The sequence below is a fragment of the Ptiloglossa arizonensis genome, chromosome 5, assembly GCF_051014685.1.
Source record: "Ptiloglossa arizonensis isolate GNS036 chromosome 5, iyPtiAriz1_principal, whole genome shotgun sequence".
Classification (NCBI taxonomy): Eukaryota; Metazoa; Arthropoda; class Insecta; order Hymenoptera; family Colletidae; genus Ptiloglossa; species Ptiloglossa arizonensis.
The window spans coordinates 15,369,562-15,488,695 of NC_135052.1; the positions used below are offsets into that span (position 1 = coordinate 15,369,562).

The 119,134-nt window shown below is 39.1% G+C and overlaps 4 protein-coding genes across 16 annotated transcripts; 2 read left to right on the forward strand and 2 right to left on the reverse strand.

The window, feature by feature from the left end:
• Positions 1-22,288: 22,288 nt before the first annotated feature.
• On the forward strand, positions 22,289-23,551 carry LOC143147227 (putative transcriptional regulatory protein OEOE_0768). 2 transcript variants are annotated; one of them, XM_076312309.1, is made up of 4 exons: positions 22,289-22,504; positions 22,627-22,785; positions 22,963-23,108; positions 23,172-23,551. In XM_076312309.1, exons 1-4 carry the CDS (start codon positions 22,330-22,332, stop codon positions 23,376-23,378), a joined length of 687 nt encoding a protein of 228 aa, XP_076168424.1. In that variant the 5' UTR covers positions 22,289-22,329; the 3' UTR covers positions 23,379-23,551. The 2 variants fall into 2 exon arrangements, with proteins under 2 accessions (XP_076168424.1, XP_076168423.1); XM_076312308.1 differs by having other exon boundaries at positions 22,627-22,870; positions 22,949-23,108; positions 23,172-23,514.
• On the reverse strand, positions 23,470-26,815 carry LOC143147226 (uncharacterized). The gene is made up of 4 exons (XM_076312307.1): positions 26,530-26,815; positions 26,322-26,444; positions 25,593-25,770; positions 23,470-25,516 (listed from the first exon to the last, which is right to left on the reverse strand). Exons 1-4 carry the CDS (start codon positions 26,600-26,602, stop codon positions 23,692-23,694), a joined length of 2,199 nt encoding a protein of 732 aa, XP_076168422.1. The 5' UTR covers positions 26,603-26,815; the 3' UTR covers positions 23,470-23,691.
• Positions 26,816-29,192: 2,377 nt separating this feature from the next.
• On the forward strand, positions 29,193-35,546 carry Spds (Spermidine Synthase). Of its 4 annotated transcripts, none has more exons than XM_076312242.1 (6): positions 29,193-29,302; positions 32,527-32,700; positions 33,479-33,599; positions 33,898-34,144; positions 34,297-34,526; positions 34,970-35,545. In XM_076312242.1, exons 2-6 carry the CDS (start codon positions 32,570-32,572, stop codon positions 35,120-35,122), a joined length of 882 nt encoding a protein of 293 aa, XP_076168357.1. In that variant the 5' UTR covers positions 29,193-29,302; positions 32,527-32,569; the 3' UTR covers positions 35,123-35,545. The 4 variants fall into 4 exon arrangements, with proteins under 4 accessions (XP_076168357.1, XP_076168358.1, XP_076168359.1 ...); XM_076312243.1 differs by having other exon boundaries at positions 29,243-29,302; positions 32,514-32,700; positions 34,970-35,546; XM_076312244.1 differs by lacking the exon at positions 29,193-29,302 and adding an exon at positions 31,832-32,374 and having other exon boundaries at positions 34,970-35,546.
• Positions 35,547-37,626: 2,080 nt separating this feature from the next.
• Positions 37,627-101,881, reverse strand: Rhea (Talin_middle and talin-RS domain-containing protein rhea). Of its 9 annotated transcripts, none has more exons than XM_076310931.1 (15): positions 101,865-101,881; positions 90,166-90,451; positions 83,684-83,797; positions 60,650-60,842; positions 59,098-59,499; positions 58,016-58,286; positions 56,806-57,309; positions 56,184-56,281; positions 55,493-55,581; positions 53,162-53,620; positions 50,256-52,069; positions 48,011-49,913; positions 47,040-47,786; positions 42,104-42,742; positions 37,627-41,687 (listed from the first exon to the last, which is right to left on the reverse strand). In XM_076310931.1, exons 4-15 carry the CDS (start codon positions 60,786-60,788, stop codon positions 40,068-40,070), a joined length of 8,685 nt encoding a protein of 2,894 aa, XP_076167046.1. In that variant the 5' UTR covers positions 60,789-60,842; positions 83,684-83,797; positions 90,166-90,451; positions 101,865-101,881; the 3' UTR covers positions 37,627-40,067. The 9 variants fall into 9 exon arrangements, with proteins under 9 accessions (XP_076167046.1, XP_076167045.1, XP_076167047.1 ...); XM_076310930.1 differs by lacking the exon at positions 101,865-101,881 and adding an exon at positions 99,098-99,184; XM_076310932.1 differs by lacking the exon at positions 101,865-101,881 and adding an exon at positions 94,425-94,439.
• Positions 101,882-119,134: the final 17,253 nt, after the last annotated feature.

Sequence of the window (119,134 nt, forward strand, 5' to 3'; positions counted from 1 at the left end):
CCACGTTGCGATTATTCGTTCATCCTTGTGGATAATAGAAAAAATCTAGTTTAACTATGATCGATCTCGGGCATGCTCAAGGAGAACCACGGTCCTCGTTACTGGTAGAAAAGTAACGTCGTGCTTCGTGTGGAATAATAAACGGTCAATTTAAATAATTACCCTGCGTATTTGTGAATTGTCAATTCCGACAATTTAACCTTGGCTCGTTTAACGTAGACAATAAATATTACTTGACCCCTCGCTGCACGATCTTCTATCGTTACCGCTAAAGAATACTGTTTCTTCGATTGTTCTTTCACGAAACACGGACATCTCGGTAACAATTGGACAGCACAGATATTTTAAAAGAAATCGTAAGTCGAACGGTTGACATTAGAAAGTTGATTTCTTCGCTCCGAAAGGTCAAATGAATATTACTCCCTCTCGACAAATATTCCTATGGAAAATTCTCTTCCCGAAAAGATCGAAGAACCGCGTCGGTGGCATAGTCACTAACGCGTGCGTACGTATTCTACTCGTTGAGCTCCCCACCCGTTCGCGTTACGTTAAATGGGGTCGGTGTTATCCGCGCGTGGGGTAATCGCGATTCCAAGAGCGAACCGCGTCCAGAAAACTCGTACCCGCGCGAGCGTGCGGTGGATATCGACGTCTCCGCGTCTTTCTTTTCTTTTCTTTTTTTTTTTCCGTCTTCCTCCTTACGGATCATTACACCGGTCCGGATATCCAGTCCGAGAGGATCTCGGCGGTTCACTTTCCGGAACACAATTAAAGACCGGAAGCGCGAGACCCCCATCCCGTGGAAAGGAGGACAGCCAGGGTGTGCGGGGAGGGGGAACCGGGAGAAAACGGGGGGCCGTAATAGCAGAACGCGACGGGGGTGGGCGAGCCGAGTTTTCTCGACCCCTTAAATTTCGGCTTATACCACTTGTTGGCGGTGCACACGAGCAACAGATGACACTACGTTTCCCTGGTCGTCCGCGACGACCCTCCGTCGCCACGCGGATCGTAATTCGATTCTTTTTCTTTTTTTTTTTTTTTCTTTCTTTTCTTTTTTTTTCTTTTTACGCGCATACGGAAACGGGAACACGGAATCTTGTTTGTTCTAACGATTTGCGGTTCCATGGCGCACGTGACTGCGAACCCGGAGGAGGAAGATTCGCCCGTACTGGCCTGGATTTCTTCCTTCCTCTCTTTCTCTCTTACTCTCTCTCTCTCTCTCTCTCTTCTTTCTCTATTTCTCTCTTTCTCTCTGTGTCTCTCGTTCTCTTACGTAGTCGGTTAGTTCGTTTACGCGGAGAGCCGCGGAAACTTGGCTCGGGTTGAACGCGATTGCGGCAATATTATTTCCGCGCGCACGCTGAAACGGACGAGAGTCTTCGGGAAAGTGAAATTTTCAGCTCTTCGCGGTAGGGAGAGGTAAGATGAATTTTAGATACGGCGAGATTAAAGAGCTGCGCGGAGGAACAACGGGGCCACGGCCGTGGAATATTCTCCTCGTTTGTAAAGACACTTTTTCATCGGAGGTAAATATATTCGATCGAGAATCCCCGAGAATATTGCTCGTTTCGATCATTCTGCTTCTTGATTACTTCTGAGTCGTTCGAGGAGCTCGTTCTGCACCGATTACGAAACTGTATCTCGCGTTTGTTCCGTCGATCGTTCGGGTTCGTTCCTCGAACGAGAGTTCCGAGGTTGGTTTCTTTGGACACTGTGTGAGAAATTTCAACGTGAAAGAAAAACAGAAACGTTACACCGAAAATACAAAAACCGGTTGGAGAAACTCATTGTGCAAAAAATCACTGGTATTATATTCCTATAACTAAAACACTCTCGCGATCTTCGAGCAATTAATACGTTTCCGTGTTGGCTCGCAGTTACGCAAAAAACAGCCATCTTGGAAATTATAGATGTATGGAATACGATTTGTATAAAATACGATCGTTCGTATTCGCGTAGGCATAGCGTTGCTCGTATAGTTGCGTACCGTACCTGTCTTCCCTCGACATCGAGTATGTAAAAGTTACGGGAAGTTGAACGAGTTAACGAGGTGGGGGTTCAGAAATAGCACCTCCGCCTCTTTGCGCGTCGAACTTTCTTGTATCTCGTCTCCCACGGAGAACCAATATTTGCTCCACGTGTATATCTTAGCTTCGGTGCGATAAAGACGTTGAATAAAATAAACAACACGGCGCAACAATGGTTTATCCTCGACGTTTCGCTGGATGACGACGTTTCCTGTTGCACATTGCGAGACGTGGTGGACACTTAGCTGAAAGAATCCACTTCGATCGCGAGCGAAAGATTATCGAGCGGTTCGCGCGTGTGGCTCGCGAGGACCTCCAGGGGGTTCGAAGTTGTCCGAGAACTTATTGGCCGGTCTAATATTTTCAAAGTTATTACTCCCGGCCTGTACAGCGCTAATTCGCCGATATCAACTCCGTTCTGCGTCGCAGCCAAGGGACAAGTAACGGTAATGTCGTTATAATTACCCGCAGCCGGGAACTTCGGCTTTGAATATTCAGCAGGCGGAGGCGGCTAGTGGTTTGAGTCAGCGTATAAGCCAGCCAGCGGGCCTTTTAATTGATTCGGTGAAATAAACCGTGGAAACGCCGCGTGCAGTAATAAGATACTCCGTGAAAAATTGGCAGAAAAAGCAACGCGGCAGAAAGATAGGGACGAGAGATAGAACTGTGGAGACCAGTGGTGGGGACTGAAAAGGGAAGACGGAGAGGGGAGGGTGTTTGGGATCGCACAAAGGGCCTCCACCTTCGATCTTCGCTCGAACGAATGGTCAACTTGTGTGCACGCGACCAAGCAAAGGAATCGAATCGAAGGGGGACGAGGAAAAAAAAATTTCGATGGTTGGAAAATTACGCTAAGGGACAGATTGCAGTTTCGTTAAGAGCGCAACGTGTCGTTTGGAAAACGATACACTCTTTGCGTGGGTTGCAAGGTAAACGCAAATCGAACGAAAGTCTAGTGTCTTCGACTTTGAGCGCAATTATGGCATCGATGGAAACGTTTGCCAACTTTTTTCGATTGCACGGCAATTTTTTTTTATGTTTTCGAAGAACCTTGACAGGAAGGGGAGTTTCCACGCCGGAAATTTATAAAGATGAATTTTTCTCGACGTTCAATTCCATTGGCTCGAAATTAAATCGTTCTCGTTGATTTCGATCGATTGAATAATTTCAAGAAAGCTTCAGGGGGTAAATGAAAAGTTTGCAAAATGCTCTCTGTGTTCAACGCATTGTATTCGCTGGGCTATGTGTTCCTTAGGTATTGCCACGTTTAGAGTTATATGCGGTAAATTATCGGGTTGTACGGAAAGTCGTTTCGTTTTCCAAAATGGAGAATGTATGATTTAATAAAATGTTTACACGCTCTGAAAACAGTTCTATTTCATTTTCACCAAAAACAAACAAAAAACGAAATGACTTTTCGAACAACCCGGTGTAATACGTTCGTATAATTTTTTGGAATTAAAATTTAGAAATCGAGGGCATTTATCGAACGAGATGTTTGAAACGATGCTTGGTAAAGTGAATAAGAAAACGCTCGAATGTAATCGTAAATGGAGCTGTCTTTAGCTATGAATTTGTACGAAACGTTCTTACTTCGATTATGGTAATTATTCGCCAGGGGAAAAGTGTTTCGAACGAAACGCGATAGCGGAGCTGTTTCGTTTGCAGAGGTTTCAAGTAGAACGCTGCACAAGTTCATAGACTATCTAAAATCTTGATTCCGGGAACTTAATTGCATCGATAATAATTACCGCATAAAGTAGCGTGACTATGCTGCACAGTATCGTCTACATACCTCGGTCCCAACCGAATTAATAATAGAGTTAAAACGCGCCCGCCTCAAATTTCAATGCATTATCATTTCAAGGGAGTGAACAGTGAACGCGCCAGAAGTTATACACAGTGGGGTTCAATAATTAGTCCCCGTTAAGCTAATTATTTCGATCGTTACTATTACATTGAAATAATTTAACCGCGCGCGTTCTAATCATCCGTCTCGTTAAAAATACTCGACAACGGAGTCGACGGTTTCATTTGTAGAAATTATCAACGAAATCTGTACACTACCGACGCGATCCGTACATCGATGCGTGGAATTTCTCTACGAATAAACAATTTTCTGGAATTAACGGATCCGCGCGTCGAGATAAATATTTCTATGTACGTTCTATGAATTCGTACGACGACACATTCAAGCGTTTTAATTACAGATAGGATAGAGACATTTTTACAATCAAAGATCGCGGTCTCCTCCAGGAGAAGCCCGTTTAATAATTAAACCGGCTGGATAATCGGCTTGGTGTTCGATACTCGATCTTTGGAGCGGTGGACCGGGCACCACAGAATCCGATTATGATCCACGTGATAGCGGAGAAGAGACGATGAAGTCGACGGGAATAGAGAGACGGAAAGGGCTGAAAGGACGAATCGAGGAGGATCGAAAGTTCGTATCTGAAGTGGGTCAGTAACGTTCGCTTCAAACGATTCGTCCTACCTCGCTATCTTGTAAGCACTTCGCGCAAACGTTCTTGTCCTTGATCTCGTCCCTTTGTGCCAGTGCCCACGGTGAACGATGTGATCAAGTATGTGCGAGTGGTACTGGTGCATCGTCGATTAGCTCTCCCTTTGCACCGTTCCGTTTTCTAAAGGGCTGTAACATTTTATTTCACGATCGTTCCATGGAATTTCCCCTGAATCGATCCGGGACACAATCGACGTATCAATTTTACGCGTACTATACCGTAGAAATACGTTCGATGTAAAATTTCTATCGTCCATTGAAACGTAACATTTCTTTCATTGGGTATACGTTTCGCATCGACCGCACTTACGTAACTGTTTATTCGTCAAATTGATGAATCATTCGTAAAGAACAAAGATTCGATAGGATATACGTAACACGAGTTAGATATCATTAGAAAACATTTTAATCTTTCCAGAGAAATACAATGCGAGAGATTTCCGACTGTTGAGATTTTCTTTCAAAGTTCCCTCCAATTGGTATTTACTTCGCAATTCGAGTTACACGTTTCGTAATACTTTGACTATGCAATTTGTGGTGAATCGAAGGGTTCGTTTTCGAAATGAAATATCGATGCGTAACTTCTGAAACTTGACGATCGTCCGTGTTCGAGAACCTTTTAAATGGAAAATTGTATTCAAAGAGAACCATCCGTGCATTTTTGAAATCGTACAAACTTTGTATTTGTGAAAATTGCGACGCGATCGAAAGTCTCTGTTTCAAGATCTCCGATGAAAAAGTAAATGGAACTTTTCGAATAAATTGTTTTCGTGCACGGGCTACGGTTTTCGCGACATTCGACTCTAAAAGTCTGTCCAGCATGCTGGACTGTTTTAGTCCGGCAATCGATTGTAATCATTCCGCGCGTCGCACACGCCGATATTTCAACACACTCTAATTAAACTCACGGAAGGAGACTTTAATTTCGCGGCTACGGCCGCTGTATCCGCGGCTCCGGTACATTTGTGACGACCTTTTTCCACAGGGATAACCCGGTAGGGGAGGGAATGAAAATTAGCCAAGTGCGAAAATTAAAAAGATCGTCGCGATTTTAATTGTACCGTAGAAATGTTTTAATACAAATTCGCTAACGTTCCTTTCCGCGATAATATCGTTTCACGGTAACCGAGAAAACGGATGCCTTTGTAACAAAGAACGGAGCGATTTCATTCGATATAAATACCACGGAAACTACGAACGTCGTTATTTCAAACGAATCCGGTACGTATACAATCTGACCCTTTGTCTATCTCGATTATTATTTCCCAAAAATATCAAATGTTTTCGTACCGTTTCGAAACGGTTGTACCATTATCTTTCGTTGGATACCTTAATGCCTATTTCGATCAGTTTCGATTTAGTTTCTCTTTCAATCGAGATATCTCGATCGTGCTGTTTCTCATTAATAATTCTTCACTTTTATTTTTGCATTTCTATACTTTTCGCGTTATTGTCTCTCCCGAGGACTCCTTTCGAACGAGACCGCGCGATCCAAAAGAAAGAATTCGATTTCTTCGGCGGCTTTCTTACCAACGAAAATTGAACAATAATTTCCAAGTAAACCATTTGTGCCGGCGCAGCGAAGGGGGTTCGGTCTCCAATATACGGTATCATCGAAATAACCTAATTTTTTGATTAGTCCGGCCGCTATCCAGCGAAGCCACTTGAAAGCTACTCGAACGCCTCGGTCTTTCTCCTCGTTAATAAAAAATCGATTGCTGCTTTCACCTTATTCCCTCGCGTCGTTCCTTCTTCGCACGAAGGAATCGCGGAGGAAAGCCCGTAATGTCACTATGTGCCCCGCAGCTTTTCGTCTGTTTCGAAATGGCCTCTCGCTGGGAGCTGAGTGCCTCTAAATGCGATCTATTTACGTGGCAATACCTAAGGAATGTCCCGACGACGAAATTACTCGGGCCCCGCTGTGACCTAATGCACGCCTCAATTTTTATTTCACGATCTTTCGGCCCGTTGCCACGGTATCGCGACCACTCTTTGTTACAACCACGGTAAACATCGAGGAATCGGCGATACCGAAACTTCCGCTTAAAAATTTAACTAGGTCCTTGGAAAGGACCTTTTGTTTCGTCGAAAACGAAAAAATATCGACGATTATCTAGACGTACGACGATTGGAATACAATTGCGAAACGAAAGAGTTCCCAATGGTAAAGTAATGAGAAAATGAAAATTATTCGAAGAAGAAAACGCGAAGAAAGTGAATAAATTGAAAAATAAATTCGAGTCACCGATTCCCAAACACTTACGATTGTTCGATCTCTCCTAGAACGAATTATTTCGTTTCGTATGAACAACCGTTCGACTCGATACCGATTCACCGCGTTTTTATAATATATTCAAACGCAGTGTTCGCGGTTAGTTCCATATTGTACGAAATAATTCAATAACCAAAACTTACGTAAGAGTGTTCGGTAAGATGGTAACGGTTGAACACCTGTAACCGTGTTTCAAAGATAGACGAATATTATACGATGCCGTTTGTATCTCGAGTTCACAATGATCCACAAGTAAACCAGCTTCAATCTGTGCCAAATCTCATCTTTGTAAGCGTAACTCCGTATAAACGTAGCTCCATCGTATTAATTTGTAATAGAGGTAACGTGTTCGTGCCATACGTTATACCGTCGTGTTCGACGTATTTACGGCTCGTCGCCTTAACAACACGCTCGACAATCCCCGTTCTCTTATCGCAAACGCGTATTCATTAGATTGTGTTTGAAACGAGGTTACGTTATAATCGAGGTTACGTTTTAATAACAACGCTTTAATTGCACTCTTGCCTACCGTGTATTTACATATTTCTTGTTTCGTAACCTTTTTACATCGTGTATCCGCACCCTCGCACACTGCACAAAGCAACCCACGCACGCAGAGGTTTATTGGAGGGTTTTCCCGCGGGATTGCTCGATTTTGTCGCTGGTCTTTTTTCGTAAGGAAGACAGTCGTTCGAGCCTGCGGCCGAACCTCCGATAAATCTCGACCATGGACGAACATGGTCCGTGAAAACGTTAAATCTAAACTAAATAAATAAATAAATAACTATTTTGCATTTTTGTTTTTTCCCCGACCGAAACTCGTTCATCGAAATTCCTGTTATATTTGGTTGCTCGGAAAGTGATTTTCCAAAATAGTGAATATACAATTTAGTAAAATGTTTATACGCTTGAAAAAAATCGTATTTCATTTTTACCCCCCAAAAAAAAAAGAAAATGTCTTTCCGAACAATCCAATATTATTTCACGCGATCAACGTTTTACCGAACTTCCTTTCTTCGACTACGTCGCAAGTTCCAAATAACGGCCAAAGCCCGCGTTTACTTGGTAATTTATTGTTAAATGTAACAACGTAAATGTAACGAATTAAAATTGTTAATAAATATACATAAGTAAATTTCCCAATGATACAGGATCGGTAAACGGTCGTGGAACGGTTGTTTCGATTGTTATTTATTTAAAAAGAAAATAATTCGTCCTCGATGACAAAGACGGTGTTGAATGTTAAACGAAGTATCCAGACGACGAAAATTTCCGCGTACCCTTCGATTCCGATGTTAATCGGATATCGAGTCGATTCGTACACTCGGATGTGTACCGAACTTTATCGCGTCATCGGTTATAAAGCATTTAATGGTTTATGAATGAGGGTGGCGCGTAAATTCGCGCTCATTTATTCGCGATGTTATAGAGTGAGCGTTTAATAGCGGATACGGTGAACGAGCCAGAAGTTAAACATATTTCGACACTCGAATCCCGAAATCCGTGGTTGAACGTGCGAAGAGGAAGCTTACGTGCGTGCGTACTGCAAACTCGGAGGATAAATTTCCCTAGCAAACCTCTGACGGCTGTTAACTCCGAACAAACCCCTAGTAATTCAGCCTTTAAGTCAATTAACTTCTTCGTTAGCGACCACGCGACGGATGATTAAGGCACCGTGCAACTTGCCGCGATAAATTTCTGTGGTTTATTTGCGGTTTGTCCTCGTTTATACACGGGTATTACAACTGCCTGAATACCCGATAAGTATATTTCCCTTTCGTTGGACCGAGAGAACAACATTCCTAAATGGGAATACCGTTCAGATTCGTTAAGTGTTCGTTTAGATTCTTATTGCGAAACAAATCGATACGCTCTCAATTGTTTCGATGTAAAATTCGTTCACGTCGAAACTGTACACCGCAGTGAATAATTACTCGCTTGATGTAAGGTGTACATTACCCCGACAACTGTAAATGAATTGTTCCGATGCGGTTTCAATTAACCGGGTAATACTTACACTCTTTCGGTACGCACTTTTAATACAACGAAGTTTGAATATTTCGAAACATCGATTCTAAAAGTGTCAAGTATGGTACGCGTACGACGACACGAAAATTTACATACGAGGGGAGGCAGAAATTTCTTTCTTCTTGCAAATTTCTCGAATTAATTGAACGAAAATCTTGTTACTCGAGCAGGTCGGACAGAGAAAGGTGATAAAGATTTTTGTAACACGTACGCGGAAAATATAACCAGAACGTCGATTTTTCCACGCAGAACGATTATCTTCGAATTATAATTAGAATCCTTCTTGTAATTTGTAAATTGCCAAATGAAAGAGTAGAGACGCACTTCTCGCGGTGTCCTTTCAATTACTCGAAGAATCGCCCTGAGACAAAATCACTGATTGCGCGAGCCAGAAGAAGACTAGTGCGTAATTTCCTATCAAGGCGAATACAGTCTTCTCGCTCGGTTAAATGACAGATTCCCAGGTCTGTCGAAATGAAAAAGTTCGCTGAAAAGTTTCCGCTACGAGGCATCGTCGATCGATGAACCAAACTACGCCGAAGACACGAATCTCAGAAACGACGACGAACGAGACGCGAGAGGGGAGGAAAAAAAAAAGAGGACAGAAAATTACAGACGAGAATGTGTACTATCGCTCGAGAAGGCTCTTCATTTGTGTCATTTACTTCCGTTTTCTTTCGCAGTTTCCTTACGTTTCTTCGTTCCTCCTTTCGCCACCTTCTTTCACGATCGCTCGAAACTGAAACGAAACTTTCGCACTAGAAGCGAAACGTTTCATAAACCGATAATCGTTCTCTTAACGATCGAGCACGGGAAACAACAAATTTCGACGCTGATAAGTTCATTTATTTTAAGTATGCAAATACTAGCTGGAACCGAACCGACTTATAAAATTTAGTCTTATAAAAAAATTTACCAAAGAATTTGAATTCCGTTCGTTCTATAAATAATTAGAGATCTGTTAAGAGACGAATGTAAATCGAACGATAAAATTCTGCGTACAATGACACTCAAATTCGAACAATGATCCAATAAGAATGAATGTTCGAGTATCGCACCTCGCAAATTCTGAGTCAAGTACACAATACCCTAATTACGTTGCGTGTGTCGAGAAGCCTGATTTTCTTCGAGCAAATATCCAGGAAGACCGATTGTTTCGACACGATTTAATCGAAAACGGTGATCACCTCACCCCACGTGAGAAATTAATTTTTTTCTTCAATTATTCGCGTTTCATTGTAAAAAAAAATGATACAAACGGGAAACAACCCGATTGAAAGATATAGTACAGCCAGACAGCGAGAATTATTTAACCGTAATATATGCCAGCACGAAACCATCTCCCTCGAACATGAATTCTTCTTCGCTACCCTTTCGATTTTTCTCCCTTCAGCATTCAATGCACAGCTTCTTCCATCACTCCTTCAAATTCTCCTCTCTCTCTCTCTCTTTCTCTCTCTTTTTATCCTCTTCCTCGCTCGGTCGGTCTCCGTTGCTCTCCTCTTGGCCGTATAATCCGCAAATTACTAACCTAACCCCCGCGAGCGTCTTAAAGACCAATCCTTGTTCGTGGTAGATTCAAAGGAGGTAATACCCGGACCAGACTTGGCAAGGATCCGGCAGGGAAAGCCTTGAAAGAAGGATGAAATACTTTTCTCCTCGCTATCCGTTTCCTTTTTCGTTCGCGAGCATCTGCGTACGCGTCTCTCTTTTCGCGGAGAGTCGGGGTCACTCGAGATGTCACCGTTCCCCTTTTCGACGTTGCTTCGACAAACATTTATTATACCGAAAATACGGCCATTTTCTTTCAAACTGGCACGCTCGAAATTTCGTTCGAAAAAAATTCTTTAACCGAGGGCGAATCAACGAAATCGTAGAAAGAAACGTAAACGTCTGGCTTTGGAAATCGTTGAGAGGTGACTTCGATCCTAAACGGGACGATTCGCTGTAAGAGAACGTCGACGGTTGCAGGAAAACGGGGTGGAAGATTCGTGCAAGTATCGAGGCCCGTGCAACGATCGAGGCGATAAGAACGAACCCCACTCGCGCGGTATGTCTGTGGGTAGTACGGTTTCGTGTTCAACTTTACCCTTTGTAATGATAAACAATACGTCACACGTTTGCGTAGTACTTGCTTTACGACGTAACGAAAGCCAAGTGTTATTAACGATTGTATAATTATTCGCGATTATTATCACGAGTGGACACAAGTGATAAAAACTCGATCGTCCTCGCGGCATGAAAATAGTAAATGTTTCCGTAGAGGATCTCCAAACTAGTTTCGTAACATCTCAGAATCACTGTTCCTGATTTCTTTTCCGCGCTTGATCAGCCTCTAGCAATGCCACGGGTTATTTAAGTACTTATCGTCGTTCTACGGTCTCCGTCTCATTTTTCCTAAGTTCCGTGAGGAGATCCCGTGCCCCCGCAAGTTTACGCAGCCAATCTCGCGGAGCATAAAAACAAACTTACAGAAATGAATACGGCATACCGTGCTTTTGTACGAAGAAACTGCTTAAACCTGGTATTCCATAACCGGAGCGAATAGCGCACTATCCCTGGAAATGGATGGCATCGGTCGTCTCGAAACACCTCGGCCATATGGCGTCAGAAACAACGTCGAACATCGTCGTCGGGAGGCGTTGCACTTTTTTTTTTCCCTCTTCTTCCTTTGCTTTTTCCCGTCTATGAAGCCCCGTCGAACGCATCCAATAAAGGTAAGGTTAACGATGGATCGTTAACTTAATGAACGATGGAAACACACCGTTAAATACACGCCCACACGTGCGGAGAGTAAAAATGTCTGCGGAGAAATTACAGTTGACAGACATTGTCCTCGTCATCCTCGTCGGCGATAATGGCCGATCGAAAGCACCACGATATCGATCATCCGAAGCGGTCGGTCGTTCGAACGCCGCTCGCAGAGGCAGATATCGTTTCTATCCTCCTTCTCCCTCTTTTCGAACAAATTGCGACCCGGGTTGGAGATATTTTGCTTAGAAGTTTCACCGTTTAATTGTTGCCGCCAACGTAAATCTCCTCATTAGCGACCGCGCCCCCTTTATCGATCGCACGTTTTTCTCTTCGACTGAACGCGACGAATAAAACGAACCCGAGTTCAACGAAATAGTAAACACCGTGGTTAAAAATATTTCATCGTATCGAGTTGCTCGTAGCTCGATTTTCTATCGCGATTTATCCGCGAATTTCAACCCATACGATATTTCGAGGGTATTCGATGGCTCGTCGGTAGGCACGGTTTAGAATTTAACGTTAGAAGTTCACCGGGCTGTGAAACGATTTATCAACGGTAACAGATACGGATCAACGATTCGGTGTTTCTTCAACGTTCCTATTTAACCGATTCGTTATTCGCAAACCCATATCGAACTTGACCGCCATCGCGGTGTAGAGACTGTGAAACGATTTATCAACGATAACAGATACGGATCAACGATTCGGTGTTTCTTCAACGTTCCTATCGAACCGATTCGTTATCCGCGAACCCGTATCGAACTTGACCGCCATCGCGGGATAGAGACTAAATAAATTTTGATTCAAAGTTTCGTCGGTCGCAAGATCGCGGAAAAGAGCGATCGAGGAGGCGTTTATATGATTGCGCGATAAATTGCGTCCGTTTGAAGGAGCTTTCTCCCCTCGGTGTCGATATAACCGATTTTATTGCCTCGTGGAGTCGAGATCCTTTTCATTAAAGCTTTTACTGCCCGCTAAATACGCTGAAACGCGGAAAGTTGGGCCAGAGAATCGGCTCGAGGGTGAGAAGAGGGACCGCGCGAGGAAACACGGAATAATACCCGGTGCGAGGAACAAAGATAAAGGGGAGGGAAACGAAGCGCGGGAGAGAACATTGAAAAACAATCTGGGGAGAAAGAACCAGGGGGTGGAGAAGGATGCGTGTGGTAAAGAGAAACGGAAAAATAGGGCGAGGGGAAGAAGACCTCCTCGTTCACCGAATGTTAACCCGAATCACTCTGCGATACCCTTATTCTCTAGCTCGCCGTCATTACCGAAGACTAATAAGGTCCCAATGAGTGGATGCGCCACTCGGTTCCGTAAGACTGAGTCAAGGTTCAACGTGGAATCGCTTCTCGCTGACTCCTTTCAAATCAATCGGTGCTGTTCGCGGAAATATAAAAGATACCACCGGTTGGTTCGAGCGCACGTGCACGCACACGTGCAATTACCAGGTGAACGACTATTCGACCTGACTTGAAATTGTCCCGACGGAAAGTCGCGAAGTTTGATATTTCGTTCCTAGTTTCTTTTTCTCTCTCTCTTTTTTCAACAGTGAAGAACGTTTCGATACAACCGGATCGCGAACTTTGTTCTCGGATCGAGAATTCCGTTTTTGGAGCGCGTGATTTGGAATTTCAACGATCCGGAGACACATTCCGCGTTGACGATTTCTTTCGACGTTCTCTGCTTCCGACTGTTCGCGAAACCGTGCAGATTTCGATGTACACGTTTCGCTCGAGTCCCGTGAATCGCGATCGTCGATCGTTTCGATATGTTTTACGCGTTCTTCGCCGATTCCACGAGGGCAAAGAAGGGCCAATTTTCGACGCAAGTCAATTTCGAACGCAAAGGGAGGATTTCGTTCAGAAACGGAAACAGCGGGGTTTAATTGTAGGCGTTAGAATTTAATATGTTGTAGCTAATAACAATCGCGAAGCTGCATCTTTCCAAGCGGCACGCTTTAATCAACGTGACAAGCGTTTATCTAAATGAGATGCATCGTGCCGTGAACTCCGCGTAATTTGCACGTTCTAGCATGGGAGCATGGCGATGCATTTGAATCAAAATTTTCTATTTAAACGCGACACGACGCAAAATCGTATGAAAAACATGTTGCTCGCAAAATACGAGGATAAACAGACACCCGTGCGCGTTCGTGTACCCAATTCGATGCAAAGCGATGCGAGCTGTTTTAAATTGTAAAATATCCATAGACAAACAAGGTGAAATATTATTTTACTTTTCAACGTTCACGTGCCGCGGTTCCATTTATCGACTGCATTTCGGGCGAGAAAACAGTCGGTCCAAAACAAGTTACTTTTACAGAGAAACGAGTACACGAGCAGCGTGTGCAGAAAAATTTGTTAACTCGAAAATCGTTGGAAGTGTGCTCGTAAAAGTTAATGAGAGCAACCTGGTATGCATAAATGCATAGGTAGAAAACTTTCAATTTTTCACTCAACAACGATGGTGGAATTTTAAAAATGTTTTAAACTACTTCTCTCCTCGGGACAGAGAACGCGATCGGGGCACGTCGGTTAACCGACAAAATTTAAAAATGATTTGTCCGCAAAATGGAAAATCATGCGCACGCTTGAAACTTTTACTATTATTACAAATTTTCAACTTATATCGATGTAAATAGTTATTCTTCCCTCTACTGTACCATGAACTACGTCTCGTACCGTATATATTTACAAGCTTTGTGCATTTTATCGCAAGGACACCGCACGATTAACCGATCTGTGAAAATACTGTACAAATGTTCTCTTACATGTCTTAAATGAATAATACGAAATATATTTATACGAGCTGATTTCCATACAATAATTATTAGTTTTCTATGAAGGTTGTTCGTTGTAACAAATATTACATACTCGTGCTTCTTTCAAAACCAGTGGTAATAAACAGTTTGAATAAAACTGTACACGATATCGGTGACCTCGACTCGATATTTTCAATATTCGATGAATTATATTCACAGTATAAATAAAAGATTCAATAAAAGGCTCTAACCGGAGATCTCGAATTAAGTTCCAGCTACGTACAACTCATAATTCGAAACCACGAATTCGAACCCAATACTACATACTATTCTCGATTAGGAATAAATCCGATATAAATTCTATGCATCGTCCGGGAGAAGATTTTTTTATCCAGCAACGCGTGCCGATAAATAAACGTTTCGTTGCAAGAACCACGGGGACGCTGAGCGCCGTGGCGAGTATTATTTCGAATCACCAGGACACGTTCTTTGGATTTTTAAAGAACAACCACTTTGTGTCAGAACGTGCCTCAAGAGAGTGAGACGAGGTTGTCGTCGCCGTCGTCGTCGGTGTAGGACGTCGAGAGGAGGCCATAGGCGTCCAGACGGCGACGTCGTCGCCGGCGCCTAGCGCCGTGCTAACTAGCAACCCTAGCGCACACACCCACGCCTTTATTAAACGTCGCCCGTCGACTCGCAGTATACGTTTCCCCTCATAAAATTGAACATGGCGTACATACCTATACGCACGGAAGAGCTCGAAAGAGAGGCCAGAACGGTGGGAAAGGGAGGGAGGGAAACACGTAGGGTACGATTTCGAAGAAAGGGGCGGAAAAGCGATGGTACGAGTACAAATAGATCGTGAACGTCTGAGAAGATAGAGAGAGAAAACTAGAGATGAAACGCGTGACGGAAACGAACGGAAGAAAATATTGAATCACGATTTCTAAATGTTCAATCAAGGACGAAGTTCCCAATGTGTTCCATATTCGTGAAATATCTTGGCGAGAAACTCGTTCGTCGGTGTTCGTTCCGCAACGATGTGCCATTTTTTTTAATAAAAACGAGGAAAGCAGCACGCACCGAGTACTCGCCACTTTCGGAATGTTCAATTAACGCGAATTTTCAACGCGTTCCGTTCGTTATAGAATTTCGAAGCGATGAAAATGAAAAGAACGATCCGCGAGGAAGTGGAAACGAGAACGAAATACCATTTAGCAATGCGTGTCGAAATTTTGAAACGAGATATATATATATAGATATATATAGTGAGACTCTTTGATAAAAAATGTCGTTTCCAGAATTGACTTTTCTTTCTCGCGTCCACGTAGCGTCCTGTAACGCACGAGGTACATTTCAGAAGTGGATTGAACGCTCAAGGAGAAGAAGAAGTTAAATAAAGTGCAGCTTTGTGTGCATTAAAGTACGATCGGACGATTTAAATGTATAAATAGACCGACGGACCAGGGAACGTGAAACATAAAATTGAAACGAAGAAAGAAATCTTGCCACGATCAATCGAATTGACAATTTCGCATAAATATATACTAATTTGCCCAGTTTCTAAGATCGCGAAAGGTACTCGAAGTATTCCCACGTACCCGAATTTCGAGAAACTAATAATCGTAAGAAAAAAATCATATTTGGATGGTGATTTCTTCATCGCCACGTTCGCTCGTTCGACCGGTCTGATTTCTTTCTCGTACGTACCGAAACAACGGAAACACGTGGGTGATCTCGTTAAACGCTCCAATCCCCCCAGCCCTCCTCCCGTGAGCTACGCATCGCCTCTTCGAAACGTCAGTTATTTTAACCAACGCTTCAAGATGAGTAACGGAAGCATTCGTTACTGGCCCCGACAAATGTAACGTAATACAATACAGAGGAACAAGGAGGATAAAAATAGGAGGGAGAGACGAGGAGAGACAGGGAGAGACGTGGAGAGACAGGGAGAGACGAGGAGAGACGAGGAGAGACAGGGAGAGACAGGGAGAGACGAGGAGAGACGAGGAGAGACGAGGAGAGACAGGGAGAGACAGGGAGAGATAGGGAGAGACGAGGAGAGACAGGGAGAGACAACGAGGGACAAAGAGAACCGGAGAGAATTGTGCAGAGAAGCAGAGAGAGAGAGAGAGAGAGAGGAGATGTGAAAGAAACGGGAAAGCGGGTGACACGATGGAAGAGACGTGGAAGGAAGGGGATTAAAGTGATCCGGTGAGAATCAGGGCGGAAAGACAACGTGAGTTACAAGATTTATTAGATCCCGGATCCGAAGTATTTTAATTACGTGAGAGTAACACAACGAAAAGGGAAATTATTTCCGCGACAGGGGTACGGGAAATAACGTTAACCGTTAACGAGTAGTTTCGATATCGGCGTTCCGCCACGATAATGGGGTACTCGCGACGTAAGGATGGTAAAGTGGGTATTAAACGCAGATAGAACAGCCGGGTGTAGATAAGGGGTAAGAATTCATGGTGCAACGAATGAAATGAGATGTAAATACGGTTTATTTTTCAACGGCCCACTATTTACCCCTTATTACTTTCGATGCACCGTAAAGGGTGTCGTTGAACATAGAGGGGATGCGTTTCGAAAGTAAATTACGTGGAAATATTTCCGGCGTACGTGATACCATTGCGCAAAAGAAGCTCGTTAAGCGCTTTGTGAGACTTAACACAACGATCCCGTTAAAAGCATTTTAAAAATGCTGCTGATTCTTAAGCACGATTAGACACGATTCTTGAATATTTTCTGAAACTGCGATTTCTCTTTTCCGTACAGATACCTACCGCTTGTATCTTTCCGATTAAAATGTAACTGTTCGACCGCGGTACGATTAAAATTTACGATTGAAATATAACAATGTCGTATAGTTGCTCCACGAATCAAAGTTTCTCCAAATAGTCTCCAATTGGATCTATAGCTAACTCGTCCGATTGATAATTGGAACATACGTACCGATTTTAGTACGGATTTCTTATTCGTTAAACCCTGTAGTCGTAGTTTATCTTATTATTCTAACAAAAGAATAACCGATGATACAGATATAGTCACTGTAAATATTGAAACTTGATTTCTCAGTGTCGGTTGATTTAGCTGCTTCGCGATGATAAATCACTTTCCTCTTACTACTTTTTTAGACAAACTGTTGCTCGAGCCACGAATTTTCTAGTGTTGAACATTAACTGCAACAGCTCTTGTTTACCCTCGAGTAAAGAAATTCTGTTATCGGTACGATAACGGACCGATAATGTTCACCGTCGCAAAATTATGAACGAGCATCGACGAGACTAAACTACAGAAATATTTACATTCGTCTCGGTCGAGTTTAAAGTGCGCAATTTTTAAATATTTACCATACATCTGTATTCATTAAACGAAAAACAATTACCGAGGACACGATTGGGCGAAAGAAATAATTTTTATTTTGCACAAATATCGATTCGTGTATCACGGAACGTGATATATTTGTAATGGAATAACAATTAGTCACCGTAATCGGCAATTTTCGTTTGACAAATTCTTCGAGAAACGATGGCCGTGTAAATATTGAAATTTCAACCCACAAATCATGCGAACATTTTCCCGGCAAGAAGTTCGCCTTCAAACGCACCCTTTTTCCCTGCTACGGAGCCCCCACGCGCTTTGCACGAGCAAGAATATATACATCTTAATAGGAATGGAGAGTAGAGGGTGAACTCTCGTGCAAAATTTATTAAAACCCTCCTCTCTCTGTCCGGTTAACCGTCCAGAAAGCGGCGAGCGTACGTGAATTAAAGGCAACGACATGCTGAACATGTCCTATATCTGGTGTGTCAAAGGAACCGCCCAGCGCAGAGTTAACAGGGTTAGATCCCGTCCTCGTAAAGTCGCTGGAGGCCCTCCAGTCAAGGGTAATTAAAAAGAATGACCACGAACAAGCCGACTAAATTTAGAATTCGGTGGCGAAAGCGTTCGTCGAGTTGCACGGACACCGATCGATTGCTGCTATCTAGAACAATCCTTCTTCTGGAATCGACATCGATTTTTGAGGCATTGCGAAATGGCTGGCTACCCTTTGGAAGAAAGGCAGCGCCATTTTTCTCGCGAGAACCAAACTAACGACCAGAACTATCAAATCGCCCGACTTATTGTTACCTTTTAGAACAACGTAAAGGCAAAACCTGATCCTCGTCGCGTTCGGATTCCATTCGAGTTCGAAGTGACCATTTTGAAAATCGTGTTGCCAACAGTTTCGTTACACGGAGGAAAGATGGGCAGACTTTTGTTCAAATATACAAATGACACGCGAGAAAGCTCTGTACGGCAATTTATTCGAAACTTCCGTTCAATTGAACAATTATAAACTTTCACTCGATTCGTAAGTCGATGAAACGTAATCTGATTGTACAATCCAAATTGGAATTTTCTATTAAACGGACAATGCACCGACGGTTATTTAGCTTTTCTTCGTTATTTTAAATTTTTATCTAGACAGGAATTTGGCACATCTCTGGTACTAACAATATGTACGGTAATCCCTGTCCAAGTGTCGCCAGAATTCCCTCCGTAAGGTTCGCGTAATTATCCCCACCATTTCTTGGAACTATTGGCTCCGGAGCGAGTCTTGGCGTTATCTGCCGACACGCGACAGAAGGTGTCTTAAATTATTAATAAATTACCAAAGTAAAAGTGTAAAACTGTGATATCTTTTGCTTTATCGTTATAAAACTACGGTTACTGGATCCATGAAGTTCTTGCTGTAACAATGATACTATACACGAACACGTTTGAACGATAAGTTGACTCCGATAATTTCTCACTCTGTTTGATCGTGTATCACGGTTGTTTGCTCAGTGAATGGCTAATTTCGTTTAAATTTGTTAGAAATAAACAAAATTCGTGTCAAAGAATGGTATATACGATTATTGTACTATAGTACCTCGATAACTGTCCCAAGTGTAACCTCGTTAACTGTCGCGTAGTTACTCCCACCACTCACTCTTTAACTGCAAAGATAAGTAAATAACAGCGCTCAATTTTTTGAAACATCTACCTTTCTCGCCAACGGTATTTCTAAATCGAAAAAAAATTGAAACTATTTCACGGTGAAATCACCGAAACGAATTTACTCCGATTGGCATATACGATTACTGTACTATAGTACCTCGTTAACTGTCCCAAGTGTGACCTCGTTAATTGTCGCGTAGTTACTCCCACCACTCACTCTTCAACTGCAAAGATAGATAGATAAGAGCGCTCAATTTTTGAAACATCTACCTTTCTCGCCGACTGTATTTCTAAATCGAAAAAAAATTGAAACTATTTCACGGTGAAATCACCGAAACGAATTTACTCCGATTCTATAAAGGAGAGTCTGTTTTTAATCGTCTCACTTTTTTAATAGAATTCAGTGACGAGATAAGCCAGCTTTCACGTCCGGTTATTTTCCAGTTTTCACGAAACCCTACGGGGCCACCATTTCGGGCAAGGGTTGCGTTCAAAATTTCTAACGGGGAAGGAACCAAAATATCTAGAAACGAATTTTTCATTGCGATACCTCGGCACGCTTTCGACCACGCTTCGTAGACCGTTTCATTGTTTTAAATCAAACTTCAAATGCAAAATGCCGCTCTTCCGCCGTAAAATATTGCAACGGCAGCAAAATAGACCGAATTATTCATACACATATATTTTTCAACGTGTATAGGAATTAGCAATATATCTTGGCCAGTTTTCGCCGAATTTCACCGAGCAGATCGCGTTTATTCTATCGCTGACTTTTCACGTTTTGAATTATTATCGATAAAATTGAGAGACACCGATCTATTTCGCGAATCATCGAGGCGTTTAATTTGTTTATAATTGATTCATTGCAGCGTGTTTCATGCAAACGAAACCAGTCGCGTACTTGTTACTGGTAATATACGATATTTCTTTTATTTTTATACAACTACCAATTGATAACTTCGGTTTGAATAGTTGGTATATTTTATTACGATAAGTTGTAGCCAATGTGAATAGAATTTCTTTTACATAACATTCCATTACCTTGAGGTTACCATGGACTGAAGAATTTAGATTTAATTAACGAAAGTATTGACGCGTAAAATTATATTATTTTGAATCAAATTAAATGTTCAAAATGGTCGTCTTCGGCATTAATACATGTATATAACTTTACACGTTAGTACTTCCGTTAATTAAATCTAAATTTCTCAGTTCAAATCACTTCGAAGTTATAAAATTCTGTGTCGATGAATTCGTATTGATATCGACTATAACATATTATAATAAAAAATACATGGCTCTATTTTTTAAAGAACCACCGATGACGTTTAAATCGTTTGAAAAGTACCCTTGAAAACATTTTTTTTTCCTATCACTGTATGCCGATCATAAATAGTGAAATTTTATCTTGAAAAGTTTTCTCAATAGTAAATAATCTGTCGGGATTCTATTTTACGTGATTCACCCTATACATTATTAATATGTACTTTGCAATCATAATTGTTTTATAATATTGCTGATATTTTTGAAAAACATTTTCAACGTAATATTAAACGTAATATTACGTTGCTGTACTATTTCACAATATTGAGCTTTACAACAGATTTTAATTTCATCAAAATCGGTATTAAAACCTCTAATATAAATAATAATCCATATATGAGATAACTCATCGAAAAAGTCCGAGGTACGCTTACGATTTTAGTTTTAAAAAAACTATATTAATTTCCAACTCCTCTTCGTATTAAAAATAAGTTGATTAACTCGTAAGGTCTGTACAGGAATGGTAATAAATCATTTTTTGTTGACTGGTATTTATCCGTATCGTTAACCCCTTCAGGCTCAAGTACGCGGATTTAGTTACAAGTCAAACAACGTTCGTTTCGATAATGACATAATGAAATAATAGACATCAAGTACATTTCGTCTGTGAATGTTTAACGAACTCGTTCCTGTCTCAAAAACTGTTCACATACGACCTCCAAAAGTGAAGAATTAGGAATCACAATTTGAAATACAGCAAATTCATTGATAAATGTATACAATGCTCGTTCAAACTATGCACAAGATCGATAAAAGTTAAGCACAAAAATATTAATCTACGTACCTATTCAAGAACTTCACCTGCGATAGTCACTATCAGGAATAAGATTTCAGCATTAAGAATGCATCCTTGTACGAAGACACGAAAGTTGAGTATATAAGTTTATAACATCACCGTTGAACACAAAATTTAATAAACCAAAATTATCGAACTCTTATAACAAAAAAACATATAACTTCTGTAAAATTATCGAGAACTATGTAAGTACATGTAAGAGTTAGATAAAATAATTCTAAAAGTATCGTAATCATATCATTACAAATAATATAGATGATGCTACACGATAGTGATTTAAAAAGCTCACATTATTGATGTAACTAGCCTCTTAATAGAGAACTTTTTGATAATTTAATACTTTACTAATTATTCCATTTTCATTAAATGCTACACTCTTATTAAAAAGTAATTTTACTTAGGTTTGGAATACTCCTTATGTTATTAAGTGCTATCGCAAATATTAATTCTTGTCGATTGTAACAGAAAATCACCAACTACAACACCAATTAAAACATTTGATCGAAGAAGTGAGGTCTTTGGTTAGTACCAGAGTTAGTGACTTTTCTGTTTCATAAAACAATGGACCTTATAGCAGTGACACAAGTACATTAATTTTTATTGTCTTGCAGCGAGATACTATGGTAATATATAGTGAAAAACAATTTTTATGAAGCCACCTTTTCAAATACATCCTAAATATTCACCAAAAACTATTTTGCACTAATTGTTTAAGATGTTACGAAAATTTCATTGTACAAACATCGAAACGAAAAACAACTAAAAATAATAGTATAAATCAAATATCCCTAGTCAATATAAACTCCTTTATGGGTATCATAACCTATTCTGCTGTTGTTAATCTATATCATGAAATTTCAGTTAAATTGTTTATTGACCTACAACAAGTATAGGAATGTTGTGTTTCGAACATATGCGGGTCACAGCAAGTGGCAGAATATTAAACACATTAAAATGGAAAACGATACTGCAAAATCATTGCTTTTTAACCGGTTAACCAACAAAATGAAAGCTGTGGTAGCAGGTATGTTTCCTCAAATGATTAAATAAATTAAGAAATATGCGTAGAATTTGATCAAATATTTATAATAGACATAATATGTTTAATAGAGTTTTATTATTTAACATTTGTAATTTGTGTTTCAGAGACTAAAATCTCAAATCCATCTGAAAATTCGAAATTAGCACAACTTGTTGATCAAGCTAAAAAAGCAAATATGCCCGCAGCTACTTTAAATAAAGTATTAGAGAAATTACAAAAAAATGAAAACCATAAAATTGAAGTACTACCAGTGCGCGGTCCTGGTAAATGTCTGTTAGTTTTATACATTTCGTGTGAAAATATAACCCAAACAAAAATGATGCTTAATAGTAAATTAAAAAAACATGAGTATGCATTATCAAATTATACCTTGTTTTATAATATAAATCTACAAATACAGTTTTTATTTTTTAATTTAATATAAAGTTCAAAATTTGTAGAACTTTCAACACTTAACGTATTTGACTGTGCAAGTTATATCATAGCTTTGAAAGACTGTACTCTGGATGAAGCAACGGATGATGCTATACTTATAAATGCCCATGATGTGGAAGAAGTACAATACGATGATAAGACATATTTCAAAGTATTAAAAATGAATTTATCTAACTTTTCTTATTTCAATGCATTACATTTATATTCTTTGCAGTTTAAATGTGAGTTCCTTTCTTCTGAAAAGAGTATAACTCAGCTAATAAATAAAAATTACTCAGTAATTGAAATAGAAGATACATGTATACCCATGACCGAAGTTGAATTAAATGAAGAAGAATTAAAAGAAGTAAACAAATTAAAGGACAAATTGTCACTTCTAACGGAAATCGTCAAAATAGAAGACAACATATTTGTGCCGTAATCTGAAGTTAAATCTGATAAAAGTTGTAAAAAAAATTGTTTATAATTTATTAATTTCACTTTGAAAATGTAGCCTAAAAAAGAATCATGGAATAAATAAAGTGCAAAATATAACTTCTCTATTGTTTATTTATTATTTGTAAAAATTTCTTTTGAAGGAAAATATAAATAAAATATTTTGTACATTTACAAATCACATACTCTATTACTGTCTAATAACTGTTTAGTTCTACATAGTTAAATTAAAAATGATACTATGTACAAAACTTTTAAAATATATTAAATTCATTATGAAAATTCTATTTACTCTTTTATTATACATCAGTGCCATACCCCTTTATTTCATGTATATTAGAACCTGGAAAATGTGCGACAGAGTTTCTATGGAAAAAAGTCTTCAACAGTCTTTTTGATATTTTTGCCCTTTCATTCCATGGACTAGATGAAATGTTAAGCGTTTCATTCTGTGCAATTTTTGAAGATGTATTAGCAGTTATTGTATTCGTTATCTGTTTTACAAGATCTTTAGTAGGTTCCATGTGGAAAGAGTCATTGTTGCCATTGTTAGACTCATCCTTCATTAACTTGTTACGTTTCCTTTTTTTAGTTTTTTGTACTTTGTAATTATTTTCATATTCAATGTTTGTATTTTCTTTATCAGAAACCTCTTTTTTGTATTTCATATTTACTATTTCCATATTACAATCGTTTGTACCTGTATTATCTTTAATTTTTTTCTTTTTTTTCAATTTTACAGTTTCTGCTTCTGTCTGTTCAACTTCATTATTCATACAATCTGTGTTGTTAGTTTCTGTTTCAATTTGAAAAATTATATTTTCATATTTCTCTAGATTTTGTTCAATAGGTTTCATTTTTTTTTTCTTCTCCTTACAAAAAGACTCTTTATCTTCGTATTTATTAAGTTCGCACTCTTCTCTCTCAAATGTTTTAATTTCTATGGCTGGTTCATCTTTTGAATTCCTAATATCATTTTTACCAGCAGTAACAATTTCTTTTTCTGTTTTCTCTATCTTTTTCTTCTTTTTCTTTGCTTTTCTGCTTGAAATATTTTCTAGCAATATAACATTATCAAATACGTTTTCTTCTACTTTAAGTTTTTTACTATTTATTTCATCTTCACAAGCTTCTTTATCTTCTTCTGGAATTTCCACAATTGTTTCCAGATTAGATCGGCGACTCCTTTTTCTCTTTTTAGAACTTTTACTTTTTCGTTCATTGATATTATTATCATTCAATTCTTCGGATATTTCTTCAATATCTAAAGCCTCGTTAACAAAACCAGATGACACAGAATTATTAAGACTAACCTCTTGTTTCTTTTTCCTTTTAATCTTCTTATTTTCAACTTCAAATTTATCCAGCATAGTTTTTCCTTTTTTCTTATTTACAGAATCAGTACTATATTCTACATGATCATTGAATGTTACTCTCTTTTTATCATTTACCTCATCACCTAAGTCTAAAGCAGAATTTGTAACACCCAATTGTGTTCTAGATACTTCAAATATTTTTCCGCTACAAACTTCATCAGTTACACATTCTAAATTTAGAGCAGTATTTACAAAACTATTCTTGTACACACTCTTACTTATATCAGTGTCTTTAAATTTCTTTAAATCATTGGTTAATCTTAAATCAGTGTAATCAGAAATCTTCCTCGTTTTAGAAGATTTAAATCCAATAACAGAATTTGAAATATTGTCAGGACTATTTAATTTTAAATAAGGATTTTCAAAAGCATAATCGCAACCATTTTTTACTCCTTTGTTTTCTTCATTATTATGACATTGTTCTTTGCAAGCTACTGCTGCAAAACCAAACCCAGCATATTCAGGTTCACTTTCTGAATTGGTTTCTTGCCAATTTTTATTTCTAGGAGTTAAAGAAAAATTCTGATTTTTTTTCATAAAATAATCAGTCATGATGCCCCCATTTATAGTAGTAACACCACCGTTATTATATTCAGTACCAGGTGGATCTAAGTCAACACTTGCCTGATTATTACTTTGATTTTCTGTACAATTTTCGTTTGTGTTTAACTCTTTTTGACCAAATATATTCGCTATATCTTTTGAACTATACTTATTCACATCTTTTCCTCTTGTGAATTTTTGGTAGCTAATGAGAATAAAAATTTAAAAATAGAGAATATTTACATACTATTATAATATAATATATTACATATAATACTTACTGTACACGAGCTCGACTGTGCTTAGATTTCAACTCCAATGATTTTCCACTTAATTCGCTTTTAACTTCGCTTGCTACATTATTATTTTGACTTCTTTGGAGTTCTTGTAAAAAATCATTAAAACCATCCTGATGTTCTGTCCATGCTTTGTCTAAATTATCTTTCTTAAATCCAATACCTATAATAAAAGAAACACTTCCACTTCTGTAATATTATTTTTTACATGAAAAATATATATATTCCCAAAATTAAAATTTCATAAAAACAATGACTAGTAGCTACTAGCTAGCAAAATTATATACGTATAATTATAACCATAAAAATATTAAAGCTAACGTAAAACTAATACTTGTTAAATTTAGAAATAGACATAATGCATGAAATAATTGGAAAAAGATAAACTGTATGGATGCAGCCTTGTAAAACACTTGAAACAATTATTAAATGTATAAATAGCAATATTTTTTCAACAAATTTATACAAAATAAATAGGCAGTAATATTAAAAATAAAATTAGATATTTGAAGAATATTAAAATATGTTTCCCTTGATACAAAATAACAAATACGCAACAAATTTCTAGCTTATGTTTCTAAAATCTCCATTACAATAAACTTTAATTTCTAGGTTAGTTTCGACATAGCTAAGATAAATTTTAAAAAGATGAGAGATAAACTTAACAAATACAAGGGTAAAGGTAATTATAAAATTGTAAAATATCTATCTTACCTGTAACATCGTTTTTGAAAGCCACGCGCACGTACTCCGTCATGCCCTGTTCGTTTGCTCCAAGCCCTTTTCCGCTCGTCCAGCCCATTTTTTCCAACATTTTCTGCCCAAACTTGTTCGAATCTGTACAAAATATATAAACATTAGTGAATTGAATTGCATTTTTGTAAAATGCAGTTGAATTAAAAGAATTCAAATATTTGTGTACCTTCGCTCCATTGTTTCCCTCGTGGATTTAAGTTCCATTTTTGTTTTCGGCGAGGTTCTGCGAGCATCGACATGTTGCCTGAACTTTCGGATTGACTTTTAAGTAAAATTACACGTCCAACATCTGGTGATCGGTTGTGGATAATTTTGAAGTGATTTACTTTCTGGTCAAGGGTTTACAGAACCGACAAAATTTTGAGAAAGGTTAGGCGAACACACATGACAGTGTTGTCGGGAAATACAGCGTGCTGCTTGTGGCGCTTCATTTACGCGCGCTTGCAATTCTCGATTTAAATTTGAATTCTTGCCGTTTCCTGTTACTATTTTTTGTTTCTTTTAAACAAAATATTGGTCATTTTACCGTATCAAAATTATTATAGCGTAGAATGAATTTTATTGAAATTTTCCTCAATTATGTTAAATATAAGGGTTACTCTTTTGTTACAAAAAAGCTATACTATTACATTATACAGTCTAAATTGTTAAATTATGCTAAATCGCAAAATATTATTTCAAGAGAAAATATTTTTATGGAACACGCGTAATCATGAAAAGCTCTTCAAACTTATAATACAGTTCGAATAACAAATCACGTATTTAGAATATAATATATTCTAAATTGGTTATTTTCGAAACAAACACTCATACAACAAAATTTTGTTACACATTTTTAATCGATCTTTACGTAGAAAATCATCTGCTTGTCGGTTGTATCACTCATTCTGGACAGTCTGTACAATATTTCACTATAATACTAACAAGTAATTCACTATAAAACTAACAATTCGTGATTACTTAATTATGTAATTAATAGCAATTCAACATATTCATCAATTCTCGACAGATTGTAAATGTTATTATTTAATTCTTAAGAATCAATGCTGCGAAATATTTAAATATTTTACCAGAAAATTTTGTACATCGCTATTACTACTTTCAAACGTTGAATCAAATCTGTGATTAAATTATTTAATCAAACGGAGCATGTCAAGGGCAAATTTCTTTAATATAGTACGTGACTTATCGCTTGTCATTTGACTAAATTAATCGCATTGTTACCACTTGTATCTTGGGTTGATATTAGAACGGAATGTGCAATAGAATTGTCATTTATCATCGAGCCAATTTACCTTCGACAGATGTCAGAACTCCTTCGAGATAAAAGATCGCCTAACGCATACTCGAAGAAAAAAAAAATATACATATACGTGTGTGTATCGATTATGGGTCATTGAGTCATTAAATCAACCAAATAGAATTTTAACAAAGTCGGTTGACAAAGAAAGCTTCTTCGGTGCAAGAATATTTTATACAGTGATAAAGCTTGAAATACCGAAACCAGTGATAACGATTTTATGGAAATACGGTTAATAGTTTACGATGTATTTAATATTAAACTCTTAACGTCTTTTTCATTTGCTGACGCATAAGGAGAATCTTCAAATTCGAGCTTACCGTAATTGGTACGAAACCTGTCACAAAGGATGAATGAGAGGTAAATGAGGAAAAACGAACGGTGTGAGAACGAGCGAGAAGAAACGAGAAAAAGTAGAGGAAATCTGCGAAAATGAAAGCGAGAGAAATGCATACAGATTTTTCATCCGTTCTGTCCGTTTAGAATCAGAGATCGAACGAGATCGTTAACTTTTGAGTCGTTCTACGGCAAATTGTAGTAGATATGAATTACCTTGAACCGTACGAAAGATATCTGTACAACCAACAATCATTCTTGTGATTTATCGAAAGTAATTGCAAAATAAGTAAGGGTTATTAATGACGAAATAACTACAAATTCATCGAACTAAAGATTGAAAAATCTCTTTCTTTCTTAATACAAATAATTCTATCACAAGAAACAAGTGTTTGAAAAATTATTTACACGTCGTTAGGTCGTTTTGTAAGTCTTTTTTCACTTTTAAAATATGATTCTGCTGCGAGTTACAAGTCGGTTGATATTATTCGGTTACAAAATTAACGTGAAAAACATACGTTTAACGAAAGGGAACGTGTCAGATAGGCTATCGTACCAATAGAATTTATGGTAAAACTTACTCCGATATTAAGACAGTTCGATGAAACTCGATAACTTTAACGACTTACCTAGACTGATCGAGTTTTCGAAAATAGACCCGACCGATTCCAACATTAAGGGCGTTGATAAATTAATTAAATACTTCACTCGATGCTTGCCCTTAATATTCACACGGGCTCTTAATATAAAATTTACTATCGTGATTGATCGATCGTTGAAAAATATTTTTCTTCGCTCGAAATAAAAAGATAAATATATTGAGAAGGTTACTGGGGTCACTTTCACAGATATCCTCTTCCAGATTTTCAAGGTTCCATGTTACACCGATATTTATAAATCGCTCAGAATTTCCATGTGTCTGGGTTTAAATTATTTAATCAAACGGAGCATGTCAAGGGCAAATTCCATCCTTGAGTGTATTAAACGATTCCTTGCGATGAAAGAATTTATTATCCGTCTAAATATGTAAATTCCGTAACGACGAGTCCCGTACTATCTTACTAGTTTTAATCTTTCTTGGACGCTAGAGCCGAGATATTTCGATTTCGGTAATACGCTTGGCGCGTATAGGTTATTTTAATCGTGGTTGTACATGAATCATCATTGAGGAACATACAGGGGGACAGGGGCTGATAAGAACCACCGTCCGTTTGGCAAGTAAACTTTCGTCAAGTTTCCATTCGTTAGTCTTGCTCGTGCTTCCGTTTGGAAGGTCGCGCCGCTGACTCGTTGGTCGTTCACGGTACGTATACACATTTATCGACCATAGAATTTCTATTATCGCCGAAGAAATAAAAGTTTCATTTCATGCAACCACTTTTATCGAGGCGTACCTACGGTCTCGTCGTTGAGATACATCTCACCCGTGAACAACGAGTACTCGTTGAATTGTCTCTGTGTCAGAATGTGCGAAACCATTTGTCACGTTTCGAGCTGGTAATCGTTTCGTGTATCGGTGACGAATGTTGGACAAATATCGTATTTACGTTCACCGGGATACGAAACGTTCTCAAAACACGATGATGAACTGGAGTGGATTTTATTTACTTACGCGTCTTACGAAATCTTGCGATGTATGTTTTCGCGAACGTAAGACTCGGCTGGAAGTCAGATCGCAAAACAGAATACGTGTGTAGTAATATATATATACATATATATCTTTGTGAGTAAACTTTGCCTTGTGTTACGCTAGCGAGAAAATATAGGAAATGACATTGAAGTAATTCAAGTACGATTAAAGAGGTATTTTAAGTTTAATGTGGCGCTGCTCTTGAAGACAGTTGACCACAGATTTTTAACTACGCACTTTGTCGGTCAGTCGTTCCCCTTTTAACGAAGCTAAATATTTTTGTTTACTTCTGACAAAAAGATTCACCGTGCAGGGGAATTGTAGCGTTATCGCCAATCTCGTGAAAACGTATACGTATGTTGTTTCCTTCGATTTATGTTTTTTAGCGATATTTTAAATTATCGAGCCGTTAGAATTTGTTTTTTATTTTTTATTTTATTTTTTTTTTTTTGCAACGATCGATCAGACCTGTCGTTCGCAACGGAAGGGCACGATGTTCAGTAAACACGTGCTAATTGATTGTGCGTCTACATAAATCTTTAAAATCTAACTACGCTGAATTTACGATAAGATTTTTTAGCGTACCCCTACCACAATTCTTGACTGATACAAATTTAGAAACTCGATTCGCAATTCCTTGCGAACATTTGAGACAAACGTTGCCGATAATTACGGAGAAGAGTGTACCAAAATTTGTCAGTAATTAATTTCAGAGAGGTAAACTCAACGAAAGACAACATCGGTTAAATTCCATTGGATTTCATTAATTATTTAATCGACGAACCTAGTTTATCAAATTTTCAATATACTACCTGGATATTTGTGTCCAGTCTGTAAACGACTTCTTTAATTGTACTTCGTTTACGATATTGTATCTGTTTCGTGTTGTACATTTTGTAACAATGCACTTGTATTCAACTTTTCCAATTTCCCTCGATCGCAACGGAAGCTCAGTAATTTTCGATCGTAGTTTCCTTTTTTGGTACTCTGTTCCTTAAAAAATGTTGCAAACGTAGCGTAGAATTAAACAGCGTTACAAAAGTACTAAGAACAATTAACGACGTGTACTTCGACTCGGAGATACAACGAACTTCGAAGATGGACTACTTTTAGTAATAGTTACAAGAGTACGAGGACCTACGCGTCATTACGTACTGTAGGGAGCTCGTAAGTTGGCGAGCGAGACGACAGAAGGGCAAGAAGGGTATTTCGTTCCCTTTACCTGTCCCCACTTTGACTCACACATTGTCCCCGCTTATAAGTTACAACTAGAAACTTTTTAGCGGCACGCGTTGATATAGTACTAGGATTCACATATCCATAGGACGCATATTCATTCTTATATTTTATTACAATTTATTTTCATCGACTCTGTTACGAATTTCTTTGAATTCAATTTATTATTTTCTACACCGACTTGGTTCGAGTATCTGCCCACGTGTAACTCGAGTTTATGTCCCCGCTGAACATTGGAGTGACTGTTAGGAGACTCGAGTTATTTATGATTGCAAGCAATCGTAAACTCCTGAAGACTGAACAATTTTCCAAAAAACACACGCTCCGCAACTGAATGGGGAAAATTAAACTACTTCTTTAAAATCGTTACAATTTCGAGCGATATTATCCACGGCAATTTTAATCGTTTATTTTAACGTTTTGTTTCTCTTTCAGTTTGTGTCTTTATTTTAGCGTTTCTCTTTCAGTTTGTGTCTTTATTTTAGCGTTTCTCTTTCAGTTTGTGTCTTTATTTTAGTGTTTCTCTTTCAGTTTGTGTCTTTATTTTAGCGTTTCTCTTTCAGTTTGTGTCTTTATTTTAGTGTTTCCCTTTCAGTTTGTATTTTTATTTTAGTGTTTCTCTTTACCATATTATTCATTCTTATTTCAATATTACAAACTAAAGTTAAACTTTAACGTTAAGTATAACGATGATAGTGCTTGTATTTTCGATAAAAGCACACTGCCTCGAAGTAGCGTAAGAAAACACGATAATTATGAATTTATCCCGATTAACGTGAATCTAACGTAATTCCGATCGAATCGTTTTTAAAATTCAAAGTGTTAATTAAAAACCATAGATACGAGATCGTATTTGAGTACACTATCACCGGAAAAATTTTACCAAATCCATAGCAATGTTTCCTTGAATATACTCTGAGAAACAAATCTAATGTAACTCGGATCGAATCGTTTCTAATCGTTCAAAATTCAAAATGTTAATTAAAAACCACGGATACGAGATCGTATTTGAATATACTATCACCGGAAAAATTTTCCCAAATCGATAGCAATGTTTCCTCGAATATACTCTGAGAAACAAATCTAACTCGGATCGAATCGTTTCTAATCGTTCAAAATTCAAAATGTTAATTAAAAACCATGGATTCTCTGTTATATTATTTAAGTGTACACCGTGGATACGCCAATGAAGTTCGTCGTACCGTTCGGTTCGTTCCATTTCGCTCGATCTCGCTCGATCTCGGTACGCCGATACCTTCTCTTCGTTATGTAATCCTATTTGTAACGATGAACGGCCAATACCGAAAATTGCGCGTGAGAGATGGCGAGAATGCTCTACCGTGGCCAATCGGACTCACATTTCTTAGACACGCCAACTTACCGGCTCCCTGTAGTACACGAATACTCGATGAATACTTTCGAAAATTCCACATTACTTTCACATTGAACTCGAACCGTTGCTGTACCTCGAGCTTACATATCTGACAAACACTACGGGCGAATACACAGGTGACGAACGAGTTTTGCTATACTTTTGCGTCAAGTTCCGAAAGGCACGGAGGCGGAGGACGCGTCGTACGGAAACATGTTTGACCGCATAAAAGTCTTGCGGTTTTATTTTCCTCTTCCACGATTAACCGACCGACAGTCTCTGCTTTCAGTTGAATATCAAAGGAGCAGGCTCCAGCTCGACTGCTAGGAAAAATGGACACGATGAAACCCGGCTGGTTCAGTGAAATCAATGATCTGTGGCCAGGTGTTTCGTTATCCCTCGAAGTAGTCAAAATACTTCATCGGGAACGTTCGCAGTATCAGGACGTGATGGTGCTTCAAACGTAAATATTGACTGCAGTAGTTCTTCCATTTTCGTGCGAAGCGAACGAAATACGAGTTCCGTGCGATGTCGAGGAAGAAAAAATATTTACTCGAAGTTTGAAGTGTTCCGTGCACGCGCAGATCACCGATTTGCTGTTTTATCCGGATAGCTTTGCAACTTCGTAAGGATGAGCTACGAGGAGTGGCGACACTCTTCTCTTTTCGAACCTGTCACGATATCCGACGATCCAATAATTTTCAAAATAGACGACACCTTTGGATAGCGATACCAATTAGAATGTATCGTAGTCGATCACCGAATATTATTATAATCGTAATTTAATGTTCCGCTTTTTGGTTGTGTGCCCTTTGGAGGGAAAAGTTTACGAAATAAACGAATGCAAGTGATAAGTGTAAAATGTAAGATTTAATATGTGTTAAATGTAAGAGGAAAAAATAGACTACCATATAGTAGTGGTGTTAAAAGGAAAAAAAAGTTAGAGAATATTTGATATCGTGGTTGTTACAAATCTATACGGTTGTACAAGTGCACAATGGATAAAGAAATTGAAAACTTCTTCTGATTAATAGCTTTGATCATTCCGTTCATTTGCTTCGCATTTCTAATACGATTATCAGAAACGAAAACATTCATCGATACTATACACTTTCTTTTCCCATAAATTCGATATATCGAATAAGAAATACAGTAACCGAACCTTGAATGGGGAGATACAATAAACAAAGAAGCAGATAATATGCAATTAAGAAACAATTGTTTCAATTTCATATATACAGGAAATCACATGGAAAGGCCCTAATTTTAGATGGAATCATACAGTGCACGGAGAAGGACGAATTTTCATACCAAGAGGCGATTGCTTTTCTACCACTGTGCAGCCATCCGAATCCAAAAACTGTAAGATATCATATTTAAGTAAATATTGTAATAAGACTCGGAAAATTTCTTTGAATTTTCCTTTTATTTATATCGTCCTTGTGAAATGTAATATTATGTCGTTGTTCGTTTTAATTGTAGAAAATCATTTCGTTCGCAAATAAAATGATCGTTACGATTTTGACATTATCGGTTCTTCACCTGACAATCTCGATCGATGATCATTGTCAGTTTTAAATACCGATGTTGTCTATAAATTCTAATTCGAACGTAAAATTCTTCAGTCCTTTGTTAATTTGTTCATTGAATTTTGCGACAGGTTTTAATAGTCGGAGGTGGAGATGGCGGGGTCGCCCGCGAAGTTGCAAAACATCCTGAAGTTGAAAGGATCGTGCAAGTGGAAATCGACGTGAAAGTGTTGGAGGTGTCTAAGAAATACATGCCTTTGTTAGGTGCAGGGCTCGACCACCCCAAAGTCACCCTTAATATAGGTGACGGTTTTGAATTTCTGAAACAACACGAAGGACAATTCGACGTTATAATTACAGATAGCAGCGATCCTATCGGTGAGCACTATTTATTCAATGGAACGTATCAGAATCGTACAATTGATTTTGTAACGAATAAATTCTGTAGTATGGTTTTACTTTCTTTTTTTTTTTTAACGCTAAGAGCAATTCTTTGCGCGAAATCAAATAGGATGTATTTATAAATTTAGGTCCAGCAGAGTGTTTGTTCCAAGCATCGTACTTCAGTTTAATGAAAACTGCATTGAAACCTGGTGGAATTGTCTGCAGTCAAGCAGGAACTGCATGGGCCAATCTTGATCACGTAACTCAAACTCTACTGCACTGTAAATCTGCATTTCCGGTCGCGTCTTATGGAATCGTGGCTGTACCGACTTATCCTACAGGACAAATTGGTTTCGTTCTCGGTGGTTTAAGCGTTGTAAGTACACACATTTTCCATAAAACTAACACAGCATACTCTCTTTACTCTGTTTCGATACCGAATTTGTTTTACCTGGAATTAAATTGCAACGAACTCACGCGTACAAAAATAAAAAGAAATACAACATTCACAGACTTTTCCAAATATCTTGAATTATTTGAAATACCAGGTTTAAATACAAGCATTTATCGTGTTTACAAACGTCCATTATACAATAAATAATATTGAAATAATTTGAAGCTTTAATTACATCGATCTTATTTCTTACAATTTAAAGTATTCCATAAGTAAATTTCTTATTTATTTGTTTCCTTTGCATCTTTCCAATTGCGTTAATGAATGGTAAAATAATTTTTGTTCACGTTTCTTCTTCGAATTAACTACCACCCTTGCTGGTCTAATTTAAATGTTTATTATTTACCTCGAAACATCAATTTCAGGAAACGAATTTCAAAGAACCGACAAAAGTTTTCAGCGACAGTGATCTCGATCAAATGAAAATGAAATACTACGACGACGAAGTGCATCGAGCTGCATTCGTTTTGCCAAGGTTCATAAGGAAAGCATTACACCAAGCGAACGACGACAAGTAACTGTCCACTTTAAAATTTAAGCGTACGAATATGGGTGAACCTAATTTAATAAGAATGTTAGTACAACACACTCGAATCGTTCGTATCGTATTCCCTCTAGCTGCGTTAAACTGCACGGAATCGTTGTACCTACAAAGATCAATTTAATTTTAAAATATACACACCAGCAGCTAAATTAATATATTTAATATGCATCGTTAAAGATGTTGACATTGAATCTCTTGTGTAAACCATACACTCATTGTGCTCAGATCGAGGCAACGACAATAATATAACAACAAAATATTAAAAATTCTTTATTACATGAATGTAATAAGGCTAATATGTATATTTGCAAAACTTCACTGTAATATATGTAGTAATAAAATAATATTCGTTATATCGATCAGCGTCGCTGCTCTTAATGATAATATACATAATTAATAAGGAAAATAAAGCAATAATAATATAATATAATATAATATAATATAATATAATATAATATAATATAATATAATATAATTAATATAATATAATATAATATAATATAATATTACAACTTGTATAACATTCCGCCATAATAGATGCGTAAGACTTAATCGATTGTACTAAAAGTAACGATTAAACATATCCTGTGTATATATTTGAATGATCAAAAACAATGCTGCAAATGTTAAAATTGTAAAGACGCTCTCGTTGCCTGTTTTCACTTGAATACATTAACGATATACATAGAATATATAATATACCATCTATCGCATAATTGTCTTGTATAATTCATTATTTCTGTCATTTATGTATATATACTTTCTTATGTATCATGGCACACATCTATATAGGTATACATATATAAAATAAAAATACGATTGGCGATCGTTCTCAAAATATATGATACTAAATGCAATAATGTATATATACACATATATATATACGCAATTACTTTGGAAAAGTCTGACAATAAAAGATCTGCTTTTATTCGCTATTTGAGACGATCTCTTTTCTGTAAAAGAATTTTCCTTCCTTCTTTTTATTTTGTGATCGTACTATCCGAACATTAGTAAAGCATTCGATTTTTGGTAATATTGAAAAACTACGTTTACTACGAGCACGTGAAAAAAGCGGCAGCTCATAAAACACTTAGGCACTTTTCGTATTTTCCTTTTTCGTAATCTTCGATTGCACGCGACGATAACGACCATCGTGCGGAATATCTAATATCTATTTACAATTCTCCATCTAACTTCGAAAGACTAACAATAATTGCACTAATCGATCACTTGGAACAGGCCTGTTTTTCAAGCATCGGCCTCCCCTACCAATCTCCAAGCTTCAGTAACTTTCCTAAAATAATATTTTTTTTCTTTTCTTAAAAGCGTTTACTATATACCAAACTCACTCACCATTCTCGCATTTTATGTAAAACTTCGATGCTCTTTGGACGTTCCTTCGGTAAAATCACATGTTGCTTTAACCTTTGATTACTATTCATTTTAATCAAAATTAACGGGAAGAAGAACCGACAAATTATGGAATCTTAAGGCAACTACGTCAAAAAGTTATCGAATAATCTAGATCTGAGCACAAATACACTACTTCCCGGATAACTGATCACGAGTCGAGTTCGTTTCTGTTCATATATATCGAGAATCAGAGAAAAAGAGAGGCAGCAACAATATCCGGATAATATTGTACCGCGACCGAATAAGACAGAACACGGTTTGAAAGATGACCAATTTTTATCGACAATAGTTGAGAAGCGAAATATTGCGTAACAAACAGTTTCGGGCTATGTCCATGTGCATTGTCTGAATTGCAGAAATATAAAGAGAGAAATAGACTAGAAAACCATTAGAAAGCTATTGTTAATTTAGAATGATGGTAAAATGGAAGAAATGGAAACATTCCTGCAAAAAATACATAAAGAGAAATATACAGAAAGATCGAATTTAGCTTAGGTATGCAAAAACTGGAAAAGAAAAATAGACCAGAAAGTACATTGAAAAGAAGACGAACAAAATAAACAAAAAGCAATAGTTGAATTTAAAAAAAAAAGAGCTTGCTATTGTCGATCGTCATGAATTGTTTAACTTTTTAACGCTCTAAAATAATGTACAAGACATTTTCTCTAATATTAATCTACTTCCAGAAAAGGTGATCAATTAGCAATCTGTCTTATTTTAACATTAAATGACACGTTACGGTTACTTTCAAAAAAGGAAATTTCAGTTTTGGTAAGTAATGTGACTTACTGGTAGTTATACAATTTTATTACGTATGAGAAAATAGCAATTTAATTTTTTTATAAAAGAAAAATAATTTAATATATTTTATTAATGACGAGTACGTTAAGCGTTTTGGCTTGTAATCTAGGGTTAAAGCTATGTGTATTTATATACAATTTTACTTCGAAACATCATATTTCGATCATTTTGATTTTACTAAATTCAAAATCAACCGTTTAAAATTATATTCTCGAAATTTCATACGACTTTGTGGACTTTAGTCATTTAATTTTCAACTTGAGATGCATTAAATTGGTAGTTTTATTTTCTTCTGTTACCTCGTAATTAATTAGTTCCTTAGAAACTTGTAATAAAGCTTAATTTATGCAGTAACAAAAATAAATTGACCGTTCCTCTAACATTTTTACAATACAATATTTTTTTTTTCTCACCTTTTCATTGTTCACTCTCAAAATGTCGCATTCAGCTCTACTCTACCAGCAGATTTGTTTTATTCCAATATGCCCCATTGCTCATTCATTCGGTATACTATAATTTACAATGTGTAAATAAATCGCGTCTCACGATGCCACAAATACACCTTTCATTCAAGCTCAAGGTCAAAGTACATATACACGTGTTCTACTCGATAAAAGAATAAAAAGTTCAGAGAAATCTACGAGTCATAAATAAACTACATTTTATAAAAGATTGTCGTAAAACTTGTTAAAAAGTCATAAAATCTTAATCAATTAAATTACGCAGGATTGCTCCTGTGAACAAGTGTTTCTTCCACTTTTTGCAGTCCAATTGTTCAAAGTTTCCGAACTGTTTTGTCATTTTCTGTAGTAGAACAAGAAGAAATAAAAAAAACCTTGAATTAAAAAATGAAGATGAACTTTGCGACAGATACATTATGCTTTCCACTCATTCAATATTTTTGTTAAGTTGGACAGTCCTGACTGAAAAAGGCCGACGATTGATTATTCGTCGATGAAATTATCGAAACCGAGCCACCGCCATTAAACGTTAAACGAAATCACGCAACAGCAGGAAGTGGTGAAACAATATACGTAAAAGAAAAATACAGGTTAAAGCGAACGAACAAAGGCGTACTTAAACATTAATGTTAATCCCGAAAACAGAAAATGTTAAAAGGGAAGGGGATGAAAACACCGAGGGTCGACGCCACACGGTCTCGGAAAGTTAATAAAATTAAATGATATGTTGCTTCTCTTGTTAATCCGTGGCCTTAAACTTAAAATTATGATAAATTAGAACTAAATTCAATCGGTCGTGGCTTCACTGCGGTGTTCGACGATTTCTAATCGTATGTCAAAGGAAGGGCTTCAACAATTTTTCGCGTGTAGATGTTTTGTGTAAGTTGTTGTTAGTCAAACGAATATTTTTCTTATTTATTAGGTCGTTGTAAAAATTCTGTTTTACTTCAAAATATTATTTTTAAAAGTTTCTCAAAAGACAAAAGTGAATATCAAATTATATCAAAAGATCAAAAAACTATCAATACGTACTTTTTGTGATTTTATATAAAAATCAGATTATCAAATGAACGATTTTGCTTCTTATACTAAATAAATTTCAAATTCACTCGTGTGAACGGGACGGTTACTGTCCATCGTATCGAGCCGATAATTATTCTTAAAAAGGCTAACTTCGAAAGCACACGTTATTTCTATCTAAGGACACTTCTCTATCGTTTCATCACGAAGATTATCATACAAAGACGCCAAGATGCATTTTAACATACTGGGGACGAATCCTTCATGCGTAGAATTGTGTAGTTGTTTCTTCGAAACTTTGTTCGTGCAAGGAGTTTCGTTTTTTAATTGACCCCATCGATGCAAGCATTCCGTCGTACGTTTTCAATCAACAGAACAGTTTAATTCCTTTTCAATTTCAACGTAACGTTTAAATCTTCAAACGTTACTCGACTGTAGTAAAAATATTTACCGACATTAAAAATACATCATAGTAATAAGGAAAATGTACGTACTAGTTAATGCTAATTCTTTTTCGGTTTCTTAATTTCTAATATCGATTGTCAGCCAGGAAACAGTACAAATATATCCAAGTATCAAAGGTTAACGATTGTGTTAATAGAAGTCGTACGTCTTTTGTCGATTGTTATAGTTGGCAATCAATTGGCTATTCAAAGCCACCAAGAAGCTATCCCCAGATTCCCTAAATGTAGTACAACACTAAACACAGATTATCCAATATGTAACACGATCTACTTTCATTTCAGAAATGTCAGATTTCCCAATTCACAGCTGCCAATCTTCACTCTAAACACACGAAAATACTTGGACTAATATGATATGCTTAGAGTGAAAGTAGACAGTTAAATTGTACAATATTTAGTTCTACCTACTCTACCAACAACAAAAAATAGCAAATGAGACCTCAATCTTTAAGCTCTAGACGTTTCCTTATCCACCTCATTAATATTAATTCATTTCTCACAATATCCTGTTATCCGTCAAACGATATCGCCGGGTTACCGCAGCTTGTCATATCAAAATATGTATAATAATTAATTACCATCAGGGACGCTTCCCCTTTCTTGTACAGAATATTACAAAGGCCCTACGAGCAATCATCTTAATAGCTCGTTTGTGCACCAAATAACAATTTCGATGCAGTCTCCACACTGTTCACAAAGAACACTTGCTATTCCAAAACATTTCTATCAAGATGCTTCGTTCTTCTCCTTCTTTTCCTAATTATTTCTCCTCGAATCGGAACGTCTTCGTGTTTGACTCCTGCCGACTGGACATCGTCATGGTAACAGTTTTCTTTTCAGTAACTTTGTGTGTCATCGACTGTTTCGTTGTACGCTCCTCGTGAGCGTCATTATCGATAGCTTTGAACGTGGATAACTCGTTACCAGAGGTTGCGTACTCTTTGGTCTCCTGCGTAGATTCGAAGTTCGAGCTGGTAGTTTTTCCAGGTGTAGAACTGTACATTTTCGTCGTGATCGTTTCCATTCTGCCACCAGGAATAGTTTTGCTTTCGACGTTCCTGAAAGTCTGATTCTGAGGAAGGCTACTGAAACGCTGCGCCTCCGTGTGTTTCTCCGATCGAAAAGTGCTCATAGGACTGTGACCTGAGAATCTGTCTATAGAATCGCTGTAATATTTGTGTTCTTGATTGGGAGAATAAGATTTTTGTTCGTAAGATCGGTCGTCGGCAGAATATTGGTCCTGGGCGTATTTTTCATAAGAATATTGTTGTTGTTGTTGCTCTTGGAAAATCTTGCGTGTAGGAGAGACCGGCGAATAAGTCATGGTGTGCACGGGTGCGTAAGGTCCTTCCATGTGTTTCCTTTCCGTAGTACCGTAACTCTCCTGGTTGATTTTTCTCTCAATCGAACTGTATTGTCCGGGTGAACTGTCCACGACAATTTTTTTGTCCATGGAGTAGGGACTCTCCGAGGTGTACCTTCTGCTGTCGTACTGATTATCGTTGTATTTCTTCTCGACTAATCCATACTGACTCTCCATTGAGGATCGATACTGACTATCCTTCATCTTTCTTTCCAAAGTGCTTTGCGTGGAGTAAACTTTCTCGGGGCTAACCAAGGTCTGTCTATCAGAAGCCAGTTGTTGACTGATGCTGTGCGTTGTTGATTGCAGTTGATCCAAATTCTGATTCATCTGTCCATGAGGATCAAAGGCTCTGGTCTCGTACTTTGTATAACTTTCGTAACCGCTTTGGTCGCCTTCCGTATCTGTGTCACCTAGATCTGGTCGGTTCTTATATTTAGCTTGACGAATCGCCGTGAGTCTACCTCTGGCTTCCTCGAGTTCACGCTCGATGCGTAGAACCTCTGATCTGGCATTAATCTCTTGGGCGATTCCACCAACCATTCTACGGTTCAGAATCAAAGAACGATCTTCTTCTTGCTGGATAGCTTGCTGTGCTGCTCTCACCAAGTTGTCCGTAGCACGTTTCACAGCATTTCCGGCTGCCCGTAAACGCTTTGTACTCTCGCTGTCCGGGTCTGCTTTCACTTTGCAAGCTACTAATAACTGTGCTGTGCTACTGGCGACCTGTTTCGCGCTGGAAATTAACTTTTCTTCGGAACTGACACCCTGGACAAGGGCGTTTGCCGATTCTACGAGGCTATGAGTTGCGGCTGCGACCATCCTCGCGGCAGAAATTAATCCCTCGGACCATTGACCATCATCGGAGCTGGTTAAAGGTGTTCGGGAAACTTTTCCTGTTGCTATCAGTTCTCTTTGAGCCGCGCTTGCTGCTTTGATAAGAGCTGATGTCGCGGCTGCGATCGATTTTGCCGCTTCTAGAATCATTTCATCGAAGTTCATGTCCTCGTTAGCTTCCTGTAAAGTAAAAAATGAAACAAAATAAAGAATCGATTCCGGGTAATATAAATTTAACTGTATTAAATCTACAGATAATTCTATGTACACATTTCGTATATAAAGATTGCAACTATTTAATATTGTAATCAGCAATAATGTCATTGTACTCGTGATTAACTCGCCCCTACAAATCTTACCCTGCACAAAGAACATTCGTCGATTCTTCTGACCGCCATAATAATATGTTTGATTCCTGGTCGATCATTTAAAAAACAACCAAGAATATCAAACATATCTTACAGAGATCAGACCTGCCTTCCGGTTCTTCGCAACGTGCTTCTATATTTCTCGAAACCTGACGTCAAACTAAACAGAAGTGGTCTTAAATCGTGTACCGTGTTACAAATCTATAGTCAACGAAACAAAGCATTCACCTGTATGCTTCTCCTTGGTCTTAAACTGGCAAGCTTTTTAGCAGCGGCATCGATGCTGGCAGCAGCACCGAGCAACTCGTTCTCTGCAATGACTTTTGGGTCATCAGGGTCCACCCAATCGTTGCCCTTCAACAATTCGGCCACTGCTACCAACTCGGTGACACTCTGGGCGATCTTACGCGAAATCGCTGGTAGAGTGTGCTTAGCGTCGCCAGATCTGGAGGCTATTTGAAGAATAGCTTGCAACAGTTCTCTGTAATTAATCGCGACATCGTGACCAGCCTGAAGAGTCCTGTCCCTAAGCTCAGCGGTTTCTGCGCAATTGTATGCCGCTCCTTTGCAAATCATCAGCATGTCGCTGATTGCTTTTCGTCCCATGTTGGCCGCCGCGATTATGTCGTCCTGTTTGCAACTGTTTCCCGCGGCCACCGCTTTCGCGGTCGATATCGTGATACTCTTCGTGCAACGAACCAGATCCTCCGGAGTTACGTTTGTCTTCTGAGTCTCGGGTGTGTTCAAGGCGCGGATTTCTTGAGCTATAGCCTCGATGGTCGATTCTAGAGCCCTGGTACCACGCGTGTGTTCGTCCTCCACGGCTTTCACCGTTTTCAAGAGTGACGTTACGTTGGTCACCATCACCTGAAGACGAAGAAATAACGAAAATTAAAAAAACATTCCTTTGTAATCGGTTATACTATAATTGTAACGATCTATCGATAGTCTGGGTACTGTTTCCAATGTACTCATCGAAGAAAAATTGATGAACTGAAAATCACATACCTCGAGGACTATTTGTTTTACCATTCGAGATATTCATTAATACAAAGAGTCCAGATTACGTGACTTTCAGGACACTGTACACAATATTTGTTACGGGGTTAATGTGCTTGTTATATTTATGTAATTATGTCGGCCGTACTGTTTAAATAATTTGGCAACAAAATTCTGCTATACAAGGACTTTGGTCTTGAAAAGCTACTGTTGTTAGCGTAATTTTAATGTTGTTATTATTATTATTACTATTATTATTATTATTATTATTAGATTTAAGAAGAAACATTGAAAGGGGTTAAATTTAGTGTCACTGTATGAAAGAGCACCAAAAAATAGAGAAGCATAAACTATTTCAATAAATCAGTCTCCTTTGTTAATTTTCAAATCGACGACTCGTATAGAAAATGTAAAATGATTTGCAATTGTAATGAAATTTTTCAAGTATCTATTATCAAATTAATGACAACATTTACCTAACATATTCTATTTGTCTGCTATTCGTTTGATAATATATTTTGTTTTTTTTTTTTTTTTTTTTTCGTATTCTATTTTATGTGTAATATTACATACCGTGTATAATATTTGTTTAACAATCCACAAGTAATGGATAACTTACTGAATAAATTTGTTAATCTACGATTGAAACAAAAAGGTTATTAACACACTATATGATAGAATTTATTCGAATGCTGTAAATTTACATTTTATGCGTTCACGATGGAAAAGGATGCGTATAATTAATTGATCTGTAATTAGTTGACCAAGCATTAAGCACGGTGCGATTAATGGTTAATGCACACTCGTTTGCAACTGGAATGTACGTACCTAAAGCTGGTTCGTTTTAAAAATTCCTGCCACGGATGATTAATGAACTCGTTTAAAGATGTAATGTAAAAATTCGATGATTTATTTTGTCGTTACAAAAAAAAAGAAAGAAGGAAAGATGAAGTATGGTACAAAGTAAAGTACAGGCTAAGTTGATATCGTGAAAGTAATACTGAAACTAAAGCACGATACAATTGTTTGTGTAGTAAGAAACGAATAAGTGAATGAATATAAAAATGTAGCAGAAGCGTATCTTGTCACTATCATTCGATTATCATTCAAACCTCAAGAAAAAAGAAACTCTCTAAAATATAAATGCTTTTATAGTGAAACAAACAGTAGAAGAACTGTAAAATGCAAATTTTCATACAAATTCGTCACCAAGTTCTCGTTGCAGTGGACCAATATACTATAAATTTTACTGGCCTTGTCCAGCCGAAAATTCTATATTTAATTTCATATTTTCTGCGATGGAAAATAATCAGCCACTTGATACAGAACTATTTCACCCTTTCGGTGCTATACTAGACAACCTTCGAAAGCCTTGACTTTCGTTTTACCATTTATTCTGGCTTTCAAGATTATAATAATTTACGTCTCGAGACTGAATGTGTACATAATACGAAAATGTAGTTTGCGATCTCTGGATAGCAGTAAAAAGGTCATCATCGTACCATAGACTAGAGAATTTATTTGGAATAACATTTAACGTATTCGTCACCGTGTCGACCATCCCTTGCTACTACCATTAGGTTCGATTAGATCATTTATAACGTATTACCATCTATGTGTTTAAGGCTGTAAGTACGGTTGATAAAAGAAAAGAGCACCGAGTATAAGTACTGGAGTCGGAACAAAATCAATTGGTCGCTCAAGGTTACCGACGACCCATCCCCACCATTCAGCTACACCATCGCTCTACCTTCCAAATGTCCCATGCAAATCTTCAAATGTACTCTCTCTGACTCGCAAACACAAAAGCAAGCTGCATTAGACACAAATTCCACTGGCCATTCAAGGCTATTTTTAAGTGTTAACCCTACCCTACCGTTTAGGAAGTCTATTTTTTATCTCTTCGCGCAAAAGGTGCGAGCTTTCCGCTGCAAGCATATTTAAAAATTTCAAAATGGTCGCCACCAATGTCTGCCCTCTATTAGCGGCGCAAGTAAATCGTGTTTCGTTTTAGTTTCGCTAGAAGGCTTTAAACCAGAGCTGTAAGAAACGGATGGCCTTAAGTGTACATAAAAGACAAAGTAATATAAAAATAAACAAGAAAAAATTAGTAATAGACATATATATATTGAGTATGTTATGTTACGTGTAACGTAGTTAATAATATGCTGCGGTTTAAGTTTGTGGCAGAATTTGAGCAAACTGAAATTAAATCGGATTTAAAACTGCAACTGGAACCGAGTCAAGAACGATGTGTTTGCGTCCCTCTGACATGAAAGGCCCTCTAAAATTGTAACGATGCGATAAAAGAGACGGTAATTTGTGACGTGTCGTTCGTAGTTGGGGTGGGGGTGGGGGGTGGAGAAGAGGTGGCCTTGAGCGGTCAATTAAACTTGGGCGTACTACGGCCAACTAAGTTTCATCCAACTTTGGTAAACACAGCTTCGTTGAGTTTAACGTTGTACGACAGAATGATATGATCTATTCGTGTTCCAAAGAAGGACCAACGATCATGCTGGGACGATGAAAATTATCCTCGGTGGCGAACACGTTAACGAGCAGATTCCTCCAAAAGTCTCGTTTCGCTGGAATCATTCGCAAAGTAAAATATCGGTGCGAGTGAGCTACCTAGTGTACCGAAAGGGTTAGATGGCAATTTCAACGGGAACCGATCGAAATGACGATAAGAACGTGACTCGAGAAAGAGGCTCAGGGCTTCCGCTACATGAGCAACAGCAAATCGGAAGTTCGCTGAGACGGTTGCTCGCTCTCGGAGGCTGAGAGCAGACGTATCAGCTCCTCCTCTTGATCGGACACGAACCACTCGGACTCCGAGCCGCCGACGTCACTCAGAGGCATCAGCTGCTGGTGTAGCTGCTGTTCTAACACCTATCCGAATCGCCCAGACCAAAATCGTCAATGAAACTCACATTAAAGTCCACCGTTCGTGACAAATGTTTTACTAATCGTAATCGCGTAAATCTCATCATCAACAAGCAAACAAGCCGGAGATTCTCTTTACCGGTGAAGCAAACATCGGTTCTGTTCTTGCACAGCGTCTACATACTTTCCATTAAGGGAACACAGATCGAGTATGTCACACACACGAAAGAAAAAAGATGGAAAACCGTACGAAGGAGAGAGTGCAAGGTGGACTTTAATAACGTGAATGTGTTCATTTGGTCAAGGCGAATGACGATGATTACTTGCTCTATCAAGGCTCGAGAAATCGGCAATACCCCGCGAGTGAGACCCGTCGAACGTTTCTCCTCTGTATCTTTCTTCAGTGGATTGTCAATGAAGTCGGTTAGAGGCAATGTAAAAAAAAATCTATCGATTAAAGTCCACCCAAAAAATAACAGGGAACTGGTTCGTGGTTAAGTGTAAAGTACGGATTTAGTGCGAGTTAACGAGACAACAGTGAGACACTGTTAGGTTTGCGACAACGAGACGTTACGCTTCCTGCGTTGTTCGTCCCATCTCTGTTAATGTGGCTGTCTGCTACGGTTAATGTTATTTAGTAAAGCGTTTCCCATCCTAAACATGAACACAAAATCTTCGTTAATGCTTCCAAAGTATAAATACGGATAGTTAATGCGTGGCCCTGTGTATCTTGCACTTTTGGTAAACTAAAGAACAAGGATTATACGATCTTGTAAATTCAAGCGCTGGCACTTGTTTTCTACGAAGAACATGCGCCGTGACGAAATATTTCGTAAAATGTTTAAACGTTCGCAAATTGAAAGAGTATTGGAATCGTTTTACATCGATACGGAACTTGGATCTCTCGTTCCGAACCGGAAATATCAATTTCGGTATTGAAATCTGACACGATAACGAAATGAAATTTTAAACAAGTGCGGTACACGGCGGTAGAACCTCGACTGTTTGTCACACCCGGTAAAACTTTGCTTCCTGAACACCTTTCCTAATTCCAAACCGGGAAATCGATAACGAAAATTATGTTTTAGTCACGCACACGTATCCTTGACAAAGCTTTACTTCCTGATATCTCGATGTTGCCATTCCGTTACAGGCCTCTGCCACTCAAGCGTCTCAGTATCGGTTAATACCAAGCCAACAACAGAAGACTCCTCGGCCATCCGCAACATCGAAGTAAACACGAATAAAGCGAGAAAACCCAAGTAACGATCGCATCAATTACCTTAGCGGAGTCCTTCAAGTGCGCCATGCTCGGATCGTTGATCTGCTTTCCGCTGGCCGCTTTGGTAGCGTGTATAAGATCACCAAGGGCAGAGGCTACGTCCTTCACCGCGTTTATCAACATCACCTGGGCTTCGGGATTCTGGCTGCCAAGGCTGGCTGCACCGTACTTAACCACTTCGGCAAGCTGAACAATCGTCGAAACAGCGTTCTGCGCAGCAACCGCTAATTGCTCTTGGGACGAGGCTGCACCCGCTACGAGCGTCTTGGTGTCCTCGACGAGAGCCTTGGCCGTTTTCAAAATATTCTCTCTGTGATCCGCGAATGTATCGCCTTCGTTCTCCGCGTGTAATGTTCCAGCAGTGGCGAACATGATCGTGGTGTCCAAATCGCCGATGATGCCCGACACGGTGCTCGCAGCGTTTATGCAGGCTTGCGTGCCTCGAGAACCAGCCTGGAGAGCGGCCAACACCTGTGACACCTTCTCTGTGACGATCTTGCTGTGCTCTGCAACCTCTCTTTGAGCGTAAGCATCGCCCGGTGACATTTGGCAGGTTCCAGCTGCGCGAACAATGTCGGCACAGGCTCGACCAAGTTCCTGGACACCTGTGCGAAGTCTTGCAGAGACGTCCGCGTTTGATGCCGCTGCAGAGGCGCCGGAAGTATCGCGAGCCAACTGGGTGTATTTGTGCGATATGTCCACTGCCAGAGGGCCCAGTCTGGCCACATCGGTGCTGGACTTTGTCGACTAGAATTAAAAGAAATGGAGATTACTTTTGTGGTTCGGTTTAACTATCTTGTTATCTATTTGTACAATCGAATCATCACTGATCAAAGCTTCCTGTTGTGAGCCGAGACTCAACCGAACGAGCAATAACTACTTTCTTTTATTGTATCGTAAGTTATTCGCAAGACTGATTCCGATTTGACCTGTACCACGTAAATAGTTCGTTATCGTTACGGATTACTTACCATCTCCTGCGCCAGACGCGCTATCTCTTTGGCAGCTTCCACCATTCTTGTTTGATAATCTACGTAAGAGTCAACCGTGTCGATGGTAGACATTCGATGATCTTCCAATCGAACCATTGCCCGAGAAATGGTATCGATTAGTCCAGTAACGATGCCATTAGATGTCGAGATAGTCTCCAAAGTGTTTTGCAATTCTTGCAACGCATCCTTCGTGGACTCGACTGTTTCGTCTACTTCCGCGTGCAAGTTGACAGCCTTTGGATTACCACCGGATTCCTTCGTTACGCAGACAAGCTGCAACGCAGATTCCGCGACGGTTTTCGTTTGATCGAGTAGCACCATTTGTTGCTTCGAGTGCACCATGTTTGAAGCAGCACCGATAGCACCGGAAACGAGTGGCTCGCAATACAGGGCAATCTGATTGACAGCGTGGCCCACGTGCTCTGCCTCGTATTTCGCGGCTGTTCGAACAGGCTCCAGTTTCTCTCGTAGCTCGCTAGCGCTGCTCTCCATCTGATCCGTGAATCCTTGCACCGTGTTCTCGCGTCGCGGGACCAGAGCTTGCGAAACAGCGCTCAGAGACGCGGCATCCAGTTCTCGGATCCTAGCGGAGAGCTTATCGATCGCGGCGTCGCATTCTTTCTGCCCTGGTGCTTTGTCCCGAATAGAAGCAACTAGAGACTTGATAGAGTCGCTGACGCTCTTGCTGTGATTAGCCAATAATTGCCAAGTTGGAGGATCTTTTGGACTGACTGCTAGACTCTTAGCGGCTCGCACCATGGCGCACGAACCATCGATAATAGCTTTCCCAGCACTGGTAATAGGTTCTTGAGCGGCTCTGGCAGCGATGGATATCTTTGCAGGTTGGCTCGCAAATTCCGGGGACCCAGCGAACGTACACAGATTATCGACCGCTTCCAAAAGAGGTTTCGTAGCTTCGGCGCACCTCTCCCTGTTAGCTTCGGAGTAATTCTGATCGAGCGCTTTGATCTCCTTCACCAAGGCGGACGTAGAATTAGCAACGTCCTTGGCCGATTGAACGAAGTGACGTTTCGCAACTGGGTTACTAGTTTTATTCGAAGCTTCGCGGCAAGCGTTGCAGAGAGCACTTGTGTATTTCGCGATCATAGTGGCCGCCGAGAGAACCTGCTGTTCGGTGCTCGTGGGATTTCCCAGGCTTTGACAACCGGTGTGAATAGCTTGCGCGGCTCTCAAGAACTGTGCTTGATCTACGAGGCCTGGTTTTCCAGCAACGGATGTTGGGTCGCTCACTCCGGCCAAATATGCCGCTTGAGCAGCTGCCTCGATCAATCCGCAAATAGACGAGGAGACCCCACGAACGGCGAACGAGAACTGTTCGTGTTCGGATTTCTTTGCGTGATTCGCTATGCCCGTCATTCCATCGCCAAGGCTCTTGCTCTTTTCCATTACTGTTTCAAGGCATTCGAAGTACGATGCATCGGAGATCGGTTCGCTGGGATTATCGAGAAGCGATCGCATCGATTGGATATTCCTGATTGCGTTGTCACATTCGTTTTGGCCCGGTGCAGCGGAAGTACAAACGTCAACGAGGTAATTGATGGAATCGGTCACGGCTCTAGCAGCGGCCGATAGCTGATTTTTCGCGTTCGGTGCACCTGGATCGGCAGCCACCGATTTGGCTGTCACCAATAGCTTGCTGGAAGTCATGCTGACGTTCTTCAGAGAAACAACCATTTGGCTTCGAGTCTCGATTGTTGTCTGACCGGCCATTTCCATTCCAACACCCAGCAAGTCTCCAAAAGCGTTGGTGAATTGCTTCGAAGAGTTTGCCAATTGCACTGGATAACGTACCGATGAGACTACGTTTGACGAAGCATCGTTCAAGTTGGCAGCTGCATTGTTCAGATCGCTTTGTAATTGTCTGGAAAATTTCATGGAAAATAATTATATGAAAAAGGAGGAACCTTTAACTTCGTTCGAAAGTCGATTTACGAATTTATTAAAAAAATCTAAAACATAAAATATTCTACAACATTCACTATAAATATATTTAAATTCTTTAGTATTGTAAAATCTCTAGAACTGTATATTTCTGTGACAAGTATGCTTAGAGGTATTAAAATTTATGAGTCAATGTTATCTGTTTAAATGTATGTAAATGAGCGATAAATACATGGAATATGGGAACTAGAAAAGTAACAACCTATCGGTGTACTACTTGGTAAAAATATCTTATCAAAGACACTTAAATGAATACACTTACCCATAGCTCTTATTGGTTTGGGGGAACTCGTTCATACCAAGAACCTGAATCATGTCATCGATATTCCTGATCGCTTCGTCGACATCCCTTTGCCCAGGTAAACAAGAAACGCACTTATTCAAAGAATTCGATACGTCTTTGGCAACTGCGGCCAAATTGGCTTCGTTGCTTGCGTTATCCGGACTCTTCAGAGCACGTCTGGCCTCCTTAACGAGGCGCAAAGACTTTAAAATCACGTCGTCCGCTGTCATCAGCACCTTCTTCTGCGTTTCGGGTTGATTCGAGGTAGCGGCCACTCCGCGAACCGCGTAAGTAAGATCCTTGAGCGCGGACGCGGTTTCTCTCGCGGCACTTCCGGTGTAATTTTCATTTCCTTGTTTCGCAGCGGACAACAATTGAGCCATTGCAAACCCAACGTTCTTAGACGTAGTACCCAATCGAAGAGCGGTGGACTCGGCCGTTTCGTCCGGCAAGGGTCTCAAAGAAGCAGCCTCCACTGCCCTGTAAAATTCTCCTAACTCGTCTTTCAAGCTGTTGATCAGTTCCTCGGCAGCGTCTAATTCTAGACCACCGCAAGCCTCTCTGGCACGCGTTACCGCCGATCTCAAGTCCGTCAAAGAAGCACCCAATTGTTGAGAAGTGTTGTTCAATTGTAGAGCAGAAGCCTGATCGGTCACCGTCGGTAAAACCGCTCTGGCAGCTTTTACCACAGCCGTACCAGGTTGCAAGAACTGTTCGGAAGCATTTATCAGATTCAACTGTGCCGTAGGATTATCTGGCTGCGCTTGCGTACCCTTCACCCCGGCCACCAGATGCGGTATATGCTGCACCATTATTTGACATTCCGCAGCCAATTCCTCTTGACTCATCAAGTTCGTATTGTGATGCGTAACTCCTGATGCAGCGACAATGCACTGTGTAGCCGTATCGGCAGCCTGTTTCGCGCAAGCTTCCAATCTGGTGATCAATTTTCTTCGTAAGGCCGGAGTGGCTGCCGCGGTGGTTGCCGCTCTCAGTTCCTCGGCAGCTAGTCGCAACTGATCCTGCATCTTCGCATCGTGAGGACTGCTGGCGCACTGTCTCGCAGCTTCGACCATTTTTGCAGTGGCGTCAGCAAGCACTTTCGCCGCAGCTAACAATCGACGTTGCTGTTCCGAATCCGTTTGTCTTTCCGCCTCGCCCTTTATGCTTTGAATCAGTTGCGCGGTTGCTTGGCCAACTACCCTTGCCTGCCTTACCATTTCACCGGCGTCGCCGGTACTGGCGAACAACTTATCAGTGGCTACCAGTATTGTCTCCACCGCTCCTTCCTGGACCGACTCTTTGGCTCGTTCACCTCTCGTGGCTGTTTTTATATGATTCAATAGGTCGTTCAACGTTCTGCTCACTTCGCTGGCAGCAGCGCTCAATTCTTTCAAAAGGTTTTCATCGTTGCAGGTATCGTTGCACACTTCGACCAAGCCTTCGACAGCCTTGGTCACCTCACGCACAGCGTTCATCAACTGCGTTTGACAAGCTGGTGAATGTAAAGTGGGCGCGACGACTTTTGCACAGGCGACTAATTGTGATGTCGCGAGAGCACATTGAGTGGCGGCGGATATCACGCGGTTTTGAGTAGCAGAGTCCTCACAGGTCGCTGCAATGTTCTTCGCTTTAAGCACCAACGCGGCGGTCGAGTTGGCAACTGCCTTTGCCAGGGCGAGGAGCATATCCTGGAGTTCCCGGTGCGAGTCGTTCTCTTCGCCAATGGTTGTCAGTACCTGGTGCGAAGCTTCACCCACGCGAGAAGCGGCGTTCAAGAGGTTCTGTCTTGGCTAAAATGTGCAAACGGGGATGATCAGTCATGGAGATGTAACCGTTATGTGCAATTGTACGTAAAATAAAAAGATTCGAACGAAATAAACGAATTGAATTGTGGACAAGGTGCTGAACGCATAACATAATCCCTATTGTAATACGAGTTACTACCGCTCGAAAGTTCGGGTACACGTGCTAATGAGAAAGAAACTTTTTACATTCTATTCGCTAAAAACGTGAGATCTAGACTATGTGGGGAGACAGGTACCCAAACTTATGATTTAAATTCGTTGTTCAAAGCATGTAAGAAACTCAAAACCTAAGTAAAAAAAGAAAAAAGAAGAAAACCTCGAGTAACTTGTATTTTGTAACGTTTTCGTTTTTAAAGGAACGGAAAAGACAGTGACAAAGTTGATCGGAATTTAAAATAAACTGTAAGATGTAAAAAAAAAATGTTTAACAAGCCACCGGTTATTTCTATGCTCGACGACGTAAAAATAAAATAGAAACATCGATAAGAAATTAGCAGCTAATATTTCGAGTGTTTCAAACTATCTATGAAGTTGTTTGATATTTGTGCTTACGTATCGTTCGTAGGTAGAAGGCATTATGTAGAAAGGCTGTACAAAAAGGCACAATTTAAGGTAAAATTCTTCCAAGATGAATTTATCGAGTATCACGAGCTATCGTTAATTTTATAGCACTTCTTAGTCGTTATTTTAAAATCAACTACAAATTACGAAGAAGACAATAACGATATTTCAGGTCGGATTATACCGAACTACATTAACAGTTGTGATCTCCGTCCACTCCTCTCTTACCAAATTTACCAAATCTTAAATCACTCGACATTTCGTCAACGTATTATTCACAACCTGACTGCAGCTACGATATATTTCATCCTTTCGAAGATCTCTTAAGACATTCTTATCTCGAATCCTAATCCTTCTCTCATATACACCAACAACTCGGTATACGATATCTCCTCGCGCAAAACTACTTGATAAACCATTCGACCGTCACTTTCAAGTTAAAGACACGTTAAAATTGATCCGGCAGCTGAGAAGTTCGTACATAGGGCACCTATCGACAAAAACAATGGTACTCACCTCTTTGGTTTCAGGCTCCGTGGCTTTCAGCAAATCAGAGAAAGCCGAGCACAGTTTCCTGGCCGCATCCAACAGTCTGTCTCCCGAAGAGTCGTCGTCCATGAGAGCAGCGATCATTCTGACGCCCTTGGTCATCTCGGGCAAGTTGCTGGTGATCGTGGTGATCGCTGCGCCCACCGCTGTGTGATCCACATCGTCGGCTGGTCCAGAAGTCAGTGTGACGACCTGCGCGGTCGCGGCGTTCATCGCCGCGATTTGCGAGCCGACGTTCTGTTTGTGCGTGTCTATAGTCTGTTCGATCCATTTCAACGAGGCTGGGTCGGTTCCCAATTTCGGTAGTTGAGCCTTGCAAGAGAGCTCGGTCTCCGCGATATGGATCACCTCGTGACCGGCGGTGATAGTTGACAATAAGGCACGTTGTGGTTCGGACAGGACGGATGTAACCTTGGTTTGTTGCACCTGGTTTCAATCAAGGTTACTTCGTGGGACACTTGAGACGAACGCCTCTGTGAGATTAGTACAATAAGGTAGCCACTGGTAGCCATATATAGACATATATGTCTTATCAATCGAAGTTTTGGATTCTTTCGTTTCGTACAACGTAATTAAACACGTGCCAACTGTATGCATTCTTTGTAATGCTCGTCATTGTTTTCCAAAGAAGATAGTGCACTTATTAGAATTGAGACGTCTACTTGTCAAAATGAAATTTTCCGATTAGAGTTACAAAACTGTTACTGACTCTTTACACGGTTACTGAAAATTTTTCTGTTAAAATATATCGTATTTATTAAATATATGGCTGCCAATGGTGGGATCATATGGTGAGTCACACATTTAGAATGAGTTGTAGCTCGTATTTAGTTGAAGACGCAAAAGATAGAAGACAACAAAATGGAATAGTATGAGATAGTTTATGTTCGTTCTATTTATGAACTGGAGAATGCTTGTGACTTTTTCGCACAAAGAGACTAGAGCATCTGGCCTGTTAGATCACTCTAACAGTGATTTTCAGAGACTTAATTTTGTTCGATTATGAAACCCAAATGCGTGACTCAGACTATCCATGGGTGTTTAATCTTTCATACGATTTCGTAGATTTTGAATAGCACAGACATATATAAGTGTTCCATATAAATGTGCAATGTAAATAAAAGAATTTTAATATCTACCATTATTCAAAATTATTTCTTTTACCGTAATACTTTACCATTCAATGTACTACAAAATGGGAGCTTACGTAAAATATATTCTTGAATCGTAAAAGAATAAGCAACCCTTAATTCATTAATGTTAATATTGCCAATAAATAATCATTTGCTCAATTACCAACGTGTCAAAATAATTTAAAGTGCATATTGTACGAAGCTATATGTTACACGAACAAAATTTGGCAATACAGACTTCACTGACCAACAGATTTTAATAATTTATCGTCTTACACGTCGAGCTAAACGAAATGTCTTTTTCAGAGTTTAAACTTTAAGGTATAATAACATAAAGCACCAACGCGGCACACTACAATACGTAAAAGTTCTTAATAGTGAAAAACGATTCTCAGAAAACCATCGTATTTCAGTGACTTCTGTATTTCATGGATACGAACGGAATATAATCAAACTGAAAATCAAAATGACGAATTTATGAATTGTTTAATAACCAATATAACGAAAAATGTTATCGTCGTGTACCTACTCTGTGTCCGCAATAGAAGGCGCCTAGCATGAAAATAAATTAAACCTTCTATTAGTTGTTTGCAAAATTATTTCAATGTATAACGAAATTGTTTAATTACTGATTTCGAGAACTTAAATATATCGTTGATATTCGCTGCGATCCTTCAAAGATGCTCGATCTAAGCTACTGCTACAAGAGAGCGAGTGAGTAGCTCTTGCTGATGTGAACTATCAGTGTCTCTCTATTAGCACTGTATTTACAATCCACGAACAATGACCGATACAATAGAACGTCGAATTATTGAGCAATTTCGACTTCAATTACGCTCAGAATGTACCCGTGTAGTTCCACCTTTCGCGTCGAATCGATTTTAATATAATCTAACGTACTTACAGTTCCAAACTTGTACCACTTAATATCTCGTTCTTCTAGAGCGTACAACTCAGCGTAATCGAAGTTAAAAATCCCTTAAAATAAAGTACAGCGACGAGTAAAAGTGTAAACAATTGTAAAGAAAACCAAGATTACGTTTACAGGTTCACACTTTCGCCGATCACTGTGACCTCGAACGAGGAACTCTTTTCAATGGAGATACCCGGAAGACATTGAGATTCAACATGAGCAGGAACCTCTTACGCTTTTCGTAGATCTTACCATCGGTGGAGCGTGTGCGATGTTCACCTGGCCGCTGACAGTCGTGTATTGAGCACCGCCCATGTGCCCAGTTCCATATGGTCGAGCCCCTACAAACCGTATCATGCAACTATCCGAGTGGTATTTACAAAGATCGATCGTCACGATCGATTGCACGACACCGAGCAATCTCAACAAGAAACTAGATTACCCACTAATCGGCTCCGTGATGCGAAGCAAAACATTTAAAGGAGAAAGCTTTTAAGGCCGACGTGTCGTTTACATACAAAATAAAAAATACGTGTACGTTGTATGTACAAAATCAACGGAACGGATGAAGAACGCCCAAGGACACAGGCGTACAAGGATCTCTCTGGCTTCTTTCGTTTCTTTTGCTCTGGGACTTTATCGCAGTGTCAAAATTCAGTGTCTTGTTTCCTGTTCGTTGCTAATCGTTCGCATAACGTTCAAGAACAATTACATTTGTTAAGAAGAAGGTAACGCATCGTTCGGTTCATTGTACATATTGCTTCTAGTTAGAGGAAGAGAACACTCTGGCTTAATATTTTATCAAGGTTTGGGACACGAACGAATTAAGAAAAGAATCGTTATATTTTCAGATAGTAGAAGCTAAGAATCCAAATATTAACACACGATACAAGACACTGCTTTTAGAACACACAGCATGTAGAGAATATTGACAATTCTTTACCGTCTCCTCCAACTCTCATGACTGCTGGTATAGCAACCGATACGGCTTCTACATTTCCTTTACCGACGTTGCTCGTTTCGTGTTGCATAATGGTTGCCCTATCGAGAAAATAAAACAGATAAATAACGTTGCGCATTTTAAAAATAACGCGAAATAGAAACAGAGAGATATCCTTTCTTTTAAATTCGTTTCCAGAATGAGCTCGATTCAATGCAAGATATTTCTCCGAATCGATAATATTATTTCGCAATCAACGGTAGTATTGCTATTTCTAAATTGAATCTTTCAAATATTCCAGCGTAATAAAAAATTAAAGCAATTCGAACGCAGAAGCATTTTCAATGCTTCCAAGCACCAAGATTAAAGTGAAAAGAATCCCCATTAACTTTGAAGACTCGTGTGCTCCCACAGCTCTGTTAAAACTTATCTGCTTTCGTCTCAAAAACTCTTCCATGCTTTCAAATTTTCATCCACCAAGGGAAACAACAATCCTTAACGTTCAACGAACAAAATAACACTGACGAATTGAACTCGAGCTGCTGACATCGATAATTGCCCCAATGTACACTTGGTCGGCGTTTCAATTAACAAATTAACACATAAAACGAACAAGGCAACATACTTTAGAGGCGATACGCTATCTTCGACCATCGTTGAACCCTCATCTCCCTCGATGCCGAAGTGATCCTTCGCTTTTTGCTTTTTCAGAATGATGTCGATGTAACCGGAGATAAGTTGAAGGATCTGCTCGGCCTCTGTGGTCTGCACACTGTAATATTGATCGGAATAATCGCCGAAGTCGAGTGTAAATGTATTTGGGGAGGCTCCCCAACGTCGGACGGTAGTCAACGGCCAAGTCTTCAAGATTTCTTTCGTTTTTTCGTCGAGTCGCAAGACCGAGTCCTTCGTGACGCCTAACAAACGGGGCACCAGTTTATTCTTGCCCTTCATCTTTTCTTTCACCAGGAAAAATGTGACGCCGTATGTGCTCAAGGACCTCGCCGTTTTCGTGTACAAAACTTTGGCATCGAGATCGGAGAGGCCGACGTGCTTCTTGTGCTCAGCGAAAATCTTCTTCTCGATACCTTTCACCTTCAAGTAGGACTGCGGTAGAAATTCTTTGAGGCTACATGAAAAAGAAAGAAAAAAGAAACAACGCTGGTCAGTACAGGAACGCTGCAAAGTTTCTACGCTTATAAAATAAATGTTTAAAAATCGATCGATATAGATACTATAAGATTGCTTCGACTTCTCACAAATACGTACAGTGGATTTTAATCGAAACCCACTGTTTGCATCGACTAATAAGAAGCTGCCTCGGTATTACATAAGTTACTTTCAGGGTTGTAAACAATCCAGAAGAATCGTTATAATATGCTGGTATTTAATCCGGAGAGGATCAATTGGTAATCACTTACATCGGTTAAGATAATGGAGGGGGGATAGTATTCTTTAACAATTAAAACGATTGCAACATCAAGGAACGAAGAGATACGTTGCGTTTAATGTATTTAAAAACTAAGCTAAGAGAATAATAAATTACTCGGTTATTTACTTCAGTTATTTATGATTTCCGTTTCTCTCTCTCTTTTTTCTTTTTTTTTAATTCGAACGTTCGCTCGTTAACGTAACGAATGAAAAACTGTCCAATTATGGTTCAAATTGGAATCACAAAGTATGAGAATCACGAAATTCGTATTCGTTTCAAATACGCTTTACTTTTTCACAATTTCTTACGGAATTGTGGTCGTGTTGCTGAAAGCGTAGCTTCGATCGAAGTGTGTTAGATACTAAACACGATAGATGTTGAAGTTTCTTGTCTGAAATCTTACTCGAGAAATCCTGGCTTGTGCTTGTCTTCCTTGTGGTCGCCAAATTGAATCTGACATTGTATCCCAGCGAAAATGCAGGCTTTTTCCTGAGTAACTGGATGCGTACCGTCTAGAATTGCATCTCTTGCTTGAACGTATAAAAGAGATAATTGCACCGGATCACGGCTGTCGATATTTTGATCCGAGAAGAAAAACTTTCTGCGTAGGAGGACCGTTTCTGATTCATCTATTCCTTGCTCCCGTAACGTCTTACTAGGATCGATCCAATTTACTGAAGAAAGAAACAACATTTTTCCCCATTTCATGAATCTAATATTAAAAAGACATTATAACAACAACAACAACAAATAAACTAAACGATTATTAAGAAGATACAATACGAAATTTCTTTGTGTTTCTGTCCGTTTGTGTCTACAGGATGTTCTAAAAAAATATTGCCGCGATATTTCGAAAGCTTTATCGAATATTAACGATATTATCAACGATATCCGCTATTATATTTCTTTCTGGATCTTTTACTACCACGAATCAATTATATCGAATACATCTTCCCTGTATTATATTTGTAATTCAATGATCGCTAAAACTATCGAAAATACGAAATGTTAAATTGTCGTATAAAAAGTGTCGTATTTCAATGAAGTTTCTTCCAGACTGTTAATGTTCTTTAGAAATGCATCGAATTCATCCGAGAAGATATTAATAAAGATCTGTTTGTTCGTGTATACTCGATGTTTTATTCAACGCAGACATATATCGATATAGATAGATCAACGGAGACACTTCGACGGCCCCGTTTAAATAGGCCGCGCCGAGTTTAATTATCGTTACCGTGATTCTACGAAACGTTCCGAATCTTGGAAGGAAAATCAACGGGAAACGTTACAAAGATTCCTAAAAAATTAAAGACTACTCCGTGAAACGTTCCTTACCTCGAACCATCGCTAAGGAATCGTTCGAGGAGCCTTGTGTTTACGTTTGCACCGTCAAGGTGCAACAGTTCTCGTTAGGGTGAGTTGAACGAGTTGAAATTTTTAGCGCACGGGATACTCACCTACCCCGAAATGGATCGGTAACTTTACCTTCGTCGTCGGTCTTCAGCTTCTTCCTCAGCTGATCCATTTTCGCGTCCCGTTCGCCTTTCTCCTCTTTCCGTCTCTTCAGGGTGAGAGTGCCGAAATTGCCTGGCTTTTGATTCTCGGTTTCCTCGTCGGCCAGTTCGCGCACCAACGAATACTCGTCATGATTCGTGATGCCTATCTTCGTGCAAATTACTACCATGAGATTGGCGACGGCTTGACTATCATCCACTAGTAACGTCTTCAGCGTTCCATCCAACATGCGCACTCTGAGGGTCCGCAGTTTACGCCGGTACTCGAGAAGATCGCCGTTCCTCAGAATGTAATAATCGAGATTCCGTCCTGGCTCGAGCCAGACTCCTTTCTTGACGTCCTCGTCAGCAAGGAATAGTCCGTAGTCCTTGGCTATTGATGAAAGTAGGAATCCATTATAATTACGGTGTAAATTTTAAGGGAGAGATTCGGAAACACGTTTGAAAGTGCATACTCTTCGAGACGGACGCATCATCGGACAGTTAGCATTTCTAGCGATGGAAGGACACGTGTACGTTAAAAATTTACCGAGCGTTTCTCGTACTCCTATCTCGCGTCGTATAGGACTATTTTACAAGAACTGAACACTTTTCGAAAAATGTTATTTTAAGAATACATCGGAGCGCAGCAAAGTTAATTATATTATGAGAATTGTATGGGTTCCTTTAGAAATTGATTTAAACGAAACTGGCATAGGGAATTTGGTTACCAAGTGATGAATATTTGAAAGTATTCAATTTGCACTTAATAATTATTATTTAATTCCAAAGTTCGCGTCAATGTTCCGCTCCAGAGTAAAGCTAGAAATGTAACTGTTCGATAACTTTCACGTGCATTCGTATTAGATGAAACGAAACAGACACGGTTAAATATTGGGTTGCTCGGAAAGTGATTTCGTTTTTTTTTTTTTTTTTTTTTTTTGGTGAAAATGAAACACGATTTTTTTAGAGCATAGAAACATTTTATCAAATTGTATATTCTCCATTTTGGAAAACGAAACGACTTCCCGAACAACCTGATGATAAAATAGTATAGTGTCTCTGATCGTCGGACCAAACTGAAACAATGAGAACGAGTGAGATACGATGAGCAATGGTGGGGATAGAGATCTGTGACAATCTGAGAAACAGTATTACATTGTGCTCGCGTTATCTAAGACAGTAAAAGTAAGTCTGAGTGGTTACACTCGTTCGTGAGACTTCCTCTCTCGATGATATCGAATCTTTAATCGACTGTAGTACTTGACGTTTCTGATTTAATTTTTTTGATCTCGATAAGAAACTTTCAGGAAAAATAAACGATACTTTATCTACGGAGAAGTTAACGATCTCTGTATATTAAGAAACTTCCACGATTTCCAAACTAATGAAACAATACGCTCTGGTAATGGTTTAACGCTCGTCGATATTCTACTTTTCGTATCAATTTTAATGTGCACGACCTGGTGGAAAAAATGTAAACGTGTGCGCGTGTCTATACTACCATACGTCGCTGCATATTTTAGGTATAAGTAGGAGCTTACGTTGGCCCATGTTACTCGCTTCAGCGAGTTTCTCTCTGATAATACGGCAAGCGTCGTAAACGGATGTGCTCGGGTCAAATTGCATCATCTTCGTGGCGTTTTTCTCCGGGATGGAGATACGCAGGGATAGGGTGGCCATTGCGAATGCCTGGGGTGATCTTCTGCGTGCACGAAAACCACCGGAATCACTCGACTGAAAAGCAAAAAATAAACGACGGTGAATACTTCGATTTTTATACCGCGACCGCGCTTTAGCAACCCTTTGAACAAATTCGGGGTCAGATATTACAGAAATTAGGGCAAAATCTGCAGTAGTTACGATTCTAGTCCTCGATTGTCTGACACGAGTCTCTCTCGTCGAGGACACACTACGATTGGTTAACTCGTAGCGAATGTATAGTTTAACGATGTAAAATTGACCTCAGAGGGAGTGGTCTGAGCGTGGTGGGGATCAGACCGAGCGACGAAACGTATAGTTGCGTAGCTATAGAATGTTATTAGAATACTACTCGAAAAGAAGAAATTTTGAAAGGACGAGAAGGACCAAACGTCTCGTTAACAAATTGAGACGTTCGATATCTTTTAATCGAAACAATTAATATCTCGGAAATGTTTCGAGCCTGGTGATTGATAGTTTGCAATGTTTAGTACCTTGATCGTATACGTGTTCATTTTTAGACTTTGCGCCGATATTAGAATAAATTCGTTAAGAAATTGTAATCTGATCGGTGTAAACTTTATCGATCCGATGTAAACTTGTAGCAAAGTTTAAAAACAATACTCGTTGCGCCTCACCTTCTACGCAATTATATATAGTCGTTGAAACTGTATTCCTTTGTGTGGACTGCATAATAGAAAAATTATCATTACTATCGCTGTTAATATTATTGTCACGTTTGTTCGTGATTACTGGGAGTCAGAAATGTTGAGAAGCGTCGCCTTCACGATACCATACATAGTTAGCACACGATCGTAGACCGATTTACGGTATCACGAAGAACATAAAGGACTTTATACGGATATACGATTTCCAGTTTACTGCTGAATCATGTGCAACAAGTTGCAAGGGATTGAGCATTGTGCTCGCTCAGGGGTCACCGTTCTATCTCTCCGCGTAATTGTACGTTATCGTATAATAATGGCCACTTCTTGCCGGTGGTATAAATTGCGTGCGATATGTAAACTCTCTCTAACTTTGTTCCGCGGAGTAATTTATCCTATATACAATCCCGAATCAACGTCTCTTTGAATTTAGATACAAAAGATGTTCAGGAATATGTAATTTTTACTTTACTTAATAACTACCTTGAATTTTTACCTTTTACATCTTGCACCACAGAATAATAGTAGGTACTATCGAGCAGAGAGAAACTTTTTCGCGAAAGAGATAATCGAAAATGGCTTGTTCGGAAAGTCGTTTCGTTTTCCAAAATGGAGAATATATAATTTGATAAAATGTTTATACGCTCTAAAAAAAATCGTTCATTTTTACTAAAAACAAAAAAACGAAATGACTTTCCGAACAATCTAATAGAATACACTTCTTTTTTCATACAAGATTTCGTTTTCGAGAAAATTAATTTTGAGTATGTATCGAGTGGGTGCTCGCTCAAGTGAAATTACTGATATCAAAAGATAAGGTAACTTAGAAATTTCGAAAAACATGACCTAGAAATAAATGATCCGCCAAATATTTACCCCTCGAAACCGTAGAATCTCTTCTTTGGACCTTCTTTCGTACTGCTGAAAGAAAGTTAGATGTTTAGGGTGATAACGTTAGACGTTTCACCCTGTATATTGATCTCCCGTGGTATGATGCATTTGCTATAGAATTTACCACACGGAACTGTATGGGGATCCAGCACGGGCGTAGAATCCACCCCGTCACGGTATCCGGCTAATAAAAATAAATTGTGACCGGCTCAAGCCTAATTAAATCGATCCCGGAAAACGAGTCTTCTCATTTACACCCCGTGGAGCAAAACAACGCCATCGCGCTTTATTTGCATCAACAAGTTACGAGTAACTCCCGAGCGTTACGTGAATAAATCACCGTAATGAAAAACGCCTTACAGTTTTACTGTTCAATTGCGGAGAAATTATTGGCTCGTTGCACGTCTTTTTCATCACCGAAATTATTTTATCCGTTCATTATTTCATTTTATCTTACAATAATACAATTTGAATCCGTGATACCGTAATCGTTGTCGATTATTTTTAATCTCGCTTACGTAGAGCGTTTCGAAAATAATTAAACACTTTCACAAATATATTATTCAGTAACACTACGTATCGCACAGAAATTGTACTCTTTGGTTGAAAGTTTCATTCTTCGATTCGAAGTCGGTCGAATCTGTTTTGCAAAAGAAATTCCAATTCCCACCATGCGAGAATGGGAAGACCGTCTTAGTTATGTTAATTGAAAAGTTGATTAATTATAAAGTTTCGAAAGGCATTACCCGCCGCTTCCTACGGCGCGTGATGCTGTTAAGAAACAGAAACTAGAAACAGATTAAGGAACCTAATATTAAGGATGCGGTTCCGCATAAATTCTAACATAGTTTGGTATGTGCACTCGTGTGCACGTAAAATGCAGTTTGTGCGATATTTAATTTTTCGGTTACAGTACGACAAATTGCGTAAAACAACGAGTGCGTTCTTCTTTCCAAATATTTCGATAAAATTGGAGAATCATTGACTTCGAAGATAAAAAAATTACTCATCGAATATAAATTCATCCGGTTAACCAACGAGCTAGGACAAAACGACAATTTTGTTCAATTCGATCGAAAGAAAACGTTTACTCGAGTTATTTATTGCACGTTCCTTTGATATCTCCGAAGAAAAAATAATTTTTAGAGCGATAGTTAAAGCACGTGAGTATTTTATCTGTATTTATCGAACGCCAGCCGATAACTTTCAATCGTAAAATAACGGGAACAGAAGAAGCCTGGGATCGATGGTACCAGTTTACACAAACTCCATGAAACGATCCACCGAAATATCACCTCGCGATCGTTTCATGGTGGAAGATCTATTTTCGGTCTCACTGTTTCGTTCGTGGCTCTGCATAGAGCCTAATCGAGTTTCCGTGAGAAAAATATCCGTCTGATTCTTAAAATATGGTAGACACCCACGGGAGATGATATATATCAGGATACGTCCCCGAATACGAAGAAATCGCCAATTATAGACTGTTTCGTTCGTTTATTCGGTTTTCTTACACGGCCCGACGGGGGGTGGAAAGGAGACGAGGGTGGTCCATACGCATAAATTCGCTGCAAGTACACCCCACGCCAATGTGGACTTCCACCCTTAGACGTTGCCAGGCAACGCCGGTCTCTGACTGTGTCAAACTCAAGCACAACTACCCCAGACCATCCCTTCTTACGAACCCAGCTTTTCTCAGTTCCTCTCTTTTCATTTTCCTCTACGTCCCTTTCTCCCCGTACCGTCGCCGCTTCCTTGTTTTCTCTTTCCACTGTATTTTCACCTTTCCCGAAGTTTTGCGCTCTTCTTTTTTCCTTGTCACTCTACCCTTCTACTTGTTTCTACTTTCTTCTTTTTTTTTTCTCTCCCTATACATCTAATTTTCCCATCCCGCTTTCCTCGCGACGCTCGCCGTTCTGACTTTTTCCTTTTCATTTACGGTTTTCATTTTCACGCGTCTCCTAACTTTTTACAATTTTCTGCGAATAATTTTCTCATCCGTATTCCGTGCTAACGGTCAGCCTGCATCGTGTTTAATTTTGTCCTCGGAGTCCCTTCGTCCCTTCCTTTCACTCCGTTCAATTCATTTCTACGATTCTCGTCCTTAGTTTACCGATTGAGTGTTATTCGAATAAAATATTTTGAAGGTTATCCTGTCACGCGTTAATTTTCGTATATTAATTTTATTGCACGAGCCAATAATACTTTTCTAAATTATTTGGATATTTATAATTAATGTGTTACTTTGTTTCGTATTCGAGTAGGTGCCTCTTGGAACAATTTCGAGGAAATCTTCGAAATTTATCAGGACAGGAATTATTAAAACGGACAAAGAATATTAGAAGTTACAAAAAGAGGGGGGGGGGGGGGGGGGGGTAAAAGGTCGCAGTAAAACTGGAAGTAAAACGAAATTTAAAGATCTTTCGAGTAATGGATAAATTGCTGAATTACACGCGTACGAATCTGCTTTGATAATCATGAAAGTTTGCACGAAACTTTGTTCCGGGTTCATTTCAGAACTTCCGTCCGATAATGTATGCAATGATACTATAGAACTCCTTGACTAATAATTTCGTTTAACTTTATCTTCAAACGAATTAAGCCGTTCAGCATTCATGAAAGTTGTAAACTGAGATAATCAAGAGATCACTAAGTGTTTCTTGCAGAGGAAACTGTACGCTCTGAATTACTTAAAAGGCTGACTACCTACTGCCTTCTCAACATTAATTTCTCAAAAAGTTCAAAGACTTTTAATTTCATAATACCGTATTGATTTAGCAATTCGTGCAAATCAGTTTACAAATTTGATAAATTGTCGTCCGATTCTTTGTCTGAAAATATAAATAACGCGAAGAAAAAGAAACGAAGAAGGATGGAGCAAAAACATAATTTTTAATAGAAAGAACATTATTCGACCGATAAATGATATGGTAAAATGCAACACTATTTCCGAGAATTGTAATATTCTCGAAAGTAGAACAGCCTCGAGTAAGCGAGACGCATCGTTTTACGCACAATTAACATCGACTGGCTTGATACAGTTCACGACTGAAAATTTTAAGTCACATTCTCACCAAGATCGCCATTTTGCGCGCTCACAATTCATAAAGGTGTCCGTGAACGTTAACGACGCTTGTAGAGCATATAAATAATGATCTGGACGGGTGTCGAAGTGCATCGTGGCTGCATAGATGCACTCATGGAGCTGACCCAATTGCGGCTAATGAGGTCATTCCTCGAAATACATTCTATGGAAATTGGAAAGTGACGTACTGCGGTTGAGTGAAGTAACTTTGTTCAACGATGAATCAATTCCACAGTAAAATGGCATTGGATCGGATAATAGTTCGCGAGGGTTGTTTCTCGACTTATTTCATTTATTTCAGACGTCTGCCCGCGCGAACACTTTCGTCCACGAAGTGTAACTCCGTCGAAGATGCAGAATTGTATCATAACGTATGTAAAGAGCTTCGATATTTGTTGTGTAAGTGTCGAGTACGGTAACGCATACCTAGGACCAATTCTGAGTACAATATTGCTTGAGAAATTGTCACAAAGTTATCTCCCACCATTTCCTGAAACTGCTCGCAACGTGTTAATTATATCTCACTTGCTCACAATTCGGTCTCGAGGCTGTGACAGCTTCTTAGGCATTATTATATTCGTGCAACTAGGCAGACCGAATCGAGTATTATTATTATCGTGATATCGCAAGCTCTGAATATTATTGTTACAATTATATATTATTTTAGAAGCTTATAATTCATTACTTCTTAGACTCAACGTGTAAAACATACTTTTTGTCTCTCGATCACCTTGGATCGAGTAATTTAATAAACGTGAACTTTTAGTGCCATCTATATATATAAATAAACAGTTCTACCAATTCAAATCACAAAACGTCCATTACTTTTGTACATTCAGTCATTTACCAGTCATTGTAACGAGTTCGAGTTTCATGTAAGATACACGCTCTGCTTTTTGAATTTGACAAAAAACATGCTACCCAGATTGCTGTCACTGTCAACAAAATTTATGGAAATATTTATTTCGAAACTAAAATCACTTTTTGCGAAATCGAAACAATAACCACTCAAGCATATTGAAACTGACATTGAACAATCAAAAAAAAAAAAAAAATAATAATAGACTACATATATATTTACAAACTCAAATAAAATTTATTTAAAGAAAAAACCTCACCGACTTATGAAATTTCACGGTGTATTTCAAGATTCCAGGTTTTTAAGGATTATGTACAGTCGCGTTTTTAGTCCTCCTACATAACCCGGAAGTGCTGCCAAGCGAGTTTCAAGATTTTCAAGTAAACAGTACGAAGTGGTCACAGTTGTACTCGAACGACCTTACGAATGAATATTTTAGGGCTCGTGTGAAAAAAATTGCTCGCTAGATGAAATGTACCGTTTCATCATTTAAAAAGTAGGTCAGCGATATTTTTATCCGTAAGTGAATAAAAAGAACGCTGATGCATGGAAAGCCAGAAAGTATTCGAAGAATGTCAAAAGAAGACGTGGCAGACAATAGTTAAACGTTCTACCACTGAACGGAAAAATATGTTTGCTGGATTTCTATCGTTTAAATTTCTAAAGACTCGAGTTCCCCGAATATTCTTAAACACGAATACATCTTCCGCGAAATAATAGTAAGAAAGACGTTGGAAATTTCAATCGAACGAAACCAAGATCGATACTAAAATTGTTAATAAACGTAACTACGAAGAAGGAAGTTCGAATAATCGAAAAGTATAAGATTCTGTGGAACGGCATGGCACAAATTTCTATACGTTCCTCCACAAGTTATTAAGAACGTTGCTTCATCGTGTTCACAGTCTGAACAAATTGCCCGGTAGGAATCAAATAAATCGTAAAACGTTTCAATGTTTCAAATCTTCCAAATAGCTGCGTAAGCTCGGTATTGGGGACCATATAAGAATGGAGGAACGTCTATACGCCTAAAATAATGGACATAAATAAGAAGCGATATAATTTGCAAATTAACCAAAATCGATCGTGGCTTCTAAATTTAGATGTCAGTCTCTTTCCGTGATAATGACGCTTGACAGAAACTAATTGAGAACCTGCCGATTGGTGAGAAGACACGATTATGCACGCTCTACAAGATTCGGTAATCAGGGGCTCGGTTCTCTTAATGGATCCTGGCATACGTGCCAATCACGTGGACCCCCGCTGTTGATACAGTGAGCATGAAAAATAACGTTTCGCCCTCGTTTAACCCATTGCTTGAACTCAATCGAAACGCCACGTTGAATTTTGTCGATTAAACCGACACAGGGTGACTCACTGATTTGTTCGTGCGCTTTGAAATACTCGTTGACTGCAACCGTTTCAAAAATAGAACGTATTTCTACCGTACTCGACCGTTAGATTAAATAATTAAATAGTAAGTCGGAAACAATAATATTTCGTAGACTCACTGATTCGTTCGTGCGCTTCGAAATACTCGTCGACTGCAACTGTTTCAAAAATAGAACGTATTTCTACAGTACTCGACCGTTAGATTAAATAATTAAATATTAAGTCGGAAATAATAATATTTCTCGAAGACATCGTTGATCGAGCTACGAAAAGCCGAGAGAAACATTCAGTCTCGCAAGAAAATGTGGAAAAAAAAAAGAAAGTAAGATACAGAGCGTAATTCATAATGCAACGAAAAGGGAGTGATTACACGCGATAAAATAAGCGCAATGTTCGCAATAGGTCATCGTTGTCGAGATAAACTTTAAAGATCCAAGTTACATTTATTGTTAGAGAAGCCTCAGTTCTTTCCATGTTCCGCCATTATAATGCAACGAAGACCGTGTTACGTTCGCAGAAGCGATTCGAAATATTTTGGAGTATTGAGAATTTATTTGATCGCATAATACACTCGCGGGGAGTATCGACGAGTTCCGTATTATTTACGCGTCGACGAGTAAAAAAAACAATTTCACTCGCGTACCGAAGTACACGTTACTCGAAGCACGTTGTTCTAGATCCTCGATCTAACGTTCAAGGTTCGGTTCATTTAGAAACATGCTTCGTTGGAATCCAATTTTTATTTTCCCCTTTTGTTCCCAATGTATGGAAAACGTATAGTCCCCCGTGTATGGAAAATAATAAAGAAAAATATTTAATTTCGGTAAATTTACGAAAATCCTACCAGAAGCTGTTGTTTCGGAAGATGGTGTTAGGAGAGTGCGATAACGATAGCAGTTTTGCATTACCACTCGTTATTGTACAGAGATCAAATTTAAGGGACAGAAAGTTTTGGCCGCGCAAACTTGCTTCCACGACTGTAAAGCTTGCCAGACACGACCCCCACCCCTTTTCGCTTTTACGCCACGCCAGCTTGCCTCTCTATATGACAGATACAGAGCGTATGCCAGCAAGTTTGCATTTTCTGTCTTTCGAGCAAAACGAGGTGAAGCGAAGTGTTGAGAGACACATAGTGGGGATAGCTGTTCGGGAACCTCGCGCGGCCAAAGTTTTCTGCCTCGAGTACAACGTACCAGATTTTCACAAGAAAACGTCCCCAAGTGTGACGCCTACTTTTTAATGCTATTTTTTTTCTTCACGACGATGGCTCTTGAAAATACCGAACCTAATGATATAGGATTTTAGACGGCTGGGAAGGATCCGATAAAGATTAAACGCTGTCCCAGCAGGATTCAAACACGAGCACAAAATGAACGACAGTTGCCAGCTACGCATCTATACCAATTACGTCACGAACGCCTCTGCCAACGTACCGAAGATTAACAGCTCCTTAAAATTTTCACGCTAAATATCTCGTAAACTGTTAACCGTCCGCACCTAAACCCAGGTGTCGTTAACTTTGGTATTTCGAGTTCTATGACTATGCGAAAGTTCGTTAAAAAGCGAGTGTCGCGCTGGAGAACCTCTCCTTGTCAGAATTAAGCGCAACCTTGTTATCTTGAACAGGTACAGCTTGCAATCGAGGCGAAAAATTTTCGTCGCTCGATACCACTAGACGACCGTCTCTATTTAACTGCTGTATTATTTAGCTACGCGGTGATTCCGAGAATAAGTCAATAATTGATAATAAAAGTAATAAGTGATAAAGTGTACTTATTTTTATTTATGTACAATACTTTCTGTCCTGTCTATCGTACACGGTCCCGATGCAACAACGACGTATCATTTTATCTCATTTCGTCGTTTCTCGAAACGAGTATCCTCGAAGTCATTTTGTTTCTTTTGGTGAAAATGAAACACGATTTTTTTAGAGTGTATAAAAATGGCAATCGTATCCGATGCGATCGGTAGTCACGAAGAAGTGACCTTTAGCGGACAAAATCTTTTCTCCCGATTGTAATGCTCCGGATTTGAAACGAGACTGATCATATTGTACGTTCCATTTCTCTTTTTCGTCGATTATAATTCAAACTCCGACCCACTCATCGTTCGCCCTGCCTTCTTCTTCTCTCGCTACCTGCACCTTCTTCTATACACTTTTGTGAATACAAAACGAACTTTCTGTTCGCGAATCTTCATCTCTGGCTTCGTTTTCATTCCACGTCGAAATTTACGTATCGTCATCGTGAAAGTCAAGGGACGCCTTTGTAGCACGGAACGATTCGGTGTAAGATTCGATCGAACGAAATGAGAATCAAACTCGCGATATAAATTGTAAAACCGGGAGCAACGTGAGCTGGATTTCTTTCGAAACGGAGACTTTGGAAAAGAAGCACGGAAAATTGTTTCGCTTTCCTACGATGGAAGACCAACGAGATTGCGGAACCACTTACAGCCATTTACTTTTAGTCGATGCAGTACTCTCTATTCTCGGCGATCTTAAAGCGTCGGAAGCAACGCCGTCAGCTTTTTTAACTCTATCGTCGCCTTATGAGCTTCGTCTTCTTCCAAACCTAGCCTGCTTGCGAAACAGGAAATCACCCACCCCCTCTGTCCTGTTCTCGACACCCTTCGTCACGAACCAGCTCAACGTGTCGTGGCCAACGACACGGTGGCCCAAAATGAATTTACAAGCAGTTGCAAATCGATTCGTAAGTTGTTCAGCGCATTCTTTAAAATCTCCCCGAAAATTCCACAATAAATAGACACGACGATTATACGCAAAACGGTCGTTCGATGTTGTAAAAGATCGTAGAATCGATAAACTTGAATCTTTTTAAAAATTAAGAAAGAAAAAAGAAGTATTACTCGGTTTATACACTGACTACTGTAAGTTATCAAGAATATATATAAGTCGAATTGTTTAAAGATGACGTTCCGTTTAACTGTAATATTCATCATCTACGGACGATTTACCGTTTATACGTTCAATCAAATTGTTCGATGCCCGATGACTGTCTCGATTCTACTATAGGAACTATCGATTCCATTTATTTGTGAAGAAAATCGTACGACATCGAATATTCGATCGCTTCGAACCGTTAATTATTTATTCGTGCAAGATATCTTAGATTCTTTTCGTTCGTAGAAAACTGAACGAATTTCGTTCGAGATAACTATCGATGCAATATCGAGTCAATTTCACCGGCCTAAATATTGATCACAATGACACAGTTTTTCTTCGCACGTTCCAACACCTCGGTCACGAGTTCGTAAAGAACGACCCCGACCGTGAGTACTTATCTACCCAGTTACGGGCTGTTCGAATGACTTATTAACTTACACCCCCAGAGGAAAACCAGCGTCCCACTGTTTATCGTGGAAACTTTCGGACGTCTTTCAAGTACCCGGCGGAACTTTTTTTTATTTTCAATTTCTCAACGTTACGTGAGTAGAAATTTGTCACATTTCCCCTTTACTCGAGATGAAATTTAAACCGTTCATTTTTATCCGACGAGACAGCCACACGATTACAGAAACAACCGCAACGAAATAATTTCTTTGTGCCAAGTCTTTATTCGCGGTGAGTCTTTTAACGAGCAAATGTAATCGGAAAATAAATTTCCAGTGTCACGATTCAAATTTGGTTTCCCACGCGAAAGTATATTCTTCGCCAGAGGAAGGAAACAGCTGATAGCGGAATATAGTTGAAAATTACGTCAGACATGATCCTCATTTTTACGACACGCCAGCTTTCCTCTATGTTTGAAAAGGGAAAAGCGTATGCTGTACGTTTGCGCGAACAAACGAAAGATTGAACGGCAGGGTTGCCGATCGGTATGGTGGGATCAACCCCTCTGTGGCCTTCAGAGGCCAAGTGATTTTCCTCTGTCCATAGTCTAGCTCTCGAGGAGACTGTGTTGAAAAATATCGAAAATTCTACAGCCTTTCGAAGCAACTATACCGAAGTTACTAAAATAATTACGTCGTTGCTTATTCAATGATCTTAGAGAAGTTGAAATTCGAGTACGGTAGAAATAGTATACTTATACGGTATAAAGTATAAAGTATAAAGTATTTAGTAAACAATGATAGCAAGAAGTCCGTAAAATCGTTGTATTGTTTGTTTCCACGCACAAATTGAACATCCAAATCGAAATCGCGCAAAGAGTGTAATTTTTACACGTTACCGTATTGAATGAAATTTTCCAAAGAGGATTTTTATTTCCCGTATTCTCGTTAAATCCGATTAAAAATCAAATTACCAATAGACACGAGCGGCACGGTCGGAATTGCTATCGTAACGATCGGGTTAGGTAGCGTGAAATGAATCAGAAATGTTTCGAGATTCAATTAGGTAGAATTACTTTCGATCTCGATGAATATCCAAAGAAATTCTATCGAAGTCATCGAACTGCTTTCGCTGGCGTTAATCCAATTGAAAATTGGACACTGGAGTAATGCTGAGAATCGCGAAATGTTTGGATGTCATGGATGCCAACTGTCTTCGTTTCCGATGCAGCCTCCTCGTGCAGTAATAATTAACTATTCCCGTGAAGCTGCCGAGTGCCGGTTCACGTCCATTTTCCTCTTTCGCTTATGAAGCTACATGGAAATTCTATTGCAAGAGAAATTCAACCAATCGCTGGATCTTGTAACGTTCGATTCAATTCCCAGCGTGTTTCGCTGACGGCCGTCTGTTAAATATAATCATCGCTCGATTCGTAAACGTCACTCGCGTATTTATCGCTGTCACGCTTTAACGAAGTCTCGATTAACGATCGACGCAAACAACCGCGGACGGATGAACACTTTATAAGGCAGAAGACACGGGGAAATGGGTACGATTACCTCGGGTTTCTAAATCACTCGTTCGATTTCCATGTTTAAACGTTGCACGGTTCTTTGCACTCGAAATAATTCTCTCGGAAGATATAAATGTTAATTTTTTTTTTTTTTAAAGTAACCAATACGTTTTATTCGTCGAATCCATTGAAACCAGCTTCGTGTGAAAATCACCGAGATTAAAATGTAAAAGTTGGATATAAAGAATCAAATTTCACATTGGCATTTAATTTGATTGCTCTCTTCGTTGGGTTCTTCGAGCGAGTTAAAAGAAATATTTAAATAACTGAGAAATGTTCGTGATACTACTGCCTAGCAACGTTTCTTTTGTAAATATTAAATTTCCATTGAATATTAATTCCTAATTCGGAGTAATATGAGAAGTAACGATCAAAATTGATCGACGAAAGTGAGTTACGTGGTCCCTTTGTGTCCGTTGAATTCAATTACCGTGTCTATTTGTTATATCGTAGTGATTTTTCAAAGTTAGCGTTTCAGTAGCAAATAATAAGTTTCCTTGTTTAAGTTTCGCAAAAGTGGAATGCAAAATGTCATTACTTCTTCATGAATAGAAATTGCACGCTGTATACTGACACTACCTTACGAAGGATTCACTTATACTCGAGATGCACATTTAATCCCTTAATGGTTGAATCTGTTTATCTTAATCACAGGTTATTTCGTGTGAATGATGATGGAGAGCTTAATGTCACCATAAAAGTGTGATGCATTTCTTCGAACGCATACAACCGGACTATATTATCGTGCAGTTAACAGTGAATACCGGAATAAATGAATCTAGTAAAAAATAAAACATGCTTCAGTTTCTGTGTACTTGCATACTGTTGTATACCGTATACTGTTACAATGTTATAACTATTCGATTCTGTATACTTACAACGATACAAGAAGAGGGATGTAAAAAATGTAAAATTGTGAAAATATCGCGATGATATTTCGTCAAAAGCGAACAAATATTGATAAAAATATGGAGCATTGTTATCGTCAATTAGAATTAATCGATCAATTTCGGTAAAATACCAACGAACTGGAATATCAATTGCACTTGAAATTCGTATAAAGTGCGACACTGATCTGTAAAAATTTCAAAAGAATATTGGATTAAAACTAATGGAACGTCTGCATGGAAAAACGTAATAAACCCGTATAAATCCATCGACGCCGCTACATCGAGGCAACAACCGAATCGAGCACGTCTATTCACAATTACGATGCACCAATGTGAAAATCCTTCGGAAACTATCGTGCGATATCAGCCAAACCCCGATAAAACACAAATATTCTATCACCTGGTATAACGTGCCGCATCCCTATGGAGGATCCATCGGGCGATGAGAGGTTAAACCGTCCACGGAGCATTGTTGAATTTCACACAATTCCCGATTTACTGGAAACCCGTACGAACGTTCGATTAACAAGGAACGCGTACGAACGACGAGATACGATGTAACTGAACATTGAAAGCACGCACAACGTACGAACCGACGAATTATAGACGATGAAATAAGAAGAAGACCGAGGAGGACGCGTCGTTTCACTGCCGATCAGAAACTGAATGCGTCGTGGTCCGAGTTAAGGCTCGAATGTAACCGAGAGAATTGTTGGGAAACCACCCCTCGTACCATGGGGGATGGTAGGGTAAGGGAGAGCCAAAGAGGGAGCAGGAGAGTCGAGGGAAGGGGAAACGAGACGAGAGGGGTTCTGGTAAATTCACATCGGGGATGTTCTGAGCTTCTGCACACTACTGCCCCAGTAACACACCCCCGTAAACCGGCTGTGGAAAATTCGAACGGCGTGCGAGCTGGAACAAATTCTCCGTTTTCGCTGGGAAACTGTGAGAATCGTTGTAACACGTACTTTTATCCCTAACGGTTTGTGGAATTTCCTACCAGCACACTTTTACGAGGATATTTTTTTTTTAAGGATACCTACAATGGTCTCTTCTCGTTGTTATTGATCACTGGACGTAAAAGTTCGCGCGTTTCGATACGTAATTTATTTTACGCTCAATAATGACGTAAAATCGTCCAATCGATGTTTTCAGTTCGAGAATTTTATCACATTCATAGTTCGAATGTTGTAACTTTTCTTGAGAATTACTTTGAATATTTTAGCGCCATTCAAACGGAGCGCGAGTAGAAACAAATTTCCTGTTCTCGGCCGAGAGAATTCAGAGAGTTATTGTCCTTGGGACAAAGGTTTTGATAAAATTTTTCAGAATGGAATTTTCACCATCTTTTTAGCCGCTAGCTACCTTTTTGTTTTTAGAATCGTTAGAAATGAAGTTTGGAACATTTTATACGTAATAGTCCTTTGGGTAACGTATTGAAACTTTATACATAATTTAAATATCGTACTTTCCTATTACTCGATTCGTTACCCGATGTCAATTGATAGGTCAATTCACTGGGTTAAACATCACAGGAATAATTACAGACAGAGACATTGTATTACGTCAAGTAAAATGTTGTAAAAAAAATTTTACAACGTATAATGTACTTTTAAATTATCTGAAATTGAAATTTTTATCTCGAGCTTTACAAAAATTTCCCACAAATAGAAACGCAAACGCAATGCAAGCAAAACTACCGCGACTGAAAAGTATTTTCAAGATATGTGCAATGTAAAACACAATTAATTTCATCGATGGAAGGAAGTGCAAATTCGACAATTCTGTGCGACGATAAATTTGATACAACGCTACAATTATTTACGGCAACAGTGTAATCTCATTTTCGTCTACAATTACATGAAAAATATCTCGTTACAGCCTCAAATGCACCCCTCTAACGACTACTTTTCACGAAAATCAATTTGGAACAATCATTGTGGGAAATAACTGTCCCATAATCTCTAAATTCCAGCAAATTATACTTTGAACCCCCTCCCACGGTGATACACAATACGGTGCATAATTGTAATTTGCAAAGCCGCTAATTGGGTATAAAACCATAGGGTTCGGTTAACAGAATGGCTGAAACCCACTATTCTGATTTATCCAGGCGGGCGATTAAATTGTGGTTAAAAAAGATACACGGAAATCCCTCTATTGTGACCATTACCACCCTCTCCCTACCTAGCTGTTCGACGACTCCGAAGAGGGGAGCGGAGGAAAGTTGACCCTCACATTATACTATCTGATTTCCAGACCTTAGAGATCTGCTGTCACAATTCACCCTTGATAATTGAGTTCCTTATCTTGATTGTTTCACGGCAATCAATTCCATTCTCGGAAAATAACATCGTTTGTCCGTTTGCTTGGCAAATTTATTTTCAATATCGGTGCACAATTAAAATTCGACGAACTGTTCTACGTTTGCTGGAATGCAACGTTCACGACGTTTGGAATGTCAACAGACACGATTGATGAATTTCTCTTGATTTTTTTCAATTCGAGACCGTGCATCGATTTCTTTATCGTTCGAAATGTTCCACGAATAGAACGAAAGTATCGTGAATTTATTTATCACGATAAATAGAAATTATTTTCGCGTCACTATCGTTGGAAAATCAAAAGTATCGTAAGAATACAATCGATCGAAATTTTTCACTCGAAGCTTCAAACTTTACCAAAATATTCGCACAATTTAACATTTTTACGAAATACTCGAGTGATCTCGTGGAAATGTTCGAATCGACAAATATTTTGGAATTTCTTCAAGGTAACTTCACGCATCGACGTGAATTTATTCGATGTTGCGAAAGTTTATTCGCGCGAACTAAACGCTAAATGTTTCGAAGTGTTCCATCGCGGAGTGCTTTAAACACGTGTACAATTGAAATGATTCTTACTCACCAAACCAAACGCATTTTGCACTCGTTCGTCTTCGATTCTCTCTGGATCGGGAAATCTTAGTCTCTTCTGTTCGTTGGATGGTTAAACGAAACGTCACAAAGTTGTTCGTAACTTTCGAAATACTTCGGATTCTGTCTCCTTTTATCGGGACAACTATCGGAGCGCGTTAGACACTCGTTTCATTTACGAAACAAGGAAGAGGTGAGGAGTTTGGCGAAAAATTTGAAAGGCACAGAAGGACGGACGAGGTTTTCGTCAAATTTTCTTTAGTAATCAAAGGAGAACGAGGTAAATCTCAACAATACTTATATACTCGAATTAAGACAACTGGTTCGCGGGTGGATACGAAGCCAATCCGTAAACTAAGCTCAAAAGGTGAAACGAATTTCGAGGATCGACGAATATTTCTTTCTTTTTTTTTTCTTTTTTGTCTTAAAATTTTTTTTAATCCCAGAATTGAAAAGATCACAGTTTCGTTAAGGCTCTAACCGACAGTCTACTGGCCACGAGGTAGTCGTAGAGAGTCGCGAAAGGTGAGAGAAAGCGTTGCTTATTGTCACGAGTTCGAATTTGGACGGCAATTTAAGGCACAGGAGATGTTTTCCGGACGCGACAGCCCTGCATTGTGCACCAATTACGAACTAAAAACGACACCAAAATGAGAATGTTCTCTTAAGACGAGCACACGACTGACACGAACAAAATAAATCAACGAAAGTAACGTTTCCTTGTACTCGCGGGCAAAGAACGAATGACTTTTGAAAAACATTCCGGAACACCGAATCCGCGTGAAAACTGGGAAACGTAACATCGAAAAGGATATTTACCACGGAAATCGGTTTGCGAATTGAATTTTTTACGGGAATCGAGGTACAACCGGCGGACTCGTAAACTACGAAAAAAAATTACCGTGAAGGAAACGAGACTTGAGAGCGATTCAAAAATTTGGGTAAAGAAAAGAGAACTTGTTACCTGGAACTGGCACCGAAGATCGAGGTAGAATTAACCACGACGGAAGATTCCAGTAGCCGGTGTGCCGAAAGTAAAGGACGATCGGAACAGAAAAACCGCAGAAACTTAACCAGCGTGCAACAATTACGAAACCGAGAACGTTTCACCCCCGGTCGAAGAAATTGGAGAACTGTCGACGCTCGTCGAAAAGGAAACAAACTGAACGATTCGTAAATTTCTGACTTATTACGGTCAGAATCCACCGGGTTGTTTTCTACCGAGGGTAAATCGGTCTCAGAAACAAAAAGAAAGAAAAAAAAAAAGGAAAAAAATGTACACAGAGGCACGGACAAGTTGAAGGTAAGAATAAAGACTGAATGAAAACGGGACTTGGTACTGGTAATGCGGTGTGTCGAGGGGATGATGCAAGGACGAGGACTAGGACGAGAACAAGGATGTTACCCCGACGGCTGTCGCCAAAGAAGTGATAGGTCTGCGGCCTTGCGCGCGGTACCCAAACCAAAGACACCAACGGAGGATGCACATGCGCCGATACACCACCGTGAACCCGCCACGGGGATTGGTCCGAGCTAATGGTGGTAGTTGTCCTTCTACCCCCACCGTGTCGACTCGCATCTTGCAACCCCTCTCGGGTATCATGGCACACACATACACGCGGGGATAACTCATCTGTTGAAATTTGAGTTAATAGCAGTTGTCTTCCGCCACTATCTTTCTCCGTTTGTTGTAAAAAAATTAGCCAACTAATTCGGGTTAACAAGTATCGAAAGCATTGGGACATAAATCGCGAATAAAAAGCATCGAATCTTCTCAAATTTGAAACACCGGTTGGCTTCTGATCCTATCGTATTTTTTTCTTTTCGTTTTTGTTAAAAATTAAGTCATCGATGAACGGTGGTGTGAAATTTGTTCACCACTCGGACGAAATTTGAATCCTTTCGAAGATAAGACGAGAACACTTGAGTAATTAAATGCGGAAATCTCGCGAATCGTGTAATACGTGTTTGTTCGGTAGCTTGTGCATAATCAGGCTCCTTGTAGATTGATTTTTCTCTGCGTTTAGGGTCGATTCGCATGAGTTATCAAGTATGGTGCTGCAGTAGCGTTAATACGTTGACGTTAACGCGTTAAATACTTATTTATATTTAAATATATTCGTGACAGTTTGCAAAGATAACGTAGACCGCTTATAATCTTACCGTTTAAAAGATTCACGGACGATGTATTTTATTATTACTACGTAGAAATGATACTTCATCAGCGTCCGTGTAACAGTGTACAATGAAAAATTGTCAAAACATCGAATAAAATGTTCTCAACCGAGTCTACTTGGAAAAAGAAACATTAAACGTTACATTACATTGTGTTACGCCATAGTAAAATTAAAAGAAAAATTGCACACCCTTTCGTTCTACGTATCCGTTCATCCAATTAATCTCTCGTCCGTTGAGAATCGACTTCGAGTGTGGATCGACAGGAAATTTTCGTAACAATTTCCGTAATTTTTTTAGGATCGAATTTAAACAAGCAGGCGCACAAAAGGTCCGACGAAAATCGAGCCCTATCGGGCAAGGGGGTGTAAAGGGATGGTAATGGGAGTCCATGGGAGGGAGGTCGCCTGTCGAGGGTGGGAGAGTGACACTCAGAAGCACGACGTGTAAGAGAATGGTCACCATCGCGGGGGGTGAATTGAGATGTACAGGCAATTTATGCAGCGGCACTTTCGTTCGAAAGTCAGCGAACTGACCATGAATGCTTGCAAAAGAGCACGGGAATGATAACACTTTGCTTCCCGCGAAGGCAACAACGCGATCTTTCCTCTATCTCGAGGATCTATCTCTTCTTCAATATTTCCTCAATTCCATAATTACGTTCCAGATTGTACAGTTTCGTCGAACAATGTAGATTTACTCGAGCGAGTAGCGCAATTACTATCACTGATATTCGTTGCACAAATATTTGCGAACGGGAAGAGTATTGATTACCGGAAACACGTGATAATAGTAAGTTTCCGAAATCGAAACATATAATTTTTAAAGAATTCGGAATCGTGAGTGGGAACTTCAAGTGTAACTTCTAAATTTAAATTCTTGCTAAAAAATTATTAAATTTCTAAATTTAAATTCTTGCTGTTCAACGTCACATTGATTTGAGATATTTTTATATTGCGAGCTTCAACCGCGACGAAAACAATTCGAAGCATATTGTTTCGTTCAGTGGGAACGTAAAATTACTTCCACGTCGATTCCACAAATTTGCTTTCATTCGTTAAGTGGTTTAGACGAAAGCCAGAGAAGTGTCATGGCACAAGGGATGATTCACCCTTCCAGGCCAAAAATGAATTAGTTCCGGAGAAGAGAGAAGATTGAAGAGTAAACCGGTGTAATATTCTCTGTAAATGGAGTAAGGAATGTTTTATTTCTTCCTTGAAAGAAAATACTGAATAGTCATCAGCCTCTTAGAAGCTAGGAAACTCTTTCGGAAATGTTACCTGTAAATAACGTAAATGCACTTGCAGTTTCAACGAAATTCAATTAATTGTAATTTATTTCAGGGTGATTACCAGGACTGTGTTTAACTTCGAACAACGAATTGAGCGATCAAGTAGTACCTGATCCTTTCACAGAATGAATCGTTATAGTATTGTAACATACTATATACACTTAGGCTTCAAATACGCCTTACGAGAACAAACTGCGGCACTATTTAGCAATATTTTTCGTTCGATACGTACAAACACAATCCACGACCCAAAATTATCTAAAATTAACAATTACGAATCTGACAGTAATGTGTTTCGGTCCAGGTTATGCATTAGGATTCTGACTGATAGTTTAATCCGAATGGGTCTAAAACGAGTCTATTTCTTGTCTGTAAAAATGGTTTGCACTTTGCCAGATATTGTTCGATCGAACCAATTTTTATGATCATATTACTCGTAGGTAGCAATTATTCAAATTAATTGAAATTTTATCCAGGCTTATTTACACATTCTTGGGAAGAAAAGCCTTGAAGCTATCATAAATATAATATCAATTTACTGAACTACAAATGGATTCACAAAAGGTGTAAGAATGTTCGATAAGTCAATACCGTACGTGTACATGACAATAAAATACAAGGTTATATTATGAAAATATAACAATAAAAATTGATTCTCGTTGGAATCAAGAAAAAAGAAAAAAAAAAATAGAATCGTGAAAGAAAGGTATCGAAACGTTTTTTAAAAGAGCCACGAAGTGAATCGAGACAATTGCAAAACACGACAAGGGTGGATATGGTTTATTCTGTTAGACGGTGGAAGCATGGGGAATAAGAGGAAGGGAAAAAAGGAGCATGCAGGGAGGTTTCCTTCGGGGACAAGGCTAAGAACCCCGCTGCGAGTGTCCCTTTTTCTCGGTTTTTGTTCACTCCTTCCGTCTCTCTTATTTTCTCGATTGGACTGTCCCTCTCGGAGCCATCAAGCCTTATCGTGGTAGCGTCAATCACTCTCTCTGTATACGATCAAACTTATCGTTCGATTAATCGCACTGACAATGCGCCTGTCGATCCAAGTTACCGCCGCCCCAAATCCATATGGTCGACTCCTGATGCAAAATTTCGTTCTCCAACGCACACCTTGCTCGAGTGTAAGTGACAAGTACAAAAGTTTCCAAATCTTATAAAATTACTCGTAACTCGTAGGACAACCAAGAATTTACGAAAATATTCAATTGACACGAGGCACTCTTTCAGTATCTGTTATTCAAGAGTAGACACTAACGCGATCGTTACAATTGTCTAAAAATATGATTCTTGAAGAACCTAGCAACTGGACTGATAAAAGTGTTCGAACACGTTGAAAAATGGTACATACGTATCGTCAAAAATACAAACACGTACAATTCTTGAGTTTTGAATTCTTTGAAAGAAAAACAAAGAAAAAGATCGATGAGAGTTCGACAAGTGCGAAAGCATAAAAAAAAGAGGCAAGGCGCTGAAAAGGTCTCAGGGTCGCGTAAACTCAGCATCCTAACTTTCGGCTCGTTGTCAGCAAAACCGGAAGCACTGTAAGGATCAGACATGGCACGGTACTTGTTTGTTGGTAAACGACTTTGCACAACAGCTCGTATCATCGGCGCCAAAATGTCTGGGCCATTGCTATTGGCTGCTGGTTTAACCCCACCGAGATTCGCGAATTCTGGGTGGTGTCCTGATTCACGATAAATCAATGTGTCCGGTTATGTTTGTGGTAAAATGTTCGAATTACGAAATACGATGCAACTCAAATTTTCGTTTCTTCTTTTTCCGGGTAATTCGAGAGGGAATTGCAAATATTTTTGAAAGGTTAACGTTAAGTAAAAAATATCGTATCGAAATAGGTCTGATTTTGAATGAGCGACCACATTCGAGTGTTGTACAATTTGTGGAGACAAAGAACGAATATCAGATTTCAAAAACCATTACTTTTTGAAGTTAAATAAATCCAAAGGCCGTACAATAACTAGAAAAGTTTTGATATGCTTGAAATACGATACCCTCTGTATACGCGGAAATGTTTCATGAGTGCGTTAAGTGAAAAATCTCGGGAAATTAAACACGAAAAATGAAAATCTCCGACCACTGTAGAGAGGATTAATAGTAACAATTATACTAAGAAAATAAATGTTGACGCGAAAAAAAAATAAGTGGATCCCGTCCCAAGTAAAGTAACACTACCATCGTCAATTAACGATATCGTACATTTCACCTCGTAAAACATTCCACTAATTCGGTTTACCGCGCGAGGCAAATTATATGACTCACGGACAACTATTAAAGGATACTATAGTAATGTCTACATAGTAATGACGGACCATAAATAAGTATAGCGCTCGTTGGGAGCGACGCACAATCAAAACGAACGCAACTGCAATCGAGGCTGCAGGTCGACAGATGCGTAGATTGCACCAACCACGAACCGGAGAATGAAGATAATTCAACGAGATACGAGTGAATCAGTCGATGGAGATCTTTGACTTTTGTCGCTATTTGCGATGGGTCATTGTAGGAAGATCTGCTTGATTTATGGAAAGTACCGTGCGGAAAATTCGATCGTACCAGTCTATCGAATCACACGAGAAGATGCACGTGACGATCAACTATCCGTTATCAGAAATACGCTGATTACATTTCATTTCATCCCGAAGAATGTAAATCAAATCCAACTTTATTGTTTCTTATTCCTCGTAATATCTAGATTAATCGGTTCTTGACCACGAATGTACTTGTAATTATAATTAATTCCCGAATCAATTAACAACCTCAAAATTCTCCGATTGCGTTACGATTGAATATTAAATATTCTTATCGAGTTAAGAATTAAATATTCCATTCGGTTCGAATATTTCGAGCACGTCACACGGACGAGCATTATTCGAATAATTACACGCGTAAAATTACATTAAACGAATAATTTATTTCGACAATTATTAACCGCTTCAAGCTAAACGCTTTTTCAAATAACTTAAATAGACGTACAACTATTTGTTCGATATGTAAACAATAAAACTCTCTCTTACGTAAACTTGCATTTACGATGTGTACGTGTATGATGTATTATACTTGTACATGACACATGGTAGTATGTATGTTCTGTGCTTTATGTTCTATTGGTACCTACATTGTACCGACAGTAGTGTTTATAACTCTATAGACACCGCAAATAGATACTTCACAATATATATATATATATATATTGATATATATATATTCTCCACGAGTAAAATATAATTTCATAAACATTTATTCGTTCGTCTACGTTATTCGAAGGAACTTCGAGCTGGATAAAAATCGATTTGCAACTCAGCCGTAAAATTCGTTGTTCGTTGTCCACACGGAAACACGTCCAACACTAACGCACACACGGACAGATCTATCGAATACCCAGTCTACCAAAGCCGCTCATAAAACGGGGGGGATGTGCGAAGGTGCATCGTCCCATCCCTCGGTCATCACGAAATGCCTATTCAAATTTTACGGGCCATATTTGTCGCAATTAAGTATCGCGTTTTCGGGCTTATGAGCCAGAACTATTCCATATTGAGTAAGGGATGCTTTCGGTTGGGTGTCTTGCGGGATAAGGATAAATTTGTAGACTGGACGCGGGGCAAGTTACGGAGGGGTAAGTTTATGACATCGCGCGGGGGTAGTAGACACTTTCACGATTCGTCTGACTCATAGAAACGAGGGGAAGAGAGAGAGAAAGAGAGGGGGAAAGAACAAGTGCGAGAAGAGAGGCAAAAGGGTGCAGTTTTACGAGGATCCTGACGAAAGACCGAGTCCTGAATGCGATTTGCAAATCGGCATCGGGCTACTCGAATGACTCGTACTCACAGTTTCGTCGTTTCTTTCTTATGCAGCAGTCCTTCGTGTTCCTCGTGTGTACGTGTACTCGCTAGAAATTGTGGCTCGTTCGTTGTCAGCTCGTTCCTCAGGTCTTTCTGAAAACTGACGAAAGTGAATCGAATTATTCCACTTTTTTATCTTACCTTCTACCGTTCGAATTATGCGTTGATCAACCGCTCAGCCTTAAACGCGATAAACGAGAAACAAAAAAGAAAGGACTAAGAAATGGAAAATATATTTCTCTACGTGGAACGTGTATATGTATAATATATCAATTTTTCAATTCAACGAAAGAGATGCGAAACGAGCATACACGCAACGAGCTATACGCGACTCGTTGAGCGGCTAGAGATTAAAAACACAATCATTTGTAGCTCTCGTGGAAAAACACGGTCTCTATGCGAAAGTATGACACAGAATGATAACTTGGGATAAAACGAGCTCCTTTCCGGATACGTTGTCGTTCAAGTTCGGGATCACTTGCAAAAATTCACGGCTTATGAAAAACAAAGACAATTTATCCGTGATACAGTCTACCGGTAGATAACGTTTGTCGTTTAATTCGGTGCAAGATCGAATACGAGTATTAGGAATCGATTGTTCGATGCGACGCGGAATCCTTACGACCACAGAATGCTACCACTAGAAAATATACAAAAAAAAAAAAAAGAAAAGAAAACTACCCACTGAAATTTGAAACGCGATAACCACTTCGCGTCGGGGAAACTGTTTCTCCACTGACGTGATTGCAGAAATATCGAATTTACCATATATCGCGATACACGGTGAAGCCACACGAAGAAAGTGGCGCTATTCTGCCATGGAAACGATCGGGGAGGCCTAAAGTAACGATCCAAGCCGAGGATCTCGGAATAAAAGTGACGTCTAAGAGGTACAGACGACTTACAGCTCCAGAAATTCAGACAAATATGAATACTAGCCGAGAAACGCCATTATCCCTGAGCACGGTAAAGCGTAGATTAGCAGCTGCTGGATTGCATGGTCGAGTTGCAACACGGAAACCGCTCCCGAGGGCACTGAATAAAAAGAAACGGCCACAGTGAGCTAAGGAGCACAAGCATCGGACTTTGGAACTATGGGGATAATGTTTTATGTAGCGACGAGTCGAACTTACGGTTGCAAATAATCGAGTTCCGACGTAACGATGAACAAAATGTTGCAAGAACGCGTCGCGCGGAAAATTCAGCGCGTTGGTTCGAGCCTCGTTCGAGAATGTTTATCCTGGACCGGAAATATCGTATCTATGATACGTATAGTGAACACGAATGGAAACAGTCTCGATTCCAAGCATTCGCGATTTATAATCAAAGAATTTTTCAAAACGCCGCGCATCGATAGATAATATTGAATTATTCGGAAAGTCGTTTCGTTTGTTTCTTTTTGGTGAAAATGAAACACGATTTTTTCAGGGCGTATAAACATTTTATCGAATCGTAGATTCTCCGTTTTGGAAAACGAAGTGACTTTCCGAACGACCCGATAAAAATTCGCTGAAGTTCGATAAACGAAGAGCGGCTGCTTTGCGCGAGACTCGAGTTAAGGGTGGAGGAAAGTTAACGTTGGTCGGTCCACGTATCAAAATAAATTCCATTACTCTTATTTCGAGTAATCGATCCCTCGCGCGGTTCGTTAGATTTGAAATTCAAAGCTGCCGCGCGACGTGCAACGCGCGAAAAAATGCGGCCAGGATTTGAATAACAGATGCAAACGCATTAAATTATCCCCGACCCGGAACAAAGGGAACGAAAAACTATATTTATAAGAATACGAGCACTGCAACGGGCGTACATTAGAATAAACGAAATTCGTCTCGGTTGGACATCGGGAGTTTCGGTGCGCGACATTGTGGCGCGTGACAGAAAGAAGAATGAAAGCGGCAAAAAGTATCAAACACGAGAGTTTGCGGATCGGCTAAAATGTCAGAGGGCCGGAGAACTCCATTTTCGCGAGGGAGGGCTGGACAACAGGCGAGACGGCACCACCGAGATTTTCGCAAAATTTGGAACGCCCGAGGAGCAAATAACGAACGAAAACAGGAAGAGCGCGATTAACGGGTGAGAATGATTTGACAATTAACCGAGATAAACGAGAAGTCGTTGCAAAATTAATGATAATGTAAACGATCCCGTTCGCGAACATACAAGACTATAATCGCGGATGTAATCGTGTACAGTGTAATTGCTAAAAAAAGGTCTGTTTTATTCGCACGGAATATGCAACAAGAATATCGTATTGAAAAGTGTGTGTTCAACGTGAAAATTATATTAGAATATATAATAAAAAAATTCTTTACCTCCTTTGTCGACCATATCGTTCAAGTGTTTGAATAAAAATCGAGAATCTTTTTTATTTAATTTGCCAATGATGTCTTCTCCGTTAATTTTAATTAGTTTCTTTACAGTTTAGTAAACTTCTGATGTCAAATATGAAGTTAGAATTTTAGTTCCTTACAAATAATTAACATAACAAATACATTAGGTACTTTTAACGCCGAATAAAATTTGATACAATAATAAATGAACAAATCGGGTAAGAATATAGTATCAATATAGATAGAAAGAATTATAACTCGAGTAGAACATTAATTGGAAACATAAATATGCTTTCGAAATCCTTTTACGGTTCTCAGAAATCGAGCAAAGAGTCTCCAAACCCTTTCCCTACTGTTTTTTTCCGGATTGGCTAGTTGAATGGATCGGTAAGGCTTCGTCCAGGAGATTCTGCCTCAGTCACGATTAGCAAGATAAGAAAACGTTGCAGCACAGTTGCAACCATTACGGTGCAAATGTTACCGTGAACCTCATTTTGAATGCAACGGAAACTGAGTGGTAAAAAAAGAAAGAAAGAAAAAAAAAAAAGAAACGGAACAACCGAAAGAAATGACAGCAGAACGCAACGAAAAGACAATAAGAGTAACGGGAGCCGGAGAACTTGTCACGGATAATAATTGGAAATAAATTTAAAAGGAAGAAGACGAGGGAATCACGGAACGCGAACGATAACACGAGAAACGAGTGTCTGAAAACTGCCGCGCAAAAGTGAAAAATAATACCAACACCGGGAAGAACCGTTGAACGTCGATGAATCTAAACGAAACGAAAAGCCAAGAGCAACAAGGAGAGCAGGTGAAAGTAAATTAAAGAAAAGAAGAAGAAAAAAAAAAGGAAAAGAAACAGGTAAAAGGTAAAGAGGGGGGTGGAAAGGTGAGGGGTGGTAGGCAACGGGGGAGGGAAGAATAAATAAAAAAAAAAAAGAAAAACGAAGGGACAAAATGGAGACGAAAGTAGAAAAGAGTTTAAGGAAAGCGCAGGGGATAGACAAAGAGGGAAGACGAGAGAATAGCGCGGAGAAGGGAAGAGAAGAGCTCAAGAGAGTCGAGAGGGGTGGGTGCTGGCGGCGTTATGACGGGCGCCGGGGGTGGCGCCGCGACGCTTTGGCGCCTCCAACGCCGAGACGCTCCAGTGATGTTGGCTCCATATATACCTACACATCTGTAACCGTCCGTCGTTCTCCCTCTTCCACGCTGTACACGTACACGTAACTACGCGCGGTACCCGACCAGAGAGTTCGAGATTCTATTTCTCGCGTGTACGCGTGCATTTCCTTGTCCTTCCGCGCCACCCTGCCCTTCTCCCTCGCCCCGTTCACGGGCTCGTTACAGGATTAAGAAAAACGCAGAAACAACACCGAGATCCATTCTCGATTTCAAGCCGGAAAGGTCAGCCGGTGGTCGTCAAGGTGCTTCTTGGATTTTAGGGTGTGGCCGTGCGACGAATTCTTTTTTTTCTTTTTTTTTTACATACCGCGCGTAACCGTACGTACCGCTGAAATGGATCGTTTCGAGTCCGGAGCAAGGTCGCGGTAATGAAATCTAAACGACAAATCGAGCGAGTTCTACCACCGACCGTGAAATTCTTCGAATGTTCTCGAACGCGTTGTTTCGTCAAGGTGGCCGATTTCGTTCGTAACGATTACGCGAAAGAAACAGGTGTTTCCTTGTATGGACGATCGATGAATCATTGTTCGGAACGAGAAGAGATTCTTTTGAGAAGTTGCGGCACGAAACCGGTTTCAAAATTTGTGTTCTCTGTGATAGAGAAGAAAGAAAATCTACGATTCTGACATTCGCAATGATACAATGCTGAGCCAGATACGATCGATATAATTTAACAAGAAATCCTCCGAGGATATTAAGGACGAGGTCAGACACTAATCAGAACTGAACAAATTGGACGTTAAATTGACTTTGCAATTTTCTTTGGCTTGTTTAATTTGATCATTGATAAAAGTAATTACCGAATAGAGGAAAATAAATTCACAGGTGTTAAGAAATACGGCAAATGGTTCCGGTAGAGGGAAAACTCGAATTTCGTTAGAAACGGTGGGAAAAAGAAAAGTTTGCGATCATTTATCGCAGCTTGGCAGATAAATTTCTCGGTGAACGGAATGCATCGAACGGTGATCGCGCTCGCTGCAAAAGGAACAATTTATTCAGTTTGAATATCACGAATGGATATTCTTTATGTTTCGGAAGATAAATCGCAAATTGTATTTACCTATTATAGATTACAGCCGCGTATTATCTACGAGCAGCTAGGATGGATAGGAGTACTTAATATTGATGCATCCTGCAGATTGAGCGTTTAATCGATAAGGTTTTACGCTGAAGTGATGCTCCAATAGTCAAGCGGGAATTAGCATTAATGATAGCTCGTGTAGAGCTTCGTGTTCGTGTTTATTAGAATTTCCGTAGAATTTTGTTCAACCCTATTAATTTACTAAAAGTCAACGGCCCTGAAGTAACGCGACGATAAAGAGGGAAACTTCGTACGAGTATTCAAAGAATAAAAAAGTGTACAATACATTGCACGCAATATATAACAGATTGCACCAGTTTTAATAACCAGTTTGTATAACAGTTTTGATTTAATAGTCTCCAGGGTTCAATATATTACGAAAAAATACCGCCATTACTTGAATAGAAAAACAAGCAAACGAAATAACTAAATAACTTTTCGAGATCGGGTTTCCGAACGTCGATGCTGAAAAAATAAATTTCGAACAATGCTATTCTACATTTACGTACAAAATGTCTTTTACTAACATTTCCTAGCATTATCAATCTCTTAATACCTAAAAATCTACTGACCAAATAACTGGTCGATACCGAGGGATAACATTAATTTATTCGAATTATTAATTTCTATTATTAAATTTCCAAAAACAAATTTTCCTCCTTTTATTATGTACCATTTACACCTTCTTTAAATCTACAAATTTACATTCTCCGTCCCAAATTACAACAAAAGAACTTAAAGTAGTCGGTATTGGAGAACTTTATCCTATATCGCGCAAAAGGTATCGGTAAATGTTCAAATGCTAAAAAGAACTTTGGTATTACTAATTTCTAAAAAAGTAACTTATCGGTACATCGATAATGCAAATAAATCCAAAGAGTTTACCAGTTCGTTGTACCGTTTTTCCAAGCACACGCTTACGATCTGCAATAATTTACTCTACCTATTTGTTCAACGGTAAGTTTATTTTCGACGGTAACTTATTTATTGTAATAAGTGATCGATTTTCACGTGTAACGAGAAAAGACGTAAAAGTTACCGAACAATATAGTCTATAGAATGATCACGAGAACGGTACACACTGAAACCTCCTCTTGAGTCGTAAGATAGAATATATGAGACAAATATATAATAAAACCTAACCCAGATCACCGTACTCATAACGCGTAATCTCATAATGGGCTTGTTGCACACGTACCACCGTTATGGAAGAATCGTAACGGCTGTAAATCCGATCAATCAGTACGTCCCGTTCCATCAAACCCACAGCACCCTTCTACTCGACCCAACCCCCTTCCTGAATGTCTTGCACGTTTCCGCGAAATTTTGCGATTAATGGTCGGCTTCGACTACGATCAATAGACGATCTCGACTAAACTTCGTCGCTTCGCTGTTGATTCTAGGTTCCGTGATTCGCGCGATCGGCCTCTATCGGTCAAAATCGGGCCAGAGTTCGTTTCGTTTCAAGACTCGATTTTGTTTCATAAAATTGTGGAAATACGAACGAAAATGAACGTAGCGTACAAAATAAAAAAAACACGAACGATGTATCCTATCTAACCTTCCTTGCAAGTTATTTCGCATTCTGCCAATACAGACTATTGAAACTGGTCTACGTGACTATTAAAAACCTCACATGGTGTTGCAGGTTGCTATTAAAAAAAGCCAACATAGAGTATTCGAAAAGTCAAATAGAGCGAATTTTGATGAACGTTTCGTACCAATTTTCTGGACTGAATTCAGAGTATTGTATACTTTGTCCGTGTTAAATCACTTCTGGAGAATAAATAAATATATACTTTAAAGTTTCGTTCGTTCGTTTCACTGGTCGAGTCAAAGAAACGACATCGTAAATTGTAAGAAACAAAGTACCAACAAATACAAGGAATTCCATGAAAGCCTCTCCGAAAAGAATCGCGATATATAAGACGTTCCAGCGACCTGATTCGAAGGGAGTTACTTTTGCGCAGTACTGAAACATAAGCCGATACGTTCTACCCTGAACTCGACGCGGTAAAATCTTCTAATAAGTTGAGTAAACATGGAATCATTGTTATTTTTATGCGCAGCATGCGGACGTCCATTGAATCGATGACACGGGATGGAAGTGCTCCGGCTGAATGTACGGATAGTCCATTAGATGCGTTGTAACCTAGAACTGTGCAAACAAGGGTGATCTTGGATTAAATGTGACAGACGGATGGACCGTGGGGGTGAGTGAGCAGTTCGCGAAGAAAATTGAGATTAGACACATGGTAGAGCAGGTGAACGGTAACAGAAATCTAGAAACATCGCGAATGGAAAATAATCGAGAGAGATATTTGCTGATTTTTTATTCTTTTGTGCCTACCCTTTGCATAATTTGAAAATGAAAGTGAGAGTTTACTATTTACATGGTAGAGCAGGTGAGCAGTAACAAAAATCTAGAAACATCGCGTATGGAAAATAATCGAGAGAGATGTTTGTTGATTTTTTATTCTTTTGTGCCTACCCTTTGCATAATCTCAAAATGAAAGTGAGAGTTTACTATTTATTTATGTACATTTTGTACGGTATTAAAATCATGCGATTATTTGAACGAACGAAACGAAGCATCATCTAAATGAACGTTAATTACTTATAATTGCACAAGAATTACCAATCAACGTACTTCGAAATGTTGTAATTCATGGTCGAGGAATTATAATATTTTCTTAAATTTTCTTCGAATTTTCGTCTTACCACGTCCATAATTCTGGCACTCGATCATAATTAATATTACAGGAGATTAAGATTTCGACTTGCCGCGAATTTCCAGAAATGTAAATCGTGCAGTTATTCGAACAAAATAAGGCAACTTGAATACAGAAATGACTATATGTGTATTAAAATTGCGCGACAGCTATCATCTGCAACTGCTGGCTTTGTCGTGTAAAAATGAAACCAACTACACTTACCGCGAAAGGTCTCGTGTAATTGTGTAACAATGCGAATAAAAAATGCGAAAAATCGAAAGCAGATGTTGCCTAACAACAAGGAGTTTATGAAGCAGAAGTAATACGAAAGTAAATCGACAAGGGACGCAGAAGACTTGTCATTCATTTCCATTCATTTCCATACAACGTAAACAGAAAACGCCGAATATTTCTTATAGAAAATCAACAACGCGGAGTTACGCGAATTAAAAGTACACTCGATGCAAATTTTCCATTAAAACTGTAAAATACGTAAACTCTAGAATCTTGAAGCAAAACGATAAATAAATAACGAATTAACATTTTCGTTTCTTTCAATGTGATCTATCAACCCCTCAAATTTCTACCCATAGTTTATTCACATCGTATGTTTAACGAATTATTATTTCGTGTTAAAATTACGCACATAAATGTGCGATGTAATTCACATTAATCAGGATTAAATTTAACGAATACATAATTGATTCAAACTCGGTCCCAATATCGTTTACCAATCATCATGATGATCCCATAACGAAGTCGTTTGTTTCCTTCCGACCAGGATAAGATAGAAGAAAATGACCGTGAAAATTGTATGATTATTCGAAATTGCCGCGAGCCTTCGAATAGAAAATGTTATTCATAAATATTTCGCATACACCGATACTCTTTGCTTTCCGAAATTGTGCAAATCATCAATATTCCGAACACAGGTTTTCTAGGATTCTCGCCTTCAAATATTTATCATAGCCGTATACTTCAAATATTTATTATAGTCGTATACTGGTCCCGCACGCCTTATTCTCTGTTTTAGAATCGATAAATCTACACTTTTTGTAATTGCAAGAAAATTCGCTAAATTAATCGCGCACTTTGAAACGTTAGGGCGTTTTAAAGTACTGAAATGATTTACGTCATCGATCACACCATTAAAGATAAGATGCTACTCCAAGGAAAGGATACATAACTGTGTAGAATAGTGATAACGATAGAGTGATGTAATGAGGAAAAAGAGACCCGAGATAACAATAGTAAAACGCACCGAACATATGGGAAATAAAATGTATTCTTGTAAAACCTTCGAACCTTTGAACCTTTCAATGCTTACGTAATTTTTTGAATTTGAAAAATGAACAAAATAACGCACGTTTCTTAAAAGTGTAACGTCCATTCTTGATACTTGAAAGAAATTCTAAAATTCGCTACATTTAAAGATCGTAAACAATGAAAAAGCTTCCAATTTACAAGGAACGACTTAATAGAATACTTTGAATTAAAATTCGATACAATTTTCAATTCTAATATAAACAGACCACGTTTCTTATCGTGTCGCGTTCGCTGAAACAAACTTTCATTGTTTCGAATACAATTCAAAGTTTACCCGTGTAACACAATGAAAGACAAAGTATTGTGCAAAGTATTCGCACGCTTTAGAAAATAATCAATCGCAAGACTCGCTACGTTTTCATTGTTTTCTTCAAGTGTGAGAATCTACTCCACCGTGTTCGTATTTCAATATACTAATTCTACGTTAAGAGCACTTGCGAATTAAATCACAACGAACGAATAAAAATTTATCAAACGACTCACAATATACGCAAAACGTTCCAGACGTATCACTTGGATTATCGTAAAACCCCATTGCCACTGAAAGTGTTGACAATTTATAGAAAGAACAACGAAAGGAGTGAAAAGTAACTTTTGGTAAGTTCGTTGGGTTCGAACGAAATGCAACCGAGCTACCCCAATGAAACGAGCTAATTTCATAAAAGTATGCGAATCTACTCTACCGTGTTTGTATTTCAATATACCAATTCTACGTTAAAAGCACTTGCGAATTAAATCACAAGGAACGAATAAAAATTTATCAAACGACTCACAATGTACGCAAAACGTTCCAGACGTATCACTTGGATTATCGTAAAACCCCATTGCTACTGAAAGTGTTGACAATTTATAGAAAGAACAACGAAAGCAGTAAAAAGTTACTTTTGGTAAGTTCGTTGGGTTCGAACGAAATGCAACCGAGCCAGACCAATGAAACGAGCTAATTGTAACTGTAACCGACATCGTACAGATCATGGAGAGAGGTTACACACTAAAATCACTTTAAACGTCATTCGATCAGCCTTGCCAGCCTCTTCGTCATCGAACAATGGGACTATGATAATCAATCACGGGGTTGGTCGACGTGAAATCAATCGACGCTTCGCGGACGATTAATTATTCGCAATTAATGAAATTTTCTTGGAAGCCCGGCGAGGCATTCGGTTCGCGATCTCGCGAGTCTGGGTTAGGAAAATCGAGCGGATTCGTGGGATTGTGCACCGTCGGTCTGGCAGCAAGCCGAAATCTCTGGTCTATTATGATTTTTCGTAGAATCACGTGCGCGCACGAATCGCCTCGTTAACCAATGCACATGCTTTGCTTGCCGCGCGCGCGCCGGTTTTCATACACGAAGGCCGCGCGCTACTATTTTCAAGCGTATTCTACACGCACCGGACATACGTGCGCTTCTATTAATACAGCTCGAACCGGAACTGTGTTTTCCAGACGCCGTATACCGGGTGTGACGTAACTCGTGTAACACGGTTGAACCCCGATTATTCTATCACCGTTCAAACGAACGCCGTTCGATTATCCGAGCGTAATTTAATCGAACGTTTGCTTACCCGAACAGTGCGTTCTCCGCGTAAGTTTATTTTAAAAGCTGTCGACAACGAAGTAGACATATTACTATACACTATACAGTGTACCAAAACAATTAACTTCGAGAAATCGGCCCGAAGGTCCGCCATGTTGTCGATTAGAACGGAATCACGGTAACGTCGCGAATACTAACTTGCTGTATTTGTTTCTCCCGTCGATACCGATGTATGTTTGATCAATTACATCGGTAGATCGTACGAATTTAAAGGATGAATCGACGCACGGGACTTTGTAGGCCGAGCACGTGGTGTTCTAACCTAGATATAATCTCTCGAGGAGGAGACCAAAACACGATGACGAAACGTTCGAGGTTTCTACGATGAATAAATTGCTCGAAATAGTACGTCGAATATTTTTCCCAGAATAAAGGTCAATGTGTTTATTCATTTCACGCGATACGATCGAAACATTGACATTTATTCTTCGTTGCAATAACAATGGAATATCGATAACTGTACGATATTTATAATACAACCTGGACAAACGTACCTCCGAAATCGCACGAACCGCGAGCATTCTCGGAGACGTTATCGCGAGTGTGTTCTCGTTGCAGTTCCACTGCACGAGTAACGCACAATTCTTCGAAATAGTTATTTCGCAGTTGTCGTATCCGTTATATATGAATAAAAGAAACTAAACGATATAGATTGTGCAATCGCCGCATTACGAGATACAACGCATAACATCACTCGTCACGAGTTCGACTCCGTAGACGCATACTTTGGCTCAAGTCATGCGCTACAAGTCTAGCTCGTTATTTCGACCGAATGGGTTAACCCTTCGGGGTTGGAATTACTTCAGAGACAACAACGAAGCTTGTATACCTAATCGAAGAGAAGTACGTACGGTCCACAAGCAGTACGATAAATATCAATCGATATCGATTATTTTACAATACGTATTCTCGGTAATTGTACGAAGATACCATTCGTTTGCAAATTAAAAAAGCAAAGATTTAAAAATTGATCGGTTCACGGTCCTGTATTTACCGATTCTATTAGGTTGTTCGGAAAGTCGTTTTTTTTTTCTTTTTTGGTGAAAATGAAACATGATTTTTTTTAGAGCGTATAAACGTTTCATTGAATTATATATTCTCCATTTTGAAGTATTTCCGTGGCCGTAATTTGAACCTGAGACGTGAAATATGCGATATCGTGTGAAAAGAACTTGGAACATCTATCAAAGCGTCTATTCCCAAAAATTAAAGAAATTTGAAAGGAAAGAGTGTCGAACGATTCTATAGGTTGAAATTGCGCAATTCGTGCAGCTAAGAATCTCGTAAACTCTCGACTGTAGCTCGGTTTTCCAATAAATCAAATAAATCAATGATGTAAATTAACTACGTGTTCATTGAGGTTACCAGAATTATCAGAATTGACGGCATGAATAATAATGTTGAATTCATGGGAATCTGAACGGTAGCATTCAAGCATCGGTAATGGTATCGTTAATTATGCGATCGTAATTTCAATGCGTCGTCCGCTTCGATAAAATATGAAAATATTTTGATTGCTGCAAATTCTGTGAACCTGAAATCCCGTATACAGTATTTAAAATATTATACGCGTTTTAAAAACCTTCGAAAGTGTTACGAATAAATTTTTGAACGATTAAAAAAAGTTTATCGATATAAAAGTTTATTCGAATTACCTAGACGAGCAAATACCCACTTATTTGTTCTTTAAACGATGAAACTGTTATTTGCGTATACGCGTGTGTGCTTGTAGCGTGTATATGTAAGGTATATATATATTGAATATTTATTTCACGTGTGTGCGGTGTATGTGTATGCACGCGTGTGTGAAACATAAGTCTACTTTGCGGTTCGTAGTATATAATCTGTAAAAGGGGATATATATGTGTATTATTTGTGTCGCGCGATTAAGGTGACATAAGTAAAACAAAGATATACATACTCTTTACGTAAGTAATCTTCACCGATCTTTAACAATCGTTAACAAATAGAAAATGCTACCGTATTCGTGGTGCGTCGATACGTTCATATTTAAGACCCGAAAACATTTAATACTTAACAACCCGATAGAATAGAAAATACAAGTGAATGCCGATGTTCGATAACCACAGAATACATGAATACATGCATTCGATATTTTCGATGTATTTCAATTACAAAATCATTCGAACGTGCCCATCCCAGGACCTCGTCCACCCTCGACGATACCTGAACGTAATCTTTCCGGTAGGTGCGCGTCATCTGTGAATAGATTCTTCCGTGGTAATAATAATCGATTTAAATTGGTCCTTTTTCCACCGTTTGAAAAATTGTCGTTACGCGCCATTACAGAAACTTTTCGATCCTACTTGAACGTAGAGGAGTGTTTCAATGGTAGAACGGATCTTTCGAAGATATGCTCGGTTCGGTTAATAAAACGTTCGAATAGCAAAGCGTTCAGATAACAGGGGGCTCGAGCATGGAGAATTTTACGATGCAGATGTACGAGCAGTTCAACTTGGAGCAATTTGCCCGAATCGCGGTATCTCAGGGTGAAATCTTCGTCGAGAACGGGCGAAGCTATTGATGCTTCTCCACTCCCGCGAGGCTTTTTATACGCGCCGATAGGAAAATAAAGATCGTCACTTCGGATAAATTCAATGAAGCCTTAAAGCCGGCTTCCCAACAGACTCCAAGTGGATACCGATAATTAAATTGTGAGTCTGGCTCAATTCCACGGGAATAAATCTGCGGTGGAGCATCGGTCACGCACCGCGCGAATTAAGAACTCGAAATACGCGAATGTTCCACAAATACGGAGGAACTGTACCCTAGAACGAACTCGAGAATCGACCGTTTTCTCGATTCAAAAATTATACACCATCGTACAGTACACACGGGGTATCGCACGGAAACATACCCTGATCGAGGAATAGAAAAAAAAAAGGGTTGAAGATAAAATTGAACGCCTTCGGGTAACGAATCACCTACTATTGTCTTTTTTATACAATTATTGTTACCGGGTTGCTCGGAAAATGATTTCGTTCTCCAAAATGGGGAATATGTAATTTAATAAAATATTTAAACGCTCTGAAATAATCGTGTTTCATTTTTACCGAAAACACGAAATTACTTTCCGAACAACCTAATAATTATATTTTATATAGTTGCTACCGATTCAATTTTTGTATTCAATGTTGAATTTATCGTATAAAATTATCTCTAATTCAATTTCCTCGTGTAATTGCTATTACTGTTAATTTTTTTGCTTCTAGTTCAGAAGTGAATCATTTACCGGATGTATTTAAAAATAATTTGTTGCACGTTGGACAACTCGTCCGTGTTAAAATGTTCGACGAGTCACGTAAGGATTTACGCTATCTATCTTTCGTACGATAGTTTAAACGTGCTCTATTTTCACGTGTATTGTAAACCATTCGCTTTCGTACGTCCGTAACGTTATACTTTTCCACACTGGATGATGAAAAGAATTGATTTACGAGAACGCGAGTTTTCTATTTTAAAAAAGGTGCGGTTACACCTTCCAGGTACACGCGTATATGTAAATACGTAACCGTGACATTGAACGTCACGATTCGATGTTGTCTCATTATTTCGTATCGTCGAATCGTTTCGACAACATATAATTCCATGAAACGCTAAAATAGAATATTCATCGTTGAGATTCTATTTTTTTATATATATATTTTTTTTTATTACAATACCTCCAAATAACGCTAATATTTGAACCGTAACATTCATACTTACGTACGACGTTTAATATTGAATTAAAATATATTCCTAATCTGGTTAATACTGAACATTATTTATCGTCGATTTATAAAGTCCATTAAAATCTAAAAGAAGACGAAATGTTACGAAACCTCTGTAAATCTTTCACGGATGAAGTTAATCAGATAAATGCAATAAACTTCTACTCTATATAAAAATTAGAGCGATACAATTATAAAGAAAAGATCGAAATGTAATTCAGTGATCGTCGAAGAATGAAATTTAATCGAATACCGCAGTCCAATAAGTCTTTTGCTTGGTGTTAAAAATCACTGTAAACTCGTCGGTCAAAAGACGGCAAAAGAGCCGAATCAATTTCACTTCGGCGATCCCCAAAGAACTGAAATTAATCGAACACTCGTGCACGACGCGTTACATTTTTATCGCGGATCGTAGAAAAATCTACGAAGCACGTATCCGTACCTCGAATAATCGTCGAAGAACCAGAAAAAGCAATCGACGAGAAGTCAAATGCGTAGAAAAAGTGTAGCAAAATCGGCGAAACGGTGATAAAAAAAAATTGTCTACGATCTCCCTCGCCCACCGAAAGAAATGAAAATAACAGTTGAATACGACGAGTTATCGAACGCGTCATCGAAAAATATAAAATTATCGGGGAAGGAAATTAAAGTTTAACTCGAGGAAACAAATTCCCCATATCCATTTCCCCCAGCTTGCGCGCAAAAAAAAAAAAATTGAAAACGAACAACAAAACTGATTAAAAGTTAAGCGCCAGGTACGAGAGGTTAACGCGTTCATTCGTCGACGCACGACCAGAACAAATTTTCTATGGTTCGAGGAACGGTGAATTTAGCCAAATGCAGAAACTTAATAAAGTCTCGTGCACGGTGGTAGCAGATGGGTTTCCCTATTTAACCTCTTACAGCCTGCCTATTGATTTTCTCGGGTCCTATTGTTTTGGCACGTCGCGCATTTAACGAAACGCAAGGGAAACGAGAAAGGAACGCACACGGGCCTGTATCAACTAGCACGAGAACCTCGCGAAATCAATGCGAAATGCGTAACGTACGGCAAACTCGATGATGTACAGAGACCACGACGAAACCGGAGACCTGTCAATTGTTACGATGATGTTGTGAATCATCTCTATTTCGGGAGACACCCGTTGGGTGGTCCTACCCTTCGATTTTGAGGTTAGCTCGTACGTAATCCGCACCGACTCTCAAATGTATACGGTCGTACACCGATACCGGTGTACATTGGGCAGAAGAGTTGACAAAATAATCAAGCAGCACGCGTTTTATCGGTCAGAAAACGTGCAGGAACGATTGGAAAGGTCTAAACGAGGGCAGCACGCCCATCTGTGGGATATCAACGAAAAATCAATAGAACCGACGGCATCATCGCCGACCGACGGTCCTGTAACGTTATCGGACAGTCGAATGATTCTACTCACCGTGAAAAATATCCATAGATAGAAAAAGGACCCGTCCTTCGTTGCACAAAATCAATTTGTCACTTCGGGCACAACCACACGTCCGACAACACTCTTCCGACTCCGCCGTTTCAGTTTCGAGCGTTCCTCTCGTTCAAGGTCAGTGACGGCACACGCGGGGAAAAAATCAAGGCGCCGCGAGTGCCCCTCTGTTTGCAGAAACAACAAAAAGTGTTCTCGACCGCTTATTCGATTATCTTGAATTAATACCATCGTTATCGTGCCGTTAAACGTTTCATCGAAGCAATTCGTACATCGACGTGTGAACGGTAATTCAAAATATCGTATTTAAATTTCGGTAGCAGTTTACATAACAGTCGTTTTGTCATCGTGAAAGTGTTATTTTCTTTTCCAATAATTTCATATATTTACCACTGTTTATCAGTGATTTGTTTTGCGTAAAATTATTCGAACGAAAATTAAACAGGTACACACAAGTGCGATAAATTTTCAATTTATTCCACAACGAACATTCGTCATCTTCGATTCTCAGTGTTTCGTTCGTTATTATGTTTAATATTTATGTATTCCGATATATTTCTTGGACAATCGAGAATTAAAAAAATCCTACCATTAAATAACCAACTTCGCCATTTTCAACGTACACACGAACGCGCGAAAAGTTTCTTTCATAGTTTCTTGAAAGTTCTCAAATAGTTGAATTCACTATTAAACCGAGTTTAAACGTGAGTTCGCAATCGTTCGATGAATGCTCGCCCGAAATTAGAATTGAATATTTCGTAAATAAACGCAGCCATCAATGAACATACAAAAATCCGTAAACATTCGGTTACGTAATATTATACAATTGTTGATCGCTTTCCGAGAACATTCAATTCCTTACCGTAATCGATAACAATTTCACGTGGTTCGGCGCGCGCTACGTACTTCCCTGACTCCGTGCAAATAACTAATCCAAATAAATAGACTTTCCTCTAAAAATAGGAAGATTCGAAACCCACGCGCGATGAAAAAAAAAAGAAGGGTACGCGGTATAAACGAGAATCTTGCGCGACCCGTTTTCCCAAAACCGCAACGTTTAAAGGTCGCGGGAGGGCAAGTAAAAAACAAAAAGTCCTCGACTGCGTTCCGAAAACGCGACCCGAAATAAAAGAAAGGGGAAAAAAAAAAACTCGCGAAAGAAGCAGAGGTGGTGTTCCGCATAGTAGCGTTACCGAGGTTGTTCTTCGAAAAACATCGAAATACATCGAGCGCCGTGCTCGGAATCGAGACCGCACCAAATTTGGTCATGCCAGTCTCCATTCAGACTTGTGCGTTTCGTAGTACGCAATGATGTAACGCGCTTTACGATACGCGCTCGCCGCGAGTATCGCGATTCCGTGAAACGGCGTGAAAAATTCACCGTCGATGAAACGTAATATTTATATAAATACGTTCCTTTTCTTCACGGATTTATCCCGCTGAGTAACGCCCCGCTGGTGCCCGCGGAACCCGGCGTTCGTTTCTCAGGAGTCTATGAACGCATCGATGATATCACTTTTTTTGTTATCGCTTCAGTCACACGTTTTCATCGCTCTAGAAGTGTACGTTTTTACACCAATGACACTTGCAGCAATTTTAGACGACACGTACCGCTCTACCGACACACAACGTGGAAATATTTTACAACTCAGACTTCCGCAGGGGGAACGAATCATCGAACGTATTCGTTAGAGAAATATATCCCAAGATAATTATCTCGCGAACAACCGAATTCTAAAAATTGATCTCGTTCGCTAACTGCGAGAGGAATAAATACACCGAACGGTTACGTTCTTCTGTGTTCTTTAATGAAACCATTTATCCTGTTTAGTGAAAGAATCGTTCGCGTACGTCTGTAAAATAAATAATTACCTAAATCGATGCACGTGGAAGAACCATTATTCGTATTAAATACACTTAACGGAGATATCCACTCGTTGACGACCGATCGCTCGTTAATTCGCTTCGAGGCTTGCCGAAATCACCCTCGGTCGTCGTACACTTTATTTAACTTACGAATAACATGTACGTTCATAGAGAATCATGTGTGTCGCGACTCGTACTTTCTCTATCTCGCTTCCCAAAACTACTGTCTCCACGTTTCACCGTGGACATTATTATATAACGTTGCGATTCAATTCGAGCGAAGTGTTACGCACAGAAGTGTGACACACGAGGCTCTTCCGGTATTTATCTGAGCTCGAAGGAAGTGGTCGTCAATTTCCTTGTAGCGCGGCGACGATTGTCGCCGATTGATGTGTCAAATCGGCCCGGTCTGTAAATAGTAAACCGAGGGGACGATGATTAGAATGCGGCATTGTTTCGTTAATCTAAAACCGCCCACAGAGACACGGTTAGGCCGGATTAGTTAATCGTGCGTCGGTACATTCTTCGAGTTTTGCATCGGGAGCGTGTCACGTGATAAAAAGGGACGTAACAAACCATTGCTTCCTCTTCGTTATCAATCGTAACGATAACATTGTAAGATCACAATGACATTGTAAGATCTCGATGTTGCATTCGTGCAACGCAAATAGTTCTTTCGGAAATTATTGAACCTTCGCGAGTCACTCGATTCTTTTCCACGATATGTTTTCTCCAAAGTGACGAATCACTCGTTAGCGTAAATATCACTCGTTTATCGTTGAGCTGCTCCGATTCGATTCGTGTAACTATGACGCAAAATAGTGACTAATAAATTTGAACAGGTCAATTAGAAGCGTCGTTAAAAAATGTTCGAACGTACAGTGTGAATCCAGCCTAAGGTTTGCACATTCCTCGCATTCCATGCGCGTCGGAGGCAGATAAGAAGGCGTTGATCGTTCTTCTTGGACGTGGGCGGTTTTTCTACGTTGTCGTCGGAGAGAATGCACCTGTGCATAATACGCGAAGCGTAGGCGATGCTCGATATACCGATCGAACGGGCGCAGTAGGTGGACACGACCTGCATTTTAACGCACCGAGGACAACACGTGCGTTTGTGGGATTTTTCAATCAGAACGCTCACGGTGGAAAGTTCAATCGCGTCCCTCCGGCTGGCTCTTCGTAGAATTCCAGAATTCCAGAATTTTCACACCTGTCGCTGTTCACCGACAATTCCCCTATCGTTTGGTCCTATGAACATGCATACTACACGCAAGACACGATAAGTTTATCGTACGGGTAGCCCCACAATAGAATAGGGTAATTTCGGGTGATATGGATATCAACGTTTTTCAAAACGCTACAAAATCGAATATCGTAGAAATATTAAATATTACACCTACGTAATATTTAATATGTAATATTTGTAATATAAAATATTGTATGTATAATATTTAATACGTAATATTTGTAATATAAAATATTGTATGTATAATATTTGTATAATGTTTACAATATATAATACTTATCTTTAGCTTACAATATTAAAATATATGTAAGCGTAAAGCCTACACTTTAAACATTAGCCCAAAAAGGTTACCTACATCTCGAATAATTTACTAGAGAGCGCGAAGGACGTGAAACTTTGGAAAGCAGTTTTATTCCTTAAATATAAGTTACAACAGTTAAAGAAGTACGTGTTCCTCGTTCTTAATTGCTTTGTAAACTTTCAAATATAAATCATTGTCAGACATTTCGTTGAAGTTGTTTGTCGGTATGAAATTTCATTTCTTACCGTTAGATTATAGATCGTGGTGAAATCAAACTTACGAAGATTCGTGTAACTTTCACATCTACGCATGCAAATTCTTCTCGAAGAAAGAATGCCCTAAAATTCAACGAGAGGAACGTGACCGCGGTCCAGTTAAGAGACAGACAAGAATGAGGCCAACTGGGCGTTGCCAAAATTTTGACAACTAGTTTTCCTCTGTTATCGTAGCAATGCTACAATTTTAATGAGCAGTTCTCTTACATCACGAGAATTCTAAACTTTGATCAATCACTTCGACGTGTATGAAAATCACAGACGTACGAGAGAGCCTCGATAAATGTAACCTTGAGATTTGCATGAGAACCTCGAGCGTTGTATTGTTTTAAAAAATGGTAACTTAACAACGAGTAAAGTTGAAGGTGATATAAACAAGTAACAGCGCTAAAAATTATACAGAGAGATACTGTGTGACCGATGTTTTTTATTGGTTACCTAGATCGTAGCATAAACCTTGATACTTGTAGGACTTTTCGACCACGTTGTCTTACAATTATCGTGTATTTTATTGTACCGACGAACAGTGTCAATGTAACGGTACAAAGCGTACAATGAATTATTCTAGCGGCCTGTGTTAATAATGGTTTAATACGATAACAAGTTGAAACGTTTTCAGTTTAAAACTTTCGAAAATTAGGGCATCGAGCCGACAGTGGACAGCACGAGATAAATCTCGGACTTCTAACGTCAGAAGGAAGAGTTCCGACTGGACAGTTGCCAGAACCGTGATCGTAATTCAATTTTCATACATTTCGGTTTTTTTACCGTACGAGGAAAAAGCATTCCCTCCTGCGGGAAACGTTGCCCTGAGCTACCTTATCATCCGTTTCCTTCGGGATCTCCAAGATGGAGCAAGCACCGCTTACAGTACAACGATAACCAGGTATTCTCGTTAATAAGTACCAAGGTCGTTTGCATTGAACAAATCGAACATTTGAAACATTTGAATCACGGAGAAAATTTTGTTCTCGTATAAATAATATTCAAATTTATTACGAATCGAATAATGTCAAGTTTAAAACAAAGATTTGAAAACGTTTAAATAGAGTTTCTATCGTTCTTCGTGAACAACTAAAAATTTGAGTCTAAAAAATCATTCGTTGCAAATTAATTTTGCAATTTCATTATAATTGTTATAAATTTTGAACTGCTCCGATTATGCAAATATTCGAAATAGAAATTACGTACGTACGATATTTTTTACTTGGAAGAAATTTCACAACGATCTGTGAAAATTTTAAATTCGTAACCACTCTGTACGGAGTGTCTGTTACAAAATGACTTATATATTCTAAGTACGTCTCTCGTTGATTTTAGCAACACTGTTACCATATAGTTCGGATTATGTTTACTTATTTCATTGTTTTCGATTGTACTTCAAATGCAGCTCTAAATTGTTTCGTTCCATCGAGTATCTAAATGCGAATATTCGAGGACCGTTCAACTTCTTGATCAACTTCTCCAAGTGCCTTGCAGATGCACAAATGAATCAGTTGATCATTTGTCAGACCATCTCCCGACGACTGGTTTTTGGAGCAAACGGAGAGATACTGGCGCTCCTCCACCCTTGTGCGACAATAAATATAGAAGCAACCCCGATGCCTCTTTCCAGCAATTTCCCTTCTTTCTCTCTAGACAAGTTTATCGCCCCCTTTGTCCTATTCGCTATTCGCATTGTGCCCTGTCGTCGAATCGTGCACGCGCTCCTGCGTTCTAGAAAGTTTCTCCATTATATCCGGGAGAAATGATATCGACTACCGAATCGGATTGATATCTCTCGAGGTGGATACATGGAAGTCGTAACGGATGAATCAACCGCTCGAACGAGTGTCTGAGAAAATAATGTTCGTCGTCTGAACTGTAATTATAGGAAGCATAAAATTGTATAATTACCGTACGTGGATATTCGAGAAGTATTATTTCGGCTTGAGATAAATTAAATAAATCGTCATGCATTTTACTTGGTCCTGTAACGTTTTCCAGCATCAATTTATGTACATTTGTACGATCGCTTTCGGTTAATGTTCACGAATATTCAGAAACAAATAACAATCAGCCTGAACGAAGTATGTTAACCCGAATTAACGATCACCGTATACTGGTATAATAATAATCAAGTGCTGCTCTCAATATTGTACAAGGAAATAGAAACATTCGAGAAATGAATTTCTTTTCGAAACATTTCTACCATTCGACAACGAACCGTAAAAGAAGATATCGCAAATATGGACATAATCTTGGTTCCCACAACAGCGAGTGTATAACAGTTACGACAATCTGATGTATTCGTCTTTAATCCTATAGATCCGATCTACGTTTCAGTCAATTTTACGAATTTCCAGTTAATCTTTAAAAAAAAAAGCATACAACGATTCAAAGATTGATTTTTTCGGCCTTTCAGGCCAGGATGGCTCCTCGAAGTGATACGCAGGTAAAGTTTTTCCCGAATATTTCGGGAACGCTATTGTAGAACTTGAAACTAATCTCTTAGATCAGCACGTATATACTGCGCAGTTCCCATTCCAGAGGAAGAGTTGTGTCTCCCCTATCAAGACGACAGTATTCTTCGTAAGGAAGAAGAGTACTCCGCAGAGGAGAATGCAGCAACAGATAGAGAAGTTGAGGGTAACGTGTAGAAGAGACGAGACTTTATGGGAGATCTTCGGGAGCCCGAAACCGGGGGTCGTACTGGCGGTGGCCATAAAAAAACTAGGCTCCCGCTCCGGAATACGACAGGGTAGGATGTGTTTTGCCAAAAGCTGGGAAGCGTCGCGACGGCGCCAGGGGGTCTGGAGCCAATGTCTGACTTCCATCCCACGGTTTCGTCCCGATAGCTTTCGACGAATTTCACTTTGCTCGCTAACTCTTTCATTGCCTGTCCATTGTTACCGTAATTATCGCATAAATTCATACTCGAACGCCGCGTCGATCAATTTTATTTTCGACTCGATGTATTCGTTATTATCTTCAATGACGTTTCAACGGTGTCTTAAACTCGAGGTATACGCAACGAAAATATCTGCAAGTGTCTGTAAATCTCTAACGTCCACGATACGAATTTATCATTAGTTTTTTACATTGTACCAAAGTTTCGACGATAGATTTTTTTTTTTTTGTGAAAATGAAACACGATTTTTTTCGAGTGTATAAACATTTTATTAAATTGTATATTCTCCATTTTGGAGAACGAAATTACTTTCCGAACAACTCGATATTAGAACGAAAGTATTCGGGTACGTACACCCTAACACTAATATCAAGTAGGAAAATTTTACCGCTGTGATCGTTGTTCGTGAAAATTTTAATGCATTCTTTGAATCGAAGAAAGTTAATTAAGAAGATATTGGATCAATTGTGTTTGGCGAATTATCGACGAGCTGTCCACATAGTCAAGATTCTATTTTGCCAACTGCACTCAGCTTCTTAGATATTTATACTTTCTGCTCCATTGGTTTTATATCGTGTATTCGCATATTTGCGTAACAAAGACGTTAAACGAAATAAAAGAAATAAACAGTTGTTAATATCCGTCACCATCGTTACGTAGTCGTTAGAAGGAGACGAGCATTTTGACGAAAGTCATAATTCTCCTGCGACACGAATTTTGTACGTCGGTTTAGTAACACAGAAAGATTAAGCGCTGACAAAGAACGAGGTTCGAGAAGAATCGAATGCGCAGTCGAGGGAAAACTTGCCAAAATCGTACGAAGGGGTGTTTCTTCGTGCCCCGGTCCATAGATTCATCTCTATTCTCCATCGGGATGATTTATGAGCAAGATGACGGTAAGTTGCGGACATAAATCCACGAATAAATTCATTTTTCTGAAAGGTTTCGATCTTTCCCGACCCCGAGCATGGTTGCCCCGCCGGCTACTACTACTCGAGATATTCAGATAAGATAGAAGCTCGTATTATGCAGGACGAAGAACAAATAGTTCTTCCAAAAAGTGTTTTTCACGAAGAATCTCGTTTATCTTGACCCATTGGCGGAATATTTTGAAGGGCTTTCGTTTGCACGAATAAATGCATCGGTGCACTTGGATCGAGTGCATAGTTTGCGAAATTTCCTTCCTCGGTTTGCGATCGATTAATTTACTTCCGAATCAGAGATTAGGTCTGCGTAAGAAACATAATATTTCACCGTAACTGGAATTGCAATGCATCCAGAGACCGTTCTCGATTGTTTTCGATTCGAACGATCATAATTTTCGTCTAAGCGAGATCGTTTTCTTTCATTTTGGACACTTCCATTTATGGAAAAGTATATTTTACGAAACACGTTCCCCTCGAAAGTTGACGGAGAAGCCGATAATGTTCGGGCAACAAAATTCATTCGTATTTAGATGTTTCTACCTCATATAGTTTACGATTCTCTTTCCGACGGAAGAAAGGGAATGCAGATACACCGTGAGCCCCTACAGCAACACAATGGGACGAACCCTTGCGAGTGCAATCAAGGATGATTTGACAAATTCTCGATCGTATACATGGGGGATGCGTACCGAGAGCAAGAGTGAAGCGTGCGCGGCTATCGAAATCACCATAAAAAGTCACCCATGTCTAACGCGGGGACGGTGAATCGTAAATTTGAAAGGAATTAATGCACGGATCTTTACCGTAGTCTTTTCTTCCGGAAGAGAGGTCATAATTTACAACATGACATTTCCAGCCTTTTAATGGCCGGCGTTTTTTAATAAACTCAGCTTAGCCTTTTCTTGTGTTAATCCCTTCGCTTATTTTATATCGCTTCAATATCTATCATAGAGAAAAGCGAATTTTTGTGGTTTACCTCTTGTCTTAAAAGACAAAGTAGTACGGTTCCGAGACAAGTACCCGAAAAGAAATTTTTCTTTGAAATTTTCAAATCTCTGGAGAAAAGTTTCAACGAAACATTGCGAATATGTTAAAATGCTGAATGTTTTCCCAAGTAGGTAAATTTGTTTCTTCCAGAAGATAATTATAGGATATTTTTGTATGGTCTATTTTAAGTTTTGCTACTACCATTTTTTTTGTTTTTTTTTGGTAAGATTACCTCGTTGTACCCGAAGATCGAAATAATCTACAATTTTGCCCAGACTTGTCGCTTTAATGTTTTTTACTCTCTTCTACAGTTCGGTCCACCATTTTGTTTCCCGTTCCCTCCGGATGCAGTAGTGCTCGTGCTGAAACGATACTTTTGCCACTATTCAGATTAATGTACGATTCTTTGACTGTGTTTCTAAATTTACTACCTTCGCTAAACACGAAACAATGTCGCTTCTCTCTCTCGGACGAATATAATTTAAAAAATCAAAGACACAAGGGGGGCAGGCTTTTTCCCAGCAAAGCCCTTCTGTTCGTATATTCCCTTGACAAATTGATATCTCCGCACAGAAAAGAATACACATTTCCTCTAAACGTGTACAAATAACCGAGTTCGAACGAGCCACCGCCGAGAGTGTGTTACTTTGGAAAGAAAAATTCTAAAAGTAACATCTATATACAACGCACTGCGCTGGAATGATCCTCTCGAATCGAAACGTTAAGTCTATTCTCCACGTAACGATTAGTATGGAGATTTCCTGGTGGGGGGTAGCCGAGGATTCTTTGAAAGGCTGTCGTTCACTTTCTGTCAGCAAATGGCGAGTTTCCGGAAAAACTCGTGCGAGCCGCCACGTGCGTATCGCTGACAAACGACACGTCGTGATTCTCGGTTCGTCAAAGCGGATGTGACGACGTATCGCCGGCGTTTCGTCTCCCCCGGCCAGTCTGCGCAATAACTGTTTCTTCCCTCGAGTTTCGTTCGCCCTTTTCGACCGCGTGCCCGTCGTTTTCGCTCGACTGACTTTTCAGATTCCGTGGAATCATCGCTCCCTTTTCCCTCGCTCGGTCGCTCGGCGCCCGCATAAAAATTGCCAGCGGAACCGGATGCCGGAAGAGCGACGGGGCACCCACTCCGACCAGCAACGAAACTCCGAGGACCATGGAAGCGAACGAGTCTTCTCCCCATTGGATCTCTACCCCCTCCTGATGGCTTTCCCGGGACAGAGAAAAATCGCGTCGATGTGTAATTAATTCGAACGTACGTCTCTGCCCCGGCGGGCTGCACCCTAACGTCTTAAATATCCCCGTTTCGAGTAATTAATTTTCATTAATTCCACGGTTGTGCGGAATGTAAGTAATTTCGTGACCTCGAATGCAAATTTTTCCCGCCGATTCCGCGTTCCGTATAAAATTACCAACGAATAACGATCTGTTTCGAAATTTTATCCGGAGCGGATGAAGCGCCTCAAAGACAAACGCTTTTAACGTTTTTAAAAGAATTCTTTTGTGTTTCGTTACCCTAGGCGTAAGTGTACCAGACGAGTGTAGAGAAATGAACTTTTACGCGCAAGTATAACACGAACGGGAGTTCGTAACACTCTTGTTTCGAATTGTAATTTTTCGAATTTGAGAATTCGATTCTCTACAGTGACCGATGTTAAATTGAGCTTTTGTTCTTCGAATACGAAAAAAAGTTTTCAAAAAAAAGTACGTCGAAGAAAGCGCAGAGAAAATGTTGCATTCTCAAACACTTGGCTGCAATCAAGAAAAGTACAAGATTCTTCGTAAATTACGTTAACCCATTTATTTTTTATTGCAAATAATTTTCTAATTCGGACGATATTGAAATTACGAATGTTCAAGTATATAATATTATCGATATTTTGCGTCACGGATACTTTTAACTGCGTATTAAGAATAAATAAATAATTGTGTAACGTAATGTACGAGTAGCGATTGATGCACAAAACTACTGTAAGTGCAACTGTTCATTGTTTTGTAGCATTAACTCAACGCGTTGTGGACACGTTATTCGAAACGTTACACGAAATAGAACCCCTGGGGTTAATTAAATCAGCGAGAATTGTCGCGTCATTTCTTCGCGCGCCATTAAAATTATAAACTCGAATTGGCGCACGTGTCTCTCGTAATTTAGCTTGTTAAATTAACCCCTCTCGTCTACAACGACGTGTCAAACGTTTTAACGCAAGAAATTCCCCCAGTGATCGCTAAAGTAAAATATCACCTGGCTCAATTCTCTTAAGACAAATTAGAATTGCAACGAAAATGATCAAAAGTCGTTAAGATTATTAGCTACCACGATCATTCCTTCGTTTCTTCCAAACGTTAACTTTAGATGAATCCTGGATTAATCTTGGATGCTCGCGAATTAAATTAATTTCAATTGTTTCGTTAAACATTAAGCTTCAATTTGAAATTTAACATTCGGTGTAGCGATACGTCAATTTACGAATCTTTTACCGTATTATGTATCGATAACTCTTGGAGTAGCGTGTAGAGAAGAATGTGAATCACGTTCTAGAAAATTATTCACATTTATCAAACGTTTACGAACTGCTCTAACGTTTTACCTCAAAATTAACATGAAATTCATCGAATTCATCGCAACGCGTACCGATTCTACATCGAAAGAAGAAAAATTTTTTAACAAAATGTAAACGTGACAATGGTGCAACGAAAATGTACATAGCGAGGATAATTCGGTATAAACGCGGAAAAAGCCTGACAGACGTACATAGATATCGAATAAAGCATGGGTTAACAAGCCTCTGGAGGAAAGGGCGCTTCTCTCGCAAGCGGTATCGAGGGTGTTAACTACCGTAGACGGGATACTTAAATACCCCCCAGCATTTAAATCGCATCGAACATTTGGCCGTACGGTGCATTAGTCCTGGTAGAATGATCATGGATATACGACCAAAGGGATGCATCGCGCCGGGTGTGGACTTAAGTAATGAACACGTTCACGTGGTGCGAATATTAAATTACAAGTGCTCGCGTACGGTGCACCCCGACGCAACACGCAGGACAATGCACGTGGAAAAACGTGACAAAAAAAAAAAAGTTGAAAATTAAATGTAACTATGGTTCGTGCTTGTACACGAAGAAGAAAAGAAAAAACACTTCGATAACATCGAGTCAAGAATATTCCTTCCACGAGGACGTTTTCGGTCATTTCTTTCCGTGGAAAACATATGCAAAAATTAATAGCTTTGGAAGCGTTAATATCGACACCCGAATGCGCGTTCCAATGTTTCAAATATTTGTTGATTCAGCCTCACCGACGAGTTTATCGACGGAACCTGTGTCAAATTATTTTCGTAAAACCAACCTCGACTTCGAAACCGTTACATTACTGATTTTTCATTCATCGAAGAGCGTTCGTGGCTTCTAATATTTATTCGATATAGAATATCGAACCATCGATGGTCTACATTTTTTGAAAACACAAAAGAACGTCGGTAGGTGATCAATGTTCTTATAATACTTCAAGCTCGCGAAGATATCATTTTCTGAATAAAACCGGGCGCGTTCAACACCGTGGAATATTTATTCGTGGAACGTACAGCGCACGAACAATCGAAAATCTTCGAAGCGGATGAAATGTTCAAGACTCGTTTCGTGTGTATCTGCTTCCCCAACTGCGACAATTCTAACGTCATAATGGTTAAAGTATCGGAATCGAGCCCCCGATTGAACACGGAACGGAAAGAGGACTGTATATCTTTTCGAATACATTAAATTCAGGAGTATTCGAGAACACGACAAACGGAACGTATTTCCGAATAGCGGAAATTCAATCACGCCATTGGCTCGCATTTTCACGAGTTCCGCGTCCAATTTGTACGATATATAGCCAGTCGTGGTGACGTCCGTCCCTCGCTCGTTCTTGCACCCCATAAATACCCAGAAACCACATAAACTGACCGTTCGGAGTGCCCCGCGTCCATCTACGTGCGCCGAAATTCTCGTGAAAGCCCCCTGTTGAGAGAAATCCCGTGTCCAAGTGAGACAAAAGTTACTTACCCTTGTGGCGAACTGCAGAGGATACGCCCCGCAAGGGTCGCTCCGGTTCTCGCTAGTGTATACAAACCACCCCTGATAGAGCTAAATAAAGAGGACACTCCTCGACAGATTACCGCCTAAGTGCCTCCGTACTCTTTTCTTAAGTGGTCGCATCGTTTTTTTTTTACTTTTTTTTTTCATTCGTCCTTTCGTGACGTCGACTACGGGTGCATCTCCGCGTGCAACGATTCGATCCCTCCCTCGGTTGAAGAACGACTAGACACGCGTTCGAGTTACGAAAACACGAGATACTCGTGTCGTAAATTCGAATTTCTTTCACGATAAGTATCTTTCTTTCGAGAAGTATCAAGAACGTGTTACCTATCTTCGACCGGTGAGAAAGTACGTTTTTATTTATATTTCGTGGACAAAAGTAACAACTGCGACGCTTTTGTACGTACAAGTGTGTTTCATACTTGGGCGAGAAGGTTTAATTTTCAAAATAATGTCGTTAGAAACTTTGAGGGAGTACCGATTAATGTAATTTAATAGTATTGAATGGTACTATTGATTGTATTTTTTAACGCGAAAATTATTTCGAAACCCGTTCGAATTAAAAGCTAATCAACGACGGCGTATAACGACGTAGAAATAAAGGAGGGAAACGAGAAGATCCGAGAACCCCACCTCGCGACGGAAGACAATTAATAATAATTAAAATCGAATTCAACGTCGACGAGCACCCCTACAAGCCGAGCAAAAACATCGTTGATCTATGCTCCTCGCGAAAGATTATAAATGTCATCATTCGCGGTGTTCTTTTTTGTACAATAAATTCGTATTGTTCCTCGCGCGGTGAAGCACGACGAGCTCACTTCTGTCGAGCTTTCTATACCGAGGGAGATCAAAGCTTTTTGTCTTTATTATGGAAACATTTTTTTTCTTGCCGCCGAAAGAAAACATGCACGATCATCGACAATTGTGTGCAATCGTGCGTCAGCTGAAACGCATGATGCATTTGGTGGTAATCGTTAGAATCGTACGAGAAGATTCGGTTCCAAAACTATAATGAAATTGAGCTTCAACAACAGCATTTACATATTTATACAGTCTTCGTAATTTCAGCTACAAAGCACCACGAAGTAACATTGCAATTGTAAAACACGGTTACTTCTTACTATAGAAAAAAGTTCACTTTTCACGATCTCTGGAAAGCAAATAATTCGAAAAGCGTCGATTCAATTACATTCGTAACAAATCGCTCCAAAAGCAACGAAGACAAGAAGTAACGACGATTAATAATAAATACCCGGCCTTTTTTAAAAGATAAATTCTACTTTCTGGTCAACGAACTAAGACGAACGATTCGATCGATCGTTCGTGTTGCAGTTAACTCTCGCCTACGGGTCGAAGCAGAAAAAAAAAGAAGTGTCCGCGATGGAACGAGTCGCAAAACCGGAGATATCTTTCCGAAACGCGTCCCGTGGTTGTAACGTTAACGAGAGAATTGCAACAAACGCCGCGCGACTTCGTTTCGTTGAAATATTTTTTCTCTCTCTCTCTCTCTCGTCCGGCGAAACCATGTCACGTGCGTCGCTCCAATAAATCAGAAACTCGCTTTCGCGTGTCCAATCATCGATAGTGCGACTTGTTCGAGCGGATGCACTGTGTACCGGCTGTGACAAATCGAAATACATTCTATCGCCGGTGTACATCTGCGAGGGTGGTGGCGGTTATCTTCTAATAGATTCATATAGATATACAGCGGCGGGGTGTAAATGTGGACCGGTACCCGCGGGCGCGCGATTTATGTAACCGGTCCCACGGAGGAGGATGATTTACCATCGTTGGGGACGTAATTCCACGAGCGATTTGGCTGATCGAATTGCTGAAACGTATATCGATCCGATTGATTAAAAGCACGCCGCACTTTTGGGGCGACCCGATTGAAAGTCATATTCACCGGGGTTCCACGACGTTTTGTCGAGATCGTGTTATCGGTCCTCGTGGTAGGATCAATCCCTCGCAACGAGCCCCTAATTTTATTCGCGCACGACCCGGCTCCGCGTGGATATTAAATCGTTCGGCTCGATGCGTGAACATTATCCAATGATTTATCAAGGGAAACACTATTCTTTACGGTTTCAAGATTTCTTCCTTTTTTTTTTTCTTTATATTTCTTTAAAGTTTCACTTTCGAACACGATCGCTACTGTATCGTTCGAATTCGTGCCAGAGGAGACGACTCGATGCGTAAATATTATCCCACGGTTTACTAAAAGGGAAACACTATTTTTACGGTTACAAGATTTATTTTTCTTCTATATTTATTTAAGTGTTAATTTCTTTTCTATAATATATTTCTTTAAAGTTTAATTTTTTTTCTATATTTCTTTAAAGTTTAATTTTTTTTCTATACTTCTTTAGAGTTTCATGTTTTTTCTATACTTCTTTAGAGTTTCATGTTTTTTCTATATTTCTTTAAAGTTTAATTTTTTTTCTATATTTCTTTAGAGTTTCATGTTTTTTTAATATTTTTTTAAATTTAACGTTCGAACAGATTGTCTCTCGTGTCACTCCAATTCGTGCTACACGTATAGTGTACAGGGTAAACTGTGTTATTTGTGCACGAGTCAAGTTCGTATATAAGTATTTATGTTATTGCAAATGATATCGCATCAATTCGTTTAAAATCTACTAGACACTCGTATATGTGTCGTATATTATATTATATAATCAAGTACTTAGAGTACTTGGAAACATAACGAAAAGTAAATTTTAACGAAAATGTTCCCGAGAAAAACCAATTTTATTACACACCCGAGAATATCCGAGATATTTTCGAATCTCCTGTACTCTTTTTGTCGAGTTTATCATGCTAATGGATCCAGTACGCCATTATGTCGCTTCGAGGGTTCCTTCGCGTTTTGCTTACACAGTAAAGTGGTGTTAATTTTTCTCTAAACTGTTATTTTAAGGGAGACTATTTTTTTCATCTTACACCCCTTCGACGAATCTCTACTTCGTTGTAACAACAATCACGGCTCGTGAAAACGTGAAACAATCTTTTCAACGGGGAAGTGAAGTTTCATCGACGAAAAGCAAGTGTCGATTTAAAAATGTAACATTATCTGTAAATCGTTGAGCGATATTTCATCCCCTAGTAATCACAGAGAAATGATAAAAAAGATAAATATTCTAAATTTTACCGATAGAAGTTTTCCGCCTCGAAAAACAATTCTCTCCCCGATTTCGAATATACATTACAAAAGTAACGCGAACAATTGTAACAAATTTCAAAATATATACAAATTTAAAAGTCTTCGAATTTACGGAAAGAAAATGCAACCATGAAAAGAAAAACAATCGCAACATTGAAACGAAGAACAAGTACTGAGAAATAATCAGAGTTGGGAAATTTCGCCATTTTTTTCGAACCACCCTTACGAATTACCAACACTTTCTAACGTTAACGTAACGTTGAAACACTGTAGAAATTCATTTCTACGTGGGCTACGAGTCGATACTAAAACGTTTAACGCGTGTATAAACGTTTGTTTGCAAATGTTGATCGTAGTACCGACGAAACGTTGCACAGAGAAGTACAATCCTCCGCGACGGTTGCGGTTGCGTTTCGTCGGTGAAAAGTTGCGATAAACCGTGACACGCGAAAAGCCAAGTTCACGGAACGTCGGAAAATGGAAAATGATAATAACCATACCGTCGGTCATTTCAACGAATCCTGTCCATTAATTCGCGAAAGCATCTACGGCAATTGTAATAACTCATGGTCATCGCGTAACACCGCCGGTAGTTCTGCGCCGGCCATAAAACACTTTACAACTTCGCCAATAAAAAAGTTTCAACTACTCACCCTCCGGGATCAATAATGGACGTTCTCCGATTGGATCGTGTCGCGCCAATCGAAGCTGGTTGCCGCAATAGGGGTTGAATTCTGCGGATTCTGCGCCACCGGGCAGAGACGCTTATTGGTTGCATTTTCGCCAAAGGGGCAGGTACACCCCTGCACAGGGATGAAACGTTCTCGAAATGGACGACTGAGCTAAAATACGTCGAATTTCCAATTTTTATTGGATCTCTTATTACGTTTCCTTGAACGTATAATATCCACTGCAATAGAGTTTTGATAGTTTTTCTGTAAAGAAAAAAAAAAATATAGAAAGAGACGCTGTTGGGAGAGATGCAAGTGTACTTGTTCTATTCGTTGTATAGGAACCCGAAGGTTGTTCGGGAAGTCGTTTCGTTTTCCAAAATGGAGAATATATAATTTAATAAGAATGTTTATACGCTCTGAAGAAATCGTGTTTCGTTCTCACCGAGAAAAACGAAATCACTTTCCGAGGAATAATGGAATATTCGAATAATCGGGATTCGTTTATTGTTCCAGTCGTGGAATAGAATATATGTAGGATGTATAGTGCAAACGACGCTTTGCGACAAATTTTAGTTTGGGAGAAGAGTCGAAAGTAGCTGCTTCGCTTTGTAATATTGGTAGTTGAGTGTCTTGGGAGTTATTAATTTTAGGACAGATGTAACTTGGTAAATGTATTCTTGAAATTCTGTTATAAAGTTTGCTAGAAAAAAGTTTAACGTAATGTGAAATAATTTCTTTTTGAAATTAATTGTAAGTTCGTGTCGTAAGTGTTATTTTGAATTGTTGATTGGAAATGGTGTTAATTAAATTTTTTAAGTTTTCGTTATGGATTGCTTTTGTACAAAGTGACCTCTGAGAATAAATTGACTTCCCATACGTATTGCAATGTCTAATACCTAAATTAAAACCAAGTATTTTAGTACAATCACGATTAGTGTAATTATCATGGAATTGTTATAGTTATTCCTAACATAACACAGTATTATACAATTAACTATCGCAGATATGAATATTGCCGATCGATATAATATATTTTACGATTAATAAAAATTAATCTAAATTCATATTGAATTGCCAAATGTTTGTCGATATTAGCGAGAGGCTGTAAAATTTTAAACGTATTATTGCATCATAAACACCATTTCCAAAATTGGATTTCGTTCAAATTACATTACGAACGAATAATGGGAAAATAATTTATATTTTCAGTTTTATGTATTTACCTACGTATACGCCTAATAAAATACGAAGACGATACGTCTGTCGCATTGCAGACTTGCATCGGTTTCTTTCATTTTGCGGAAACACCACCACTTCAACCTTTATTGAATTATTCGCAAGATTTAACCACGACCCGTTTTCTCTCACTCGCCTCGTTTAACTCTGATTGTTACAAAGTGCACGAGCGTCCTCAAATCTGTGAGAGATAGGACATCCGAACTTACAAAAGTTTCGATTTTCGTGTCTCGAAATTGATGCATTTCGATCACCAAATTATTTCAAGATTCGCTACTCTTCCGTATAAATTGCTACATTACTTACATTACATTCGTGTGATTTACATAGTCGTGATTTATAGTCGTGTAATTCCGTTTGAAACTGAAAAATATTAGTACAGTGAATTTGAACGAAATAACAATTAAAATGTACGAGAATAGTTCTGTAATTTTCCTCGTGCTTTCTTTGCAAGTGTAGAAAGTAAGGTTATGTCGATAAAATAGAATCTGTTGATTTGAGATATCTCTGACGCATCAATATTCGAAGATAAAACAAAAATATATACATTGTGCGAGCTATTTGACAAATTTTACCTCTATTGATTCGTACACGCGATGTAATAAGTATACGACATTGATAATTGTAATTTTATGGAAATTAATACGAGATTTAGAAAAATATCGACGAGTAAGACTTTAAAACAAAAATTCGATTTTTACTAAAATGCTACACTGTGTTCCAAGAGTTTTACTCGCAACGACGAATGACAAACTTGGAATTCCTTTCAGCATGATTCGTTAATTATCATTGAGAATCTCAGATGGGTATCCAGAGTGTGGTTCACCTTCGATATTTCGCATACGATTGCAGTGCAGTATTGTCTTGCTGATTGTCGCAAAAAAGAGATTGAGTCACGATATTTAACGAGGAAGGTATAAATTACAAGAATTTGCTTATTCGACTGTTTATATACAGTAGTGATAAGAAGAAGAAACAATTGACAAGTACGTGAAGCGATACGGATAACTATGCGACAGTTAAAAGAGGAAAAATCACGACAGTAATTAGTTGATTGCAAGTACCTACATTTTGTCAATGAATATCTTCATTTCATCATATTGAGTAATAACATCTTGCACTTCTTAAGAAATCATATTTTATACTTTTAACTGTGTACAATATATCAAAGACAATTTTGCACCGATTAGAGACTTTTCTATGATACTTATTATAAGCAGATCAAATATAGAATACGTAACGACGATAAAACTTTTTCATCGATGTAATAAATTCAATTTACCCGAGTCTTCAATTTATATTCTTAATTTCTTATAATTTTTCAAATGCGTTAAGTTATTACGTGGAACGTTTTATGTTGAGCATTATTTTTTTAAAAATAACCAATTATTTGTTATTATTTAAAGATTGGGTAACGAACAGTGGTCAAAACAAAACGGCTGATTCAATGGAGAAATACTAAACGCTGTATGCTGATAAACGTAACCTGATTTACACATCAGTTCTGATTAGTCATCAGTTTTATTTATAGTCATAATGCTTCACTGTTTTACACCTCCGTATCTTATAGACGCGACACGCGGCTTTATATTCATAAGTACTTCATTTTTAATTACAATCCTTCACTGCGATAAAACCAAAGATCAAAAGTTACGATAAACGATGAAAACGCATCGATGAAATGGTAAAGACTCACAAAAAAATGATGCATTAATTATCATCTTTATATTATTATTATTGTAGTACTTCTGTTAACTAAATCCAGTTTGATTGATTTTGGTGCAAATTAAAAATTACGTAATCTCGTGTAATACGAGTTTTAAGTTTAACAGTATGAAAATTTATTCTTAAAGACAGCGAAGAATTCAATAACAGCAGAAAAGTGAAGTAAATAATTTCGTAAAGTAGGCAGCGCCCTCGATGGCAAAACGTTCAAGTTTGTAGTGAAATACTCTCTATTTTTTACGCTAGATGGCGTAACTAGTTTCAGTAAGTAGACATTACAGAACGCAATAGATTGGATGACATTTGTCTTACTAACACAACAGATACGTGTTTATAACAATATACCATATTTAGCAAACAGGCAAACAGGCCCTTATAGTACTTAACATGACTCGATAAAAAAGTTATAGATAGATAAAAGTAGACTGTTCGAAAATCTCTGTGATACCGACAAAAGTTTTCGATTCTTGCAAATATTTGTTACAATTCCTATTACTTTTGCATGCAATTCTTTTACGTATCAGGGCTCGTGAATATCCATTTTCGCATTGCTACCAACAATTATCGAATCGAACTAGAATGAGCTTTCAGAACTAATAGTGACAGAATTTTGAAATTAGAATCCCGACGAGAATGAATTA

Excerpts from the sequence above, each read along its gene's own strand:
- LOC143147227 (XM_076312308.1), top strand. The coding sequence starts at position 22,330 with ATGAAATTTCAGTTAAATTGTTTATTGACCTACAACAAGTATAGGAAT. Across the intron at positions 22,871-22,948 it reads AGTAAATTAAAAAAACATGA|TTCAAAATTTGTAGAACTTT; the intron begins GTATGCATTATC and ends TTTAATATAAAG. Across the intron at positions 23,109-23,171 it reads ATGATAAGACATATTTCAAA|TTTAAATGTGAGTTCCTTTC; the intron begins GTATTAAAAATG and ends TATTCTTTGCAG.
- LOC143147226 (XM_076312307.1), bottom strand. The coding sequence starts at position 26,602 with ATGTCGATGCTCGCAGAACCTCGCCGAAAACAAAAATGGAACTTAAAT. Across the intron at positions 26,445-26,529 it reads AGGGAAACAATGGAGCGAAG|ATTCGAACAAGTTTGGGCAG; the intron begins GTACACAAATAT and ends TATTTTGTACAG. Across the intron at positions 25,517-25,592 it reads CACAGTCGAGCTCGTGTACA|CTACCAAAAATTCACAAGAG; the intron begins GTAAGTATTATA and ends TATTCTCATTAG.
- Spds (XM_076312242.1), top strand. The coding sequence starts at position 32,570 with ATGGACACGATGAAACCCGGCTGGTTCAGTGAAATCAATGATCTGTGG. Across the intron at positions 32,701-33,478 it reads GACGTGATGGTGCTTCAAAC|GAAATCACATGGAAAGGCCC; the intron begins GTAAATATTGAC and ends TCATATATACAG. Across the intron at positions 34,145-34,296 it reads AGATAGCAGCGATCCTATCG|GTCCAGCAGAGTGTTTGTTC; the intron begins GTGAGCACTATT and ends TTATAAATTTAG.
- Rhea (XM_076310931.1), bottom strand. The coding sequence starts at position 60,788 with ATGGCCACCCTATCCCTGCGTATCTCCATCCCGGAGAAAAACGCCACG. Across the intron at positions 58,287-59,097 it reads GCTGAAGACCGACGACGAAG|TAAATTGGATCGATCCTAGT; the intron begins GTAAAGTTACCG and ends TTCTTTCTTCAG. Across the intron at positions 56,282-56,805 it reads GATAGCGTATCGCCTCTAAA|GGCAACCATTATGCAACACG; the intron begins GTATGTTGCCTT and ends TTTTCTCGATAG.